This window comes from Alosa alosa, chromosome 15 (assembly GCF_017589495.1).
Source record: "Alosa alosa isolate M-15738 ecotype Scorff River chromosome 15, AALO_Geno_1.1, whole genome shotgun sequence".
Taxonomy (NCBI): domain Eukaryota; kingdom Metazoa; phylum Chordata; class Actinopteri; order Clupeiformes; family Clupeidae; genus Alosa; species Alosa alosa.
In genome coordinates this window covers 16,360,170-16,471,963 of record NC_063203.1, presented here as the reverse complement: position 1 = coordinate 16,471,963, position 111,794 = coordinate 16,360,170, and the positions used below count along the sequence as shown (strand labels likewise).

The following is a 111,794-nucleotide window of genomic DNA, read 5'->3' as shown; positions in this document are numbered from 1 at the left end:
GTAACGGTCCTTTTATGCTTCAATGAAGCCTATGTAAACATAGTGTTGCTGTTTGTGGGAACCTTGGCTGTTAGATGTGTCCATAGTAGTCTATTATAGCTGTAGAAACTACATTCCTTCCCCCTGATATACTTCACAGATAGGTGTACAGGCCAGCAACTAATTGCTCTGGTGTAAAATATCTGTTTTCTATGGAAGCCCACTACTTTTCCACCACTAGGGAAAAAAATGCCAGATACTAAGTGAAAATGATGAGATATAAAGTTATAATTATGAGATACTAAGTCATAATTATGAGATAAAAAGTCAAAATCATGAGATAAGTCAGCAGTAGCAGAAACGGACTTCCATAGTTTTCCCCCTTTGAATTCTACTAATGCCTGTTGCTTCTAAAGGGCTGATAGATGGCAGCATTACACCATCCACTGCAATTGTGTTGCCAAAGTCACAATAGAGACAACTTGTTCATGGTTGCCTAACTCAGCAGTTTTCTGAGGATATATTTGAGATGTAAACACACTTCTCTCATCATCAATAATTAAATGGATTGGATAAAATGTATGATAGCGAACCCTTGACAAGCCTGTGTGAAATCCCAATAATTAGAGATCACAGAAAAGAAACTGAAAAAAATCTTTAAAATTAAAAACAAATATTGTAATAATAATAAAAAAATATAGCTGCAAGCAGCAATCTGGGGGCCAAGCAGTGCGCTATAGCAGGAATGGCGTTGCCATGGCATGAGCAAGCACTCACAGCAAGTTTGATTGCAATTGGATGAAGAATGGCTGAGAAATAAACTCATTTACTTTGTTACAGTGCCCCTAGAGGCGAAAATTACACCAATGTCCTTGTGCGTTCTCACAATCCGCTACCATGTCCCTGGACTTCATACACCAAAGAGTTGCTGAGATGTGAGCTCAATTTGTCTATTACAGCACCCCTAGAGGCCAAATGAGACCACTTTCCTTGCTTGTCCTCACAATCAGCTACTTTGTCTCTGTATTAAGTTTGGACTTCATACATCAAAGCATTGCTGAAAAACAAGCACACTTCCTGTACTGCAGCGCCCCCTATAGAGGCCAAATGATGCCAATTTTCATATTGAGTTATCACAATTAGATACCAAGTCCCTGTACCAAGTTTGGACTTCATACATCAAAGTGTTGCTGAGAGACAATCTCACTTCCTGTATTGCAGCGCCCCCTGTAGAGGCCAAATAATGCCAATTTCCTAGTGTATCCCCATAATCAGGTAACAATTCTCTATACCAAGTTTGGACTTCATACATCAAAGCATTGCTGAGATACAAGTTCACTTCCTGTATTGCAGCGCCCCCTATAGAGGCCAAATGATGCCAATTTCCTAGTGCGTCATCACAATATGGTAACAGGTCATTATACCAAGTTTGGACTTTGTACATCAAAGCGTTGCTGAGATACAAGCTCACTTCCTGTATTGCAGCGCTCCCCATAGAGGCCAAATGATGCCAGTTTCCTAGTGCGTCCTCACAATCAGATACCAAGTCCCTGTACCAAGTTTGGACTTCATACATTAAAGCGTAGCCAAGATGTTAGCCGACTTCCTGTTAGGCAGCATCATAGCCATGTGTGATTGGCTGTCACGGGCAAATAAACTTGAAATCTGACAAGTATCGTTTGTGCGGCTCGGACAGAAGATCATCTCGGCCAAGTTCCATGAAAATCAGATGAAATTTGTAACCGCTGAAACTTTTCGTAGAGTTTAGACTAAATCCAATATAGCGGAGGTCCAATATGGCAGAAAGTGACGGGATAGGAGTCGATGAACTCGGGATAGTCCAAGGATTCAGACGCTACCTCAATTGTGAAAATCAGACAAAAGAGTCAAGGATCACGTGCATGAACGCATGTCCAGCATTGAACTGGTGGTGGCGCTAGAGTGTTCAATGTATATGCATAAAAATTGCTGTGAGTGATTGGGACAGTGTCCTGACTAAAGGTATCAAGTTTTGTTATGTTAACTGAAAGTACCACAGAGATGTTAGTCCACTTCCTGTTTGGCGGCTTCATCGCCATATTTGATTGGCTGTCACGGGCAAACAAAAATGAAATTGAAAAATCTCTTATCTTTTGTAGTATCTTTTGTGCGGCTCGGGCAGTTCCGTGAAAATCGGATTAAATTTCTGACTGCTGAAACTTTTTGTAGAGTTTGGACTAAATCCAAATGGCGGAGGTCCAATATGGCGGAAAGTGACGTAATAGGGATCATTGAACTCAGGTCAGTCCAGGGATTCCAATGGTGCCTGATATGTGAAAATCGGACGCACCGTTCAATGGTCACATGCGTGAATGCAATCCAGGTTTGACCCATTGGTGGCGCTAGAGTGTTGGGCATAGAGTTCTGGAAATTGGTGAGAGTGATCATGGGACAGTGCTGAATCAGTGTGCCAAATTTCATAACTTTAGACCCAGCGGTTCAATTTTCGGCCAGATTTTGACCTATTGGTGGCGCTAGATGGCTGGGTTAAGAGGTCCGTAAATGAGTGTGAGTGGTCAGTGGAGTGTCCCGAAACTTTCTGCCAAAAAATCTGCACTTGGGCTGCCATAGACTCCAATGGCAGAAGTGTAATAATAGAAAAAAGCTAGTAACTCAATGGGTGCCTTCGCAGCTTCGCTGGTTGGCCCCCAATAATCAGTCTGAAGAACTGGGGTGCTGTTTGATCTCCACCGCAATTTCAGTAGCAGAGCTTTGTAAGGGTGAAATGTATGATAGTTAAATCATTTCCCACTGCCGTTTGGAACAAGTTAACTTTAGCAGCACCAAACTACCCTTAATCATCTAGGCTGGCACAGTAATTAGCAGGCTCACGTCTTCATTTATACCCTTGAAGGGGGGAGTCCTTGTGCTGCTGCCAGAACATAGTAATTCTCTTATGCTGTTTTCTCTGTAGGTTAAAGGTCCTCTCTCAGGAGGACCGATGGCAGGAAATTGAGGGGGGCATCATATTTGGTGTGCTGGTTTCAGGAGGGCATATTTACATACAGTTACTTCACAGATACTTTTACCCAAAGTGGCCTACAAGTGAGAAGAAGCAATGCAAGTGAACACCAGATGAAAGAGGAGAGGTAAAACTGAATACAGATTGCTGCGAACAGCGCACGCCAGGGTCACAGGACCTAATGGGCCGCATAGACAAGAGAAAAGGGATGGAAGAGGATTTGCTTTTTAGACATTTAAGTGGTTAGAAGTTTTCTTTTAAAAGTATTTTGTTGGGCTGTTTGGCTTTATTGAGATAGGACAGGACAGTGAAGAGTGAAGAAGTGCAAGGGAGATAGAGTTGGACCGGGAAATAACCACAGGTCAGATAGTTTGTGTCCTAATCAAACCAGATACATAGATTAAACATGCATTGCAAAAAATATTCAGCATTAAATCTCTTTCTCTTTAAGATATCATTTATTTTTTGAAACATTCCAGTCTAATGAAAAAATAAAACAATTAGTTGTTCATTTTGCCTTTGATACTGTGATGCACACATTTAACAATTTCCTGACAGGAACTTTCACATTTCTCTATTTCTTATAGAATATTCATATATTTTTTTATGAGTAAAAGGACACCATGAAACAGAGTGTGTTCTTGGAGTACTCTGAGGCAAGGTTTCTCCAAAACGGTGTAGTTGTATTCTACTCTTTGTTATATGTTCATTCCCCTGGAATCATTATGTTTAGACAGCACTAACATGAATATGAGAGTTTAAGTTTCAAGATATCATCTCAAATATTTATATGATCATGGACTTGCACAGCCCAAATCATAATACCATTTTTAAAGGTCTATGCCCACCTCTTTCTCACAAAATCTACTGTAAGACCATGTATAGATTTATTTGTCACCTGTGAATAAATAGTTTAAAAACCAAAAGTGATGAGTCACATTTTCGGTTCAGATCTGCTTTTGTAGCTATCCATCTTCTAATTTTGACTGGAACCTCTTCAAAGGTCAAACTGAAAGAAGGGAAATGAACAGTCAACACCTACTACAAATTCCCTTTGCAGCCATGTGTGGTCTTTATGCCTGATTTGTAACACACTGCTTAACTGTCAGTAGAAGCCAAGATATATGGTCTTGCTGTATAGTGCTTTGACACATGGCTTACAGGTGAGATGTTAGCAAAATCCTTACTTATCCTGGTTGTCCTGATTTGCAATAACAGTCTGGAGAAAAGTGCATTTCACCACTTATCATTCATGTCTGATGTTGAATTTTAATAACTTTTCTTTTCAGTGCGAAGCCATGGCTCCTTAAAAAAAAAAAAATCCCTACTAAAATACAGCTTAATGTCTAACACTACTAAATGTCCTTAACAATGTACTATGACAGATGGACATAAAACATTGTCAGTTCAAATGCTAGGCTACATACATACAAACACATTAGGGTCAATCACAACCCGCATGATATGACCAGCCAGAGTCCGGCATGGTGGTAAATTGATCAGTCTACAGCTTTTCAGCCTATATGGGGCTTCATGTGAAGTGAGGCTCTACCTAGGTCTGCACTGAGGTAGCTGTCCTCTTTGCTGCCTTTCACTGGCGTACCACCAACACACAAAGAGATATGTGGGATATTTGAGTATGCAGGGTTTAGTCAAGCATTATGTAAATGTTGCAGAAGTACACTGGCGTTGAGGCAAAAACACTGCACACGGCTGGCTGGCTGTTCAGATCCAAAGCACTTCGCTTGGTTTTAATGGGAGCACTTGAAGGGTGTGAGATGCGGGAGCCATGGAAACATGTTTGTTTGGGACCTCCAAGGTAACCAAGCACACACAAAATCAACCTAGATCAAAAAAACAAAACAAAAAAAACAAACAAACAGAAAGGTTTTTTCTAAAGCTTCCCCTCCTCTTCCTCATTCGTTGAGGAACCTGGGGGTGGTGCTGCTGCTGTGTGTGCCATTCTGTACCGCGCTGCTGGTCTTCCGTCGCGGGAAGAAGTCAGCACGGAGCAGTCTGTAGAAGTAGATCAGGATCATCACGTTCATGATGATCATGGTGACCATGAAGTAGCCGGCGTGATCCAGCCAGCTGTAGTTGTGCATGATGTACCAGGTGAGGAAAAACTGGGCACTCAGACGGAAGGACACGTAGGTGAAGACGTTGAGCAACTTGTTGAAGTTGTAGAACGGAGAGAACTGGGCCCCCGCCAGCTTGAGCATCAGTCGCATGTGCAGCGTGACACTGTTCACCTCTACCAGGAGGGCGATGGTTGCGCCTGCCACGTAATGCTGCATGAACAACGTGTACAGGAAGCTGCACAGCACCTGAGGAGGAGACAGGGAAACTATTTTTTGTGGGGGTAGTCACATTGTCAGGAGTGCTGCTAGAAATGTTGGGCCTTATACATAAAATAATATAGGCCCAGGGCATCCTCAATAATGACAAAATTGGTCATGAGGTTCTATGATGGACCCCTGGACAGTATGGTGTACGCTTTCTGCTGCCTTTTGGTGCCCCACAATTCAAAACTACAAATCCACCTCACACAGAATTAGGGGCACTGAAGGAACTTATTTTGAGATATAACACAGACCTGAAAATGCACATATGAGTACAAAAAAAAAAATACAGTTTTGAAATATGACATTCCTTCATGGATTTGCATTGGTATAGCATGCAAGAAATGTGGTGGATGTGTCAAGACAGGGTGTGACTACAAATACCTGAGTTTACTTAACCGGGCTGGAGTAACAAGGTCAGAGCTTTGATCTTAGAGAGGACCAGTAGTCTCAATGGTAGTACAGTAAGAGAAGGCTTGGTGTGCCTCTACATGCAGCCTCACAGCCAGGCTACACAGGGTGCACAACTGAGGCGTAAAAATAGTTTTAGAATGTATGTGCCTCCATCACGTGTGGTGTAGCTAGTTCCACTGAATACAGTGGATGCTAATTGTTGCAGCATACACTCCGCAAACGGTTTAGTAAGTGTTTATGGTGTAGCATGTGTTGTAGGTGTAGCCTGCCTGTCAGACCTATTGCCTGTTTTCAGTCCTGGGTAATTTCATAATCAGGGTATGTGCGTGACATATTTCACACACAGGCCTGTGTACCCCAACATATTCCAACATTATGTCATTTTTATCCACAAATTGGCGTTTCATTTTAAATTGAAATCACTTCCACAACTCATATTAGTATACTATGGACAGAAAATGTGACAAATCTTACAAATGCAATGTGAAAAAAGTTTAGTGATAACACAATGTCAACAGACATAGTGGGTGTTGTAAGTAAAGGTAAAAATTCCATCCAACAGAAATTCGACATTAGTCTTAGAAAGAGCTCAACTGACTGACCCCATTGGCAGAGGGTATACCTTTGCTATACTTCATACCAACAAGCCCAGAACCAATTGAACCCTAAACTTCACCAACAAAGATTTCCGTCAAACGCTGTCCAGCACATGAGAATATGCAATACGTATTCCACATATGTTGCCAAATGTTCTTTTTCTTACATTACATAGATGGTGATGGCATAAGGGACAATAATAAACATAATAAACAAAATAATAATTTTAGACCATTTAATTTTTGACCCTTTTGAAACAAAGCACACACCCTGATTGTGAAATTACCCTTTGCCCTGTATGTTTGGTCTGTCCCTGCACACCTAAATTAAATAAGTGTTCTATTGTCCTTTTCATTGGGCCCAAACAAGACTAACCAAAGAGATTGTTCAAACCACAAAGTATTACTCAAATTGATAGTCTCTCTATATCTCTACATTTCTTTGGGGGAACACACCCCAGGTCTGCAACTTTACCCAGGGAGGGGAGCATGGCAGTGCACCTCATCCCTACCCACACCTCACAACAGAATCTCTAGGAGGTCCCATCCCATCAAGCAGCCCTCTAATTGTACACCTTATTGATTTACCCCCCCCCCCAAAACACACTCACTCTACCCACTCTGGTCCCACTTATCTCCGACACTGAAAGCGAGATAAGGTTAAGCAAACCATATAACTGATAAGACGATGGCAACATGTCACGCCTTTAGCCAAAACACACCCTGCTAAGCCTTGGTACCAAAAACCTGATTTAAGTGAAAATGGCAGCTGAAATAATCAGTACTGCTGTGCCCATGCCCACATAGAAGTCATCAGCCATCTTTGATCATTTTAATTTTTTCCCTCCTAAATATTTTACTTTGGTTTACATTACTTTTTAATTACTCTGGTTATTGTTTCACTATGATGAGCGGACAATCCAAACAGTGTTGACCACTAATTGAAAACCACATTCAGAAAGGGAGCGTGTTTCGTCTCATAATGATTTGATTAAGGATTCAGAAAGGGTATAATTGTCTCTCTCTCTGTGTGTGTGTGTGTCTGTGTCTCTCTGTGTGTGTGTGTGTATGGGGGGGGGTTGTTAGTAGTCGTGGAGCCGCTATAATGGCCACTCATATCTGCAGTAAACACATAATCTGTATCTGCATCTGCGGTGGTGGCTGGCCTTGGGAGGCCCTGTGGCACAATCCAGTCAATGCTCTGGTCAACTCTCTGCCTGGCGAACAAAGTGAGTGTTGTGATTCCATGGCCGATGGAAACAACACACAGTGGTATTCATTTGGACGCATGAATGTTGAATGCTGCCCCCCGTGCTCTGATGAAAATGTCCCCGTTTGTCTGTAAGGTCACTGGAGGTCAGCAACAGATTAAAATATGCCATAAATTGACTCATGAATTTTCCGGATTTGGGTTATGAAGTGCGAACGGCACCCAAAAGCAAAAGTCATAACACGTCTTAAAGGTGCTATAAGCCACGCAACGCGATTTCTAAGCTAAAACATTTTTTTTTGTCACAAAAAAACAAAATCACCTCACCACCCGTTAGCTGCCTGTGCCCCGAATACACTGTAAAAAAAACGCAGTCTCCGTAGACAGCCTAGGCTCCAAAAACGGGCACAAAACAACTTGGGCAAACCTTGCGCATAAAAACATAACAAACTGTTCCAGTAAATCACCGACGAGATGCGCGTTTGGGAGAGTTTCAATTGCACGGGAGGGAGGGGGGAGGGAGTAACGAGCTAGCTCTCTGTTTAGTTTGAACGTCAACAGAACTGACGTTACCCTGCATTGCTTATAGCACCTTTAAATTAAGTTGAATATTAATCTAAATCTGAAGTGCTGCCAATCACCAAGTGATTTGATTTGAGAACTTACAAAATCACAATATCAGCCCACACAGATATTCATATGATTCGATGACGCATAGCAACTCACCAGAAAATGATGAATCAAGAACTCCCATGAGCCCTTCGCATGACCTGTGAGGATGATGTCACAAGCATCCTGTACAAAGTACCCTGTCCCAACAAAGAAAAGAAATGAACAAAAATATTAGTTTTTAGTCCATGAGTCCATGACTAATTTGTATTATCCTTGTATTTGTATTATCCAACTGGCATGATTAAAGAGCATTATAGCATATAGAGGAATGGGGCAGAGCAGTCACTTATATGAACATTATATGAACTGTGTGTTATTTATTATTTATTTTTTTTAATGTTTGAAACTCTACCATAACTTGTCATAAATAAATTAAGGTTCTTTTGCCGTAAGTGATGGTAACACCAAAAGTTGTTATCCACGTTTGTCTCGACTCCATGGCAGCGTGCTCACACTCTTGTGTGGTTTCTCATGTCAGAGAGAGTGCCCGTGTGTTGCCGTAGTGACATAGAACATAGGGCTGTGACGGTTGCCATGGTTTGATTGATGTGTGGCGGGCTGCTTCTTCCTCTTGACGTAAGCCAAAGACAAAACAGGATACACAGGATATAAATATGATCAGGGGGCTCTGGCCTGAGGGCGGTTAGATCACCACTTCCTCTTGCATTTTAGTCAACGGTGGACAGATTTGATCCTATTTTCGTGTCAATTTATATCTTATAGGGGACATGTTTCTTTCTTTAGGAATGACACTTTAAATAATGTGAATGTAAAGAGCAAACAGCATACTGCATATACACCTAAATTGAGGAGCATTAGGATTTGGGAGTCACAATCAGGTTGAGGCCACTGAGGCATGCATAGTGCATGCTCAAAAGTACCTACCCTGGAGCAGGAACTTTTTTGAGGGAAAAAACAAAACAAAAAGTGACTAAAAGACCTCAAAAAGAGTCCCTACAGGGGCGGTCCCTGCCAATGGAAGGTGCAAGCCCCCCCTTGATTGGCTCTTGAATTCCTGCAGTCTGAAATGGGCTATACTGTCAAAAATGTGACTGACTTAAACAGGTTAAATGTCTTTGCACTGTTATCCACGGGAAGGCTCATTTGTTGACTGAAAATCCCACAGCTCATTATTACCAGCTAATAACTGGACTACCTCATGTAGCATCTGCCACCATATTTACCACTTCAACAGAACCTCTGGTCCGCCTCTGGTCCTGGTTTGGCACGAATACAGTCGGATCTGTGCCTTTACAGCGCCAGATCTACGCCAGGGTTAGCCGCAGTCGGGGTGGATGCCACATTAAGTAATTGGCCACAGGCAGTGACTCAGACACTGTAAGTTTCTTGGGCATTCCCAAGTGTCGGAGACGGGAGCGGAGTGATTCCCATCGGATGTTTGGCTTGTTTACCGGTTGTGCTTGTATTGGACCTGGAAGGTTATGCAGGAGCTTGCGTAATGACCACGTTGTGTGATCCCTCCGTGGGTGGGGTGGGGGGTTTTGTTGTCTGTTGTGGCCTAGGGGGGTTTGTTTTGGAGCTAATGCTACGTCAGGTGACACCACTGGGATTTTCAGAGTAAGGAGTGTCTCTCCTTATGAAAATTAAAGGATAGTGGACTGTGGTATTGTGGAGAGGAAGCTGATCTCCCCACCACCTGGCCCATTGTTCTTAAACCAGGGCATGTTGAACATTTAACCCTAATTGTTAAAGTGTATGTGTGCGCATATTTGTGTGTGTGTGTGTGTGTGTGTGTGTGTGTGTGTGTGTGTGTGTGTCTGTGCCACTATGTGAATGTGCAAACATATCCCCCTGAATTCAATCAGGCTTTTAATGATTTTCTCTTGTGTAGACCTCAGATTAAATTTAAATGTTAAATGTTAAATTCAAAAGGTGACCCCCACTAGTCTACAGGTCAAAGCATGTGTACTCTCATAACCCTTATTTATTCAAAGACTCAACATGCAGAGAAGAAGTGTGTGGCTTTAGTGAGTGCACAGTGGAGCATGAGCTTCACTTTAGTATGGCAGCCAACGGTGGTTCACTGACCTGAGGAAACACAGACGAGGAGATATGAAGCTGGGGTGTAGTAGGAGAAGATGTCCTGCCGCATCATTGGCTCCTGGACCAAGCTGAGAGGAGTGACAGAGAAGATAAAAAACATTAAAACATTGAAACGGTGAAACATTCAAACTATTTTATCTCGTCATCTCAAAACTATATCATGAACCATATCATTGAATGAGCACAGAGGTTTGTCTTTGTGGCAGTACAAGTACAAGCCGTGGCCCACTGGTTAGCACTCTGGACTTGTAACCGGAGGGTTGCTGGTTCGAGCCCCGACCAGTGGGCTGCGGCTGAAGTGCCCTTGAGCAAGGCACCTAACCCCTCACTGCTCCCCGAGCGCTGCCGTTGTAGCAGGCAGCTCACTGCGCCGGGATTAGTATGTGCTTCACCTCACTGTGTGTTCACTGTGTGCTGTTTGTGTTACACTAATTCACCGATTGGGTTAAATGCAGAGACCAAATTTCCCTCACGGGATCAAAAAAGTATATATAATTAATAATAAGTGATTTCAGTATTTATTATCTCTATGGTCATGGTCTATGAAATTATAGTTAAACTGTGACACTAGCTTAAAATCAATTCATCCATGTCAACTGCATATCACTGACCATGTAGTTTCCTACTATCATAACAGAGGCTCAGTTTCATTGTTACCTATCAGTACAGTCATATTTTCTAGTTCAGTGGTTCTTAGACTTTTTTGCCTGGCGACCACCCCAAAAAAAAAAAATAATAAAATAAAATAAAAAAAAAACAATGGCCAAATCTTGCAACCTCCTTCTCTCCACCCAGTGAAATTTGGTTTCACTCTGGAAAATGTTGAGAGATAGGCATTGGAGTCGGAGTCAGAAAATGTCTTCTCTCATAGGTAGGCTATGTCAACACCAAAGGCATTAATGTCAATGGCAGCCTTTGACAATCGGATTCAATTTTCAAAAGACAACTATCACTCATCCAATATGTAATTGGCATTCCTGTGGCAAACATTTAATTGTTTAAATTATTTAATTCAGACTGCAAATCATTTTGTGAACCCTCCCATATTTTTGTCGACCCTCAGTTTAAGAACCACTGAACTAGATATAGAATTGCATTCAGTTTTATACATCATTAGGGAATTTTCAGGGTCAGATCTCTGAGAAGGATCTCTCAAAGAGACTGGATAGCATCTATGCCTAATGTTGTCAGCCCTCTCAACTCAGATTTGCTATAACTCAGTCTACAGTCTGCAGTTTGTCTGTAGTTTCTAATTTAATTCTATTCATTTCTTATACTTTAATTTTAGTCAGTTCTTTTATCATCCTGATCCACAAGCCTCCTGGTCAAAGTCAAGTCTTTATTTGACCACTTCCTCAGAGTAGCTTAGTTTAGAAAAATCAGAGTCACTTACAAAGAAATCTAGGCAACTTGTTGCACTTGAGGCAACTTGTTGAGCAGTGTTGCTTCATGCATCATCACCTTCACAGTTGTGTGGTAAATATAGCCTCTCTTTCACCATCTAGCTAAAGGACCATTGATGTAGGTTTTATGTAATCCCCAGTGGCCTGGCCAGAAATAATTCACATTCTACAATATGAGGCCATACAGGTAATAATTGATTTAAAAATTTAAAGCAACACAATGTAATTTTTTGACTTTTATAACGGCTTCAAACTCATTTTGGAGAATGGACAAATGCAAATGCAGGTGTCTTTGTTCCCTCAGCCCTATGTTCCCAGAGCCCTAGTGTATGTTCCCTCAGCCCTATGTTCCCAGAGCCCTAGTGTATGTTCCCTCAGCCCTATGTTCCCAGAGCCCTAGTGTATGTTCCCTCAGCCCTATGTTCCTAGACCCTCACCCTAACCTAACCCTAACCAAGAAATGTGGGAACATAGGGCCATGGGAACTTTTGGGTAGCTTTTGGGTAGCACTAAATATAGGTTCCCGGTATGGTTCACAGTCCCAGAAGACGGACTTCAATGTAGATCCCTATATTGCGTTACTTTATGGTTGCCATCTCCAAACAAGATTAAAGGTATGAGTGTTGGTGTAGTGAAGCAAGGCCCACATACATTTCCAGATAACTACATAGACTAATGATAAGGATATCTGATGGCACATAATTATGTGGTGTGTCTTTCGACAGAGTTTTAGATTAGCTTCAGGCCTGATAGCATTGTCTAGTCCAGTGGTTCACAACCTTTTTTCAGTGATGTACCCCCTGTGAAATCAGCCAAGTACCCCCTAACCGGTGCGAATTACCGCTACGCTTTAACCACGACGCCATCATTTGAGTTTTGACAGTGATTGACAGGTGATGGCGGGTGGCATGTGACAGGTTGGGTAGAACCATCCTGGTATGGGGGGGACTCTGGGTTTTAAGGATGATGAAATTGAATAGAACTAGCCTACTGAAATATACAATTAATGTTATTAACTTATATTTTCCTGAAATATATATTAAATAATTGTTTTTAAAGTATTTTTGCATGGATTCTACTTTTTAAATATATGTATATTTTAAAATCTCACATACCCCCTGGAGTGCCTTCACGTACCCCCAGGGGTACACGTACCACCATTTGAGAACCACTGGTCTAGTCTACGGTGCTCGCTAGTGAACCTTTACCACAGTGGTCACCTGAAGTCATGCTTCTTGTGTCACTGTGGTAAAGTTCAGACAATCAATGGCCACAGGTCATTGAGAATTTCATTTTCTCTTTCGTTTCCAAGGTCACACACATACAGAAAGTGAATAAAATGTGCTCCTAATGTCAATCTGGTCTTAACTTAAGTCAGAGAAGGAAGGGGCTGCACACTCCGAGTAAATGAAAAAAACATTTAATAGGCGATAACGTTTCGGCCTACAAGGCCTTCATCAACAGTAACAATCTGATCTGCACATGGGCGTGGTGTGTGTTACAACACCTCAACTTAATGCTTAATCGTTTTGCTGGCTCACAGGTTTTTCTGGTTTTCAGTACCTTCATCGCTTTGCAAGGCTTCACCACTCCTTGAAAAGAGGGATTCCATTGAAAAGCCCCTGTTCTTAGTAGCAGCAATGTATGGGTGCTAAGAGTAGCCTAGCCTCTATGTGCAAATGTGTGATTTATGTCTGAACGAGGAAGCTGTTCGTAACCAGAGTTCCTGAATAGTAAAATATCAAAGCATTTACGTCAGGTTTCATAAGGTGCCGTAACGTGTTACGAGTTTCATATTGTGCCATAGAAAACCTGTCAATCAGGTCTAGATAATGATAAAGAATTCCGATCATATGGAGATGTACACTCTACTCAAATTCCTGAGATAATTTAACTACTATCTGCAACTGTCCACATGCAGAACTCATCTGTCCATCTGAATATCTGTGTGTATGTAGGAGCACATGCACATGTGTATGCTTCTGTGTGAGCCTATTTGTTTGTGCGTGAGTGTGTGTCTGTCAACTATGCCCTGTCCACATGACACTACCAGCCTCCTTCACCAAACCATCATGTGAAGCCTCAGTGAATGAACAATGAACCCACCAGTTACAAAACCCACACCCCCCACCCGCCGGCGGCTCACTTACCAGGTCACAGCCCAGACACCGGTCACCAGGGAATGGACCAGCGACACCGACAGGTTCCTCCACTTCCAGAAGCGGAACGCATCCTGCTGCACCTCATCGGGCACTGGAAGGTTCCGCAGCATGTAGTGGACGCAGCGGAAGGCCACCGCACAGGCCAGCACAGAGAGTCCCGAATGCTGCTGCAACACGGGCAGCAAGGCCTCCATCCCTCTCTCGTCCCTTGCTCTTTCTCTCTCTCGTCCCTTGCTCTTTCTCTCTCTCGTCCCTTGCTCTTTTCTCTCTCTCGTCCCTTGCTCTTTCTCTCTCTCGTTCTTACTCTTCTATCGCTCCTTCCACTCCTTAACCTGTTGGTGTACCGAGTGTTTCCTGCTACTTAAGTTCCCCCCTCTCTCTCTCTCTCTCTCTCTTCTCTCTCTCTCTCTGTAACTCTCCTCCCGCTCTTTTCCCTGTGCCCTCTCCTCCAACAATCCCCCTTTACCTCCTTCACTCTTCTTCTGTGCTGTGTTTGGAGGTGTGTGTGTGTGTGTGTGTGTGTAAAATCCAGAGGAGGGCGTGTGGAAGTGCTGCTCTTCCAGGGGGGCCTGTCACTCGCACGCTTGCTCCCCCTCAGCTCCTTGCAGGAGATTCCCGAACAGCTTGTTCCTCGAGTTCAGTGGGCGCGTCCCTCCAGTCTTCTCCTCTGCTCCTCTCTTTTCCTCTCCTCTCTCGCTGTACTTCACTTCCTGTGCCACAGTGGGAGGCTCCTGAAGAGAGACTCCATTCTATTCCACGGTTTGTTACCCCTTACTTTACTTCCTTTCTTCTTCTCTCACTCTTTCACTCACTCACACACTCTCTCTCTTTTTCTCTGTCTGGTTCTGTGCGTCTGTGTGTTGCTGCTCTGCGTTGCCAGTCTCAAGGCATGGAGGGGGAGGGTTCTTGTCATGGAGAGAGAGAGAGAGAGAGAGAGAGAGAGAGAGAGCTGAGAGAGCACAGTGTGAGAGAGAGAAAAAGAGAGAGTCATTGGGAGTGTGCAGAGAGAGAGAGAGAGAGAGAGAGAGAGAGAGAGAGAGAGAGTTGTTGAGGGTGGTGGCCTGCCTGCGTGGAGACAACCACACATTTAGGGAGGAGCTGCAGCTCAACCCCTCAATCTCATATGGTTTAAAAACAAAGCAATCAAAACAAACAAAAAAATAAAGAAGAATGTGTTGGACACAGACACATGGAAAATGCCCCCCATGAAGAGAAGATGTTGTTGTTCATCAAAGAAATGGAAAAGCGGAGAAGAAACTTTCAAGACAATGCGTTTTTTTCCCTTTTGCCCTGGCACAGGCATACTTTCAGTCACACGGCGGCCCGAGGCAAGCAGTCAAATGCCTGTTTATTTGCTGTGGCACTAGAGAAGCAGGAGACAGTGTTTGTCTCTGTTGTTGTGCTAGTAGTGGAGCAGAGACACAGGGAAGAGGAGAGGGCAATTTGGCAACTTTTGCATAATTATAACACCTACTTGTAGATAAGATGGCACGGCAGATAGAAACAAAAAGAGTGAGACCAGAAGAGAAATGATGAGAGAGAGAGAGGAAAAGAGAGAAAGAGAGAGAGAGAGAGAGAGAGAGAGAGAGAGAGAGAGAGAGAGAGAGGGGGCAAGTCCATACATAAACGTGTGTGTGTGATTTCCCTCTGACCCTGTTGTTCCAGAGGCACTCCCACAGCTGGCCCCCATCAGAGGGGGAGGGGACGAGAGGAAGTGTCTGCAGCAGCACTGACATGAGGCATGCAACAGCAGCAGCAGTGCAGAAATGACTCACCACACACACACACACACACACACAAGCATGTTCTAACACACACACACACACACACAAACATGTCCTAATATTGTCAATATTTAATGCTGGTCTCTTATACAGTATTGTCCATATTTATTGCTGGTTGCTAGACTTTAACCCTGCATTGTTGCACTTATTTGCACTACCACCATGACACACACCTTATTAAGCACATTACCACTGCATACTGAATCACAGGGTCAGTCCCTGCCCCGTCACTGCATCTACATCCTTAGTGGGTCATTCCACGTCAGTTCAACCAGGGCCCACGCACTTAGGTCTCAAAAAATTCTGAAAAAATTACCAGGTGTACCTATGTTACCCAGGAGATACACTGTAAAATTACTCTTATGTAAGATCAATACTTTCCAAGATACAGCCAGTTTTACAGGGGGAGGGGGGTGTCGATTTTGTTCGGCCTCTTTTTTTTGTCAAAGTTCACAAGCCCACAGCGCAAGAACTAAACCATGTAGGAGGCTCAAATTGTGCATGCTGGTACATAAATAGGAATAATATGTAGCAAAATCGTTACGTTTGGTCTGGATAATTGATGTCAATGGGGCATTTTGCCCATGTTCAGGGTGGAAAATAAAAAAGAAAGATTTGCATAAGACAAGTCAAATTGGTGTTTTCAAAAAGAAGGGATCATGGATATGGATCAACATATTTAAAAAAATCTTTGTATATTCCCACAAGGTGTTTGGGTGCTCTGAAAATGAGAACCAAAATGGTTTTTTGCCCTCCCAGGTTAGCTCCCAGGTATGTCTGCCAACAACAAGGAATGCAATGTCAAACATCTGCCCCCTGGTGTTGGAAATGCGTTTCTCTTTTTCATTTATGGATGCAAAAGGGACAAGAAACAAGCACAAATATTTGCTCCCATTTGGGAAGCAACAGAAGTAGCCTAGTCTATATGCATACGAATTACATTTGGGTGGTGGGGATGGTGAGTCTTAGGCCTATCAAGCTTTCAGTTTGATGTAGTTCCAACAAGTTCGGTGTAGTTCAAATATTAGTCAGAAGATGGCAACATATTCACATTCTTTGACTTTTTTGCCTGGCTTGGACTATGGAAATGAATACAAACACATTATACTTAAAACTAGCCTACTTGTTACAGAGCGCAGCGCGTCACTTGAACCGACGGATCTCCCGCCAGGATATGAACAATGAAACTGAACATTTTAACAAAACGGGACATTTTAAGCTAATATGAGTTTGTCGGCTGGGCATGATGGACAACTTAGTTTGTAATGTGCCAATGCCATGTGGATGAATGAATGTTGGTGATGACAGTTAAAATGCTTGAACGCGTGGTGAATAGCATTCCAATAAAGACGCGCTTATCGGTTGTGGCGCTAAAAGGTATTTGTTTGCATAGCGTAGGCAATGCGGTTTAAAGGGTTTCAAGTGCGCACATTTAACGTCTTAATAAAAAGAGCTTCTAAAACCTGTATTTAAAGGTTAATGTAGCGATTGTTCTCCTCACCTGTCTCCATGGTGGCCGTCCGTGTAGGCCTACAGAGGGCAAACCCGGTTTACAGGTGGAGACCTTTTTCAATGTTCGGGGCACAGGGGGTGTTTGTGGCCAACTTCTATTATTGACCTTTGGAAGCGCAGTTTTTGTTAATGCACAAGAAAGCTAATTAGTATTCTGCTGCGCAAATGGTTTCCAATGGTTTAAATATCGTTTCAAGACATTAATTGAATTGTGACTGTGATTTGTGAGTGACCAGTGCTAGCCTATTTAATACCTGATTCAGTAGGGGATGCGTCTCTGACGTGACGTGAGTACGTTGAGAAAACAGAGCCTAAGCGTGGACATTGTTCTTTATTTGTTTTCTGTTTGTTCAGTGTTACAGTTCAGTGTAAATAATAATAATAATTTCAAAAATCAATCTTCTCTCCACCCGCTCGGACACACTCTCCTTTACTCTACTAAAATAGGAAGTAATTTCCTTATATATAAATATGTTTGGGATATGTAAAGACTTTATATATAGGCCTAACCTACTATAAACTATTTATTCCAATATGAATTGATCTCCCACAACAGTCCACACAAGGCCTACATGCTTCTCAAATGGACCTATACTGAAATTAGCCAGGCTATATATTAACCTGGATGTGTTTACAAAATTACTCTAGGTGCTTTTCTAATCTAACAAACAGTTTTACACCAATGTTCTAATTTGAAATTACTGTAGTTATTTAGAACATTCCACAAAAACAGCCATTGACAGCCACAAGATGGAGCTACATCTTTAGTTTGATAGAGCAAGTAGTGAAACAACATTTGTCAGTGTAATTATGTGACATTTTTTTTTTATCTCCTGGTGTTTCTTATTGGTTGTAAAGGGATGTTTAAAAGTAGGCATTACATTTTTGGGAGTAGTCAGTCACTATTCTATAAAGTGTTCAGCCTTTCTCATGTTTGGCTAAGTTAGACAAGCTAGACCAGGTAAGTGTCATACCTTGATTTATGAGAAAAGTGTTCCCATCATTGAGGCCCTATAGGTCTGTGGCTCTTCCAGGCAGTTCCAGTACATTCCCCCACCTCTCTGCTTTTTAGGGTGGAATCATTGCAAGGTTGTCCAATTAAGAGATCACATTTCCTCATTCCTTCCTCCAGAATGACAAGCAGATGAAAAAGCCATATGGATGAAATTAATGCAAAATAATGATTTTAATTTCAATTCAGCGTCAGTTCATGACCTGATATAAACTTTTCTTGTTAGCAAAAACAAACTAATAGAGATTGTGTGTGTGTATGTGTGTGTGTGTGTGTGTGTGTGTGTGTGCGCACACAAATAGGCCTGGAAGGAGATGACAGTACTGGTTTACTCAAATATGGAGAGGCTTGGAATTGTCTCAGTAAATCCAGCCTCCAAGAGTGTGTGGAGGGGAATAGTGTGGAGGAGAGGACTCGCTGCTCCAGCCTCAGACCTGAGTCACCTCATGTTCACTGAACATTGAGAATTAGATGCCCTGAGCCAGGACTCTTACATGGTTGTGTCTCTGTCTTTGAGAAATAAGAGTTAACAATGCTGCATGATTTAGTTCTCTCTCTCTCTCTCACACACACACACACACACACACACACACACACACACACACACACACACACACACACACACACACACACAGTATCCCCACAGACAAAAGCTGATATCTTCTGACTGAGGAACAACAGTACGGCTCTGTGCGGTTCTTGCCCTCAGGCCTGTAGGTGATTCAGATTTTCTGAAAATATCCTGAAAAAGGAGAAGTCTTACACGAGCCTCCATTATGGAAGGGTTCCATGACAGCCCAGACAAAACAGGACAGAGATAGGAAATCTTTTTTCTTTGCCTCACCCAACAGATCACTGTAAGGAGACATTTAATCAATAGTAACATCTGATCAATTCTTTTATACATCATTAAGGGGGATTACTCATTAAGGGTAACATTACTGGTGATTATCATTACCAGTAATATTGAATAAATACCTGAGAAGTTCAGAAAAGCTTCTGAAGGAAAATCAGGGGGTTTTTCATTCAGTATTCTGAAAGTTTAAACATCTGCATAGCCCTTGCCACCTGTCAATCTGAGCATTGTTATTTATGAGAAGCACCTGTTAGTGTATGCAAAGTTCACACAGGACCATGTGAGCTTATGTGACAATGCCCCGAAGCAATGCTATAGAATGAAGGGTTTACTGACAGACTGAGCTACATACTCAATTACTTTTCAGTGACCTTTGTGTGAGCAGAATAGAGTCCTTATCACACAATTCTTAGAGAGTTTTCCTAAAACTTTTCTGGATGGGTAGTAAGGTTCTTCTTTTAACCTTTCAGAGTTTGACACTTTTAGAGATTATTTATTTAACTTTTGATGATACTGCAGATCCCAGAACATGGATATTGCCTGGAATGCAGAACGCTCCATGTAAACCCCTTTCTTTTGGCTTTCAGAGTCAGAGAAAACTTGTATAAAAAAGTTCAGTATAAACTGTTACTTCAGTTAAGGAGCATAATGGTTTGCACATTTAACATGCATTTCACCCATCCTCTAATGTAAACTGAGCGCGTTGTTTACTCTCTCTAAGTGACAGACCAAGCAGAACTTTCCTATTTACTTCCTGCCTCATTCCAAAGACCAGCCCAGTTGCATATTTTCCATATTCCCTTAAACACTGTTGCCCTTCATGTTAGCTTTGTGTGCTGCATCATGTTGCAGAACTGTCAATCAAGCATAGAGAGACTGAAACTGAGTGTGGCGATAAAGCTGTGAAATATGCGGGACGGCCGAAACTGTTCGAGTTTATGTACAAAGCCACACAGCTCCCACAGACAAAACAAACCGAAGAGCCGAAAAACTCTTTTGTTTGTTGTCACATGCACAAGTGATTCACATTTTTTTTCTGTATTGAGTTGACTGTTGTTGCCAGAGTGCCAGATGTTTACCAAACCTATCTCACTAAAGGCTGTAGTTGACTGTTAAGCAAGGGGAAAATATAGATTGTTTATTTGTGAAAACATCGCATTAAAGGTCCAGCTTGTAATTCTAATCTCATACACTAAACAAACAAACATGGTGACTCAGACCAAACAATAGACAATTTCGGCCAACCACATATATACTTCAGATCATGGGAAGGAGGGACATAATTCTATAGACTGTTGACCTCAAATATCAACAACTGTACAACTGTATCACAGACTCTGCCTTTAAATGCAAGTTTTCTCATATTATGTTACCTATAATACTAAAGCATCTGTTCAAGGTCTCATTTTCACATTGTTCATTTTAGGCCATTTTATGAACAAAGGCAAAATTAGATTATTTAGCTTTTTGCCTTGTAGTCTTTTGCTCTTGTTTGTGCATAGCAACACACCCTCCAACACAAAAATCAATGGCCTTTTATGTTTCCTTTTGTGTGGTGATCTATGTCCTTCCTCCAACATGAACTCCTCTGTACTACATTCAGCAATCTGAAGATCAGTTTCTCAATGTATTTCAAGGTATTGCTAACTGCCAGCAATTTTTAATTTATTGAGTTCTCAGCACGATAAGTTCCTCATGATGTTTTATGAAGTGGTGTGGTGTTCTATGGATTGTGACACTAAAAGCACAATCATGGTCATGGAGCACTGTGTGACAGTCAAACCGCTCAATTTAGCATTACCCAGAAGCCAATTATGACTCAAAGTTTTGTCCTACTTCCTTCATGGGACATGATGCTATTTTCTTAGGCCTTCACTGGCGCTTGAAAAGAAGTCTTGAAAAGCTTCTCTGTGTCTGTGCAGTTATCCTTGCCCAAGGGGAAACCGTCTGTGACTGTGGCTGTCTAGACAGTTTTACCTGCAAAGCAGCAGCAGCTCGCTGCTCCTCTGCTGGAGTCTAGCAGCATGGGAAGAAGCAGTAGGAAAATTAGGGAGTGCTTTGGAGGTCAACGTAAACAAACACCCACCCACACACACCTGATAATAAACCAACAGACATCATAAATCAGCCCAGGCACAGAGCGGCAAGGCCTGGTCTCCATGTAATTGTGTAACCCTCTTATCCATTACTATTACCATCCAATATCAATGCATAGTGCACCATTCAATGGGCATTAGGATAAAAAGTCATGGTTTTAGTCAGCTGTTGAAAAACACAGTCTGGCCAGCTGTCCATTTAGTAATTCAGGGATTAATGTGGCTCTGTGCCAGTGGTGATTGACTGATGACTTTATGTTTACAAATAATGAGTCGTCATCGGAGTGGGTCAGACCATTTACATCCTTCTCTGTCCCAGCATGTGAATGAGGATTGAGCCTTGTGTCAGTGCTCTAAATGATATGTATGCATTTTTATGCATTGATAATCCATTGGGACTCTGAGTTAAGCATTTCATGTCTGAAACTAAAAACACTTAAAAATGCTCCATCCATGGGAGTTCTGTGTCTGTCTGTCTGTCTCTGTATGTATGTGTGTGTGCGTGTGTGTGCGTGTGCGTGCATTAGAGAACAAGAGGAACACAACATTATAGAAAATAATTGAAGTGACGAATATTCTGTGGCATTATTTGGCACACTTGTTATTTTTTGGAATGAAACATTTTTGGATTAAACTAGGCGCACTGTAGGCTATGTTTTCCAAAAGAGGATTATGTTTGTTGCGCGACATAGGCTAAGCATTCACCCACTCCACATGTATTACAGTCAAATTTAGAAGTGAGATTTTTCGCCTTTGCAATTGTCCCTCTGTGTTTCCTGTAGGAGCAGAGGAAGTGTTGCCTAGATACAGCAGAGATTTTCCAGATTTTCACAAGACGATGGAGAAGTACGAAAAAATAAAAGTAGTTGGAAGAGGCGCATTCGGGTAATTTAAATTAACATAACATATCTCACCAACAGAGAAGTAAAATATGGTAGGAGTACGCTACTTATTCCTTTGAGAAGAGAAATACAACTTTATCGTTAGACTACTAAAAGTTTTGTTATCGTGCTGCTGCAGCAATGCATGCAATGGCAAGGACAGACGTGGCATTTATGGTTACAGTGTAGCCAAGTCTTACACCTATTGACAATGTTGCTGCACATTTATCAAACAAGACATAATTTGTTACTTTGTTATTTAACATTTCCGCAAAACAACGGCTCTTGTCGATAAAAAGTAACTTATTTGTAGTTGTTCGTGGTATAACGTCGTCTGTCTGTCTCATCATCTCTTTCCCTTGCTTTTGTAACGTTACAATATTATTTTTCACACGCCCTACTTTCCCTTCGTACAGTATAGTGCACCTTTGTCGGCGTCGCAGTGATGGGGCCCTGGTAATCCTGAAAGAGATTCCGGTGGAGCAGATGACGCGGGACGAACGTCTGGCAGCCCAGAACGAGTGCCAAGTTCTCAAATTACTCAACCACCCTAACATAATTGAGTACTATGAGAATTTTCTCGAAGACAAAGCGCTCATGATAGCAATGGAATATGCGCCAGGTAGTTCACCCGTCTTCATGGATAGCATATAATGACACATAATACTAGGCCTACCTCATTTTGCCAAGGGATTTGTCCATGGTTGCCTACAGGGTTATTGCAGTTGTCCTGTGGGAAAATGCAAGCAAATATCCATTTATCCATATCCAAACATCCAAATATCTAGCATTACCACGACATCAGACAACACTCATACTATGTGCAGTAATATTAGCTCACTGTGTACAATTCATTCAGCCATAGGCACTAAGCTGTTGGAGCCTTCCCTGTGCCAGTTACAGTTGTCATCAAGATATTATAAAGCGTTGGGGTCTGGAGCGGGTCATTACCCTGTTGGAGGACCCATGGCATGTGACTGGGACTGAGCTTTCTGACACTGGGCTGTATGTTTCGCTCCAGGATGCCTTCTAGTCTAGAGATTTCATTGTGCCCTTCAGAGCTTCAAGGCACCCTGGGGCAGACACAGCACAGCAGCAACAAAACATGACAGAACCTCCTCTGTTCCTAAAAAATAGGTATTGTGTTCTTTTCTTCTGTGTGTTTTTTCTGTCATCCGTCCATCCTTCTGTCTGGCCTGGTTTCCAGGAAATTTGGTGGAAAGGTGTAGCCTGGCTCAAGGACAAACCCATGATATTTTGTAGCAGATCTGACTCATGGATCAACTGTAGCAATTAAGTTTAACTTTCGCTACTTTTGTGCCATATAACATTCATGACCTCAGAGTTCACCTTGGAAGTTTTCTTTGGCTTTTTGTCTTTTCAAACTTTCTTTGCTTTGCCCTTTTACATATCAAAGGAATGCAGCCATACATGAGACAATTGCTTTTAATTTCACATTCAACGAAGATATGAAGCATTCTTTCAATACATTCAACCTAGTCTGTATTACTGTAGTTGTACTCTCTGTTTATCGGCATGTCTGCCTGTCTGTTAACCAATACCACCATCTGTTTTGTGTCGGTGTTCTTTGTGTTTTGCATATAGGTGGGACGTTAGCTGATTACATTCAGAAACGCTGCAACTCCCTGCTGGATGAAGACACCATCCTGCACTTCTTTGTGCAGATCTTGCTGGCTCTGTATCACGTGCACAACAAACTCATTCTACACAGGGACCTGAAGACCCAAAACATCCTGCTGGACAAACACCAGATGATTGTCAAAATTGGGGACTTCGGGATCTCCAAAATCCTTGTCAGCAAGAGCAAGGCTTATACTGTGAGTGATGAAAGCTTAGAGCTCTACAACACACCTACATTAGAATACTCATTTATTACCACTGTGTGAAGCAGCTTATGTTTACTGTTGATATTGTTTTGCTGTTGTTGTAATACTAAATTAGGTTGTTTTGTTTACAGGTAGTGGGGACGCCATGCTATATCTCTCCAGAGCTGTGTGAGGGCAAGCCTTACAACCAGAAGAGTGACATCTGGGCCCTGGGTTGTGTGCTTTATGAACTGGCCAGCTTGAAGAGAGCTTTTGAAGCTGCAGTAAGAAAGGCGTCTTCCATGCCTGGTCAATCTCAGTCTTTGTTTCCCCCTCTAATTTCAAATGGTCAAATCGTCGCATGAATATGAATAATTATGATGGCTGATTTCAAACTGTCAGATCGTCATCGGACTATTTCATATCTTATCAGCATGATGGACAGTTGAATGGCAAAGTAGCATAAAAACACGAAAAATCACATCAGCATCTTAGAGGACGAGTGCCACTTACTACATTAACCAGTTTTGGAAGAAAAAAAAACCTCCCACAAATGCACACACTGGATCCACTCTTCTCTGTTTGCAGAACCTGCCGGCCCTGGTCCTGAAGATCATGAGTGGGACCTTCGCGCCGATATCGGATCGCTACAGCCCCGAACTGCGGCAGCTCATCCTCAACATGTTGAACCTGGACCCGTCCAAGCGGCCGCAGCTCAACGAGATCATGGCCCACCCCGTCTGCATCCGCCCTCTGCTCAACCTCCACACCGACGTGGGCAACGTGAAGATGCGCAGGTGAGGAGGATGTCTCCATGGCCACCGCCGCACGGTTGCCACAGCAACCTGCGAGGTTCAGCCGAGAAATAGCAACACTTAATTATGCCGAGTAAGCAAAGGATTAGCCTGACCCTGTTTCCCCTTCTACCAGTTTACCTGTGGCACCACGGGTAGAGCAAAGGGCTAACAACAACAAAGTTATGGGATGTATACCTATGTAGCATGCATGATACTTCTACCCAAAGTGATGTATAGTATTTTAATGTTGCCGTGACTAATGTTGACCACAGGATTGAGAAGCCACTGTCTACTGTACCAGCGGGTGCTCATGGCAGACCAGGGGGGCGTGTGGCCGGAACCCGGACACGTGGTAGGTGCTGACACTGTGTTCTCATTTCCTGTTTTGCAACAGTTCTTAAGACAAAACTACTTCTGACACACATGAAAGAAATGGTTTTGCAACAGTAGGACAAAGGTGCCATTCTCTTTTTTTTTACCAAGTGCTCTATTCTTGTATCTCCGCTCGTACAGTGAGGTGGTAACCAAGCACCATAACAAACTCTCTGATTGTAAATACTGATTGAATGTATACTACACTATACACTGCATGGTAAACTTAATCTAAGTTTAGTATAATGGGAATACCTGAAATCGTTTTATTGTCATACTACACCAAACATGACATTCTGTCTCTTTCTGTCTCTCTCTCTCTCTCTCTCTCTCTCTCCCTCTCCATCTCTCTCTGCAGATGGCCTGATGGGCCTTGGCCCCAGTAAGATGATGCACTCTCTTCCCCAGTCGTCCGTGTACACCTGGGGCAGTGGCATCTCCTCCCCACTCCGCCTCCCCATGCTCAACACAGAGGTCCTGGAGGTGTCCCTGGGCCGCACCCAGAAGATGGGGGTCACCAAGTCAGGCCGCCTGCTTACCTGGGAGGTCAGTGCCAGGGTCATCTAGTAATTTAATTCAATTCAAGATTTATTTATATAGCGCCATAACAAGAGAATGTGTCTCAATGTGCTTTAGAGGCCAGCTTAAGCTTGATCCTTGGTTCTCTTTGATGTAGCGGTATTAGCAATGGAACTCAAAGATATCTCACTGTACACCATAGTGTCTCATCACTGCTCTTGTGGAACTTACGTACACTATTACACCCTTCCTGGCAGTGGTTTAATACTTTCAATTTCACTTTTTCATACATGCAAAGAGATCCTGGCTCACTGATTTTGCATGTTCCTGTGTGTTAGCTTTCCTGGAATGTCTTCTCAATGTCCTCTGAAATGTATTTGAAATGAGCTTAGACAGAGATATTTTGAACAGGCAAGGTTAAAATGACAACTCGTAATGCTACACTGCAGAGATACTTTCTGAGGGGACTCTGGCACCCTAGTAACTGTCTCCTGACAGTGGCTGGCCGTGATCGTATAGTGGTTAGTACTCTGCGTTGTGGCCGCAGCAACCCCGGTTCGAATCCGGGTCACGGCATGTTTTATGTTGCTTTGGTGTTTACTTCATTTGTGGGGTCTAGGAACCATTTTTGTGAAATTTGTCAGTGCTACAGCACAGGCAAACTCTGAGCACAGTGCAAAGAGACCCACAGCATGCTTTTTCTGTGGCGGTATGTGGCTCTTCGCTGCTGTATGTGGCTCTTCTCTGCTGTATGTGGCTCTTCGCTGCTGTATGTGGCTCTTCTCTGCTCTCGTGGGGCTTCTGTTACATACACCATACACAATTCCAGACAGGGGTTTCATTGAAAAACATGTCATGATTTGCATGGATTTGAATATAGGACTTGCGGTCAGGTCAGTGTTCATTGTAAAAGGCAGTTGGTTTAGGTGGTGAGGTAGAGAGATCTGAGTTGTGAGAGTCCCCATAACAAGTAGGACATGAAATACAAATTCTTGTATTGTGTAATGATAATGAAGTTACCTTAGGACCATGATTTGATGTGGTTTTGGGAAGCAGATCATGTTTATGAAATGTGTCATTTTGTTAAATGTTCAATATAAGACTCATCTGTTCAACTTAATTAATTCTCTTACAGAGTATTTGTTCATATGAAAACACATTTTTTTCATTGTTGATATTTGATATTGTAATGTTATTGATATTGGTGTTATTATTGTATTATTATCTATTATGTAGTAGACTTTCCAACATTATTTGAAACTAATATTTTTAACTAATGTAGTGCTCATATACGGTACAACTGATGAAGGGCAAGTATTGCGGTTCCCCATGTATCATCATGCTTTGGACAAAAGCGTCTGCCAATTACCATTAACATAAACATAAACATAAACATGTCCTCTGTAAGGCCCCGTCTCTGGGGTTAGATGACCCCTGCCTGCCCGGTGCTGTGGACCACATGCAGCCCATGTTCATATCCCGCTTCCTGGAGGGACAGTCTGGGGTCACCATCAATTCTGTGTCCTGTGGAGACCTCTTCACCGCCTGTCTCACTGGTGAGATATTTCTCACTCTATTCAGGCTGCCTAAGTGTTACAAAGGATGTAAAAGCAAAGACAGAAGTACTACAAAGCAAGTAGATAAAAGCAAAAAAGACAAGGGAAGACTCTGTGAAAGGGGCACCAGGTTGAAGTGAGGCTTACCATAGAGATGTGATAAATAATTCAGTAAATAAATTAACATATAATAAGTACCATATTATTTGTATATAATACTGTATAATGTAATGTAATATAATATAATATGTATTGTCATGTCATTGCTAATTTCGAAGTAGTATTTTCTCATGCGTGCGTTTTTCTACTATGGACTATAAGCAGGAAGTCAAAGCGGTACTTTCAATTTCACTTTTTCATGCAAACAAAGCCACTTGCTCACTGTTTCTGCATTTTCTGCTTGTTCACTTTCCTGGAATGTCTTCTCACTGAAATATATTTTAAATGAGCTTAGACAGAGAAACTACTAATAGGCAAAGTTAACAACTACTGATAATACTACACCACAGAGATAATTTGTTAACGGGTCTCTGGCAACTCCATAAGTGTCTCTGACAGTGGCTGGCCGTGATCGTATAGTGGTTAGTACTCTGCGTTGTGGCCGCAGCAACCCCGGTTCGAATCCGGGTCACGGCAGGTTTTATATAAACTGCTGGAGTTTTGTCCTCAAGTCTAGGAGGCATTTCTGTGAAGTTTGTCAGTGCTACAGCACCGGGGAACTCAGTACAAGCACAGTGCAGAGAGAGCCACTGTGTCTGTGCCTCACTGCTGCTCTCGTGAGGCTCGTGTTACACAATCCAGAGACTTCCTGTGGGGGGGACTTTGCACTTGCTGTCGGGGCCAGTGGCGCAATGGATAACGCGTCTGACTACGGATCAGAAGATTCTAGGTTCGACTCCTGGCTGGCTCGGCTGACCTTTTCTGCCAAAGTCTGCCACGTGTGAAAGTTGATGCTTTGTGTTCTCGTTGCTGTGGCTCTGGAACTCTATAACTCAAGTGTCAGAGGGCAATTGATTTCTTTTTTTTACGAGGCACAAGATGATCTAGAACTGCTGTTTCCCCTCTAGTGGTCAGACTGAAGTCCCCAACTGCATGTGGCTCATTTGTTCATCCCTTTAAGCAGCCTCTCCCATATGGTCTAGCGGTTAGGATTCCTGGTTTTCACCCAGGCGGCCCGGGTTCGACTCCCGGTATGGGAAAGATTTTTTAGGTGTTGCAGTTTTTACAGTGTGTCGATATCTCTACCTTGACCAAACCTTTTTCTTCAGCCCTAGTTGTGATTCATAGTACTACACATCCACTGGCACCACTTGTGAATAATGCGAGATTAAATGCCTCTCTGATCATCTCTCTGTCACCCACTCCCACTTCATTTAGCATAGTCCGAGATTAGATTACTGGATTAAATCTGTTGTTTGGGATTAAAATGGCTTGTTTTGTGTCGGTTGACATAATGTTGATATACATATACATGACCACATCTGTGCCCCTGTGCTCATGCAGTAATAGTCTTGCTAATCTCCTTTAATTTGTTGCCTCTCAACAGACCGAGGCATCATCATGACATTTGGTAGTGGCAGCAATGGATGCCTTGGGCACGGGAGTTTTAACGACGTGACGCAGGTAAATTGCTTCGGATGGGCTGTGGTGACATTTATGAAGATTGAAAGTCCCCCATTAAAATGCAGCTGAGAGTCTTACTGTTCATCATACGGAGTGTTACGGTTCATTGGCATTTCTGAAAAGAAAGTGTGCAATTAAAACATTTTTCCAGACGTAGTAAAATGATAGAAAATTACATTTTACAGTTACATTTTACATTTTATCTATTGTATAAATACCGTACAATACTGTATGTATTTGATTAAAAATCTTTTTTAAGATTCTGATTTCACCAGAAAGATACTGAATAATAGAAAAAAGACCATAGTCTTGATCCTACAGAAGTTAAACATTAACAACATTCTAACTCAGGCGTTCAGTAATCTATTGACTTTCTTTTCATCATCTTGCTACACAGTTCAGTCCAGTTCAGTCCAGTCATCCTCAATCACATCATGAATGGCATAGTAACTAGAAAGCATGTTCAGGAAATTAATCAGCAAGCCTGGAAAAAAGCCTGGAAATGGTCTTAGAGCAGAGAGTGAGTGAGTGAGAGAGATCTCTGCTTTGACTGAGCTGAGTCTTGAGTGTGCCTAAGATCATGGAGGCCCAGTATATGGAAAGAGGCCTCTGCTCTGCCTGGACTGAGTTTTATCCTGTGTGCGTGTGTGTGTGTGTGTGTGTGTGTGTGTGTGTGTGTGTGTGTGTGTGTGTGTGTGTGTGTGTGTGTGTGTGTGTGTGTGTGTGTGTGTGTGTGTGGCCTAAGATCGTGGAGGCCCTGCTGGGCTACGAGAGAGAGAGAAAGGGAGAGACAGTATATGGAGAGAGGCCTCTGCTCTGCCTGGACTGAGTTGTATCCTGTGTGTGTGTGTACAGCCCAAGATCGTGGAGGCCCTGCTGGGCTACGAGCTGGTGCAGGTCTCCTGCGGAGCCTCCCACATCCTGGCCGTGACCAACGAGGGAGAGGTCTTCTCCTGGGGCCGTGGCGATAACGGTAAACACAAGAGACCCCTTCTCCTCTTCACAATGCCTGCTTCTGATTTCATTTCATTCACTTTGACTCCTGATTCCTGATCATTTTCTATCCTGAACCAACTCTTAACATTAAAAGTGTTTGTTTTGATCACATCATGTTTGCCCTTAGGTAGCATAGGGCGTGTGACTTTAAAAAAAAAAAAAAAACAATGTGTGACAGTAAAAAAAAAACAATGTGTGACAAATGTAAGCGTAGGACAAAGACTCACTGATGGCACTGCCCTCAGCCAAAAGTGTCATAGTTTCCGCCATAACCCTTCCTCTGCACCATGTGACTGTGTGTGACCCCACGTGGTTCTGGGGGACACTTTCCGCTGCAGGTCGCCTGGGTCTGGGCAACCAGGACTCCCACAACACCCCGCAGCAGGTGAGCGTGCCGGCCGACTTTGAGGCCCAGAACGTGCTCTGTGGGGTGGACTGCTCCATGATCATCAGCACGCAGCAGCAGATCCTCGCCTGCGGGAGCAACAGGTGAGCTCTCGGCCTTCCACCGACACCGCAAGAGTCACGTTTAGATTTTGTTTACCAAAAGTTATATGTCTATCATTTGTGTATAATCCCATTTTGTTTTGTGATTAATTAATGAAGCGCATGTATCCCTTGTTGTCTGAGAGCATTGTCTGATTCACAATGCCATTGTTCCCCGGAGGCTTAAGTCAAGCTTTTATTCTCAGTAACTTGCACACAAAAGTGACATTGTTTGAATTGGCTGGCTATGCCTAGCTCTGCCCTAATGAAACTGCTCTCTCTCTCTATCATGCATCAGTATCGGTGTCATGCATGCATTGCAATGCAAGAAAGTGAAGTGTGCCAGCAGTACATTCTTTCTCCTCTTCATTTCACATGCAGTCAGACTGCATTCTGTACGCATGACTATCCGACGTGGAACCCTTAACTCATTACAGGCCTGCCTCAGTGCTGACTTAGGGAGTGTTCACCTGTACAGTTGACCTAGGTCTGAGCTGCAACCGCAGAATGCAGTTTACCCACAGAGTCACTTTCCATTGCAATTGAACAATAACATTTTTAATATTCTCAGGATTGATGGATTGATTGGCCCATGTGTCGGGCAGGATAACATGTGTCATGGTGTTGAGGTACACAGACGTTGTAGAAGGTTCTAGAACACTGAACTGCCATGCTGCAGTGCTAGTTGGATGAGGAGGAGACTTATGAGTGGTTTAGTGCTCAGGGGAGATGGCACAGGCTGGACAGATTCCACACCAGTGAGAGGCACTTCCTGGTCATGACGCACTGCATCTCACTGCTGGGCATTCCTACGTCTTCTCTCGCTGGACATTCCCTCTCAGAGCAGGAAATTCCCCCTCACCACACCGCCCTCCGTCAGCCTTCCATGGTGATGATGAGGAGGCACCTGGTGTACTGAAAGACATGGAAACTATGCCACTGATATTTCCCAATAGTCTGTTTTTCTTTTTTAACTGTTTTGAAACAAACCGGTGATCTACCATGTGCATGACATTGTCCTCAGCTGTTCTCTTATCGTTATTGTGCCTGAGAAGTTAACTTTGAATCTGTTGTCCATATTTATAGATAGATGTGGATTGTTCCCTAGTGGTGACAGTAATTGCTTTTGAATGGATCCTTATTTGCCTGTCATATTGGATTCAGATGCCCTGTTTCACATCAGCTTGTGTCTGGTATTCTTGCTGACAGTATAAACCGCCATGACTGCAAACAGCTTGTTTTCTCTCTCTTATTTAAAAGTGAGAAATCATAGCATCCATCTTCCGGGCCTCCACTGATGCCAGGCATGCCTACGTCACGTCATTTCAGATTTTGGATGACTGATTACTCCTAAAGGTACTGTATCCCCCTCTCGCCCCCTCTCAGGTTCAACAAGCTCGGGCTGGATCAAATAGTTGGAATAGAGGAGCCTGTCCCCCCGGATCAGCTGGAAGAGGTCCAAGCATTCCGTCCCATCCAATCAGCTCCTCTGAGTGTGGAGAAGATTGTTTACATTGATATAGGAACGTCCCATTCTGCTGCGGTCACAGGTGCGGCTTGATTTTTCGCATATCACTGACAACCTTGTAAATTGGAATGACAAAGATGGAAGCAATGGTCATACTTCATTATTTTCCACAGTAAATCTGTTGAATATTGAATCTTGAAATATTGAAGTCCACTGTATCAGGGTACCGATCATCCCTTACGCCTCTTGTCCTGTCTCTCTTCTCTGCCTAGAGAAGGGCCAGTGCTTGACCTTTGGCAGTAACCAGCACGGCCAGCTGGGCTGCAACTCTCGGCGTAGCAGCAGAGTGCCGTACGTGGTGCCCAAGCTCCAGGGCATCACCAGGGCAGCCTGTGGAGACGCCTTCACCCTGGCCATCGGAGCTGGTAAGACACACAGCTGCCACAAACAAGCTAAGATTTGGTGTAGCAACAGCACGTGTTAGATTTTGTTTTCTGAATGCATCAGTGATTCTCTCTCATGACATGCACAGTAGTGGATAAACAATCATGATCATGAAATCATGATCCAACAATATTATGTGTCCTTTTTGCCTAACTGACCCCAATGCAATCTAAAATCCACATACGATACATAATTGAACAAAAAAAGAGAAAACTGTATGTGTCTATTAAGTGTTTATAAAATAAGGCTTACTTCATGAGCATTTCATGAGAATGCTTAAATAACTAGTGGAAAAGTGGAAAGTGGAAAATTCTGCAAAAGAAATATTTCAAATAAGCAAAAAGGATGCCCAATTCCATTGTTCACCATGCAGAAATCACCCACACAAGATTGACAGCAACGAGCCAGTCTTTTGAGAACATGAGGGGAATCAATAGAAAGAGGGTTCCTTTTTACTACATAGAACAATGAACAGACATTCCAATAATGATGTAAAAGGTGCCATAGGTGTCAAAGGTCAGAGGTCAGCTCCGCAACCAGCTGGGGTCTAAAACCGGGTTGTGGCCTCTGAAGACCCTCATTTTGTTTCCAGGGAAGACTTTGTACCTCTAGTCTGTTGTGTGTGGCTCAGACACAAGAATATCTGTCATGTCTAAATTCGTCAGGGTTTTACAAATCAGTGGAGTGGGGAGTAGAAGACTGGTAAAGAGAGAGTGAGGAGAATATGTGTTTGTTAATGACAGGAGCAGTGTTTTTCTTTACTATATTCAACATATTGCACTGTTTGCTGTGTTCTATATATTGCACTGTATATTCTATTCTACGTATACATTGCACTCTATCAACAGTTGAGGCCTGGTTAATCCCCATATGTAAACATGATGATGTCATCCCATTGTATGTTTCACTCTTCATCTGCCTGTTCTGTATTTCCCCTGTTTTGCCTGTAGATGGGGAGGTCTACACCTGGGGGAAGGGAGCTCGCGGTCGCCTGGGCAGGAAAGAGGAGGATTCTGGGATACCAAAGGCAGTTCAGCTTGACGAGACCCATCCATTCACCGTCACCTCGGTGGCTTGTTGTCATGGCAACACCCTCCTGGCGGTGAAACGTAATGTCTCACTCATTCTTGCTTTGCACCCCTTTGTTGCATAATAACGCAGTATCTTTGAGAAAGCAGGAAATCAGATACCTCGACCTCTCAAAAATAGACAAGGAGAGAGAAAAAAAAAAAGACCAGCGACGGCACAGGAATAGGCCATTCTTCAGGGCTGGAAACGCTCATAACTGAAGTCGTATGACGCTCATCACCTTGTAAAAAAAAAAATTCAGAAGAGTGGCTCAAACCAAATGAGACATCTCCTCAAACAAAAGAGGTGTGTAATTGCCCCTTTTAGTGTCAGTCTGACTCTTTGTAGCCCTCCTCCCATTCAGGCCAATTTGAGCAGGGCAACTGCGCTTTAGTCTTAGAGCTGCCTTTGTGTCCCCCATGCTGCCCGAAGGGGGTTGACAGAAACTCTGCCTAATTAAGTCAGGGATGAGGCAATCCTGTGTGTGCAGCTCTTTCATTAATACGAGAAAGGCAATACAAAATGAACAGCAGGAGGGTGCTGGTCGCATTTAGCTTGTTAGACTGCAGAGAAGGTGGGAGGAAAAGGGGGGGCACCACGCATGCAGCAGTCAGCTCATATCCAAAAGTGACAGAGAGATTGAGAAATAGACAGAGAGAAAGAGACAGAGAACTAGAGCACCCTAGATGCGTGTCCCTAATTTTGCTAAGCCTGCTGAGCTAAAGCATAGTGTAGGTGACCTATCGAGTCTCAGTGCTAGACTAGGATATGGTAGCTCATCATGCTGTGTAATCTCCTCTGACAATCAGAAACCATCTCACGACATCCAATACCTTTGTGCTTTAGGGATCTGCTACATCATTAAAAGTACATGTGGATCAATGTAACACTTAATGGAGATACTGTATCAGGACATTCAGTCGCATTGTGTTGCATTGGCAATTAAGTGCTTGATGTCATTACTTTCAATGCAAGTAAAGTCTTGTAAGGTCTCATACATGTAGAATGAATCATCATGTATAGCCTAAATACATGCTCATGGTTTGGCGGGGGGGGGGGGTGTTGATGTTATAGCTACATGTTGTAGTCTGTGTCACTGTGCTACTTGAAAATACACCCAGCTTACGCACAGCAGCACTCAGTAGGACATTGCTCTATCATCTATGGTTAGATAATGGTATAATAATAATAATAATAATAATAATAATAACAATAATATAGTAACATCTGAATGTATTGAACTGAGTGGTGGATTAAAATCGGGCCTGCTTGCCTGACCCTCTCCCTCCTCCCTCCTCCCTCACCCCCTCCCTCCATCCCTCTTTCCTGACCACATTTGAAATAGATGCATCATGCAGGTTTAAAGGAAGATTACAGGGGCAAAAATCCTCAGGAAAGGATGGCTCTGTAATCCACTGGACTGGTGACACGTGAATGTGCAGAGCTGTATGTGACTGAGCCCAGCGCTGTAACTAAGTGAAATATTTATCCAGTTCGGCTCATCCCTCCCTCTTTTTTCGGCATTTTTTTTCTGTAATCCGTTTAAAAAACCTGCATAGTTTTAACTATGAGAGAGAGAGAGACGCTTTGGAGCTGAATAGATGTCATGCTTTTGCTGAAGTTTCCTCCTGTCTTTCGCAACAGTCCCTTTGAAGTGTTCTCATCCGTCCCAGTGATTATGAGGAAGTCAGGGTGTCATTCTTTCACTATGAGAATGAAAATGAGTTGCAGCCCATGTGATGTAACGCCACCGATGGGGTGTCATGATGTAATGTTGCAATTGGCAATGTTGGATCTCACCTCTTCTTTGTTTCCTTCTTTCCTCTCCTCTCCCCAGCTCTGTTTGAAGAGTCGGTACCAAAGTGACCCCTGTGATGACGACGACGAATCGAAAGCAGAGAGGACAAATGCAGCATGAAGGACAAACAGACACGTAGAATCACGCTGTGTCTGTTTTGGGAAAACACTTAATTGTTGATGAGTGTTAAGCCATGGGCCCGATCATGTTAGGTTTAATGGTATCAGATATTTTCAGGGACAAAACTGAAAAATTAAAATATTGCACTACACAACTAAAGGGCTAGTTGTGTTTGGTTCACAAGACCAATGTAAATACAGGTTTGAAGCCATCCCAGGAAATGGAAGGTGTAAGCATGAAAGGTTAAAGTCAATGGCTTTTGTTGAAGAGGAAATTTGGGTGATATTTACATTAATACAAACAAGGTTTAATGACAATTATGCCATTTTTAGGCTCCCATCCCAGGAAGAGGAACTGTCTGGACAGGTGTAAGCATGGCAGTAAGGGAGTTAGGGAGGGGAGTCATGCTCCTAACAGACTTTAACTGCCTTTCATATGTAAATTTGCAGGCACTGATATTTACATTAATACTAATACAGTGGTGACCTGTTTAATGACAATTATGCCATTCTGTTTGCAGCAACTGAACTTTTTCAAAGTTCTCAACGCTTAAATTCAGGGTGCACAATGAATTTTGAATGTCAGTGATTTATTTAACTGAACCATTGAAAAATGTGAATGCTATGTAAGAGTGCAGGGGGTCATTAACTGAACAGTATTATCATGTAAAGGGACTTTATTGTAACATCATCTGTTTCATACCAAAGAGGCACTGCTAAATCAACTATGAACATTTAAATACATTATTTATGATGATAAATGTTTGTTATTCGTCAGGTGAGTCAGTTCTCTCCAGTACTGGTTTTTGTCTGTTACCAGGTACAGCTTTGTTTATGACATAGTTCTGGTCATTCAGTAAAGTAATTATATTGAGAACCTTGTGCTCCTGTTTTAGGACTTACTTAAGCAGATATTCGGCCTCGCTCTCTCAAGGATATTTTTTGCATGTCTTTCTAGCCTCCAGAAGAGTTGCAACATGTTGGCAAACTGACACATTTATTCTTAGAAGTGAACTTGTATTACATCAATATGCCACTGAGAAATTCCCTATGAGGCATTTCAACCATTTCAATCATTTTATAACCTTTACAAGGAGAATCTTGAGAAGCTGTGTGGAAGGATTTAACTGAAGGGAAAAGTGTGTTTTCCCCATATACTTCTACCACTGTGTTGTGCCACAAGCAAAGATACTGGGCTATCATTTTTTGATGACGTAATGTCTGAGCAATACCAATGGTTGCAGTGCACCTCCTCCATTTACCAATGACGCTTTTCACCTTAAAGTACGACGTCATAGTTTTGCCTTTTTCATTTTTAATTAAAAAAGTATACAAAATATAGGCCTATATCTACGATGAAATTAAATGAACTCAATACTTACTGGTCGAACGCAAATATGTTTACGTCACCGCTAGAGGGAGACCTCTTCCTAATTAGTGATTCAAGTTAATTGTTATTGTGTGGTGTAGGCTTATTGGATGTGTTCGATTTTGAGAACCTTTAAGCACGAAATACATATCATCCGTCATGTTTCACTCTTCTGTTACTGTGAAGCATAATAACTTGCTATTAAAGGAGAGGGGAGAGGAAAGGAAATTATAATGACTAGACAAAGGATAGACCAAGGGCCAGCGCAATACACTTTGCAAATTCTTGTTGCTTATTGTCGATTGATTTGGGACTATTATCAGTCATTACTGAATGAGCTTATAAAATATGTTTTTGAGTTGATGAGATCTTCAGTAGAATCCGCAGGCTGTAGCCTATTGGCATTGAGCTGCCCTAGAGATCCGAAAACAGACGGTCAATGGGATTTAAATGTGACCCCTCCCACTCTGTGAGAGGCGTGGCTAGGTCTACCTAAACAGATGGGATGCACTGCTTGGCATTGTCTACATAGACTGTCAGTTTTACCTCAGCTGGTCGTCTGAGCGGTCTGATCCACCGCATCTCTTCGGTTGGCTTTTTTTTTACTGAATAGCCCTGATAACACACTTGTCAGTCGTGCTCACGGACATATTTCTATACGGCTAGAATTTATCTTTAACGGCGAGTCTCGTCTTAACCCTTTCATGCATACAGCAACATAAACCGGCGACGTGAGAGAGAGACGTGAAAGCAGTGCCAGGAATCGGAAGAGAATCCATTTGTCTCCGACGGATGGACTTGAATAAGAGGTAGACACAGAGACGGACTCTGACAGCGTAAACCGTGGACATATTCGTACAGCTCCCCGGCGAAACGGTGGGGAATCGAAGGCAAGACCAAACAGTCTTGAAAATAAACATATCACCCTGCTTATTGAGCAGCAACAATGCCGGGGTTTGATTACAAGTTTCTGGAGAAACCCAAGAGACGGTTTCAATGTCCACTGTGCAGCAAGGCGATGCGAGAACCCGTCCAGGTTTCAACGTGTGGACACCGATTTTGTGACACCTGTCTACAAGAATTCTTAAGGTAAGCCACTGTTCGCAGCCTTATGTTGACAATCGGCCGCCTGAATCAAAGAAGTGTGAAAGGGGAAAAGTTGAACAACTGGAAGCTGATGACGATCTGAAGGGTTGGCCTGCTGCAGATAATACGGCATAGCCTACGCCTGTTTCTGGATAAAGTAGAGCTGTATAAACATATACATTAACATATTATTAATAAAATGGATATTTGCAAGTCAAATGATTGAGATTAGCATATCTTCCTGGTTCTATTACAGCTGGCGTCTGCAGTCACATATTTTCTTCCAGTCATCCATAAAATCCACTTTCCTTTTGAAAAATATCTTATCTGTAATCCTGCTGTGTAGACTAATTCATCTAGCCTACATAGCCAACGAATATGGTGTAAACGCCTTGTTGTCAGATGACAGCCAATGTAGAATGTCCAAAATCAGCCAGTTCTAATATAAACATTTAAATAGGTGTGTGTGTGGGTGTGTGTGTTTTATCAGTAATTACTCGTTGATTCTCAACATAGGCTACTTGGCGTTTTTGCAGTGTGTTGTGTTAGGCCTAATGTTTGAAAAGGTCTTTGGCAGTTGTCTGTGTCTCAGTGTCTCTTGCTCATTGCCCTGACACATGCAAGCTATTAGGCCTACTTTAGGGTCTGAAGACAATGAGCTGACAGTCATATTTAGAGCCCACATATTTTTTCCCTGGGCTTGCTGTGGGTGTGTGGTGGTGGTGGTATATAGTGGGTGTGCTTGCATAGGGGCCTATGTGTGTGTGAGAGAGAGACAGAGAGAGAGAGTTTGTGTGTGTGTGTGTGTTTGTGTGTGTTGTGTGTGTGTGTGTGTGTGTGTGTGTGTGTGTGTATGCATGTGATCGCTCACCCAGGCAAAAGAGGCCCCAACCTCTGGCTGACGTTACTGCCTGGAGGCTGTGGCTGGGCAGCAGGGATGGGGAGCAAGGGGGCGGGCAGTGGTGGTGGTGTTGGGGGGTTTGCTGGGAGCTGGAAGGGGGTGAGTGGGGATTACTGTGGGATTCCTTTATTGAAACCAGGGCACCAGAGTAGAGTGCGGATCGGGCCGCAAATTTCGGTCCGAACCCGACAGGCATTTTTATGTCCGAACACGACCCGAGACCGACGCAGATGATGCCTCAGTTATTCCCATGCTAGTGATTAAACGTTCACGTTTGTGGATAGCCTCTCTTTTTAGCCCATTAAACGGAACACACAACAAATTGTCTACAGAATCAGATGAGCGCGTACACGCACGCAGGTCACACACAGCGCACATTAACACAAGAGGCCCAAGCAAGCATAGCCTAAATAGAATTTTTGTCTTACCATTGACAAAAAGTCTTAAAAATGAACTGCAAAAGTCGTTGAAACTACAGTGCCTCTGTCACTGATCCATATGCAGCATCGACGTTAATTGGGGCAACTCGAGGAAATCCTCATCCAGTTGAACGAGACGACCTTATAGCCTACCGGTAGCCTATGTCTTTACCACAGCTTGCAACGCAAATAATCTTAAAATCTCCTGATAGGCTAACAACTTTTTTTAACGTCACCCAAGATTGTGCTTTATAATGCGATGTGCATAACCTTTGTTTATGTAGTCGCGGAGACGTGCGCGATGTGTGCATTTCAGGCGGCATGCCTGAAATGCGTTGTCACGATAAACAAATCTTGCACACAGGAAGAAAGCTATTAGGTCTTTTTTACATTTTACTACTATTCTCTATTTTACTTACTATTCTCAAAAAACAAACATTTGCATCATGTAAAGCAGACCTGTTGGTTACCCAACATAATAAGGAATTTAAATGTAAAGCTTCCAATGCATATCGCCCCCATGTGTCCGAAACTGAACCGAACCCGACTACAATTTCTAAATATTTGTCCGAACCCGACCCGGCCCGGTAGCCACACTCTACACCAGAGTGTCCAGGGACCAGAAGACCTTTGCCTCAGAAGTCATTTGGGCCTCGGTAACTGTACACACACACACACACACACACACACACGCCACTTACAATCCCCCCCATCTTTTAATGCTTAACAACACTCTATTGACCTGGCTCATTGTAATGGTCACATTAGTGTTCGGAATCAATGGGACAAGCTTGCCTTTTGGCAATTCCACTACCTTTCTTTCACTCGGAAGTTAATGAGTGTCACTGGAGAATCAAGGCCATTCCTTTCAGTTCACCAACTTATGTGTAACTGTCACATCAACCCAAACATAGCATAAACTTGCCAAACCGGTTCCTTTGCCCTCTCGTGTTCACTAGGGCCGTGCCTTGTTCAGTGCACCATGCACATGTTCACAATCATGGCAGGCCTTTTGTCTCCCCCCATAAAGGCATCAGCAGGAGTGATACGGTGTAAACACAGGCAGTGTTGACACCCTGCATTGTAGAGATAAGGGCTCTGGTGGCAGCTATGTGGCATGTTTGACCTTCAGTCAAATATAGCTGCAGATGTTCACACGCCTTGGCTGTCACGTCTGAGGCTGAGATTGACCCACTAAACTCCAGCTCCTGTATAAAAGCCCCCAAGGTGTTGGTTTGTGTTAGACCTGTGCATAGCAGGGCATGACTGTGTTTGAGTGTGTGTGTGTGTGTGCTTGTTTGTTTGTGTGATTGTGAGAGAAAAAAGAAATGGAATGACATTTTTATAAATCTATTGTAGCGATAATATATAGCATCCGAAGTTGTTCTCAGTGATATAGCGAGCTGTATCTGTAAACTGTGTTTATCTCAAGCACCAAAACAAAGGACAGTGCTACTGACTGATGGGGATGACTGACTGACGGCTGAGTTCCTGAGAAGAGCAACGCTGAAAGACAGAGAAAGTTAATCATCCCTTGGCTTGCCCAGAATGTTAACTCTCGCAAGCACACATTGCCTTTCCAAAGCAGTAAGTCACTACTGTTCATGCCTGTCCTTACTGTGGCAAGTGTGACAACTGCCGCCGCCGCCGAGTATAGAGCACACGAATAGAGTCTCCGACGAGCTTGGAAGACAAAGAAATCCAGGGTGCTCAGGAAGTTCAAAAAATGTTTGAAGGTGCTCTTTGGGGTCGGGAATAGTAGTGTAGAAAAAGGGAAATCCAAGGCACTCTTCTTCAAAAATATTTAAAAAGCCTTTATTTAACTGGCTATATCATAATGGAGCATTTTAAAAAGGAGAAGCAACCCACGCATAGCGGCATAGACAGCCTTCTTCAGTCTCCGATGAGCTTGTCAGTCGCTCAGATGTTAAGATGGCAGCCCCTCCTCATGGTCTAAACACAGTTTTTCATGATGCTACAAATCTCACATCAACACAGTCATCAACGTGGTGCCTGCGGCAGAGTGTAGAAAAGCAACATCGTCCACAATAGATGGGTTTCAGATTGCAGATTGCTGCTGTTCAAGAAAGAAATCCTGACTGATAATGAATTTTTATTCTTCTCGTTTGTCTTTCTCTGCTGAAATGCATGGCCAACTCACTGAGTGGCTAGACCTGGCAACGTGAGTTTATCCAAGCAAAGGTTATCTTGATCTGCCTTAGTGAGTAAAGTTTGTACGCTATCCTATCATGGTGTGCTTACAGTGAGTTAGTCCTGTCTATTACCTCTGACTGTGTGATCAGTTGAGGCTTGCCAACCTGCTCTCTCGCAGTGTAAAGAGAGATTCCACAGGCTTCAACTACACGCTGATCTTCTTTGACACCCCCTCTCCCTCCTAGAGGAAACTACACTTTCGAGATGTGAATGAGTCACTAGGTATTTATGCCATATGAATTGGATTCCTCCATTTCAGCTTGGCTTGTCACGCACACAGAGATATCACAAGGTGTTGTTAGGAGGAATGCACAAACAGGTGTTTGTGCGTGTGTGTATGTGTGTGTGCATGTGTATTTATTCATGACATGCTGTTGATCAGCTTCGAGACTGCCTCTGCCTGCCTCTAGACATGTGAAGGTTTAGCCTTGCAACACCGTCTTCCACTCCCTGCCTTTGGCATCGGCCACTGTTTATGAATCCCTTGTGCTAATGGGCCGTGTTTCCACCAAAGTGGGAGCGCAAGGAGTAAATAAAACCGCAGCCCTCGGCCAAGGCCCGACCCCGCCTATGCACAGATGGCTGCGACCTTGGAGCAAACAGCGGCCAGCCCTCGAGTCCCTTATCTCCGCCGCAATCAAGTGTCTGACTCACGTGCCGCCCGCTCCGCAGCTTGCTTGCAAACCCATAACTCTGCAGGCCTGGGCGAACTTTGAGCGCAGAGGAATTGGATCGCTGCTGCTGCTGCTGCTGCCTCTCTCTCTCTGGCGTGGTAAAGCCTGAGTGGATCACAGCAGAATGCGGCGTAGCAGCCATCCACAGTGTAATCGGGAGAAGAGGCAGAAGGGTCCAAGTTGAGGGGAGACCACACGCAGGAGAGTATATTAAGTCATAAATCTTTCGGCTAGAGCGGTGGCGGTGTTGAAGCGGCGATGCCCTGGCTCGCGCCGGGAATGAGACTGCAGTTTCTCCTCTCGACAGACGCATAATTGGTTCGCTCTGCCCCCAAAAAGCCGTCACGAGTCTCGTTGCTGGGGCTGCCGAGTATACCCCTGTCGCGGGGGCACGTCCTGCTGAGGGGATACGAGGCTAATGGGGGCAGTTATTATCCCCGTGACAACACGGCATTCTGGGCCTGGCTCTCTCCCGCCCTGCTGGCTGAGCTGCCGCCTCCTCACGCGCCCCCTGTGCCTGCCTCAAATCAGCCGCCTCTGTTCCACAGCAGTCAGAGGGACTCTTCTGATCTACCTTTATTTCTCTCCTTTCCCTTCTTTTTGTTATTCTCTTTCCTTTGCCTTCCCATCTTCCTCCTTTTTTTTCTCTCTTCCTCTTTTTCCTCCTTTTCTTCCTTTTTTTACTTCTTCTTTTTCTTCTTTGTCTTCGTCTTCCTCTTTGTTTTTCTTTTGTCTTTTTCCTCATTTTCTTTTCTACTAAATCACCTCTTTATCCTTTTTCATGGCCCCATGCTGAATGAAGTCAACTGAAAGGAAACAGAGGGCTTGATTGATAAGGCCCTAGATAGCAGTAGCATATACAGACATCCCTGGTCCTCTGCTCATCCAAAGTAGACAGTGCCTCACTGTGTCTTCATTAAAGACCAATGAATTGACCCTTGTCCATTGTAAGGGTGTGTTTTACTGGGTAGCTCATAATGGCGATCCTCTATGGACGGGGAGACAGCATGGGACTCAGTGGACCAGGAAGTGACTGTGCCCGGCTCTGTGGGCCAAGCAGATGCCACCTGGCAGCTGGAGCTTTGTAAGCCTGTGCTTTCTGTGGGCACTGTGCCATCTCACCCTATGAATAAGTTGCTCTATAAGTGTGTGCGTGTGTGCAATATGTGTGCATGTGTGTGTGGAAGTGTGTTTGTGTGTGAGGGAGACAGAGGGAGAAAAAGAGTGATTTTGAGCAAGTGTGTCTATGTTAGCATGCATCCCTGCTTTCATCCTCCTCCATGTGTGCGTGTCGGTATAAGCAGTGCAGGTGCTTGGCGTGTGGTAATGAGCGGTGTGGCGTGTGCGTGTGTGTGCTGGCGTGTGTGTGTGCGTGCGTGTGTGTGTGCGTGTGTGTGTGTGCTCCTGCGCAGGTGTCTGCATTCATGCAGCACGAGGCATGGGTTGCCGAGGCTCCCGATGAAAGGCGTCTCTGAATGACTCTGGAAAGTTCTATGCCAAGCAGGCTTCCGTCTCCATGACTCTGCCACACTCGGCTTCTCTGCCCGCCTGCCAGCTGACCGAGAGAGGCCAAATCATGCCTTCGGAAAAGCCACACGCCTCCAGTGAGAGGAGGGAGGCGAGAGGCTTGGCGATCAGAGCGGAGGTAGCGCCTTATAGCGCGCCGGAAGCGGGGCATCCCAGTTTGCGCCAGCATGGCTATGGAGGAAGTGCTAATAAAATCGTGGGGGTGGTGGGAAGCTCCGAGGCAGTCAGTGGTTTGGGGAGTTGGGAGACAGAACTCAGAACTGATCAATACCACAGCACATGTTTTATCCTGTCTCCTTGCGGGGCTGCTTTAAGCAGAAGATCAAAACACAGGGCAACGTGTAGTGGTTTTCATTTGTAGCACATCCATTTTTAAATGCATGTGAATCTGAGGATGGTTTTTGTCCATCGCTGTGGCTGAAGAACAGTACCTGGCACCCACCTCAGCCTGTAATACTATGGATCTGTCCAGTCAAATGAACCACCACACACCACCAAACTACGGTCCTGTCTCTTACTTCCATCTTCGTTTCTGTCCTGTTCAGTTGTACAAATGTTAGACTCGGGTATCGAAGGTTGTGAACAGGGGCTATCATCTTTGTCTGTCTGCCTGTATATTCATCCCTACATACCCTCCATACAGTGTACAAGTATTTAGTATTTATCTGAGTGTTTCTGCAGAGGATGTGAGTGCTGTCATTAGAAGGTAATGCCATGTTTCTAGAGAAAGCCAGACCAGGGTTGCAGAGGTTCAGCTGTGGCTTTGGCATCGCAGGGAAACGTCTGCGTCCGCAAGACTGGCAGCTGTGGAGCCTCAGGCAGACTAGTGCTTCAAGCCACAAGGGCTCGGCAGGTTGTTTTCAGATGGAGCACTTTTGCCGATGTGTTACTGGTTCAGAAATGTGCCTCAACACTTCCCTAGTCTCAAGTGCTCTGCATTCTTTTGGTGTGGCAGTGAGATTCCCTAGCCCATAGTCCACTCAAGTGACTTCACTCCACACAATGCGCACACGACAGCCACTTCAAATTCCTTTTTTGTTTTTTGTTTTTTTCTTCTTGTCTTTTTTCGGTTGAGTACAATTTGTTGTAGGGTTGTTTGCTTGCCGTCTGCATACCTGTCAACAACAACAACAAACACACACACACACACACACCCTATCGGTGGTCGGTGACGCTACAATTTTTTTCAACTGTCAAGGAGTAAACGCTGTTTTCAGTCATAAATTTGTAGGACAGCAATTTGTTAGAAGAGGCACATGGCGGGTCACCGAGACTTTTTGGACATGTCCGTACATGCCCCCCCTCTGCCCTGGGGAGGTCTTGCGCAAACAACTCCCTCTCCCTCTCTCTCCCACCGGCACCTATACAATGAGGGAACTATTCCAGTTATGCAGCGTGGCACCTTCTGCCGTGTGCCTCCAGCATGCTGGGACCAGGGCTCTAGCTGCCACCCAACCATGCAACTTGGCCAGTCGCCTGAACATGGTCCCAGGGTATGTGCGGTGTGGTTTCATGAATATTTGTGATTTTGCTTGCTACAGGAGAATGAGTGAGTGAGTGGGTGTGTGTGTGCATGTGCATGTGCGTGCGTGTGTGTGTGTCTGTGTCTGAGATAGAAAGAAAGCTATACTCAGGCTAGGAGCATGTTTACAGTAGCCCAGACGATCCTGTCATGCTTATATTTGCCAGAAATGGGCATTTGTGTGTAATCTGCAAAAGTCACTTCCATTCTTATGTTGTAGAGTAAATCAAGAGATTTATCCTTCTCTTTTTTTTTTTTTGCTTGACCTACTACATTTTTTGATCTCTGTGTGCTAGATTCGGAGTTCACAGTCAACAACAACAACAGATACTGTATGACTGCGTACAAAATTTGGCCAAATATTTGACAAGTCCAGGGTGTGAGAGAGACCGCGAGAAAGATAATTTTGGGAGGTGCGTGGACCAGGCTAAATAAAGAACACACGGTGGACATCTCACCCACTGTGCCCATGGACCAGTTTGCGCTTGTTATTTTTTTTTCCAACTGCTGCTCTGCTTTGTGTTGCCAAAACATTTGCACAGTAGCCCCCTGTGGACGCATGGACTAACACACCAAACCACCCACACACAGTTACACATACCCACAATTCACGGAAGTACTAAAAGACATGCACCAGATTCTGTTGCGTTCATGTGTCGTATTTAGATCCCTTCTTTTTATAGATTTGTAGTACAGAAGGCCTACATCAATAAAGCAACTTCTGTGATATGTCATAATTATTGACAAAAGACTAAACAATTTATCACTAAATAATAGGTCTGCGAAGGCAAGGGGAAATGTATGAGGGTATTATATAGCCAATAAAGCATTTATTGTATCACTGATCAGCAATTAGCCATTCTGTACCTTAGGACTTTTTGAGTGTTTGGTCATTTAAAGGTGCAAAAAACTCAAATATTTCACAGACAACTGCACTGCACTGATTTGGATTGGTGTTGAAAATGGCCGGTAAAAATGATTAGCCCCCACTGCTGTTAGTTTAAACCATAAGTACCATAACACTGGTTTCTTCAGTACAGTTCAGTTCAGTACTCTTGTTCAGTACTCTTGTTAACCAAAAGTCAAGATGACAGACTTCCAGTCACCTCCATGGACCAAAACAAATTAGAATATTAGACATATAGACATAGAAAATCATGGAGTCAGCTTCTTCATTAAACAAAACTTGCCTCATTTCTTCACATCCCTGAGCTCCCTATGCCCCCAGAGTGTAGCACTGTAGCTGCCTGGCTGCGCTAGCTGCTGGCTGTAGCAACTCAAGCTAGGTAAAACTGATTGTTATCGTTCTTTTTTTTAGAGAAACGGAGATCTGTGTGAGAACTCTCCTGATTTCTCCTTTAAGGTCTCTTCGTCAGCGCTTTTTAGACATCCACCCTTTAATGCCCTCAGAGGCCTCACACTGGAACCCCCCCCCCCTCCCGATGAAAGATCGCTTTGTGAAGGAGGGTCAAAGGGAGGGAGGGTTAGAGGAAAGGGGGTGGGGGGCCCAGCTGAGTGACCACTGGCCTGAAAAGCCTCCTGGTGGCGTGGCTGAGTCCCAGGCATGTATGGAATCTGTGAGTGAGGGGTTGAAAGATGGCCAGCTGGGGTGCTGTGTGTGTGTGTGTGTGGGTGAGTGAGTGATAGCGGAGATATGGTTGGGCAGGGATGTTGGGGGTGAGTAACTCCCGGACTACTCTACCCTCCCCGTCTCTTTCCATCAGCACCTGTTGGAGTGAAAGGGGTCCTTTCAGAGGGGAACAGGTGCCGGCAGCCCGGTTAAGCTCTCGTGCCAGAGAACGGAGGAGAGAGAGGAATAGAAAGAGAGAGAGAGAGAACGACAGAGAGAGAGAGAGCACTACACCGAACGTTACCGGGGTGCACGGCTGTTGGAGGTCACTGGTGTTGAGCGGTGAACGAACCCTTTCTTCCTCCCCGGAGATGCAGTGAAAGGCTGCCTGTGATCGCTTCCTTCCTGCCGATTCCCCCCTCCAAACACACAGACACCCACACACACACACACATTCAATCCCTATGAATCAGATCCGGCCTATTTACTGTTGAGCCTCTCCGGTGGCCAGCTGAAAGACCCTCTCAAATCGGCCTCCGTCTCTGTTGGTGTGACTCCAACACTTGCTCTCATTGCTCATTTTTACATATGTCAACAGAGCACAAAACATCACCCCCCCTCCACCCACAACTGTCTTCCAAACCCCTTCTGATGCACAGACGAGCCATTGATCGATGCGTGAAAGAGCCGGGCTGGATAAAGCCACTTCCTGACATATAGGGCCAGATGCAGCCGTCTCCCTGTCCAGCGGAGCTGAATGCACGCTTGTGCCGTGTCCGATCTAAACACGCACGTACACGAAGAACCATGAGCTCATTTGTCACCCTTTGAATGTCCACTCCACAGTCTCTGTCGGTGTCTCTGTCTGTCTGCACTAGTCTTTTTGTCTTTTTTCAATCATCGCCGCCTTTGTTTATTGTTTGGACACAAAATGCACCAGTTGAGTCCAGCAGGAAATGCTAATTAGCAGGCGATGACTGTCTTTATGGATCTCTTTTGTGAGATTGGCCGCTGCTCTTTCGGAGGATTTTCTCTCCACACCACCCCCAACACTCCCCCCCCCTCCCTGCGCCGATCGGGCTGCGCATGATTAGCCACACGTGGTGGGCGCTTTTAAATGCCATCCCGGCTTGAACACGAACACGAATAGGGCCGGCCAGTTTCTCTGGCTGGGGACGGTTGGTGGGACTGAATGCTTGTAAGCATCAGAAGCCGCACGTTCAGAATGCCTCGAGACAAAGGGAGCCATGACGTCACCACATTGCAAAGCCAAACAAAGGAGGGGGTAGGTGGGCAGCAAACGCATGCTGAACCTGTATTGTGATTATCGAGTAAGCAGCACATGTGAACGTGCCCTGAATGCATGCCATGGGGGTAGGTGGGCAGCAAACGCATGCTGAACCTGTATTGTGATTATCGAGTAAGCAGCACATGTGAATGTGCCCTGAATGCATGCCATGCATGGTAAAAAAAGCCGAGGAAAAAGAGATAAATATGCAATGTGTGTGTGTGTGTGTGTGTGTGTGTGTGCATTTGTCTGCCCTGGCTGTTGTCTAGCCCACCTGCGCTCCGTGTGGTGTGGTATGGGGAAGAGGGGGAGCGGTGGCTTATCGCGTTGCCAAAAGATGCTGGTCTCTGTCAGCTCTGCACCAGAACGAGCCTGCATCCACCCCAGGTTCCTGGTTATCAGCTGTGTGTCCTGTGCTCGGCCCTTACTGCTCCTGAGACACACACACACACACACACACACACACACACTCTGCCTCACCTTTCTCCTCCCCTGTTACCATGGTCACGGAACCACATGGCTGGTCTGGCTGGTGCACCGTCGTAGCAAACCCAGCAGTCGTGAACTGGAGGAGTGAAAGTAGAGAACCTCCGACATCGCCTCTCTCCCTCACTCCTCCATAGCACTGTTTATATTACAGCCTTACTATTCACATTGCATCACTCTGCTAGTCAGTACCATTAGTACTTTGATTTGATTAACGTTTGTTAATACCAAACATTTACCTTAATATTGCCTCTGAACCCTATCCCTAGATTGATGTAATTGCAAATTATTGTGAACTGTTGCGCTTTGCTCCTCATTGCACACACCTTTTACTTTTAGCGTAGTTATTATATTCTGTTCCGAGGGCTGTGAGACAGGACTTAAAAAAAAAAAAATAGAGTAAGCAGTGGAAGATTATGCAAAGTAGGTTTTACTTTGAAGCAACTGAAAAAATAGTCAGGGTAAGAGAGATGGGCGCCTTTTCAGATGTGTTTGATTTGAGTAAGTAAATCCAAGAAGCAGAAGTTTGAGAGCCAGATTTAGTTTTTTGAAGTTTTGGAGGAGATCACTGCTGACTCATGCTTCGTGGTTGAGCATTCCTACCTGCACCCACAACATGTGTGACTCACACACAGATGTAGGTAAATTACTCAGACGGAACAGGACTTTTCAGTCGTTAACTTCCTCCGAGTTTCTCGGCCTATTACCACACCTCTAAATCTGCATTTTGGCTCGGAACGGAAGTGGCCTCTATCTCTCGCAGATTTATGTATCATAATCTTGGACCTCGAGTGAACTTTACAGTGCTTGAAACGATGGTTAAGATTTTAGTATTCACTCCAAGTAGGGCAGATAGATTCAGACTCAATCCATTAAGCAGGTGCCTAAAGATTATGAGGCTTAGAATATATTAATCATTGCATAACTTCTCCTTTCGAGTGGAAATGATCACGCCTGGGTGCGGAAGATGAAAGATGATTATAGAGTAGGAATCAAGTCCGCCTTCACCCACAGCTGTGTGTTCTTATGAGTGAGTGTCTGTGAAGCATGTGTACAATACCATAGCCAAAGAGACTTTGGCTTCAGAGGTGTCGGAAAACTTGTGCGGCCACACCTCGGGTCATAAAGAGTACGTGAGGGGGGGGGGTTGTGTTAATATTTTTCCCTCTTGTGTTTTGGTCCATAGGGACGTGTCTAAATTAAGCCCACTGCATACGGGGATAATTGTTGCAAAACACCTGATATATTTGCTTACCAGTGAGAAAATGTCACATTGCCTATTGACTATTACTGTAAAGACCTCTTGATCAAGCTGTGTTTCAATCAGTTATCCAATCCATCCAATGTCTCCTGAAGCCCTGAAGACATATCCGAGAACTGTGTCTCTGGCAGGATCCTCCCTGCAGTTGGTGCAGAGGGCCTCTCGTGTTTCACGAGTCTGAGGCTTGAGAAAAAGGTGAACACAATGAACTCGCATGTTTGAATACAGGCCATCAATTGTCATTCAGGTAGAGGTAGTTTAGACTTTTAGACATGATGAAAATGCACAAGAATTGCATGGGCTTTATGTATAGGATATGTAGGACACATGGTACTGCTGCCTGAGGCAGTAGCTACAGTCAGGCTCAAACTTGCCTGTTTCGTGTGCAGCGAAGAGCGGAGGGCAACAGATGCAGGCTAATGAAACAAGGCCCCTGCCCATAATATGTTATTGCTCACCAGGATTATCTGTGCTCCGAGAGGATTATCTGTCCAGAGAGAGAGAGAGAGAGAGAGAGAGAGAGAGAGCTGAGAGAGAGAGAGAGAGAGAGAGAGAGAATCTGTCTTTAGAGCCACTGAGAGAGAGAGAGAGAGAGAGAGAGAGAGAGAGAGAGAGAGAAGGCACTGAGATTGTCTTAGCCACTGCTAACGGATTAGCAACGCCTAGCAAGGGTGGGACATGCCCCCCCACTCTCCTTCCTATTTGTCCCATTCTTCTTTGCTCCCTCTGCTCTGCTCCCTTTTTCCTCTCTCTTTTTCTTTTCTTTCTTTCTCTCTCTATCTCTTTCTCTATCTCTATCTCTATCTCTTTGCCCCACTCTCTTTATCTGGACTCTGCTATTTGGGTCCAGTTGTGGCCTTGTTTGACTAAATGAGATAAGTATAAGTACATATACTTTTTTGATCCCGTGAGGGAAATTTAGTCTCTGCATTTATCCCAATCCGTGAATTAGTGAAACACACACAGCACACAGTGTACACACAGTGAGGTGAAGGACGCACTAATCCCGGCGCAGTGAGCTGCCTGCATCGCAGCGGTGCTCGGGGAGCAGTGAGGGGTTAGGTGCCTTGCTCAAGGGCACTTCAGCCGTGCCTACTGGTCGGGGTTCGAACCGGCAACCCTCCGGTTACAGGTCCGAAGTGCTAACCAGTAGGCCACGGCTGCCCAAATTAATTTTCGTCTCCCAAATTATGGAGACGAAAGATGCTGCTGGTGATTTCCTCTGTGACCGCCCCTCGCTCCCTAGCAGGGACCTTTCACGTTTGGCACTGACCTCCCTGTGTCTGGCTGCAGAGCATCAGGAATTCTGCTGCCCTGGCTTTTCCCCCTAGCATAGCGTCTTGGCACAAGGAGAGAACGAGAGTGACAAGTTAGTTCACTCCCTGTGAGTGGAGTCCTTCATGCAAGAATTCCCCCAGTTCTCATTGTGCGCCACTAAGCATAAAATAACACACCCAGGAAGGAACATTGCGCCGACAGTGATTGGATTGGAACAGGCACATAAACAGGGTTCTGCTATCAGGAACTTGAATGCTTCACTGTATGAAAACTCCCCACACCTGCCATAAGGCCACTGCATTTTAACGGTCAAGTACAGCCCACTTGATGATATGGAGAGCGGAAATCTGTGGGTGGAAGTTTGTTGGGACTTTGAACCCAGGTTCCACCCAGATTTATACGCCTCCTCAGGCTTTTGCGTCGGGTGTGGCGCTCTGTGTGTGTGCGTGTGTGTGTGTGTGCGTGTGTGTGTGTGTGTAACGGATGCCTGAGGATATGTGCTTTCTCCACACAGCCACATGAATCACTGGAGAGATTAGCCCTGTTCCAGCGTCCAGACCCCCTCTTCCCCAGGCCCAGCTCAGACGCTATCTAAACGCCTCATTAAAATGGATTATGACCCGGCTAATGACTCCCCCGTGGCTAGCGCTTGGCCGGTAGAGAGGACGGAGCCTCTCTCTTGGCTCTGAGAGCAGAGAAACTTGAGGGTGCGACAGTTGTAAACCCTTCTCCTGCGTGTTCCTAGCAGGCAGTCACTCAGACAGGCCCCTAGTTGTAGACTAGCAGGGAGGGCCCCAGGGGTCCAAACTCTGGCCCTGTCCCTCCTACAGTTTCCAATGCATTGAGGAGGGGGATCACTGAAAGGACATGCTTTTTAGTCTGTCCTAAGAGGGATTAACTTCTCTTGACTAGAGCCACCCTCACATACATCCTTGTCTTCCCTCTAAAGTTGCTGATCCCTAACGGTTTTAAAGCCATTGTTTTAAAGTTTTAATTTTTAAACTATTCTTTGACTATTGCCCCTCTATGTTTTTATAAGATATTCCTGTGTTTATGTAAAGTACATTGAATGATTGAGTGTATGAAATGCCCTATATAAATAAAGTTGACTTGACTTGACTTGATTGTTACAGGCCATTTTTCTTCATACATTTTCCCCCCTCCCAGAGTGTGAGAGGATGAGGATATTGGCACAGCAATAACTCGGCACATTTGCATATACACCATATAGGTTGGCTGGAGGGCATTACTGGAGGCGTCTCAAATCAAGCGTCGACTTGTCTTTTAATTTGATGTAATGCCTCCACACTCCCAGAATCCTCCTCCTCCTTGAAGTTTTTGGGAAGTGCCGTCTTATCCTCTGGAGCCAGTCCCACACCTCTGTTTTTCCCTCGCAAATCCAGGCGTTAACCCCAAAAAAGCCAAACATCCCAGGGAGCTGTGGGACTTCCTGAGTGTGTGAGCTGGAGATTAGAAGTGGTGCTGGTGGTGGTAGAGGCCGATGGAGGATTTATAAACACTCTTCTGTTCCCCAAGTTTCTTTTTGGGGAAAGGACACAGTGCCCCCTCCACTGCTGCCCCCCTTCCACCAGTTCTTGAATTTCTGTTTCTAGAAGTTAACGCCTTTTAAGCAATGTTGACATACACACAGTCTGACAGACAGACACACACACACACAGACACGGGTCTGTGATGTGCTCTGGGTGTGATAACTGTCCCCTCTAATAAGCCCGGCTACGGCAGAAAAGCTGCTGGGATCCCCGGTGCTGTGCGGCAGCATTCTTTGGGATTACCGCGGTGACGCCACACCCCCCTTCAAAAAGCCTCAGCCTCCTCCCAGCATCGGTGCCATCACCGCCCCACCGCCGCACATCTGCCCTCCCACAAGCGCTGCTATATATATATATATATAGAGAGAGAGAGAGAGAGAGAGAGCCTTGTCATCTGTAATTAAAACTGCACACCCTCCTCATGTGCCCTAAAAAAGAAAAGATGGAGCCTGGGCAGAGAGGAAATCCTTTTAGTGTTTACTCCCAGTTTTCCTGTCTAATCGTTTTATTACAGGGAGCAATCTGGAGTTTGTTTGCGTGGGTACGGAGACATGTTTGTGCACATGTGTAGTAGCATTAGCAGTGTGTGTGTGTGTGTGTGTGTGTGTGGGGCGAGACAAGTGTGTGTATATGGGGCGAGACTAATGTTGTGTGTGTGTGTGTGTGTGTGTGTGTGTGTGTGTGGCGAGACTAATGAACAAACTAACTTAATGAGAGACTCCAGATAAAGCTCACACAGTTCTGTGGCTAGGCATAAACCTGCACGTGCTGTAAATAGGCATCATCAGAGTAGAAGCCCTCACTGAACTCGACGAGAGGCCATAACTATCACGGGGCGGCTGGCCTTTAATGGACTACCAGGTGCGGCTGGCCTTTTAATGCAGTGACCTGGATGTTTCACACCTCGACGGCCTGCCTGTCTGCTCCTCATGGGGGCCTTGGTGAGGGCTCACAACCTCTTCTTTTTCCTGTGTGTGTGTGTGTGATGTCATTCAGAGCAACTGTCTTTGATCACCCTCTTAGTACTGCCACAACCATCAGGATCAAAGGTCCACTTCCTCCAGGGTGCCTCCAGTAAACCCTATTCTGTGCCATACAGGCTTTCGTTTGGCATTGATCCAGGTTTGCAGTCATAAAGCTGGTGTGTGTGTGTGTGAGAGAGAGAGGGAGAGAATGGTAGGGGGTTGGCAGCTGTGTTCTCTAACATGTAAACTCCATGATTGGACACTGGCGTGAGACTGGGCACAAGGTGGGTCGGAGCAGGAGGGAGGGCCGTGTGGATTCCGCAGTCATCCGCTCTGAAAGCCGTTCCATGTCAGGATTAATGGCGTTCCCTGGGCCCGTCCGATCAGCACAAGTTAATGAAATGGAATTGATTTCTCCCTCACAGCTTCCCTCCCCCCTCCCCTTCCTGCTCCACAGAGAACTATCCGCAGACTGAAAAATCCCCCGACGGGAGCATCACCTGCTAGCGGATTTACTCCTGAAAATCCATTTTTGATATTCATATGAGTGCATTGTCTCATGTTATTTATATGAGTGCAGAGTCTCGTCCATCTGCTTGTTCAGTGGATATGTTTCTGTGATCGGAGAGGAGAGGAGAGGAGAGGAGAGTGTGGTAGTGTGGAAAGGGTAGGACTGTGCCTCTGCAGCTGTCTTGACAGGTCGGCAGTTCCACTCCTGAGTGATAAGGGCTCGTTGGAAACCCAACCAAGCAAATTGTCTTTGGGGGGCAGGGCCATACATCAGCAGGGCTGCTGAGAGGCGGCGACACAGTCAGATCAAGAGTGTATCATCCGTGACCGTATAATGTGCAACACCCTTGCTACCTTCCATCTCACACACACACACACACACACACACACACACACACACACACACACACACACACACACACTAAGCAAGTAGCCCGTCAGCAGGAAATAAAGATAGATTCTTCATAGATAGCCATCTGATAGTTAGAAGCGTTGCAGCCATCTGAATGGCATTGAATGAGGATGCAGAAACACCTAGCCGATTGGTCAGCATTGTGAAGGTGTGTCGCAACTAATGACGCCTAGTTGCTGAAGGAGTGCGAGCCGCATGTCCCCATCCCATCCCAGCATTCCTAAAGATGGATTATGGAGGAATCTTCCCGCCGAGCATCAAATCCCCCAGATGGTCTTCTGCCCCTCAACTCTCACCCCCCCACCCCTCCTCCTCCTCCATGTTCTTGGTCTAATCCGCTAACTGCTACACTAGCTGGTAGTGTGAATAGCATTTGAAATTTGGTAGTGTGAATAGCTTTTGAAAACTGCTCATAAAATAAATAACACAACAAAAAAGCTATTGGTGTCTTTTTCACACGTAGATGTGAAGTCAGCAGCAGTCAGTGACTCAGCATCACACAACCCCACCTCCGCCTGCTCCGCCCCCTGCGCTGCGCTGTACTGCGCTCCTAATGTTCCCACACACAGACCTGCAGATCAATGACGCCTGTGTTGTTGGAAATCAAGACTGTTGACTGACTGAGTAAAGACTTCTTCCCCACTTTTCTCTCTGTCTCTCCTTCCCTCTCTCTGTCTTTCTTCTCTCACTCCCTCTCTCTCTCGCTCTCTCTATCTCTCTATCTCTCTCTCTCTCATTCTCACTCTCTCTCTCTGTGCTCAGTGAAGATGTAATAAATATTTCAGGGCACTGGGACCTTGTGTGGGCCTCAGCAGTTTCACTGCCGATAAGACTCAGCACACACAGCTTATCTTTGAAATTCCTTACACACACACACACACACACACACACACACACACACACACACACACACACACACACACACACACACACACAGCACTTAAACATTATGTTGATATTTATGCAAAATGCTTGGAGACATTTCACCCCCAAAACAGAAATCCCTCCCAGTGCAAGCCACCGCTAAATAAAAGCTGACATTTCTGAAAAGTGCCCGGGTATTTTAGTAACCTTTTAGTGTGGCGGGTCACCGAGACGGAGTGCGCAGATGGCTCATGCTAACAAATGTCAGCATGGTGACAGAGTAGCAGAGAAGAGGGTGGCTGTCACAACACAGCCTGCTGGTCACTAACAAGCCATGTTAGTCCAGGCTACCACAGTAACACGTGTGTACACTGAGACAAAATGCTAGTGGCATACATATGTGCATACATGCACATGCGCGCACACACACACACACACACACACACACACACACACACACACACACACACACTTTCTCTATGATGGTGGTATGGTGTACTGTGTTTTGTATAACCATTGCAGAACCATTGCATGCCATTGTTACAGAGGAGCACACAGAGTGTTGCTATTGCAGACTGTTTCTGATTTCAGTGCAGGACCGCCCTGGCTAACCCTGAAGTTCATCATCCCAGTTCATTAAATGAGTCCAGATGATGGCAGGAATTTCCTGATTTCCTTTTTTGTTATGATTGCGCTGAGTGCATTCACACCCCATCTCTCTGGTCTTGATGTGGCACCCATGTGTGTGTGTGTGGATTGAGAGCTGTTGCTGGTGTTTTGAACTTCGCCACAAGAGGCTCATCAGAAAACCTATGTAGCCATTCTCTCCCCCCCCCCCCCCCTGTTTCTGAGGTTGCACTTTTTTTCTATATAGCATGAATGTGCAATCCATCTCTGTCTCACTGTGAGGTCTTCAGGCTCAGAGCTCTTTCCTTGTGGCCTCGTAACGAAATAAATCCTTTCATCCGAGCAGAGGAGAAGCTGCTCTACCCAAGGGAGAGACAGCATGGCACGAGGGGGAGATGGAGGTGTGTGTGTGTGTGTGTGTGTGTGTGTGTGTGTGTGTGTAGAGCGAGAGAGAGAGAGGACCTGGCAAGATGGCCTTGTGCATGTGAAACCCTGTGCCTTTTCTCTTTCTTCTTCTTGCATCATACAGGGTCTGTTTTGGTAAAACTAAAGTCTGAAAGGGAAAAGAAAAAAAGAAAGGAAGGAAGGAGGGAGGGAAGGAAGGAAGGAAGGAGGGAGGGAGGGAGGAGGGAAGGGAAGGAAGGAAGGAAGGAAGGAAGGAAGGAAGGAAGGAAGGAAGGAAGGAAGGAAAAATGCAGAATGGCAAGCAGCCATCTAAATCGGTGGCTAAGCATTTCTCTGTGTGGTGAGGCAGAAAAATACACCGTTTGGCTCCATCATTTTGGTCTGTGTGTCAACACTGTTGTTGCACTAAATGAAATGGAGGAGGAAGATGGGGAGGGGGGAGCATAGACTTGTAGGGTGGTGTGTGTTGACCAGGATCTCTGTCTCCTCCTCCTCTCTCTCTCTCTCTCTCTCTCTCTCTCTCTCTCTCTCTCTCTCTCTCTCTCTCTCTCTCCTGTCCTTGGCTCCCCCTTGCTGTCACCTTGTCAAACCCCTGGGCCTGCAACCCGCTGCAGGGAGACTCTACTCACGGCGTTCCATCACTGAGAGCATTACGGCTGTGGCGAGTGGATATGATTGGATTTATGAGCAGTCTGTCCTTATAATTTATTCCCACTCGCGCACAGGTCAGCAGGGTCAGTGCTGACATAAGCCTGTGTAAGTAGGGGGAAGTGGCATTTTCAGACGCATTCAATCTCGCGCTCCGCTCTCGGCCCAGCCCCGGCTTGACGGTAGCATGTGCGGGGTCGGAGCGGGGAGAGGTAATCAAGCGTGCTGTCAGTGATGTCATGCTCGATGCTCGGAGGGGAAAACGCCAGAGAGGTTTGTTATTCCCCCACCCCACCCCCCCTCGTTCCCTCCTAGTCACTCGAGAAGAGGAGGAGGAGGAGGAGAAGCGATCCTCTCTTTTGTTCCCAGACTGAAAACCGAACCGTGTGTGTGTGTGTGTGAGAGAGATTGGGTGGATGCTGTTGCTTGGCTGCTTAGATGGAGAATCAAGTTTCATGGGTGTAGCTGAGGTTCTCGAATCCCGCCACACACACACACACACACACACACACACACACACACACACACCACACACACACACCAACACACACCAACTCTCATCTTGGTCTAGGGTGTTCCCCCTCAGGTGTTTAAGGACAACAGCAATCGCTCAAGTAGACACTGATAAAGGAGGTCCAGCTCAACAAAAGGAGGCTGTTGAGGACAAAGCCACACACATGCACTCTGTTTGCTTTGGACCCCTTTGCACCCACAGTGCTCACAGATCATCCCATTTAAAGACAGAGAATAGGTGTCTGAAGACACTCCAAATCTGTGTGCATGATGCTTATCAGGGTTGTCTGTTGTCGGTGTGCTTAATAGCAGACTGGTGGTGTTCGCAGGAGGATGGGAATGAGTCAGTAACTAGAGCAGGAGCCCTGGCAGGCCCTTCCCTCGACAGCGGTTGGCCAGGTAGCGTAGTCGTTACACTCTAATTAGTGTTGAAAACTGGAGGTGGGAGAGCAAAATGGGAATTACACACACACACACACACACACACACACACACACACACAGAGAGAGAGAGACACACACAGAGAACGTGGGATTTGTGGGATTAAGGGGGACTCCTGCTGAGATGAAACAGCATTCCTGTTTTCTCTAATCACTCCGGGAGCACAGGCATGGAATTACAGAGTCAAAGAGCCAGCGAGTGTGAGGATCCGCCATGGACAATATTTAAGGGTTTTTTCTTTTTGTTTGGGCTCATTGTGGGGTAATCCATTTTTTTACATGAATTGAGGTTTCCACACACAGTGTCACATGGGGCCATCCGACTTCTGCTACCCACAACAGAGAGATTGTCTCAGCCAAAAAATAACAAAATCCCCCCCCATAACATAGTCCATGTCATGCATGATTATAGTGCTGACTAAACTCAAAGGGGCTCGCTGGTCTGAAAGGGGTCGGTGGGGTGGGGTCATCACCTGGAGAGCCTGCCAGGGATCATCTGGCCTGTATGAGTGCAGTGTTGTGATTGCCGTCTGAATGTGTGCCAAGGCGGAAAGAGATGGCCTGTTAATCAGGCCTTGAGGAGGAGGAGGAGGAGTGGATTTTAGAGTGGAGGGGAGGGGGCACCCCCCCTCCCTTCTCTTTCACTCTCAAACGAGCAGGGACCCACCCCTCCCTAATTGGGGAGACGAGTCTGGCGCTGTTGTCCCACTATAATAGCTAGAGGGCTAATCATGCAGGACCCGTGTGTGTGTGGTGTGTGTATGTGTGTCAGCGTGTGTATGTGCATGTTTGTGTGTTTGTGTGTGTACATCTGTCTCTGCGTCTGTTCATGTGTGTGTACAAAAGTGTCTCTAATAGTCTCCATATATATCTGTGTGTGTGACAGACGCTGACTGACATAGGCGTACAGTCTAATTGCCCCTCAGGCTCTCCCCTCCTGCCCTCCCCTCCTCCTCCAGCCCCCTCCTCCAGGCCAGCCCAGCGCTTCCTGTCTGCCTGCCCCAGTCACCGCTCCAGCACATGGGCCGAGGGCTCACGCTGCTCCCCTGAGCCGCCCAACAGCTGCGGAGCCTAAGCCTGCATTTTGAGAAGGGGGGGGTCCTCTGAAATTTTAATGCAGTGATTATGTTAACCAGAGACTGTGCTGACCTACCCTGCCAGGCCAGTTTGCAGTCAGATGCTGTGTGTGTGTGTGATAGAGAGAGATCTGTCCCTGAGATCATTTTAGTGTTGTTATTTTAAGGTAATGAGTTTGCTCTATTTGGACCACCATGATGTTGTAATTCTTTGATGGTCTTCCAGCAATGCTTTGTCACAGAGAGAGAGAAAGAGAGAGAGAAAGAGAGAGAGAAAGAGAGAGAGAAAGAGAGAGAGAAACAGAGAGAGAAAGAAAGACAGAGAGACCACATGAGCTGTCTCTTTGCTCTCTTAATGTTGTGATTGAATTCCTTGATCTCTCCTATTCCCTGTGAAGAAAGACAGAGAAAAAAAGAAACCTTGTTGACTTGACCGCCGGCTATCAGAGAGCGTGGAGATACCGGTGTGAGAGTACATGTACTTGAAGTCTGAGCCTTGTCTCTTAAGGAGATGTCAAGGCAGACGGACACATTTCTCCTGGTGGTGTAGTCACTAGTCATTGTAGCGCTGAAGTAAAAACACACACACACACACACACACACACACACACACACACACACACACACACACACACACACACACACACACACTCAGAGGGAGCCTCTACTCCAACACACGTAAGTGGCAGCAGAGGCTGGTGTGAGGGACAGTGTGGGCTATAGGAGACGTGTACACGTGTGATTGTGGGCCACTGTCTGCCTGCTGCCTGCCTGTCTCTGTACAGTAGGCCTCTTTTTTTATTTACTCTTTTTTTTCTTTATTGTGCTTTTGTTTCTTTCTTGTTTGATTTTTTTTTTTTCCCTTTCTCTCTGTGTACGTGTCTTTTCTCGTACTCTATCTCAGCCCCTATCCCTGTGTGTGTGTGTGTGTGTGTGTGTGTGTTCCATCCTTGAAGGAATCGTTCTGACAGGCCCTTGACTCACTGCCTCTCTCTTTGCATGGATGGAGCAGCCAGAAGGCTGAGCCGTTAGTCCTGCCCATGCTGTAGTCCTCCTCTTCCTCCTCCTCCTCCTCTTCCTCCTCCTCCTCCATTGCGCCTTGTGCTCAGATTACCCCAGGATGTCAAAACTGTTTCATTGGCCTTTCTACCCTTTACCCACCGCTCAAAGTTATGCAGAGTTCAAAGAACTTCATTCCACATTTGCATGGAGTGCATGAAAAGTGTTGTCAGCACCCCAAAATTCACATCAATTGCTAGAACAATGCATAAGGAAACGATTCCTGTTTTGTTTTGTTTTGTTTTGGTTTTGTTCTATTGTGTTTGGCATGTGTTTTGTATCCTATCCTTACGCCGTTTCCCTGGTGACTGACTGACCCTCTTTTCAGGAGGCCGCCGCTGTGGTTCTGAATTCCTTTCCCTCAGTCCTACTGACACACTAACCCTATCAACGAAACATGGAATTACTTCGTCAGGAATTCAGCCCACATGTTTTTTCCCTCCGCGGCATTTTTCTCCCCGATACCCTCCCCACACCTCGCCTTTCACTTTTCTGCTACATCACATGGTCAGTCAGGTGACAGCCGTCCCTTAAGATTAGGGGCCTGCAGGACTCTCCTCAATGGGGACATTGTGAGGAGCCACGGCTCTCTCTGGCCACTCTACGTTCCCCGTTTAATCTATTTAGTTGTGCTGGGCTGGGGCCGAGGGGAGAACCGCGGAGGTTAGGAAAAGTGCAGCGTTCTGCTGTGGTTTTGTTCTCCGTTCCCTCTTAGGGGACTCTTAGAAAGCCAGGAAAGAGGTCCACGGTTCTTCAAGACAATAAGGCTATTTTTATTTCACTAGTCCCTGCCCACCGCCGAGCAAAAAAAAAAAAATGCTATTGAGGTGAAATGGCCTCAATGTCATTGGGACACTTTGTAGCACAATGTCGAGATTGTGTTTCCTACAGCAGTAGTTTCGTTTAGCCTGCATTTAGCCTGCATTTAGACTGCATCTCATGTGGCTCTGAAGATTACAACAGGTGACATGGCAAGGACAGGGTAGCTCCCAGTCACAGTGCCTACTGTATGTGCTGCGACATTGTATATAAACGGACATCATGGGGCTGAAATGACCCCTCAAAATCACACTTCTGAAGTAGCAATTCAGATCTATCCTATCCTGTCCTTCTCCTCCTTTCGTCTCTGTCTGGTACCTGAACTCGTCTGCACTGTCACAGCAGGACTCCCATTACTGCCTCGTACTGACAGACTCAGGGGTGACCTTTACTGCTTTTACCTCAGACTTATGGAGGTCTCTTCATGCACTCTGCACTGCACTCTCTTCTATCCCCAAACCTCCCAAAGGCCCAGACCACATCTATTATTCACCACTGTGAATATTTCATGCCACGACTGGCGCTTCTGATTGGCTAAATTGTCTGCAGGGATGCAGTAATAAAACGTAATGAAACGTTAAATGCACCTTTGGGTGCTCAGATGGTCTCTTCCTAAAACGACCTTTCCAGTCAATTCCATGGTGCCTCTACTTAGTTTATGGAAACATGTGATGACAACGGTTATCTTTGTTTTGTTTTTTTTCTTTTCAAAGAGTTGAAAATCAAAATAAAAAGCGAGCAACCCAGTAGTGGGCAGGGTTGAATTTTGCCCATCAGACACACAAACAAGCGATCAATATTTCCTAGAAGAGGTTAGCCAAGTACAAAGGACAAGCTGGCGGAAGTCCTGTGTTTTGTAAGCCAAGCCGACAGGCAGACGTTCACTGTTCCATTCGGCCTCTCGGCTCTGTGCCCTTCAGAAAACAAAACCCAAGAATTCCGGACAGAGTGAGTGAGGCAGAAGGATAGAATGACAGAGAATAGAAATAGAATAGAGAGTGGATACTCAAAAGACAGGCCATGTGTCACTGTGTGAAAGCCACATTCCTTAAGAGGAAGAGGTTGAGAGCGTTAGATATAACGTCCTTGAAAAATGTTATACACACTCGCGAGAGAGATGATTATTTTTTAACAGACACAGGGTTATATCTGGGTGATGTGGTGTGGGCGGACTTGGAAAAGTTGTGGGTGTGGCACTGTCATTCAAATAAAGCTGCTTTTGATAATGGTTACAGCTGACGCAAGCCTGAAAGATGTGTAGAATTCAGTGCCATAACCGCTATGATTTGAGGTAAATGCACTGGTAAATGACTTGCCGCTATTTCCTCTTGGACTGTGACTGATGTTTCTCTTTCTCTTTTTTTGCAGTGAGGGCGTCTTCAAGTGCCCAGAGGACCAACTACCCCTTGATTATGCCAAGGTAGTGTGACCCACTTTTATTTAACTTGCCTTATTTTACTCTCCAAACACCATCAAATTCTTAACACCAAACAAAATATGGGGGTACATACATGATCTCTACCTCCATCTCCACCAATAGACGCTATGCTGGATTTTTTTATTTCTTAATTTATTTTGAAAACATCAAAACAACATAAAACATGTTTTCCATCTGCTAAAGCTCCACAGCAGTGACTAATGCTGAGGCAAATGCCACCCGAAATGAACATCACCATAAGCTATAAACAGCAGCCAGGCTGGGGTGGATCGCAACCCCCCCCCCCCCCCCCCAATCCCCCCTCCGCCAGGCCATCCCCAAGCCCAGGTCTCAGCCCTCAGCCCTGGGGGCCTCTAGGTAGCTGGGACGAGAACCATGGCTATTAGCCGCCCTGCTCCAATGAGCCTGGCTAATTGCGCTAACAAACAACCCCAGGGCTGTCATCTCCCCCCCTCGGAATGTCAGATCCCGTTCCGAGTGGAGAGGACGATAGGGCAGAGAGTGCGGGAAGGAGTGAGAGTGAATCATTTGTGTTTTTTTCCCTTCATATTTTGGTTGTTTTTTCCCTTAAAGATTTTTCCCAAAACAATAACTTGCTCCCAATCTAAGTGCTCGGATGGTAAAATGTCACTGGGCAGAGCTTGATGATAAACATGACCAAAAGTTATTTTTGTTTTTGAAAAGCACGCCATCTTTCAGAGGGTGGTTGATGGAGTGTAAGTTAATATGAAGCCTTCAAGCTGTCCACAGACACACGGCTGCCATTTTTAGTCTAAAACGTGGCTCTTTCATGGTTGAAAAAACAAGGTGGGTGCGAGGTCAATCTGATAAACGTGACCGGGAAAAGCAAACACTGAAACCGCCATCACTAACTGCCTGGCCCGTTTGTTGGGAAAACGCATATCGCTCCGTCTGTGAGGTCACTTGTCATGTTCCCCACTCACTGGTGCCCTAACTTATCTTTTTAATTAACTTCTCCACTTGGGTTTCGCCCCATCTGTTTCTTTCTGTCTATTTTCAGTGCATTTATTCAGATTACATGGGAGGGAAAGATAGATGGTCGTCTGTGTTTGGAGAAGAATAATGTCCCTGTCAGACGTTACGTTCTGCCATTCGATGCTAAAACATTGGCGATGATGTTGCCTGAAATTTATTACCAGCTATCAAGACAAACCATGACAGAAAAAACACTTTCAATTACTGGATGGCACTTATTCAGTTACACCACTCCAACACTATACAATCTGAGCTAGTCCATAGCATACTTTAGGAGCTTACTGCATATCTGTATTTCCTTTGGCACCATTGTACAGTTTCAAAACACACTCAAGATTTTTGTGTAGTCTTTACTAGGTTCAATTGTTATTGTACATGCAATACCACAAAGATAGGCTTTTGTAAAACTTATGAAGATATTGTTAAAATGGCATGGCTGTAGACATAATCTAAATCATAATGACAGTGGTAGAAAATGTGGAACTTGCTCCATTTAATATCTCGGGGCTGCGCTGCAATCAAATCTGACTGTTTTGTAGCGTTAATAGAGACATGCCCATGTGTCATTGGGCAAGGTAGATCTACATGGCAGAGAGGGGCAGTGAAGCATCGCAAACAAGAGACTGGACAGCGAGGCTGGCTAAGTCACGTTACTAAGCGTGCACGCATGCAGTGTTTGAGTCGATGGCATGCTGACACACTCATTTAAGCACACGCATACGCACACAGGCACATATATACACACACACACACACACACATAGGCACATACACACACACACAGGCACATACACACATACTCACATGTGCACACACACATACGAACACGTGCACAGTGCATGTCATGTATGTGAGATACAAACTCAAGTATGTGAGATACAAACTTTTAAGTATGTAATGCACAACTACTCATACACACACACACTCCAAATTACATACTCACACATTTGTACTGAGAACCAGAAACACACACACACACACACACACACACACAGAGCACACTTTGAAGACACAGCACTGACAGGACACCTGTCACAAAGCATTATTTACTGTAGGCCTCAAAGGCCACCCACACACAAGCCTGTGAATTACCCCCCTGCTCTCTCTCATGCACACCACCATGGGAACATCCCTCCAACACACACACACCTCCCAGTCTTCTGAGACTGTCCCGTGTAGAACAAGCACACACACACACACACACACACACACACACACACTCAAGCCTTTCCTGCTGTCACTGACTGCTAAGGCCAGCCTTCCCCCTCAGTATTGAGAGCCTCTGAAGAAGCGTCCCAGTAGTGAGTGAGGGACTTGACTTGGCTGTTTTGAAAATGTTCTCTCTTTTTGTGCGAGCAGACAGCGTAAACCCAGGCCTGGGGTCTCTGAGCAGCTTACCTTCCTGATCCGCTCGGGCCCGTCGTTATTAAAAGGTCTTTACGGCGGTTCTCCGCAGATTTCACCCCACAGAACAATGTGGGAGTGTGAGGGTTTGTTTTAGAGGATTTGCCATCTTCCACCACCCCCCCACCCCCTATCCTCAGCACACGTGATCCTCTGCAAAAAAAAAAAAAAGAAATCTTATTGCGGGTATCAAAGTCGAGTGTGGCAGAGATATTAAGGTCAGGAGGTGCCCTCCAATACAAGACAGCTCTTCTTACTTTACCGATATAGGAGAAACAGGATACATGGCTGTTTTGTGTTTTGAGATTTTTTCAAGGTTAAAAATAGCCTCACTGTCTGTGCCTGCTCTTGATCAATTATTGATTGGAGTCTCTTGAACTACTCACTGCACTCTTAACCTTGGCCAGGAATCCGCTAACCGGCTTCAATACAAATCCATCGACCACTCGTGTCGCCATGTACCTTCATGGTCAGACCACTGTTCTCCACGGCGTTCTGGTGTGGAAAGGCTGACGCAACAGGCCTAAATAAACCTAAGAGTGGCTCACTGAAGGTTGCCCAGCCAGAGATCGAAGTGAAACGGATCTAGCCCTTATCTGACAAGGGTTCCGAGGCATCCGTGCCGGCACTAGACCAGATCTGGTCCAGACTGAGTTAGTGGCGTCATGTTCCGGTTGTAGTTCTCATTTAGTTACTGGCTCTGGAAAGTAAATGGCCAATCCCAGAATCACCCAGTGAGTGTCTTGGGTGGCCTCTGCGTGATCACTGTTTCCATAGCACGCTGGAAAGGGTTGGTTTGGTCTTGCACAGTGAGGGCTCATGGAGATGGAGAATTGTTTCCAGCGAGGCGTATAGTGTGGCCTGCTCTTACATCATCAGAGAGACTTTAAATCCAAGTGACCCCTTCCCCCAGACCACCCCACCCCCACCCCTACACTAACCCCCACTGCTATCTCCCCCCGCCTTTTCTTATCACTGCACCGGAGGATTTGACTTGATTGGATCATGAAGCACCTCAGTCATATATTGATCATGGTGGACTATAGGAGCAGAATATGCAATGCCCTTCTCTTGAATTTCCCCTGGGGATCAATAAAGTATCTATCTATCTATCTATCTATCTATCTATCTATCTATCTATCTAACCATTTCCTATTACAATCTCCATATTACTGTCTCCAGTCTTCTCTCCCATCACACATTCATGGCTTTAATATTAAAGCAGTGAACAAGAATGCAGGGGTTTAGTCAGGCTCGACTGTATCGAGCATCCTCTCTTCTTAGCTCACTGGAAAGGGTCCGACACAGACCTGCGCTAGATCAAGGCCAGATCAGTGGACCTTGTGCTGGATCCCTCGTTATTACCATTGCAATCTCAGTGAAACGTCTTCTCAGACCTTAAACACAGCTGAATGCTGCTCTGACCAAATAAACCAAATTCTCTGGATAGCTGGAACACAGCTGATCTCCTGTGTGGATCTTCCAGAGGTGGTTTATACTGTACAGAGAACAAGGACGTTCATTGAGTGCAGACCTCTAAAAATACTGTGTAAATGGATTATATATAGATCATCCACATAGTATTTAGTGCTGTTCTTGTAAGCAGATATTTTTGCACATTCGGCTAAAAGTAGATGGGGAGAGTCCAGTACTCACAATGCACCCACTTCATCTCTGTATTACTGTGTGTTACTGTGTGTACAACTGCTACAGTGTACTAAAAGTATTTAGTATTTGACTGTTTGTTTCTTGTTTTTTGTTTCTTTGTGTGTGTGTGTGTGTGTGTGTGGTGTAGATCTATCCTGACCCCGAGCTGGAACAGCAGATCCTGGCTCTAGCCATCCGGTGCATCCACAGTGAGGAGGGCTGCCGCTGGAGTGGACCCATGAAACAGCTGCAGGTCAGTCTGGGGCCTGTGCCAGTCTTTCTTTCTTTCTTTCTTTCTTTCTTTCTTTCTTTCTTTCTTTCTTTCTTTCTTTCTTTCTTTCTTTCTTTCTTTCTTTCTTTCTTTCTTTCTTTCTTTCTTTCTTTCTTTCTTTCTTTCTCCTCACTGCTTCTGTCTATCTGCTCCTCCCTCTATGTCTCCTCTCTCACTCATACATTTCTTAAAAGCACCTCTCTGCTCATACATGCTGTAAAAACTGGAGTGTTCTGCCTCTTACCGTCATGTAAGAGCACGTAGAGGTGATTTCCTTTTCTCTTGTGTGTATGACCATGTTTTATTTATTTTTAATGACCTCTGTTCTATCTTCCTTTGACTCCTCTCTCTCCACCTCCCCCACCCCACCCCTTAGGGTCACTTCTCCACTTGCGCCTTTAACGTGATCCCCTGCCCCAACCGCTGCGCCATCAAGCTGACGCGCCGCGACCTGCCCGAGCACCTGCAGCACGACTGCCCCAAGCGCAAGGTCAAGTGCGAGTTCTGCGGCAGCGAGTTCACTGGCGAGGCCTACGAGGTACATCCCTAACACACCTCTCTGTGCGTGTGCGTGCGCGTGCGTGTGTGTGTGTTGTGTTCTTCGGTGTCGGAAGGTTTTCATCTTCAGACTGTTGCTCATAGGGAGCAGTTCTTTTGATGCGCTGATTTGCCTATATAATGGTTAGATATTATACTCTTTCATAAATGTGTGTGTGTGTGTGAGTGTGTGTGTGTGTGAGTGAGTGTGTGTGTGTGTGTGTGTGTGTGTGTTCAGGCACACGTGTTGCAGGCCACCAAAGCCAGAATGAGCAAAAGTAAATAGAATGGTGATTTATATTGAGTGTGAGCACAAACACATACACGCCCAGTGTGAGTTGGCTTGAGTTGTAGCCTGGCGTTTACTAAAGCACTTTGTAAAGCTTCCACTGCAGGCGATCTCATTGACCCGTTGGATGGATTTGTTTGTGCTAAAAATCTTTGCTGCCTTCCAACACCCTTAAGCAAACCAGCAAACCAAGACCCTTCCAACACCCTTAAGCAAACCAAACGGCTGGAGTTTGCCCTCCAAATTATATTTTCCAGTCACACACACACACACACACACACACACACACACACACACACACACACACACATTTTTCTCTCTTTCACTGTCTTTTCTCTCTCTCTCTCTCTCTGTGTATGTGCGTGAGTGTGTGAGAGAGAGAGAGAGAGGCGTATACACATGCACATCTATGAATGCCATACTTGTTACTGTATGTTGACTTCAGGAAGTGCTGTGCAACAAAGTCCCTCTATGGGCGCACAGTCAGTCTACTGGTGCGAATAAAAAGGCTAAACGCTGCCCTCATCATGGATTTGAGTCCTGGGTAGAGAGAGACACACAGACACAGAGAGAGAGAGAGATGTTTAAATGCTTGTGTTTAAATGCTTTGGCAATTAAACAATATCTGTCATGCTAATAAAGCACACTTGAATTGAATTGAAATGGACACAGAAACCAAATGAAAGAGATAGTCAGAGAGAGAGATTGAGAGAGAGATGGAGAGAGGGGGACTTACTGAAAGAAAATGCCTGAAGAAGAAATACACAAACACATGTTTCTTAATATACATCCCCTCCTACGTTTATATGCTAGTATTGCTCACCATGCAGGCCATAAGCGACAGGCTCGTGTTACCACGCAGTCTGTAGCAGCGCTCTTTCTTTGTGCTAATTTCAAGAGCAGCTTGTGAAAGTGCCTCAGTCATAAACAGATGTAATTGTGTGAACAATTTGAATCGGGGTGGCTTTTAATAGCCAAGGTTAAAAACAGTAACGTGGAAGATGGTGTTTTTTTTCTAGTGTGGATACTGAACCCTGAATGATCATTTCTCTCTCTCTCTGTCCCTGCTTTTCTCTAATCCCTTCTTTCTTTATCTTTTGCTATCTCTTCTCTCCTCCCTTGCTCCCCCTCTCTTTATCTCTACTCCTCTCTCTCTCTCCTTGTCTCCATCTCCTCTCCTCTCTTCTCTCTGTCTTCACTCCCTTCTTTCTTTCTCTTTTGCTATCTCTCCTCTCTCACTGTCCTCCCTCTCTTTATCTCTCTATTCCCTCTCCTTCTCTCCATCTCTCATCTCTACTCCTCTCTCTCTCTCCTTGTCTCCATCTCCTCTCCTCTCTTCTCTCTCTCTTCACTCCCTTCTTTCTTTCTCTTTTGCTATCTCTGCTCTCACTGTCCTCCTCTCTTTATCTCTATTTCCTCTCCTTCTCTCCATCTCTCATCTCCTCTCCTCTCTCACTCCCCCTCTTTATGTCTATTCTCCCCTCTTCTCTTGTCCTCCCTCTCTTTATCTCTACTCCTCTCTCTCTCCTTGTCTCCATCTCCTCTCCTCTCTCACTGTCCTCCTCTCTTTATCTCTCTATTCCCTCTCTCCTTCTCTCCATCTCTCATCTCTACTCCTCTCTCTCTCTCCTTGTCTCCATCTCCTCTCCTCTCTCTCTCCTTGTCTCCATCTCTTCTCCTCCCCTTGCTCCCCCCTTTATCTCTAATTCCCTCTCTCTCTCTCTCCTTTGTCTCCATCTCCTCTCCCTCTCTCTCTCTGTCTTCAATTCTTTCTTTCTCTTTTACATTCCTCCTCTCTCACTGTCCTCCCTCTCTTTTATCTCTCTATTCCCTCTCCTCTCCATCTCTCATCTCTACTCCTCTCTCTCCTTGTCTCCATCTCCTCCCTCTCTTTCTCTCTCTCTCTCTTCACTCCCTTCTTTCTTCTCTTTTTGCTATTCTTGCTCTCTCACTGTCCCTCCCTCTCTTTATCTCTCTCTATTCCCTCCTTCTCTCTCCATCTCTCATCTCCTCTCCTCTCTCACTCCCCCTCTTTTATGTCTTTTGCCTCTCCCCTCTTTTCTCTCCTCTCCTTCCTCCACCTTCCCTACAGAACCACCACAGGGCATTCCCTCTCCTTCTCTCCATCCCATCCACTCCCTCTCTCTCCTTGTCTCCATCTCCTCTCCTCTCTTCTCTCTCTCTTCACTCCCTTCTTTCTTTCTCTTTTGCTATCTCTCCTCTCTCACTGTCCTCCCTCTCTTTATCTCTCTATTCCCTCTCCTTCTCTCCATCTCTCATCTCCTCTCCTCTCTCACTCCCCCTCTTTATGTCTATTCTCCCCTCTTCTCTCCCTCTCCTTCCCTCCACCTCTCCGCTCCCCCTGCTGCAGAACCACCAGGGCATCTGCCCCAGGGGCGTGTGCCAATGAGAACAAGTCAGCCATGGCCGGCTGCCTTCAGCACAGCATGGCCGAGTGCCCCAAGCGCACGCAGCCCTGCAAGTACTGCGGCAAGGAGTTCGTCTTCGACACCATCCAGGTGAGTCCTCGTCGCCAGTCCAGTCCACACCTCGCCATGCCAGGTCGTGTCAAGCTCCTGCTGACCCACACAGAGAGCTGCCTCAGACATCTCAACAGCTGGTCTCTCAGCCCACATACAAATAGCAGGTGTCCTTCACCCTAAATCATAGTTACCGAGTGGGAGGCAGTTTGTGCCATCAGTTCTCAACAGATAATGCACCTGCTTTCACTATAACTGTTAGGAGTTTGTCCATGAAACAACCAGCCTAAAACTTTTGCTACTTGCTAAACTTATCAAACACAGATTGTCTTTGAGGAGGCCGGTCTTGTGTATGTTTTTGACCCCCCTGAGTCTTTGCTGAGGCTGTACACAAACTTCAGCAGGAGGGAGGATGCCTAGTGTGGGAGGACTTTGATGTGCTGGTACTCTCAGCCCTGTGTGTGTGTGTGTGTGTGTGTGTGTGTGTGTGTGTGAGTATAAGAGTGTGTCAGCGTTCCCTCACAGCGGTTGGTGGGTGGGTGGCATGATGACGGTTCAGGGCCGTGCAAGTGAGGTGGCACGGGGCAGAGGCGGATGTGATCGCTGGCTCTCAGGAGCGCTCGTGCTAGCCTGCTGCCAACGCCACTGGCACGGCCAAGTCCCCACGCCCCCGAACTCCACCTGTGCCCAAACACACACACACACACACACACACACACACACACACACACACACACACACACACAGGACACAGGAACACACTCACATATCCTCTCATATGCACATAGGCACAAATGCTCTCTCTCACACACACTCACGTGTTCACGCTCACACATTCACGCTCACACTAGCACACATTCTTTCACGGCCACATGCACACACATGGGGGCACGCTAACATATACACACACACACACACACTGAATCCCTGACACCTGGTGGCCTGTGCTGTTCCTGTGAGGAGATCCCTTTCACAGGTTCGTGTTGGGGAGTCCTCTTGACTCATAGGTCACCAACGCCGTCGCTGCCGGCGGGATTCCTCTGGTCCCCTCACTTCTCGGTCCACTCACCCACATGTTCCGGCGCCGGTGTTTGCCCCTCTGCTGTGTCTGTCCTTTTCGGGAGCCTCTTTAATTGACCTTGATGACTGCGCCATGTGCTCTCAGATTGGCCAAGGGGAATTTCTCTGTGTGCTTGTGGCGCTATAAAAGCCCAGACTAGCCATCTCTAATTAGTGACATGTTTAGTTTAGTTGTATTCCGCTGATTGCTACAGGCTGTTGTATTCATTGTGTTGGGTCAGCCTCAGTGTATCTGTATTTCTCCAATCCTGTTTTATTTATAAAAGGATCTGAACAAATGATAACTTGGCAAATAATGTTCAGATGCTGCAGTCCCTCGACAGGGTGTTTTATTCACACTGCTGGTACATCCTTAGTGTTTCCGTGTGATCCGATTTTTATTTCTGAGAAAAGAACTAAACAAATTCATGGTGAAGCAGTCAAGTCATGTGTTAATGTTGATACTGCAGCTCTATCCTCCTCATCCTCATCCTCACCTCACCTTGCTATTTCTCTCTCCCCCTTCTCTTTGGTACACAGAACCACCAGTATCACTGCCCCCGTTTCCCCGTGCAATGCCCCAACCAGTGTGGCACGCCCAACATTGCCCGTGAGGACCTGGCCAACCATGTGAAGGAGAGCTGTGGCAGTGCCCTCGTCCTATGCCCCTTTAAGGATGCCGGCTGCAAGCACAGGGTAAGGGCATTGGTGGCAACACGCACGCACACGCACACACACACACACACACACACACAAAGAAATAACACTTAAATCCACTTTGTTTTAGTCACTTAAAACAGCAGCATGTCTAAAGAAAGACAACAAGATTACTAGCGGTATTCACACCAGCTTCATTTCAGTGGGTTAAAAAAAAATGGCATGAGTCCTGAGGAATTCTTTTCACGTGGCTGAATTCCAGACAGGATGCCAGCTAGTCATGAGTCAGACAACTGCAAAACATCTTCACCCCTCAAACCTCCCCGTCCCCTGTCCCTCCCCCTGCCCGTTGGGACTGACTCACTGCCCGGATGCCAGGCTGCCAGCTCCACTGCCCACCCAGCTAGTGGCATCACGTCCCTGACAGTGACAGGCACTGACCTGTCTTTCAGCCTCACGTCCTGGTCATACCAGGCAGCTGGCAGAGGCCAGTGGGCACCAGTGTGAGCAATCAGGCCACAACACAGGATGGAAAACACTGACCGCAGCGTTAAAAACATCCACTTATTCACTGCGTAGTGCACTTGTCACTTGCTAATAACCATCCTACAGTTATTCATTGTATAGAGCACTATGTATGCACTATGAAGGCATGGATCTGGAGGAGTGGATTTTACTTTTTACAGTAAAATCATTGAAAACTTCATTAAAGTTTCCTATGTGATGTTGTGGTTATAAGAAAAACATTTCAGAGTTTTTTTTCTATTTTAAAGCTTCAGTCAGTGACACTTTAAAGTACAGTATGTCTACGAGATAAGATTACTGTCTCGTTACTGTCATTTGGAGTCTGTCAGGCGTGATTGGTCAGCTTTTCCCTATTCTGCTGGTAATTGAGCATCTAGAATTAAATGCCGCACATACATCCCAAATTACTGGATCAGCTGCCATAACTGCTGTACGGAACAATGACTGTCTTTACAGGGAAAATGCAGGAAATCTGCCTCTGGGGTCCGTTTTAATGAGAGTCACACTTTTCCGATCTGACCGGGCATTTTTTATTCTATTTTTGAACACATTAACTTGATGTGAATCGGATACAGACTCTTTGTGTGTGTGTGAGAGAGAGTGTGTGTGTGTGTGTGTGTGTGTGTGTGTGTGTGTGTGTGTGTGTGTGTGTGTACGCTCCAAACTTTCTTGTCGCTAAAGCAGGCTAGTTTCCTGCTTGGAGCAATCAGCTTTGTTCTTCCTTGCAAACCGGAGGGATGAGAGAAAGAGAAGAGAGAAAAAGGAGGAAATCGGGGATGCTGAGTCCATCATTTATGGAGGAGGCGGCCATGTTTAAATTCATAAAGGCCCCTTCTTGTGCTGGAGAATCTGCTGAAGGATTTCGGGCCACCGTAGTAATGTGCGCAGACAATCGCTCTGTTCTTCTGGAAAAGACCTTCGAGTTGATGTCCCCCTGCTGCCACTTTCCCTGGGAGTCTCCCCAGAGTGGTGACCGAGTCTATTTCCTTTCAACTTAAGTGGAAATCAGTGGTCAAATTAAATTATTCTCTTTCACAATGATTTTCACTTAAAACAGCTTCAAAGGCATTCCGTGAAGTCAGTGCTGTGTCATAAAGCTAATTGAATTTCGGGTGCTGATGGGACTATAGTGAGCCGTGGATCTCTCCTGCACACTCACCGGCCTGCAGCCCCACAAACTCCCTGCAGCGTGCTTGCACAGCCATATTCGATTGCATATTTATGTTCAGTTCTTTGGGATGGTGGGGAGGGACGTTGAAGTTTTGTTCCTAATACTCTGGTTACCGACTATGAGGCATTGTGTTGCAGACTCTCTGCATGGTTCTTATGTTATGTTAATGTGATGTTAATGTGGCACTGTGAGACAGCACTGCAGTGCATCTGAGATCACATGAGCTGCTACGGCTTCACTCACATCTCAGTCTGTATCTTGCAGAGTCACAAGATGGTGATGGCCAACTAGCTGCATTTGGGGCAGTTGATAGACAAGTTCTTTGACAGGGAGCCTTTTTGAGTCTAAACAGCGGCTTGATTACCAGTCCAACCTAGACTATAGACCCTTTCAACAATAAAAACAAAAACAATGCTTGAACGTTCTATTTGGGCCCCAATCTACTTCCTCTGCATTAAGATAACATATGGAATGTTAAAACGGAAGCCTTGTGGGGCCAACTATGATGCTGAGAATGGAACTCTCTTGAAAGGGTCTATATCCGTTCCATAACGCCCTCACTCACTCTTTTCTTCTTTTCTCTCTCTTCCTCTTGCAGTGTCCCAAGATGGCGGTCGGGCGTCACCTGGAGGAGACCACCAAGTCGCACCTGACCATGATGTGCAGCCTGGTGGTGCGCCAGCGGCAGGAGCTGATCGAGCTTCGGCGCGAGGTGGAGGAGCTCTCCGTCAGCCATGACGGCGTGCTCATCTGGAAGCTGTGCGACTACTCGCGCAAGCTCCAGGAGGCCAAGCTGCGCAACAACCACGAGTTCTTCAGCCCGGCCTTCTACACGCACCGCTATGGCTACAAGCTCCAGGTGTCGGCCTTCCTCAACGGCAACGGCAGCGGCGAGGGCACGCACCTGTCCATCTACATCCGCGTGCTGCCCGGCGAGTACGACAACCTGCTGGAGTGGCCCTTCTCCTACAAGGTGACCTTCTCCATCCTGGACCAGAGTGACCCGTCGCTCTCCAAACCACAGCACATCACAGAGACCTTCAACCCTGACCCCAACTGGAAGAACTTCCAGAAGCCAAGCGCCGCCGCAGGGGGCGGAGGAGGCGGCAGCCGCGACTCCATGGACGAGAGCATGCTGGGCTTCGGCTACCCCAAGTTCATCTCGCACGAAGAGATCAAGAAGCGCAACTACATCCGCGACAACGCCATCTTCCTCAAAGCCTCCATAGAGATCCCACAGAAGATCATGACCTGAGCTGTTACGTGTTAAAAGAAGAACCAAGACGATTTTCTGTCATGTGAAGTCACAAAAGAGTCATATGGATAAGACTGTTTGTTTTATTTTCTTTGTGATTTTTTATTTTTCCGTTGGTGAAGACTGGAGTAGATGTGCTTAAATGCATATTCTGTTTTATAGATTACCTTCCCCACTCAGAAGCACTCCTAAAGGACTCGGAGGTTGTCTGTGTTGGTTACGTCTGTCCAGATGGAGAAGCTGGTGATTTTTTTTTTCTAAAAATGTAGGAGATTTGAAGTGGTTGGTCTGCAGAACCATCACTCTGAAACGTTTTTGTTTTAAAATCGTTATCCTTCCTTGGATTGCTTTTTGACACTTTGTTTTTCAATCTGCATCAAAGCCTTGGGGGAAAAAAATCAATAGTGCCTAGAGAGAGTTGTTTTGGAAATTCTGTGTTTTTATTGTCTCTGTGATGCAGATATAAATATAGAACAAACAACAAACAAACAAAAGGCGAAGTGTGGCAAGGAAAGCAGTACGGTCTTTGCACTTAAGCGGAATGTTTGTTTAACGCTTCTTGTCTGAGGTCGGACTGAGACACTCCTGAAGCTTGTGAAGAAAAAGGCTCGAAGATGTTAGGAATTCAACAGGGACACTCGAAACACACTTGCCTTTTTTATTTACACACTCCTCTCTCACCCTTGTGCTCAGTGCCGCAGTTCACGACCTTGTGTTTTCTTTTCCCCCTGTTCGAACGTTTTAAGTGAACTAACAGCAACTGTGAGGTAAACAACGTTTCTTTGTCTATCCATGTCCCATCACTCTAGTAAGATGATACTGGATGGAAAGTTCTAGAAAGCCAAACTAACTCCACCCTGTTGTCTTTGTCTAACGACAGATTGAACTCCTCGTAGACTTTAGAACCATTTAACTACTGTTCTTTTCGAGCCACCATTGCATTTTGAAATCTGTAGCACTTGATCAAGATCCAGGCACACAGCTGCTTATAGTTTTGATTAGACACGCCACCAGTTGACTCCATGTTTGAGGCAGTAGGAGTTACAGTTGAAAGCTGTTCATGTGGGCCTTAGTTGAAAAGAAGAAAAGAAGCCTCCACTGGCTGATGGGGAGGTTCCTGGACCACGATAGCTAAAGGTGCTAAATATAGTCAGTGTGGGGGAGTCGGAACTCACACACACACACACACACATACACAAACACACACAATCGTACTCATTGTCCTGTGTAAAGCAGGACCTACACACGTGAACGAGTGCAGAGATAAAACGCAGCCATGGAGAGTTTGTTTACATATCGGGAGAAAGTTCCATAGTGTCACTCTTGGCCTGTGTTTGGAACTCTTGAAACCCCCTTCCAACAGTTGGAAGCAGTGGTAGTGTTGATGAGGGCTTCTTTTCTTTCTTTCTTCCTATCTTTCTTTCTTTCTTGGAGTGGACAAACTGTCAACCAATGGAACCAAATTGTTTTTTTTTCACATGTAAAACTGTGAGCAGTGAATTTGAGCTTTATTTCAAGTTCAATGTGTTTGTCGATTCTGTTTTGTTTTGTTTGTGTGTTCACTTTCATCTGGCTGGTGTTTGCTGGCACTTTGAAAAGGTGCCCCTCCACTCCAAGGGGTTGGTGGGACTTGAAACAGTGAGGTGCTGGTAACCATGGTCACCACTAAAGCAGAGGACTCTTAGGAAAAGGAGTGGGGGGCTGAGGCCTAATGAAAGATGACTGTCTGTGTCACCCAATCAGATTGCAGATGGACTGGTGGCAGAGTTTTGTTTATAAATGTTATAAATAAATATATAATATATGTGAATACTAACAGTTTGGGGGGCAAGGGGAGGGGTGCTGTTTTGGAGGACGAGAGATAAGGCAGAAGCACATGAGGTGTTTTTCTTTTTTTACTTGACAAGGAAGTCTGGGGATTTGATCATGCAATGATACCAGCCAATATTTTACAACAATTTTATGACAAACTGAGATTTCATTGTATGTTTTTTTTTTTTCTTTTGTCTTTCTTTTTGTAAGATACTGTATTTTGCAAAAGTTTTATACAACATGTCGTCGAAGTGTGGAGTTCTGAAGACGGTGGACAGGAGGTTGTGGTGCTTAGGAACTTCAACAGCCTCCCGTACGAGTTGTCATCTCTCATTGATGTTTGGGCTTGATTTTCTTGCCCTCTTTACTTTATTTGGTCTGCTTTCTTGGATTTCAAATACTCAGATGTTTCTGTCTGCATTATTTCCTCTTAAAAAGTATTTATTTTAAGGAGCCATCGCCTAAGCTTGATTTGAAGCGATTGGCCCTCAGAAGAAAAGAGCAGAAAAAAGAAAAAAAGTGTTTTTAAAAAATGTCAACTCATGGTTGCTTGTAAAATTACCCTTAAAATAATAAAATACAGTCAATATAATGTTGTGCTATTGCTCTTTATTTGTGGTGTTCTACACACATTTGCATGGCTCAACAATCTGTGTGGCATGTGTGGACCAGGTACTCACTGACCCTATTGTTTTTGTGATGCTAGTTTCAGTCACATGCCACCACTCTCTGTCCCTCTCTCTCTCTCTCTCTCTCTCTCTCTCTCTCTCTCTCTCTTTTTCTTTGTCCCTGTGTCTCTTCCACCGTGAGAATGCTGTCCCCACAAATATTTACAACCACTGTTGACAATTCTCCTGTTTACATTTACACACTATTATTTGGTCTAAAGGCACGCAAGGCAAACCAGGGAACATCCCATCTGCAGTGTCAAGAAAATGCATCGCTGCACCGCCGCATAACATATAAATGTATTGCTCTGTCTGCATGACCGCAAGCACATTCCCTCACTTTGAGCAAAGAACGAGCAGCGGACGAGTGCTGGAAGTGGAGACAGAGGAGGGTAGACTTGAATAGTGATGCTTCTCAGCCAGAGGGGTCACGCTGCCTGACGGTCCTTTGAGGACCCATGGTCCCCTTTGTGGCTGTGGAGAAGAGAAACATTTAATTGAGAGGCTGGCCCGAGTCAGCAGATCGGCCGGCCAGCCAGCCAGCCAGCGAGCACTCCTCCTGAACGGGACTTGACTAAGTTCTTTGTTTTTTGCTTTGTCTGGTCAGTTTAGGAGGCAGAAAGCTACACAGTGCAGCCACAAACACACACACACACACACACACACACACACACACACACACACACACACAGTTCTTGAATGCCCAGGGACATGGGGGAGTAAGGGAAAGTGGGAGGGAGGAAGGAGAGAGAGAGGGAAAGGAAGTGAGAGAGACTTGTACGGCACTTTGATGTGGTGGCAAGCTTTCTCTCTGGACGCCGAGAGTGGGGGAGGGCCTTTGTAGAGAAAAAAAAAAGGGGGGGTGCACACCTACCTCAAAGTTCCTGAGGGGTCTCTTAGGAGGACAGGCGCTCTTTCAATTATGAGAGACTGAGTCTGAATCTGAACTCTCTTTTGCCCCCCAAAAAAACAAACATGTTGTAACTGTTCTAGTGTGGTATATCTGCTGTGGGTGTATAATCACCTCAAAGAAAGTTCATTATAGATCAAAAGCATTGATTATGACTTTTCCATATAGGTCTCTGGGGCTCACATGAGGCTGCTGGGAGCTCTGCCAGTGTGTGGTTGGCGGCATCATTCAACTGTGAGAGTTTTCTGAGTGCGATGACTAAGACTGTCCATTTTCCACGCACACACTATCTCTCCTTGCTCTCTCTCTTTTTTCTCTCTCTCTGCCCTCCTCTCTTATTCCCTTCATCTCTCTCCTCCTCCTCTTCCTCCTCTTTTCCTACCCTCTCCTAACTGTCCGCTTCTCATCTCTCGGTCTCACACACGCTCTCTCACTCTCCTTCTTTCTCCTCTCTCTCTCTCCTCTCTCTCTTGTTCCTATCCTCTAACTCTCTCTCTATCTCTCTCTCAACCCCACCCCCACCCCCTGTGCGTTTCCTCCAGCGACCCGGCTCTGTTTCCACTCAGTGTAGCCGAGAGGCCGTGTTATTTAAAGTTGAGTGGAACGACCCAAAAGGCTTGTCACAAACGTTCCTTCTCTCTCTCTCTCTCTCTCTCTCTCTCTCTCTCTAACTCTCTCTCTCTCTCTCAGGGCCGCCGCAGGAGAAAATAGCAGCATGTAATTACCCACCGGCCCAGCGTGGCCCGACCCAAACGTGCCCAACCCAGCAGAGCCCAGCCCAGCCCAGGATAACCCGTCCACACATGGAGCTGCTCAGGGCCTCACGTGCACGTCCGACACACACACACACATGCATACATTTACACACACCCATGCATACACACACAGTACCACTGCCTTATCTTACATCTTACACACAGAGTTTTCTGTTAGCACTGTGCAAATATTTAAGTCAAGTAACATGACTCTGTAGCTGGCTCCACTTTATCAGGTTAACAGACAACCACATTCCCCCATGCGTATCAATGGCTCTACCCTTTCTGGTGCTGTTTGTTTGGCCAATCATTGACCAGGTAAATCCCCTGCACCCTTCCCTTGGCTTGGCTCTTGTCTCCTGTGGTGCTGTGCTCTCACTGGAGTCTGTCTGACCTGTGACGTCTGAGGGAGGAGGTAATAGGTGATAGTTTAGGTAACACTTTACTTGACAATATCGGCATAAGAGTGACATGACACTGTCATGAACACATGACACTGTCTTGACACATGAACCCTAACCCTAATCCTAACCCTAACCCTAATCCTAACCCTAATTTGTTATGACAAAAACCGAATGTCACTTAATAACAGAAGCGTTATGTCATAAACAGGTAAACCAGTAGGCAGCCGTGGCCTACTGGTTAGTGCTTCGGACTTGTTACCGGAGGGTTGCCGGTTGGAACCCCGACCAGAAGGCACGGCTGAAGTGCCCTTGAGCAAGGCACCTAACCCCTCACTGCTCCCCGAGCGCCGCTGTTGTTGCAGGCAGCTCACTGCGCCGGGATTAGTGTGTGCTTCACCTCACTGTGTGTTCACTGTGTGCTGAGAGTGTTTCACTAATTCACGGATTGGGATAAATGCAGAGACCAAATTTCCCTCACGGGATCAAAAGAGTATATATACTTATATATACTTATACTATAAACATTTATGACTTGTTTATGACACGTTCATGACAGTGTCATGTCACTCTTATGTCGATACTGTCAAGTAAAGTGTAACCATAGTTTATTTTGTTTTTAGCCAGAGAAGGGTATTGTGCATGTGTGTGCTTGTGTGTGCATGTGTGTTAGGTATCAGCCTAGTGGTTAAAACTTAAAAGGGTATAGATTGTGAGAACCTCCAAAAAGGCGAACAAATGAAATACAGAAATTAATAAATAATAATTACATTTTATTTATTTTTACAATTACAATTGCAAAGTGTTTATTTTACAAAAAGTGAATATATAATAAGATGAATTAACAGAAAAGAAAACGTTGGCTCAAAAATCAAAAGTACAATAACAAACAGAAGTAGCAAAGTAGAAACATAATCTGAAAACAAGGCCTAGAGACGAGGATTCGCGTCAAGTCCATGCCAGCCTCACACTCTGGCAAAACCGGTAATGTCCTGCAACACAGATCACACACACAGACACAGAACAGGGCAAAGCACAACACAAACACACCAGGGCATAACAGTGTGTGTGTGTGTGTGTGTGTGTGTGTGTGTGTGTGTGTGTGTGTGTGTGTGATTAGAGAGAGGTCACATAGGCATTAGACCTGCATTCAGAGGTTTAGAGAGGTTTTCAGTCAGTCTGCTGGACTGATACATCAATACTGTTTGAGAGTGTGTGTGTGTGTGTGTGTGTGTGTGTGTGTGTGTGTGTGTGTGCGTGTGTCTATGCAACAGTATGTACTTGTTTCGTGTATCCTGTGAGTTTTTGCCAATCATTACGCTTTAAAAATGGCCACACAGGCCCCTCCCTTATCTTCACTATCGCTCCAGGCTACACTGAATCGAGAGAGAGAGAAAGAGAGAGAGAGAGAGAGATCAACCCATCCCCTTTACTGTCCCATAGCAGTGAGAAAACACATCAACAAGAGATAACACACACACACACACACACACACACACACACACACACTCCCCCACCCCAGTCCAGCTGCTCCACAGCTCACTGGCTCCAGGGGAAGAGGTGTGGTGAGCACTAAAATGTGAGCCATACGTCGGAACATATTTCAGCGTGACGCCAGATAATGGCACATTTGGAACACATGGGGTGGACATGAGGGAACAGGCAGCAAGGCAGAGGGGCCTTTCCTTCAAAGCAGTCAGACAAAGCAGACACCAATCTTAACGGACACTCCGAATAATGCCAACGATAACCACAACACAACACCCTAAAGGAAATGTACTTTGAACAGATGCATCTGTCAAATAACTATACTACCATACCAAATAACTATACTATAACTATAACCCGAGAAATGGGCCTTTTGTTGTACTCTTCACCAAACATCCATATAAACTTTGCCATGTCATGGCTGTCTCGTAAATGACAAAGCACATCTTTGTAAGTCCCCACCCCTCTGTGTTTCTCTGACCTTGTGTCTTTTTCGTTCTCCATGTCTCTCGCCGGTTCCATCAGTATGCTGCTGAGAACCACAGACACGCGCTGGTGGGTGATGCATGAGTCCCTAACCCAGCCGCCCAGCTCCCTGTAGCCTCGGTTGTCCTTGGCTCCTTCATTAGCACCTGGGCTGTAGGCTGGGCAGTCTGTCCTCTACCACAGGTCTGTCTGCACTCCGCCAGGTAGCCAGATGGGCCCCCCTACCCCCACGCTTCAGGTTCAGCACCGACAGGTGTGCTTTTTTTGTCTTCTGTGAGAGTGATGTGATGTGGCGTGGGTGAGTGGTGAACTCAGGGAAAGTGAAGTTTTCAGACTGGGGATATATATTCATGACTATAAAACTCATAACTATATCTGACATGAGTACTTGATTTGGTGAACAGATGTTTCCAAGGAAGGAGTTTGTGTCTTGCATAAAAAAGCCACAAAAATAGTGTATGACCACCGCTTTGAAACATTCTGTATGAACCAAGATGAGACTGCAGTTCACTCTGGTCCAGGTCGGAGTGGCTAAAACCAAACAAGTGCTATTTCATGTTACTTCTTATTCCCTTATCCCGTGACCCAGGGCCAAGCAATGGCCACTTTAATTAACTTGCTAGGCCTAATTGATTGATTACTTGTTTCACTGCAGCATCCATCTAAATGATCCAATCAGCCAGATCACCTACATACAGTGGCCTACATACACACACACACACACACACACACACACACACACACACACACACACACACACACATTAAGGACATAGTGTGACAGCCTGTATTGTGTCCAGCAGGCAGATGGCAGTGGCTGCTGAGTCCGTATTGATCCGTCAGTGATCTGCATACGTTCAGGGGTGGAGGTGGACTGACAGGCCATTCGCTCCACAACACTGGACCATTGCACCATTGCAGCTGACCTGCTGGGGCGGAACCAGGGGTGGTGACCCAGAGCCTGGGGGGGGATGAGTTGGGAGGGGGTGGTGGGCGTACACTTACCGACAACACACACACACACACACAGAGTGACTGATTGATCAATGAGCCTCTCATGGCCTCTGATGCACCCAGGGAAAGGAGGACAAAGAGAACAGGAGAGAGAGAGAGGAAAGAGAGAGACAGAGAGAGAGAAGAAAGAGAGAGAGAGGAAAGAGAGAGAGAGGAAAGCGAGTGGCTAATGTCTTTCAAACCACCACCTCTTTAAACTTTAAACCCACCTGAAATTAGCTTGAAATTAACCTTACCTAGAATTAGCTTTAAACTTACCTGAAATTAGCTTGCTATCATTCAACTAACAGCAAAGTGTGTATTAAAATGGGTGCTGAAGAGACCGAAACAGGTGATTGCTGTTGCTCCATGTTACATGGGACACTGTCCATGCTTTTGTTTGTTTCCCCATTGCAGTGGACAAGGCCCTCTTTTGGCTGGTTGATGTCTTCACTCCTTCTTATGTTAAAACACTGCACTGAGTGTGTGTGTGTGTGTGTGTTTTTCCTCTTGAGACACGTGTTAAGCCTCATGATGGCCACCTGCGCTGTGAGTGAGTGAGAGGCTCGCAGTCTTTAGTGTCCATTATGTGCTCAGACTGACTCACCTTCCCCCGTCAGTGGAAATATCCGCGTCCAGCGTGGCTGCCGCCCCTGCTAGAGACACTGGCCATTAACTCCGCACAGTAGTCTCCGTGCTTCTCGAAATTAACCCAGTTACCTACACTCAGATGTCCCGCATGGAACAGTTAGGGGGGCGAGGGAGGGTTCAATTAGACGGTGTTGTTTGTGGAGAGAAGCTACTGTTAAGTGGCTCTGACTCAACACTTGTCTCTTAAAAAAGGCCTCTTGTCAGTCAGGATGGGTGGTAAAAGAGCATACTTGTCCCTGACACGGACAAAAGATGCACTAAATAGGCTGTATTTAGAGTGCTTATGTAGTGTTTGAGCACTTAACGTGCTTTGCATTTCATGACTAGAAAATCTATCTACCTACAACGGAAGCTATGTTGTAGAACAGGAACATGATCCAACCCCACATACCCCCCACCCCGCCTAACACTGCCCCCAACTTTTCAGACTTTTTCCATTTCTCCTGGTCCACTGCCTCTTTATGCCACACAACTCCTCTGTTTTTGTATTGCACCCCATCTGTGAGATCAGCTGTCAGCACAGGTGGTGGTAGAGTTGATTCTAAAGGACAGATGCTGTGTTGTGCATATGGCCTACACTGGATGAATGTCGATAAATGACTGTCACCGATACTGTCACCACAGTTGGCCTGCTATTAGTGTGTTACAGATGCTTATGGTGTTGCTCATGAGGCTGGTTTCCTGTACATGGATTAAGTCCTTGTGAAAGACTGAAGGGGAACCTTAATGAGGATCTCCATTGATAAATAACTTATTAGTTTAGGACTAGGTTTATCTGGCCCATGGTGTTTACACTGGCCTATGGCATTCCCATGCTGACTGTTACATTAGTCACAGGCGAACAAGATTTGTCATCATAGTTGAGTTAAAAATTAAACTCAACTGAGGGTTGCTCTGGTTAAGACTCATTTATTCACCATGAACTCATAGCCCTTAGGCCCCTTATCATAAGACTGGGTCCTTGATGACGCAAACTTTCAAGGAAAGGTTAACTCAAAGGCCAGACCCTCCAATGTAACTTAATTAGTGAAAGGTTGTTTGATCAGTATCTGGGCATTACTGTGCCTATGACTGTGTCTATGTAGATGTGACTCCGGCATCACAGACCGTTTTGCGGGTGGATCTCCATTGGCATGGCACCATAAGCCAAACAAACCAATCTGTGCTTCTAGTCAAGTATGTGGGAAAAAACTACTATGCCCCCCTTACTCTCTGCTTGCCTATCTCTCTCTCTCTCTCTCTCTCTTTCTCTCTCTCTCTCGGTAGTCAGGAAGGCCAGTATTTGTCACAGTCATGAGATTTCTCCACCGCTGCTGATAGTATATAAACAAAGGTTTCATTGTGTTTCAGATACTACTGGATACCGTCTTAGGTTCACACAGCTCTGAAATGAATCTACACACACTGAGTCAACAGCTGACTTTCCACAAGCCACAAGCCTTTGCAAGGGTTTTGAATTGTTTTTGCTACACTCTCCTGTTGATGTTAATTTCAATCAACATTGCTTGTGTTTGTTTCTGCAGCCAAATACCTTTTCAGCATCATTTGTTCTCCCAATTATGGCACATGATCAAAGCTAACAGGAGGAGTTTTGTTTCACAAAGCAGCGTCACCATCAGTGAGCCAAATACACCATACAGTAAACCATGGCAGTAATGTGAGAGTGAAGTTTAGCTCACCCAGAACTTCAAGCACTCAATCAGTACCTATCATTCACATCCCATCATGAGATGCAAATTCCACAGGTCACTTGTGTGGAACAGCAAACGCTGGGCCCTGATAGTGGCTACGTTTTTCCTCAATGACGGGATAATTTATTTATTTGATTTTTTGATTTTTTAAATTGATTTTTCTGTTCTTAAACACCAACAGAGCAATGAAACTTTGTCCACAGACAGAGTTCAGAACATTTGTGTGTATCTGCAGGTGGGGTGGGGGGACTGTCTTTCTCCACTGTTATGTAAAATATGTCGTTAGTTTAAAAAAAAAATAACTTTAAATCTAATATTCACCTTCTCTAGTATTGCCTGAGCTACTGTAGCACTCCAGCAATCCCCCCACCCTACCACACCCCCCATGTGCCTGTATGGACACTAACTCATGGAAAATAATCTCTCATCACCTCGCTCTGGCAAAGGGAGCGTGATTCATAACCTCTTTCTCTCTTCTCTCTCTCTCTCTCTCTCTCTCTCTCTCTCTCTCTCTCTGCACGGTAAACAGAGAGCTATTACACCCGGGCCAGGAAAATTCCTTGCTTGGAATCAGCCATGAGGTCAGAGAGGGCACCGGCAGCCCTCAGTAGCCCTGAGCGCAGACCGAGGGAGGAGAGGAGAGGAGAGGAAAGGAGAGGAAAGGAGAGGAAAGGAGAGGAGAGGAGAGGAAAGGAGAGGAGAGGAGAGGAAAGGAGAGGAGAGGAGAGGAGAGGAAAGGAGAGGAGAGGAAAGGAGAGGAAAGGAGAGGAGACAAGAGGAGGGGAGGGGGGGGGGAAAGGACAGGAGCTGCCATGAGTTATGGCTCGAATTATGGATGAAAGGGAGGGAGAGAGAGAGGCTCAGAAAGAAAAAAAGACAGTGAGAGAGAGAGAGAGGGAGAGAGAGACAGAGGAAAAGAGAGGGAGGGAAGGAGAAAGAAGGGAAGAGAGGAGGCAAGTAGATAACAGGGGAGAGAAAATGGAAGAGAAAGAGAGAGAGAGAGAGAGAGAGAGAGGGAGCTCAGGACAAAGAGATAGGGAGGGAAGCTGTGTGAGGAAATAGCATGGTCATGCTGGCACTGTTCCTTATGACTGTGAAAGATGCCAGCAGTTTTATCCTTCTCGCCATTTAATACAGTTGACTGTGCAGCTAAAGCAGCACATGCTGGATTACAATACAGGTTTACATCTGTTGACATTGATTGCATTTGCAGACACTGTTTACATTTGTTTCACATGCGTGCTTTGTCTGCTTTGTACACTGCTGTAAAAAAAAAAACATTGAACAATTGGGACAAGATACAGACGCACTGTCAGGCATAACTTCTGTAGCATACAGTCTAAATGTAAGTCTTCTGAAGCACTATTTTTAGCGTCTGATTAAATATTTTGTGCAGAGGAACCTCAGACACAAAGCGCTCAGGCTTTTTCGGCTGGTCCACAAATCTCCTTAGCTGGAGGCAGTGCAGCTAATCTGTGGACTCCCGGCGTTCAGATTCTAGAGCCATAAGAGGCTTCATTGTGGCTCATAGCACCAGACTCCTAATCTGCTCTGGTAAGGGTCTGGCAAACATCTAGCACTCTCTTTCTCTCTCTCTCTCTCTGTCCCTCTCTTTTTCTCTATCTCCCTCTCTCATGCTCACCACTGGGGAGTCCCTCGATGGCACATCGCTGCCTCTACAACAGCCAAACGGCCTCGACAGAAGTGCGAGGATGCTTTGACTCCAAGTGTGAAATTCCTACTGGTGCATTTGCAATGACAAAGACAAAAGGGACCAAACATGGCAACGCTGTTTGTTTTCCATGACACTTTTTTTTTGTCACCAACGTCCTTTGTAAAGGATACAAAATGGGATTTTTTTCTCTTTGTATTTAAACCCACAGAACAGTGGACAGTTGCCGCTGTGCAGTGAAACATCCGCCCCAAATCTCTCGCCCATGTCTCTGAGATGCAAGTGAATGTCATATTGTCTTCTGGCAGACGACTCTCTGCAGAAGAGCCCAATCTCACGCATTCATTCATTAGCCAAAGCTGATTAGCACAGACGGCGCACTAGCCTAATTTCAGAATGTAGGTCAAGCGGGCTGAGAGGAGCCGTTGGATGCCGGATCACCTGTGAGTTTGTGTGTGTGTGCTTGTGTGTATGTGTGCATGTGTGTGTGTGCGCGTTTGTGTGTGCGTGTATGTGTGCGTTTGTGTGTGTATGCGTGGATGTGTGCGTGTGTATTTGTGTGTGTTTGTGTGTCTGTGTGTGTGTGTGTATGTGTGCGTTTGTGTGTGTGCGTGTGTGTTTGTGCCCATTTTCCCCACTCTTTGACTTATCACATGCTTGATTGGAAACCCTCTCATCCCATCTAAGGTGTTTTTTGGATGATCGTTGCATTATAGGGTCTGAACCCCAGATAGAAATCTCAAAACGCAAATTCACATTTGCAGACATCTGCAGGAACACACACACACACACACACACACACACACACACACACACACACACACACACACAAACACACAAACACACATGCACACATGCAAGGTGCCATCGTGTGGATTGTGTTGGGCCTGTTTGCCACTTTTGCGGTCAAATGGATGATAATCCTATTACAGCCACTTTCATCATCCCCCACATCTCTAGATTAGATTAGATTAGATTAGACATCCCTCACAGCCCACCACTCTCCAATGAGTAAAGGGGGGCATTTCATTTCTGACTAGATGGCGAGGATCTGTGACTATGACACTCTTCAGGATATCCCAGTTTTTAGGTTACAGCAAGCGGATCAGGAGGAGACTACAGAGAACAGGGACAACGGGGCTACAATGGGTTTGGTGGAGCATCAAAATACACATAAGGACATAAATCGCCCCTCTGTCTGCCTGTCTCTCTGTCTGTCTGTCTCTCTTTTGCTTTCTTTTGCTTTCTTTGAATTTCCCCTGGGGATCAATAAAGTATCTATTTATATCTATCTTCTTACTCTCTCTCTCTCTGCATGTGTGTGTATGCTGAGTAGGAATAATATAATAAGTATGACTTTATGTGCTTTTGTCTTGAAATATTGAGACTATTACTGTAAAGTCTGCTTTTGTACAGCAAGTGTTCTTGCACGGCAAGTCCCGTCTCCCAAAGTTTTATCCTGCCAAGCTTCCTACATTCCACCACTGAAATTGTGATTACACCCATATTCCATCTAAAGGCGTGATCTGCTTTCAGTATGATAAGAAAATAAACAGATCCCTCATTCACAACACAAGATATTTCTGATTCCAAACCCTAGTCAGCCCAAACTTCCTCTTTTCCCCCCTCACAAGCCTTTCACCTCATGGTCACCTTCTTTACAATCATCCTTTTCTATTCATCTACTTTCACTCCACTCCATTTCAATTTCGATTTCTCTTAATTTCATTTCATTTCATCACCAATGGCATATTTAAAGGCCGATCTAATCCCTCTCCGACTCTTGGAAAATTGTTTAGGACTGCTCTCAGTAATGACAGAAGAGGAAAAGAGAGGCCACAATAAATCTCACTCACTAAAAATGGAAAAGGGAGGGAATGAAAGTGGGAGAGAGAGAGGGGGAAAAAAAAATCTAAACCGAGAAAGGCAGGTCAAATCTTGAGCAGATGGCCAGGGGCAGATTATCCAGTGGCCAGTGGTGGACGGCTGCAGTGTCATTGGCGGGAGAGAGGAAGAGTGGGATAGAGGAGAGGAGAGGAGAGGAGAGGAGAGAAGAGGGGAGGAGAGGAGTGGAGGGGAGAGGAGTGGAGAGGAGAGGGGAGGAGAGGAGAGGAGAGGGAGGAGAGGAGAGGAGAGGAGAGGAGAGGGAGGAGAGGAGAGGGAGGAGGAGGAGGAGAGGAGAGGAGAAGGAGGAGGAGGAGTGGACTCTTTAAAGAGCAGGTTTAATAGTGGAGGCTTGCTTCACGCATGGTGCTTAGAGAGAGAGAGAGAGAGAGGGAGAGAGAGAGAGAGGGATAGAGAGAGATAGAGGGCGAGAGAGGGGGGAGAGAGAGAAGGATAGAGAGAGAGAGGGAGAGAGAAGGGAGAGAGAGAGGGGGGAGAGAGAGAGAGGGATAGAGAGAGAGAGGCCCCATCTCATCTCACTCACGTGCGAGCCCACAACACTCTCATGCAGTGTGTCATCTGGTGTGATTGCCAGATGTGTTTTGCGTGTAATATGTGTGTGTGTTTGTTTATATGTGTGTGTGAATGTAGGCTATGTTTGATTTAGTGCTTGTTTTTGTGGGTGTATTTGTGTGTGAGTGAGTGTTTTGGTGTTTTGCATGTATGTGTTTACTGTGTGTGTGTGTGTGTGTATATTTGTGTGTGTGTGTGTGTGTGTGTGTGTATGTGTGTGTGTGTGTGTGTGTGTGTGTGTGTGTGTGTGTGTGTGTGTGTATTTGTGTGTCCATGTGTGTGCTTGTTTATTGTGTGTGTGTGTGTGTGTGTGTGTGTGTGTGTGTGTGTGTGTGTGTGTGTGTGTGTGTGTGTGTGTGAGTGAGTGAGCGTGAGAGAGCTTCTGGACTGAGGAGACTTACTCACTCCCAGTCTGAGCTCATCTGGGCCCGTGCAGCTGCATGGGAACTACGCGGCTCCACAGCACAACACAGCGCTTCCCTCCCTTGTCTCCACACCACCCACTCACAGTTTTCCCACATCTGTACGGCGGGTCAAATATCACCGCCCCCTACCCCCCCTCCTGCACTCTGTGAGCATCTGCTCCGATGGCTCGCCTTTCAGAGAGCGGATGATGCGCACTCCCCCTAAACTCTCCACCCGAGCGCCAATGCTGTGACAGCTGAAATCCTGGCGACCAAAAAAAAAAAAATCCAGACTCCAGACACGTTTCTGAAAGCCTGCAGGGTGTGAGAGGGAGACCTGTGGATCGATTCAAATTCGGTGCGGAGGTGGGACTTCAGGAAATCAGAGCTGCGTCCAAGACAGATGACTGCTTCGCAGGGTCAAGAGGGGGCCTCCATCTGGCCACTAATGACTAGGGTCATCCCCAAGAAACATCCTGTGAACGCTTGCTGCTCCAAAGGCAAAGCCCTCAGGCACGATGGGGAGAGAAAAACCACAAACCAGTGAACACCCTGAAAAACTAGCATCTATCTTCACTGTAGCATGGGGGTGGAGCTGGATTTTTAAACAGCTGATAGAGTGTATGTGTGTTTGTGTGTGAGTGTGTGTGTGTGTGTGTGTGTGTGTGTGTGTGTGTGTGTGTGTGTGTGTGTGTGTGTGTGTGTGTGTGAGAGAGTGTTGAGGGGGTGGGGGTGTGAGTCTTTCAGCACAGTTGCCTGTGAGTATAGCAGCCAATGAGAAAAAAGGTACAGAGTAGCGGTTGCCAGGGTGAGGAGTCTCTCTTTCCACTGAGCCTGTGCCTGATTGGCTATGAGCCGCTGCTAAGCGAAAGCAGCCCTGCCAATTGGAAACAATCAGTGTTTTGTTGCTGAGGCCAGGCCATCCTGACACAAACATAATATTTATTGGCCCCCAGGTCTCCTAAAGGTGAGGGTGCTCCTCTCTTTGCATTAACCCCCTTCAGTGGGTAATGGTCCTTGCGGCAGAGAGAGAGAGAGGCAGAGATATTTCTGATAAGAAGCTCTTTCTGATCAGGCACCAGCCACAAATCCCCATTCCAGGCATCTGACAAATCCACCAGTTGCTGGGTGAATGTTTAGTTAACTGTATTTGCAATGTAAACAATTGAATGTGTTATTAGAAAAATGGGGTAAACCTAATAGTGAATTTAATAATAAATGCTAGAATACAAACACACACATATCACATATATTTTTTTCCTCACATAATTTTTTTTTCCATTTTATTTACTGAATTGTATTACATATCATAACATATTCTATTAATAATCTATTACATATGAATAATGATTAATTGCTAATATACTGCTACCTCTGTTGGTTACAATAGTTCCTTGTCTGTGTCACTCTCTCAACCACAATCAAGCTCATGGACTGAGTGATGAGTTGCCTTTTCACACGCTTTCCTCTGCCACCGCAGATAACACAGACTTCTCTCAACTCTAAGCACATGTCAACAACACAGTGCAGCTCTCAGTGCTGATTGTAACCGTCCCTGGTTAATTAAACCTCCATACATCTGCTGCCTATTAGGCTCTTCATAAATAGAGCCCATAATGGCTCCTCAAAGGCCTTTAGCTGTCATCCTGAGCGCTAACATCAGAAGCAGATGATAGTGAACCTTTTTAGTGTCTTTTACACTCAAGAGAGACCAGATCAGTAGCAAATTTGGGGGTTTCGTTGCTTACTTTAAAAGCGCACGCAACTTATTTATTTTACTCTTATAACCCCTCTGAAACGCGTCAATGTGACCACAGCATGGAAGATTGGTTCTATTTGCATACTTTATTGACTGTTAACCACATCACAGATGAGCTAGTTTCCATTCATAAGACCCCTTCATGAGACCCCTGCATAAGGAGCCCTTTTGAATTTTTATTTTTGGTCACTTTGATGTCCCGTGATCATGTTTGCTTTTGACCCGTTACTTTAAGGACCTATTGTTCTGTGGACAACCCCCTTTTGCACTGTAGTCTCTGGTGTTGTGGTTTGAGTGCTCTCTGTGGATGAAACAAGAGGAAGAGGACCTTGAGGGAAGACAATAGTTTTTTACATGAGTCTGTGTTTGCTGATGCAGACAAATGTGTTTGTCATTGCTCGCAATTGTCCCCCGTTTTCACAGCTTCCGCTTGCTAGGGGAGCGTGAGAGCAACAAGGGCTTGTCTGAGACAGAGGCTTTTGTCTCACAGTTAGTCTGTGGGGTTAAAAACACACACACATTGTCAGAGCTGCGCTCATTTTTAGATTTCGCCTCTGCAGGAAGGTGTCAAACAGAACCTTGTCGTGTCACTCGTAACAATCATTTGGTGGTGTCACCGTCATCGCCCCATTCAGACGGAGCCTTTTGGGATGACATCAGAAGCACAAGCACATCATAGCAGAAGCATATCCAAATGCATCCTTGTACAGCCGCCACCTCCCTCACGCTTGTCAATTAGCCTGTATGTGACTAACTGTAATGACAACCAGTAGTGCTCATGCTGACACTCTGTAAAAGGGCTATGTACCCTCCAAGTCCTCACCATAGACTGAGCTGCTTTATTCTGTCAAGCTACAGGTGCAATGACAATTTTGGTTAATTGGTGTTTTTTGATTTCCGCTAAGTAAATTAGCTGCTAATTGTATCCGGAGCAGAGTTGACAGCGAGCCTGGAAAAATGTCACCCGTGTCTCGCTTCTCAAACAACAGAAGCGCTAATCGTCAGCTGCTTGTGAATGACTGAATCGAATCAACATGCCAGAACAAAAGAGCTTTAATTGAATCACTCTGGTGGGCTGTGACAGCGAGCGGTGGGCATCCTCCTACACGTTAATTACACGTGTCAAGGGGGCCAACGGAGGGCCGCCCAGGATGTGAGGGACCGGCATGACAGGACACAGACAGATACTTCTGATGTGAATTGGCATCTGATGGCATTAAGAAAATGTGTGTGTGTGTGTGTGTGTGTGTGTGCGCGTTTTCTGTGTATGACATCTGTTCATCGAAAAACTGAGGTAAAATGAAATGAGCTGAGAATGTGGAGGTTGTTGTAGAGACATAGCATTAATGCTGAATCGAATAAAAACCCATTCATATTTACATTTTATTTTAGAAAAAATAGAACTGCCACTGATTAATGCTTGCAGGAGAGATTTATTAGGGCCCATGATGTGAGAACAAGCATGGCAGGACACAAAGAGAGATTCTGTGGGAGTTGACATCACTTCATTGAAAAACTGAGTGTGTGTGTGTGCCTGTGAATGTGTGTGCCTGTGTGTGTGTGTGTGCACATGTGTGTATGAGTGTATGTGTGTATGTCACACATTTGGAAGGATGTGGAAGTTGTTGTAGAGGCGTATCATTTATGCTGAATCTAGCAGAACCCCATTCATGTTTACATTTGATTTTTCAAAAAAAGAAGAGCAACTGGTAACTGTTCGCTGGAGAGATTTATAGAGGTGAAGTACTGTGACTTCCTGAGCCAATGTTTTACATGGGGAGAGGTGGGGGTATCCTCAGTGTGCACATTTAGCCTGTTTGTGCATGCAAGTGAGTGTGTGTGTGTTTGTGTTTATGTGTGTGTGCCTGCCTGTGTACAGATTTATGGGGTTATGGTGCCACTTCCTCTGAGTTTGAGTGGAGTCACATGCTGTGGGTTGTTGTCCAGTGTGTGTGTGTGTGTGTGTGTGTGTGTTTGTGTGTGGTCAACTCTTTGTCTTTGTGTGTTTGTCTGATTTCCTTCATGTTTGTGTGGATTTAAGAGTGTCTCTGAGCATCTGCATAATGTCTGAGTGCCTATGTGTGTATTCTGTGTGCATGCATAAATATATGTGTTAGGTCTGTCTGTACTAGGGTTGGGTATCGTTTGGGTTTTATCCGATACCGGTGCTAAATCGATACTTTTAAAATGGTGCCGGTGCCGAAACGGTGCCTGAACCGGTACTTTGTTTTAAAAATGTTTTAAATTAAAATGGTCTAAAGCATGAATGGTGAATTGCTTTTTTTATTGATAAGACAAATTTGAACATGAAATTGAACTGTTATATTCAATTTACTATCAATATCTCATTGCTCCTACGAATAATACATTTAAATGTTAAAACAGCTTGCCATGCATGCACACACAATGGTAAGCTCTGCTTTCAAGTTTACCCAGTGTAGGCGGTATGTAAAAACCGCTTGCCATAGAACTGCGAGGTCATGGACAACAGCATTTGCAAGCAAGCTAATCTAACAGGGACTCTACTTTCCAGTTAATTCAGTGTGTTCGGCTACATGTTAGGCTACATGTCGGTGTTGAAGTGTTTAGATTCCCAGCGCTAGCCTAGTAGGCATTTTAACAGCAACTATGGCTATGCGCTAACACCAGTCAGCTGAGTTTAATTAGCGATAACATACGGAGATGGTTTCATAGCCTTTTTGACAGCTCAGTGACATCAGGTATGTAACCTACAAATTTATGTTTTTGCCAGCTAACTTTTAACATGATCTTCATATTCATTGTGATGCTATATGGGCCTCATGCACATGAAAGATTAATATCATGCCATTATGTTGTTTACAATAACAACAACAATAAAGTTTTCACCTTACAACTTTGCTGATAACATTTCAAATGTCAGTTAGCGCATTAGCAAGGATATTGTGTAACGTAAAGGCTACTGTTGATGTTGTTTCATAGCCTTTTGCTTGTGTGTAGTTAGGCCCACTGCTAGATTTTGACAGGAGCTCGCGATATCACTTTAAAGTAAGCTACTTTGGCTCACGCAAGCTGTCAAACACTGTCCACTCGCCTATGTGTGCACCCCTCTGGTTTATACATCCAGTGTTTATGTTAGCTAACTGTACCTGGATGTGTTGCTATCAGAGCAAGACGTTAGAGATGGCGCATGACATGCAGTGATGTCTCGTAAAAAAAAAAAAAAAAAAACGCTATTTAAGCACCGAAATGAGGCACCGAAATCCACATTGTTATTCGATGCAGTTACTACGTCGGCACCGGTGCCATATTAGAACCGTGTTTCGGTGCCCAACCCTAGTCTGTACGTTAGTGTGTTCATGTTAGTGTGTTCATGTGAGTGTGTGCATTTTCTGTGTATACAGCACGTGTGTGTGTGTGTGTGTGTCTTGAATGTGAATGTGTATGTGAGAGGAAGAAAGAATATGTGTGTGAGTGTGTGTGTGTGTGTGTGTGTGTGACGGAGTGAATGTGAATGTGTATGTGAGAGGGAGAGAGAATATTTGTGTGTGTGTTTATGTGTGTGTGTGTGTGTGTGTGTGTGTGTGTGTGTGCGTGCGTCTGTTCATTGTATGCTGAGTTCCCAGGGAGAAGGCTCACATCTGGGGTTGTGGTTGGCAGGCGCCAGTCTTCCCCCAGCGCCGGCACCACAGACGCACACACGCATCCAGGCCTGGCCCGGTGTCACCAGTCCAGTCCCCATTCAGCAGCACACAGGGCCTGTCTGCTCTCATACACACTCCCCATTTAGCTTGGAGTAGTACAAGTCACCGCCTCTAAGTAGCTGATGAATGGAACTGTAAAACCGGTACTGTTGATATCAATGACACTGTATTGTAACTTGACCACTTACAGTTTTTTAGTAGCCACATGATGTAAGCAAAAAATAGTAAAACGAATTGAGTAAAAGGACCGAAAACAACTTAATCATTGCCGTATTTAGTAAACAAAAGTATCAGTTGCAGCATTCAGATTCTTGAAGAAGAATGAATGTTAATTATTCACAGCTTTTCTAATTTTGTTCGGCAGCTTTGCATGTGGAAAGGACTCCATTCCTCCCTGTTTGGCATTACCAAGCAGCCATGTGTTCTTGGCAATCCTGTTTCTGGAGACACAAACGTCTGTGGATGGCAACGGGTATCCCAACCCCCTCCACATTAGGGTTTACCTGTCAGTCTCCCAGGAGACACACAAAAGTGTGTGTGTGTATACAAAAGTGTGTGTCTCTTGGAGACTGACAGGCAGACCCAAATGACTCCAGCACTTCATTTGCAGCGCTGTGATTACTTCTAATTCCAACTTGCAGAGCGGAGCTCATATCGGCCGCCAAGAAGGCTCTGAAATTATCGGCACTGGGTAGAAATAAAACCAGACAGAATTATTTCCATTTTTTTTTTTTTTGCTGACATTCCACCATGCAGATATGACATCCGTGGCCCATTTCGCGCTCTCGTTAAAAAAAGACTTTTGATGTGATACTTTCTACACAATTCGTGGCGCCTTTTGAAAGCCGCAGTTGGACAGCCGACAGGCAAGTGTTGACCGCGCCATTGTATGGAGTCGTTTTGGAGTAATTAAGGCCATTGGATAGAGGAAGGCAGGCTCTTGACAGAGGAAAGTTTACTCATGACATTATGTTGACTGTGCTCTGTGTACATCTCCCGAGAGCAGTAAATGTAACCCCACGTGTGTGCGGCACATGTGCTCAAGGATAGGGAGATAAACCATCTGTATGTATATGGGTGTGTATATGTGCGTCCATGTATGTGTATGTGTATGTTTGCATATGTGTGTGTGTGTGTGTGTGTGTGTGTGTGTGTCTGTGTGCGCACGCTTTGGTGTGTCCGTGTATGTAAATGTGTGTGTGTGTGTGTGTGTGTGTGTTTGTTTTTGTGACAGAAGGGTCTGCCAGGGGTGCCCTAAACGGATGGGGCACTTGGGACCCCTTTGTCATGGAAGTGTCTCCCCAGCTAGTTTTAAGGTCTCTCTCTCTCTCTCTCTCTCTCTCCCTCTCTCTCTCTCTCTCTCTCTCTCTCTCTCTCTTCCAGTGTCAGTTTCCAGCACATGGAGTGCATTATCCTCACAATCACATATGCTGGAACACACCCAGCCAGACAGCCCTGAAGTCAAGCATATTTATGTGTATGTGTGTGTGTGTGTGTGTGTGTGAGCGTGTGGCAGTGTGTGTGTGTGTGTGTGTGTGTGTGTGTGTGTGTGTGTGTGTGTGTGTGTGTGTGTCTGTGTGTGGCAGGGTCTGTGTGTATTTGGGTGGGTGTATTTTGTGGGGGTTTTCCCCCTGTTTTGTTTTGAAAATGTTGCTATATTGAATAGGTTGTGTTACACAACAGGGCAAAGGTTTACTAGTGGCAAACAAGACTGTGTTGTCAATTAACATGTCAGAGGGCACTGGAATGTTGACCCCAAACAACAAGCTGCCCTCAGTGTGTTTGTTTACTGGGATGGTTGCTGTTTCTATCACTTTTTTGACAGGAAATGGTCCACATGCATTAGGCGACTTTTACAGTCTCACATTACAATATAAAAAAAAACCTACTTCTGCTTCCCTGCTGTGGTGGACGAGAGATTTCAAAAACGTTCCTGTTCAGATTCTTCCCGGCCAATGAAAAAACAGAGTTCCATGCTGTTCCACAGGCCTGGGATTGGTTCATGGTCTGTACAGCTGAGGCAGCAAGACCTCACCGTACAGGAAGTGCTCAAAACCGGTTACTCTGCAGTTCGCTCCCCCATGTAGAGTCACATTACACAGAAAACAGGGACCACTCTTTAAATAACACTTGTCCTTTATAGGCCGCCACCTTTGACTGACATGACAAGAAAACTGAGCTTTAGCAAAAATAACCAAATGGAGACAAATGAATGGACAGACGATCAAAAACACCTTGCCATGGGGAACCCTTTTCCTTGAGACCTATTAAACTGAATGATATGGAAAAGAAAAAAAAAGCGTGTTCTGTGTGGGAACGTGGGAACCGTTCTCATCTCCAACTGAATTCTTCTCAGCTGACATCATGCTCTCATCCCTTTCCTCCCTTTCCCAGACAACAGAGTGATGACAGCTTACAGTGAAACCAGCGGTAAACTCACCGGTAACAGCCATTCTCCTTCCATTCAGCCTCCTGTGGTCCTGGATGACACGCCCTCTCCAGGTTAAATGATAACAGTGCCGGTGATAGGCTATACCCTGCAGATATTTGCACAGTCTTATTGCCTCAGTCACCTAGACTGATGCAGATGTGACCAATCACAGGGGCTGCGCAATCAGTGCCACGGCCAGGGTTAAACATTAAATGCAGCGAAACCTGCCTGCTATGCATCAGGCTTCTGTATTAACCTTCAGTGGCCTCTCGTGCAACCTCACTCATGTGAGTTCCTCCTACCCTCCATGTGCTTCTCTCTCTTTCTCTCTCTCTCTCTCCTTTTCTCTCTGTCTCTCACTCTGTCTCTTTCTCTCTTTGTCTTTCTCTCTCATCTCATCGCTGCACACACACACCCCCACACACACACACACCCACACACACACACAGGGGCGGACTGGGACCAAAAATCGGCCCTGACATACTTGGCCCAAGCGGCCCTCAAATCGGTCGGGCACACCTAATTAAATACAAAATCTTTGCATTACCCTTAAATATGCATATATTTTGAACCGTCATGGAGCACTGAAAGTGATAGGCCTCATTGGCTATCACTCTGTCTGATCAGAGGTAGCCATGGAGTACATGATCTCCATATTCAAGTAGCCTAGGCTATACAAGCAATTATTAAAGAAGAGTTCCTGCTTGAATTCAAAGTATCATTTCAAATTATTCAATAGGCTACATTTAAACTATACAATGCTCAACTGACAGCAGCACCAAACAGTCACTGAATTTGCCTATGTGTAAAGAGCTAAATTACCTAGATTGTAGTAGACATTAATCACTGTAGGACAACTGAAACAACACAAAATAAATAGGGCTGTTGCTGGAAATATTTTATTCCCGTAGGCTATACTACATTGCTGGTACATTTTGGAACATTATACTGTAGCTACATTAACTAATTATCTTTAATGTCTTCCAGTAGCCTATCGTATAGGTTACTGTATATTAAATGCCTTGTGCATGAATATGACGATGTTTTGTAGCCTACATTTCCGTCAGTCTACAGTCTTTTAGTCCATCTTTACCCTTCCAAGATAGAACCCTTTCGACGGCTCTACTTTGAGAGACCAACCAAGTTTAATTTTTTTTTTTGTTTTGTTTGACGTTTTTTAGGTTGACCCCTCCATCATGCCATCGATGTTGAATTTTGGGCGTCTGACGGAAACTGATCAATCTGACCAACAATTAACATCGATTTGACACTTTTGCTGTCCGGGGTTGCAAATCATTCATTTAGAACATTTAAGGTACACTGTTTGTTATTATAATCACAGCACGGCCTTACGTTATCATAACCACATCATTACATTATCGCAATTGATAAGTCATCATAATCATCATTGTCAGCATGGCATGCTGATGGCATGTCACACATAGCCTACCTGCTCCACCACTGAGTTCTTATCATGTAGCCGCAAGGCTCCACCACCTGCTCACTGTCCCTCGTATTGCTTGCTTACATTCTCGTTCAAACTCAACGAACTTCAACATGTTGCTGACATATGCTAGCCTACTTGCAATATTGTATTTTTGAAGCTTCTACATTGGTGTTACTTTACTACTGTCACGACCGGCATCCGCCGCAATTTCGTGTAGGCAACTTCGATTAACTTCTGATGTCTCAGAAAATCCTGGCTCTGGGCCAAAATGCGAGGGTTGGGCCTGACGTGAGCTGTTATTGGATCAGTCGACATATGAAAATGTAACCAGTGGGCCGCTGATTGTCCTTCCTTTGGGCCGATCGTTGGCCAAAATGATTAATTTATATGTATAGCCTATTCTATCGGCCCCAAAGGTGCGTCGGCCCACCGGGAAAATGCCCGGTATGCCAGATGGCCAGTCCGCCCATGCACACACACACACACACACACACACACATGCATTTGATGCTTGCGCTGTTAAACTACTGCGACAAGTGGAGTGGCCTTGTCTATCAATTATGCACCAGGACAGCAGACTGCAGGATTAGAAAAGAGTTACAGACGATACTGCTCAGGCAGTAACCTGATTCGTATGTACTGTGTGTGTGTGTGTGTGTCTGAAGAAAAAAAAAGGCAGAGAGAGAGATAGAGGGAAAGAGAGAGAGAGAGAAGGAGGGTGTGAACTGTGGTTATAATGAGTTCTACTCATTTTTTGTGGCCTAACAGGCCTAGTAGGTGTCTGTTTACATGCAGGTGCCATTGAACAGGTGATAGAACAGCCTCTCACATAAAAGGTTATTTCGATTGTTAACCCACTGACTGCTGTGGTCAGTGTCATGAGAAACCCCCAAAGAGCAGGCCAGGGACAGTGAAGCAGTGGACACTCTATGAGGATATGAGAGGACAGAATCTACACCCACACACACACAAACACACTCATTCTCTCTCTCTCTCTCTTTCTCTCTCTCTCTCACACACACACACACACAATTATACCACTAGCCCTCTCCTGGCAGCAGTCTCCTCCCCAGTAATTATGCTGTAGGAGGGGAATAATGGGTCTGATCCTGGAAGAGGGGCGGTGTGTGTGTGTGTGTGTGTGTGCTTTTCACCTGTGACGTAGCAGAGCGAGTTTCAGTTGGTATTTCACACTGCCCCACCACACCTCTATCTCTCTTTCATACACCCGGGCATATACAGATACCCTACACTCACAAACAAATACAAACACACACACACACACACACACACAGACACACACACACACACACACACACACACACACACACACACACACACCTGTCAGGACAGACAGAGGCCACCTAGTCACACACACCCTCACATTTTCCCAAATTCTATTACTATTGGAGCAAATGATTTTGTCTCATGTTTCACATACTGTACGGTTTATATGCAGTCTCCTCTCTATGCTGCATATCTTCTGTCATGTTTCACATAGGGTTTATATGCAGTCTCCTCTCTATGCTGCATATCTTCTGTCATGTTTCACACAGCACTTATACGCAGTCTCCTCTCTATCCAGCATGTCTAACGTTACAGCCATCAGTAAACCAATGAAGCGCTGCAGTTGCTCTGTAAAAGGACCATGGAATGTTTACTGGCTGCAAAGTGAAAAAGGGAGGGAAGATTATATGGTCCTCCACCTCCCGAGCGGGATTGAGTTGCTGATAGCATGTTGTAAAAGCGAGAGTGTCTGTATCTCCCTTCTCTTTTCCTCACCTTTCTCTGGTTATCTTAGAGGTGTACCCTTTCCCTTTTGCAGTGGAAAGACTTACCTCATTGTCTCACTTTCTCTGAGGGCCTCCTGGCACATATTTTCTGTTTTAATATGTGAATGTATATCAGAGGGTTCACTCGTGTGAGTTGGTTATGACAAGCTAGTGTTGGATCTCTGGAGCACAATAAACACAGTGCTTTGCCAGTGCGAGCGCGGTGTTATTTTATTCTCATCGTTTGGCAGTTGGCAGCCGCCTCCGGCGCAAAGCGACACCGCAGAGGGCTGTAACTCCAGTTTCATCTTACCTCACGCAAGACACGGCTAAAGTTTACAAGCCCATATTGACCTTCATCACCTCCCCTCGACAACACACTGGGAACAAGAGAGTGGCCTCTCCTGCTAGGCAACAACAGGCCAATTAAGAGACCGAGCGTTTTTTTTCTTCCTCTTCTTCTTCTTCCAGGTTGTTTTGGCTTCTGGTGGTATGATTCATGGTCGTGCCTTTTTATGAGCTTCTGCAGCCAATGAGGAGATGTGGATTCGTAAATCACAGTGCTAACGTAAAAATGCTGCAGCCCTAAGAACTGCAGTTTAACTCAATCTTTTTTTTATCATCTTGGCAAGTCTTGCTTTTGTCCTTAGTGTAATTCTTTCTGTTGTCTCTCTCTTTTCGCTTCGATAGACTTCTATGGTCTAACTTTAGGAGCAGAGGTATAGGCTGACTCTGCAGTAAGGCTTTAGTTATGTACACTGTCACTGTCTTGAAAATCCTGCAAGATGTAATACACTATATTTTTTACAAAATAATTTCTTAACAGCTCAATTTCTGCGCATTCAAATTCAATCTCTGCACATTTACCGTCTCCATGCAACTCCTGCCAAGTGTAATTCATTTCAAAACATTCATACAAACTATGCCAAAGTTGCTGTAAAATGGTGTACAAGAGAAAGCATGCAACATTAATCTGCTCTGACTTCTTTGCCAAGTAAGTAAGCAAGTTAGAACCTCTGCCATATAAAGATGTATATCATTAAACACAACACAACAAACAACAAGCCAGCAAATTCAAAAAACGATTGCCAGAACCACAGGGTAAATACAGAAGAGCATTTCCACAACTAACACATTCCTGCATGTTCTATTCCCTCTCTTTCTCTCTTCTGCTCTCTTTCTCTCTCTTTCTTTACTTCTCTCCCTCTCTCTGCTGCCAATTTGATAACATAATATTCCTAAGTGTTCGCAGACGCAGCGATCAATGGGAAGTTGGCTGCGTGTGTGTGTGGCTGCCGATGGCTTGCTGGCGGGTTTGGCTGGATTACCGGGATTAGAGGAATCAAACTCACGGTGGAGAGTGGTGGGTCTGTTTATACAAACGCACGCTGATCCAAATCGGATGAATTTTAATTGCGACTGCATGGATAAATAGATCATCATGCGAACTGGCTCCAAGAGCAAGCAGGCTTTATGTAATTACAAAGTCTGCTTCCATTTTCATAATTGAATATTGTTTTCGGAAGCATAACAGTATTGCTGTTTTAATAATGTATGAATATGGATGTGTTTCCTCTTCAAACGCATCCAAAACTTTTGCATTATGCTCCAGTATTTTTTAACATGTACTGCTTTCCCCCCATGTTTTCTTAAAGGGACACCAGGCAAGCCTGATGCTTTTTCTCTACGAAACTCCCCCTCGCTCGGTCTGAAGCTCTTTTCCTTTTCTTTGCATCTTCCGTCAAGGGTTTTCGCTGCTTCTTCGCCGGCTCTGCCATTATACACACGTTTGCAACAATCGCTAGCGTTTCGTTAGTCTGCCTCTGTGCTGTGGATGCAGGATGGAAACTGAAACTGCTTCGGTCGCCGGGTACGATACACTGAACTTGCAAGCGGGATATTCTTCCTACAGGCAGTAGGGGCGGGCGAGAGAGTCTTCATTTGCCCTGTAATGAGTCATTTAACCATATACCGACTTACGAAGATGAGTAATTAACACGAAAACGGTGGTGTGTGTGTATGTGTTTGTGTTTGAGTGTGTGTGTGTGTGTGAGTGGTGTGTATGTATGTGTATGTGTTTGTGTTTGTGTGTGTGTGTGTGTGTGTTGGCGATGCTAAATATGGAGTAGTTGAGACTAAATGTACAACATTAGTCACAGGACCAGCGTGCTGATCACCGATCTCTGCAGACAGATCAGATTAGCATATATATTGATTGTCCAAAACAGGATCAGATGACATGGCAGGAAGGTCATCCTCACGACTGCTTCAGTTACTTTGACCTTATCTCTCTCTCTCTCATTGAACTGAGCTCTTCCAAATTTCACTCTCTCCTCAATTCCTCCTCATCCATCTTTTTTGCCCGTGTAACTAACCTATTAGGAAACTCATCATGGATGCCACTCAATATCTCGAAATACGGAGTGTAGAATTTGAATCAAAGAATCTATCTTCAAAATGTAGTGGTAGTGGCAGTAGAATCAGACTCATTTTTGTGAGCATTATCTTAGGTTCTTTTACACGTCACTGGGCCGCTTTCACTAAAGTTGAATACACAAGAGAATGGCAGAGAGAGAGTGTACATATGTATATGGGTGTACACAGCTTCGCAAGTCACAGTGTACATTTCACTGACATACCTGCGCACAGTGACCCCCCTCCTCTCTAACCTCACGTCAGCGCTCTCTTTATCATCTCTTCCCATGATCACCTCATCGAGCCGCGTGAGAGACCGCCGCGACCTTGAGCGATCGTAAATCCAGATTCTCTGGGAAACAACAGGTCCCGAGAGAGAGAGGGACAGAGAGGGAGAGAGAAAGACAGGGAGAGAGAGAGCGAGAAAGAGAGAGAGAGAGAGGAGCACAGGTTGAGGGGTCGTGACCCCATGGCGGCTCATCCCTGTCTCTGATGACAGGTGAGATGATGAAGACAGAGGGAGAGGAAGGAGGGGAGTTGTGAATCACTCCACAGAACCCCCCTCCCCCCACCTCCTGTCATACTTCCTCCCACTATACACCTCCTCCTACCCCCACCCCCTACTCTAACCTTACAACCCCACCCATGCCACACACACACCACACACACAACTGCCTTAGCTTGCGCTGTGTCAGTACTTCATGTAACCCCTGCCAAATGGCACCGTTAACGCTGTGTGTGTATGTGTGTGTGTTAACTTGCGTTACCTTCAACAGAGCCTCTTCTCAGGCTATGCGCTCTCTAAGTCACGACCTCTCCCACAGCCCAGGCGCTAAAGATCCCCATCAATTCACGTTTAGGAGGTTAGTGTACCCTCAGGAGAGGGGGCCAAGGGTGTCTGCGTGCCTTAATGAACATGCGGAACACCTACCTTGACCTGCCTTTATGGCCACAGCCTCTAACCTCTGCATTAGAGCTAGCCTCTTTGCACCACCCGCTGAGAGAACCTGGTGGAGTTTTTTACAGTTTGAGAGCCCGGCATTTGTGTATGTGTGTGTGTCTGTATACTGACTTGCCACTTTTCTATGTTTTGTGTGAGTGTGTGTATGAGAGTGTTTGTGTGTGTGTTTTTGTCCTTGTGTTTGTATATGTGTGTCTATGTTATCTGTGGTAATCTTAGTGCGCACACACTGAGGCATCTGTAACCCGACACTAACACACACACACACATACAGGCCACACACACACACACACACACACACACACACACACACATAGCCGCCCGTCAGCAGTAGGAAGATTGATCCATTTGCCTGCAGATGGATGGATGGAGTGCTCCATCAACGCCGAGCTCCCTTCTGCTCCTCCGGCCGGCAGGCGCCGACCTCTCACCCCACACAGGCCACCCTTCCTGGGCAGGCCCTCCTGAGGGGGCCCCTGCTGAGGACACACTCCTGCTGGAGCGAGGCAGAGAGGGAAAAGAGAGAGAGACGTATGGATGCCGTGGAGAAGACCTGGGCCATGGAGAAGACATCTGTCTGCACACCAGCAGCCTCACAGGAAGTGTCTGAGATCTTAATCAGTCTGTGCGGCGGTGACGATGATGATGAAGGTGTGTTTGAGGCAAGTGTGAAATGGGGGGAAGGGAGCATATGTTTTCTCACTCAACCCCTTATAGATATCATTCTCCACTCGTCAGAAGTCCAATGTGCTAACTTTTACTCGGTCATAACCTCATCATTAAACATCAACAACACCAACCATAACATCATTATGCTTACACATATACTGTAACACCACCTTTATAAGTGCACTCGCCTTGAAGTCCACACATGGATTTAAACAACAGCTACCAATGCGCTTTCACACACCACGGGCTCCACCTTGATGAAAGAGTGGACAGGCCACATCTGTCAGGTGGGAATTAGGCCGGCCAAATGACGACAGGGGCCCGCCACAGGGGACCCTCCTCCTCGGGGGCCCCCCTGGTCTCCGACTCTCCGGGAGGCATAAATCCGACTAGATGAAGGGTAATGGGGCTGTAGTCTCCTCTCTAATCTGCAGGTGAAATATTGAATGTTGCTCTAAGCTTGGAGGGGATGACACTGCAGAGACACTAATCCTACCTGTGTGATGCCCGCACGTGTGCTTGTGTCTCACTGTGTGTGTGTGTGTGGTTGTGATGACACCGTGTTACACTAATCTTGATTCAACTCTAGGGTATGATGACGCATCCACTATCCTAAGCAGGTGTGTTGTCTTGCACTGCTGTCCTCCATCAGTCAGTCTACAGGGCACCAGGTCACTCTGATCAACTTTGTATACAACAATAATCCCAACACACGCCAGGTAATCCTGCTTGTCAGCATGTGACGCAGCACACATCTGACATGCAGTCATTTCAGACCATCAACAAAATGAAATGTTTGTGCTCCATATTTTATGGCTTCGGAGAGCCAGGCTAACTCCACTTTTTAAATCTTAAATGAGCAGGAACATATGGCTCGGCGCTGTGTAAACCGACTGCATATTAATCAGCCCTGGCCATACACGGCGCCCCTGAGGCTCTTAGTGAGAGCCTTGATTAAATGTATTAATTATGTATCTCTCATCCTGAACCTATACTCAGTTATGCTCCAACTCAGACTCATCACAGCGTTGATTAAATCACAGACCTAGCTGTGGTTACTTGCTATACGTACTAATGACTGTCACAGACAGGTAAACCATAGTCAGTTTCCTCTTATGTATTCTAGAATGATTATCAGCTAACTTTCCAAATTTGTAATTGTCTTGATATTTTCTAATGTTCAGTACTATGCATGTATAGATGCATAGCATATGTTATTATAATATTGGACATAACATACAAAACAATTGTATAAACAATAGTAATAGTTGAATTTGATGCTCATTATAAGGAATCATGTTAACAGTGGTTTCAAAGCAGTAGTCTGTGTGTAGCGATCTGTGCCTTTTGGAGTTTGAAGTTGCTCAGGCAGTGTTGCATCATATGCCACAGTCCTCCTGACACAGAGAGGCTCAACAGGGAGGCTGGGATGGCCACATCACCGAACCTTTACCCAAAATCCTGCTTACCACGTTTATGTAACAGCATCAGCCTACACCTCTGAATAATTGAGCAAGATGTGCGTGTAGAGATGTGTGTGTAAGTGTGTGCTCAGGCCTGGCGGTGTTGGTGTGTGTGTCTGTGTGTGTGTGTGTCCGTGTGTGTGTATGTGAGTATCTGTGTGTGTAAAGGGGTGCCTGCTTCTCTCTGAACCCATAGCCCATAGAGCCATGCCATGCGAGAGCGAGCTACTCACAGCCACCATTCCCTTTTTCATGAATAAAACAACCGTGCCATCAAAAAAGCCTGGGAATGTTTTTTTCCCCTCTTCCTACACCCCCCCCCCACACACACTTACCCTCCCGCTTCACATCACCCTTTTTTCTGCAGTTGTCATTATCGACAGAGCGCTATCTGCATCTCTGAGGAGAGGAGAGGAGTGGAGAGGAGAGGAGAGGAGAGGAGTGTAACTGAGCGAAGCCTGTTAGCGTTAGCCTCTCCACTGCGCAGCACTCCGTCTTGGGCTGCAGTTTTACACAGCACAGTATTTATTACCCCACGATAATGGCCACATCTCCCAAGGCTGCTTGGGAAAACACTAGCCAAACAGCAACCTCAGCAGTAACCACCTACCCCCAACCCACCACAGCCAACCCACCCCAAAAAAGAAAGAAAGAAAAAAAAGTGTATCAGCAATTTCCCTCTATCCCATTTTCTTTTTTCTCCCTCCATTCTTTCCTTTCTCTCTCTCTCTCTCTCTCTCTCTCTCTCTCTCTCCTTCTCCTCAATCCTACCCGCTGCAGGGAGGCTTTCCGCCTGGCAGTTAGCCGTGACGCCACCTCGGGGCTCTTGGCTGCCATCCAGGCCTTGCTCACGAGTCCAGGCTTACCTGGGAGGGCGGAGTGACAAACAGGATGAGATCTGTGTCTCTCTGATGGGCTGTAGGATAGAGTGATAGAGAGGGGGCAGTGGAGGAGTGGATGAATGTGTGCTTTGATGAGCTCTGAGAGGCCTTTCATTGGTTGACATGTTATGTGGGTTCCCTGTGCCTCCAGTCAGATCCCCTGGTTAGATTTGCAGACCCTGTGCCGTACTGTGGGAATGTTGCAGATGTAACAAAGGATCCTCAGTCTTATTATGGAGAGACATGGCACTGAACCACTTCCTGGAAGATTCTGGAACACACCACGCCAGTGCCTGACTTGCAAAGTGATACACTGACTATGCAATGCAATGAACATTCTACAAGTGTGCAACAGCAAGATGTTTGGAACTTAAAGATATTACAAAATTGAAATTATCAAAACAAAAACATGATTTTTTTTTAATCCTGATCCTGTTGTACTGATACTCCTCATGCCCTCCATACACACCCCTCCCTCTACACCTCCAAGAGTCTCTGAGTGTGGGAAGCCCTGGGAGCTCTGCTGGGTGCCTGGCCTGCCTGTGGCGCGTAGGATGACGCAGGGCGAGTCAGGTCTGTCTCTCTGTCTGTTTGGGGCCTTGCAGGAATGCTTGGAGGAGTCCTGAGTGTCCTGAGGATTTGGGTTTGGTTTGGAGAGAGAGAGAGAGAGAGAGAGAGAGAGAGAGAGAGAGAGAGAGAGAGGGGAAGTGTAGCTGATTGCCAGCAGCATTGTATTTAGTGTGGCAGGGGAGAGTGCCAGGGGCCTTGGCAAGAGTGCGGGCACTGCTGGGCATACTGTAAGTCCTGGCTGGACTGTTTGAGTATTTAATGACATCCCAGAGATGGAGCTGAAGAGAAAGACAGACAAAGACATTGTGTGTGCAGCATTCTGTATGAGTCTGTGTGTGTGTGTGTGTGTATGTGTGTGTGTGTGTGTGTGTTGGAGGAGGGGTGAGATGGGGGGGTGGGGGTAAAGGAGGAGAAAGACAGAGACACATGAAGCAATGAAGACATTTTTTGCCCCCCTCAGTGTCAGTGCTGCTTGTGCCTGTGGGTTGGGAGCCTGGGTGGGGATGAATGAGGAAATACATTTGAGGCCACAGGGGGCTTATGGGAGTCTCACCGTCTCAGTCTAAATGGACCTGGCAGCATCTGCATGCCATTCATAACACACACACACACACACACACACACACACACACATACACAAACACACACACGCACGCACGCAAGCACACACACACATACACAAACACACACGCACGCACGCAAGCACACACACACACACACACACTCGCACAAACACACACACCCACACACACACATACCCCTAAGTGGGCTGGCATGTTTTCAAGTGCTTCTGAGAACAGGGAATTAATAAAAAAAAAAAAAACTGTACTTAAAATGTCTGGTGAATGAATGAATATGATAGCAAAGCTTTTACATTATCTTTGCTTTGTTACACTTCAAAGAGGATGCGTTTATGGTACATTACGTCCTTGTGCATGTGTGTGCATTTGCATACTGTATGTGTATATGCCCTTGTCTTTATGGGTGTGTGTGTGTGTGTGTGTGTGTGTGTGTGTGTGTGTGTGTGTGTGTGTGTGTATGTCTGTGTGTGAGTGAGTATCTGTTTGAGTGTGCGTGTGTATTTTAGCTGTATGTGTGTATGTCTGTGCTGTGTGCATGTGTATCTGCATATGCCCTTGTATCGTATCCTCTCCCATTGAGCTGAACTCAATAACCCTTGCCAGCCCTCATCTGTCCCGTTCTCCTCTATCTGCATCTGAGCTGTGGCTTGAAAGAACACAGCAAGAACAGTGCTGAGATCAGTGCGGGTCGAGTAAATAGCTGCGGGTATGTTTGGCAGGGCTTTAGGGTCACTGATGGAAGTGAGTGTGCTGGTTTAGGGGCTCCACCACAGGAGTAGGAGGGTTTTTTTTAGGGGTGGAGGGGGTGTGTGTGTGTGTGTATGGGGGGGGGGGGGGGGGGGGAATGTGTGTGTGTGTGTGTGGGGGGTCACGCAGGAAGTCTCGTGAGACGGCAGAGGAAGTGTGTAAGCTGAACCACGGGACGGAGGGGGCAGGAAGCGAGTGATGGATGAAAGGCAATCTGCAGCTGAGGGAGAAGTTAATACACAGCCCCTCACTGGAGGAAGGAGGGAGGCAGAGAGAGAGAGAGAGAGAGAGAGAGAGAGAGTGGCAGGAAAAATACAGCTAGGAGATAATACACAATCATAACCTCTTGGAGTAGATGAAGTGAGAGGGGGGGTAAAGGCAGAGAAATAGTCAGTAATGAATGAGAGAATAGGGGGAGAAGAGTGAGTGTGTGTGTGTGTGTGTGTGTGGCAGGGGGGCTGCTCTGAGAAGAGAGGGGAGATTTGGAACAGGCTTCAGCAGTGGCGAGCTGAGTGGTCAGCTCTCCCCACAGCTCCAGGCGTGGGAAAGGGGAACCCAGCGCTTAGTGAGAATCACAGGCAATTACTCTTCCCAACGGAAACAACCACTTGGCTTGTAAGCGTGTGTGTGTTTGTCTGCCTGTTTCTATATTCACAAGTACAAATGTATATGAGTGTATGCACGTGCAATGAGGTACTCACTCGTGTGAGTATCTCATCTACAAAATGCATTTCGGAACGTCACATATTACCAACTGTCCCGTATTTCCAACCTCTTACGTGTATGTGTCACTTAATATTCATTTCTATACAAACCAAGACGGTGGATTCCTAAGGAAACAGGCACCCACACCATAAGTGTATCTAAATTAGCTATGTACCAAAAATTACATTTTACCGTAACTCGAAGAGCTGTAAACTGTGTTGTAAGGCTGCATGTACAAATCTGCTTGGAGCTCCAGTGGAATTTTGATTTGCGATGAGAATTCTCGGTCTCACTGTTGATGTGCCAAAGGTTGGGAATAGGCCCAGCACTGAACTCCGAGCATGGTAAACAAAATCGGATATTTCAGGCAGTAAAAGCTCCGGTAAGAACAAAACTAGATTTTGTTCAAATCTAGACACCTATGGCTACTGAAAAATGTAAGGTTCATTTATCAAATGTTATTCTGAAGTATTAAAAAACATTGTTGTTTTAGAATTTTTGAACTAAATGGTTGGTAATTAGCACGTTTACGATACATAAGTGTGTTTTTTTTTTAATCATATACTTTATCTTACTGTGTGAGCATTTGTGTAGTGTGTAGTGTGTGTGTGTGTATGTGTGTGTGTGTGTGTGTGTGTACTACTACCTCTGACCCCTGGATGGTGACTCTTTGAAATCTGTGTGCCAGCCCAGAGCCTGTAGCTCTGAGGTGGTCTCTCTCTCTCTCTCACTCAGGCCCTGTGGTGCTGCCCTGTCTAGACAGGTGCTCTGTGGGGCTGGCTCAGGGGCCACACGGCATCTGCTACTGACAGGGAGACTCGCCAGAAATCCTCAACACCTGCACCCCCCCATACACAGGCACCACACACACACACACACACAAACACACACACACTCCCTCAGAAAGCACCGACTTTTACATTCCCTGGATGCCTTGTAGGTTCAGTTTAATAATAGACCAGGGAGCTCTCCGCTAACGTCTCCCCACTAGGGAGAAAACAGCTTACTCTGTGCTTGAACTGTGAACTTACATGTGTCCTCTCGCGTGGGTGATACGGACAAATGTGCGACCCCGAGGTGTCACCAGGGTGAAAGTGAGACGAGACCAAAGAGACTTTCCCATGGGAGAGCAGACGTGGAAGCCGCCATGCCTTTGAAGACCGCCCGCAGTATATATAACCTTGAAAGCCTTCATAAAAAAGCCCAACTACTTTCAATTCATTAAAGACTTCTTTAGGAAGGGTATAAATAACATGTCATGTATTAAATAGCCTGGGATGGACTTAATCAGGCAGCGCGTTGAAGTGACAGTAATGCACAGGGCTTATTAAAGAGAGATGAGGGTGTAACAAGCGTGCGCGACGCAGCCAGGCATTCGGCTGACGACGCAGAAGCCTGACGAGCGACGACGCCTTTCTCCTCGCTGTCAGCCGGAGAACAAACCGCACACCCTGGCTTCCTGGAGTCGTCCCAGAGGGACGCAATGAAGTGTCTGTGATGCTTTATTTGCATCATCATCCTCCTCTTCCTCCTCCCCAGCTGTAAGGAGGAAGGCGTCCATAATTAATTTGGGAGTTAATTAATTTGGGGGTTTCAGTGAACTGCAGGGTGGCAGGGATGGTTGGCAGGGATTTTGGGGCGGGGTGGGGAGGGGTGCGTGTGGTTCTGAGTGGCACTCTGGGGGTGGAGGAGTAGGTGGCACCGTGCCAGTGTGCCACGTGGAAGGCAGTGGGCACGAGGGGGATCTTAACGAGCGCTGACTGTCCCGGGGAGATAAGCCAGTTAGTGCGCCTTCCATTAGCTCTCAGAGAGACGGGCGATAGAGGGCCAGTCAAACACTGGCAGAGATGGCGGCATTGGCGGGGACAGGACCTGTCACAGGAAGTCAGTGAAGAATTTACAGTACAGGGTTCACCAGTGTGTACTCTCAGATGCACACACAGATAAACATAGAGATTTAAATCATAGAGACTTAATATCAGTGTACAGTGGCCTGCATCTAGTGAGGTACTCACTGGATGTCTATGAATACTAAACATTACTTCATAGTGTCATAGTCATACAGTATATTGTTATGGACATTTCCATTGCAGTCTCATATGGATACATTTACATGCAAGGGGAATAGACAGCTGCATCACTGCAGCCCACTTCGGGGCTTTACCTTGAGCAAGAAGAGACAAACATAGATGGTACTTTTGGGCATGAGGTTACTGAAAGACATTAACAGTAATATGAACAAGTTACACTAAACAGTCAACACTAAATTGTCTACTTTAATCAAATCTTCAAGCTCATTAATGTTTGGTCTGCTGTCTGAAGCTCCAGTTAGTTTCACAGCTCCTGTTTCTTATAGATATCTAACACCCCAGTGTTGCATGGCCAGTGACCTTACCGGGTCACTCTCTGGACCTCCTGTTTCCCACCTTTCACCAGGCTGTCTTGAGCAGGCTATCACATTGCCCTTCTCTCTCTCTCTCTCTCTCTCTCTCTCTCTCTCTCAGTCTGGGATTAACAAGTAATTATAGCGGCCAACAAAACGCCAGGCTCTGCTTTCTCCCCTCTAACACTAAAGCTCGCCATGCTCGTAGGGGCAACAGCTGCGGTGGCTCAGCAGACAAATAAAAAAAGACGCGACAGGCTCAGCTCTCTTTCTCTCGGCCGTCACATTAGCACTTGTGTGTGAAAACGATGCTGAAGCCCATGGCATGCCCACTTGCTATTCCACTGCCCCCCCCCTTCCACACACACACACACACACACTCACTCCACACAGCCCCCTCTCCTGTCCAGGCAGCATTTTACGGGCATCTGTGGGGGCAGGGGGAGTGGGGGTGTAACACAATGCCCCAGGAGCTTAGGCAGTGATATCATTCACCGAGCTCTGGACTGACAGCTCTCCATCCAGAGTCCACTCCACTCTGCTCAGCTAAGCACTAAAAGGAGGGGGAGGGTGGGGGTCTGATTCTGCTGCATTTCACCAGAACACTGTAGGGGATGGGGTGTGTGTGTGCGTGTGTGTGTGTGTGTGTGTGTGCGTGTGTGTTGAAGGGGTG

General features: G+C 45.5%; 3 protein-coding genes and 4 non-coding genes across 8 annotated transcripts; 6 read left to right on the top strand and 1 right to left on the bottom strand.

The window, feature by feature from the left end:
• Positions 1-4,302: 4,302 nt before the first annotated feature.
• tlcd1 (TLC domain containing 1) lies at positions 4,303-17,180 on the bottom strand. 2 transcript variants are annotated; one of them, XM_048263856.1, is made up of 5 exons: positions 17,129-17,180; positions 13,832-14,748; positions 10,264-10,346; positions 8,269-8,351; positions 4,303-5,307 (listed from the first exon to the last, which is right to left on the bottom strand). In XM_048263856.1, exons 2-5 carry the CDS (start codon positions 14,035-14,037, stop codon positions 4,897-4,899), a joined length of 783 nt encoding a protein of 260 aa, XP_048119813.1. In that variant the 5' UTR covers positions 14,038-14,748; positions 17,129-17,180; the 3' UTR covers positions 4,303-4,896. The 2 variants fall into 2 exon arrangements, with proteins under 2 accessions (XP_048119813.1, XP_048119812.1); XM_048263855.1 differs by lacking the exon at positions 17,129-17,180 and having other exon boundaries at positions 13,832-14,812.
• Positions 17,181-21,930: 4,750 nt separating this feature from the next.
• Positions 21,931-35,258, top strand: nek8 (NIMA-related kinase 8). Its single transcript, XM_048264852.1, has 15 exons — positions 21,931-21,988; positions 22,401-22,606; positions 23,590-23,822; positions 23,963-24,094; positions 24,399-24,607; positions 24,880-24,959; positions 25,338-25,525; positions 26,907-27,054; positions 28,601-28,677; positions 29,533-29,650; positions 30,012-30,162; positions 31,546-31,709; positions 31,900-32,052; positions 33,022-33,180; positions 34,977-35,258. The coding sequence occupies exons 1-15, from the start codon at positions 21,942-21,944 to the stop codon at positions 35,003-35,005; spliced, it is 2,094 nt and encodes a 697-aa protein (XP_048120809.1). The 5' UTR covers positions 21,931-21,941; the 3' UTR covers positions 35,006-35,258.
• trnah-gug lies at positions 26,003-26,074 on the top strand. Its single transcript has one exon. It is a non-coding gene; the product is annotated as a tRNA-His (tRNA).
• Positions 27,619-27,690, top strand: trnah-gug. The gene has a single exon. It is a non-coding gene; the product is annotated as a tRNA-His (tRNA).
• On the top strand, positions 27,892-27,964 carry trnar-acg. The gene has a single exon. It is a non-coding gene; the product is annotated as a tRNA-Arg (tRNA).
• trnae-uuc lies at positions 28,182-28,253 on the top strand. The gene has a single exon. It is a non-coding gene; the product is annotated as a tRNA-Glu (tRNA).
• A 1,680-nt stretch (positions 35,259-36,938) lies between the features above and the next one.
• traf4a (tnf receptor-associated factor 4a) lies at positions 36,939-76,671 on the top strand. Its single transcript, XM_048265201.1, is given in 8 exon segments — positions 36,939-37,514; positions 61,908-61,959; positions 66,172-66,276; positions 66,671-66,832; positions 69,492-69,514; positions 69,516-69,639; positions 71,200-71,355; positions 73,611-76,671. Coding segments are annotated over 8 exon segments (1,422 nt in total). The 5' UTR covers positions 36,939-37,371; the 3' UTR covers positions 74,268-76,671.
• The last annotated feature ends 35,123 nt before the right edge of the window (positions 76,672-111,794 follow it).

Coding starts and splice junctions, on each gene's coding strand:
- tlcd1 (XM_048263856.1), bottom strand. CDS start 14,037: ATGGAGGCCTTGCTGCCCGTGTTGCAGCAGCATTCGGGACTCTCTGTG. Junction 10,347..13,831: donor GGTGTCTGGGCTGTGACCTG/GTAAGTGAGCCG, acceptor CACTCCTCTCAG/CTTGGTCCAGGAGCCAATGA. Junction 8,352..10,263: donor CCTCGTCTGTGTTTCCTCAG/GTCAGTGAACCA, acceptor TTGTTGGGACAG/GGTACTTTGTACAGGATGCT.
- nek8 (XM_048264852.1), top strand. CDS start 21,942: ATGGAGAAGTACGAAAAAATAAAAGTAGTTGGAAGAGGCGCATTCGG. Junction 28,678..29,532: donor GTTTTAACGACGTGACGCAG/GTAAATTGCTTC, acceptor GTGTGTGTACAG/CCCAAGATCGTGGAGGCCCT. Junction 30,163..31,545: donor CTCGCCTGCGGGAGCAACAG/GTGAGCTCTCGG, acceptor GCCCCCTCTCAG/GTTCAACAAGCTCGGGCTGG.